The 122,568-nt window shown below is 43.1% G+C and overlaps 3 protein-coding genes across 3 annotated transcripts; 2 read left to right on the top strand and 1 right to left on the bottom strand.

The window, feature by feature from the left end:
- The first annotated feature begins 769 nt into the window (after positions 1 to 769).
- On the top strand, positions 770 to 12,666 carry slc34a2b (solute carrier family 34 member 2b). The gene is made up of 10 exons (XM_080722808.1): positions 770 to 843; positions 3,180 to 3,323; positions 3,543 to 3,654; positions 4,129 to 4,324; positions 5,309 to 5,404; positions 6,645 to 6,774; positions 8,364 to 8,531; positions 10,177 to 10,293; positions 11,250 to 11,374; positions 12,038 to 12,666. Exons 1-10 carry the CDS (start codon positions 771 to 773, stop codon positions 12,593 to 12,595), a joined length of 1,719 nt encoding a protein of 572 aa, XP_080578934.1. The 5' UTR covers position 770; the 3' UTR covers positions 12,596 to 12,666.
- Positions 12,667 to 46,794: 34,128 nt separating this feature from the next.
- Positions 46,795 to 110,931, bottom strand: LOC308285689 (protein sel-1 homolog 3; the record flags this gene model as incomplete). Its single annotated transcript, XM_080726534.1, has 27 exons — positions 46,795 to 47,108; positions 48,087 to 48,150; positions 52,136 to 52,250; positions 53,990 to 54,111; positions 54,781 to 54,920; positions 56,936 to 57,011; positions 61,462 to 61,543; positions 62,744 to 62,827; positions 64,988 to 65,115; positions 69,344 to 69,523; positions 71,534 to 71,596; positions 74,112 to 74,252; positions 75,823 to 75,951; positions 77,958 to 78,128; positions 80,153 to 80,457; positions 81,341 to 81,490; positions 83,872 to 84,007; positions 85,555 to 85,678; positions 87,207 to 87,256; positions 90,307 to 90,422; positions 91,567 to 91,691; positions 92,312 to 92,394; positions 101,801 to 101,876; positions 102,814 to 102,940; positions 107,890 to 108,191; positions 109,735 to 109,970; positions 110,866 to 110,931. 27 exons carry the CDS (start codon positions 110,929 to 110,931, stop codon positions 46,795 to 46,797), a joined length of 3,705 nt encoding a protein of 1,234 aa, XP_080582660.1.
- Positions 110,932 to 111,806: 875 nt separating this feature from the next.
- On the top strand, positions 111,807 to 117,002 carry psmb11b (proteasome 20S subunit beta 11b; the record flags this gene model as incomplete). Its single annotated transcript, XM_080726522.1, has 5 exons — positions 111,807 to 111,828; positions 113,084 to 113,274; positions 114,167 to 114,413; positions 115,423 to 115,465; positions 116,690 to 117,002. The coding sequence occupies 5 exons, from the start codon at positions 111,807 to 111,809 to the stop codon at positions 117,000 to 117,002; spliced, it is 816 nt and encodes a 271-aa protein (XP_080582648.1).
- Positions 117,003 to 122,568: the final 5,566 nt, after the last annotated feature.

The following is a 122,568-nucleotide window of genomic DNA, read 5'->3' as shown; positions in this document are numbered from 1 at the left end:
CCACCGCCACCGGTGTATGAATGTGTGTGTGAATGGGTGAATGTAAAGTGCTTTGGATAAAAGCGCTACTGTATATAAATGCACCATTTACCATTTATGTTTTAAATCTGAGGATGCTATTGGTCTCAAAGCGACCCACTGAGCATTCCGTCTAAAAGTGGTCTAATAGTGGTATAGATTTGAACATTTTTTAGTCGTCTAAACTTAGACTGGATGTTTATTAGACGTCTAATAGACGTCTAAATGTAGACCGTCTATATTTAGACGTCTATTAGACATCTAATAAACATCTAGTCTAAGTTTAGACGACTGAAACATTTTCAAATCTATACCACTATTAGACCACTTTTAGACGGAATGCTCAGTGGGGACTGCAAAGGTTTGCTGCTATTCGTTTTCAAAAAGCTTTATACCCTGTATATATTACATGCATATAACGACACAATGTGACATAGATCGACTATTTCTGACAAAGAGATTTGGTGTAAAGAGAGAGAGAGGAATAATGCTAGTTGGGCCAAGAATAGATCCCTGGGGTCAACTAAGTATACAGGGCCTAGGTGTTTTTAAACCCGGTGGTTACTGTATTATGATAGTGTTGCATGCTAAAATTAGGAGAGCTACAATGCGTTGTGAGCTTGCAGGTCTGCCACTTGTTGCCGTGAAACAAAACCTGTTGCTGATTTAAGGTTTTGTTTCCATCGTTCCAAACAGAGCTGGACACCAAAGGCAAGGTGCTGAGGGTCCTGACGGGCATCGTGAAGCTGTGCATGCTGCTGGGATTCCTCTACATGTTCGTGTGTTCCCTGGACGTGCTGAGCTCCGCCTTCCAGCTGGTCGGAGGTAAGCCCCTCCCCGCTTCCTTCCAGGGACATGCTGGGCCCCTGATTCAGCCCGGGAAAAAGAGTTGTAGAAGCCCTCATTGCGCGATATAGAGAGAGATCTCTCTCTATAGCGCTGCTGCTACTCAAAGATTTGCCGTTTCAGATCATGACAAGTGACAAGCCAGTGGGCCAATTACTGTACATGAGTTATATTTCGTCGTTGTCAGGTGGAAACCTTGTATGTCCAAAACCGTTTGTTTTGTATTTATCATTTTAAAAATGATTTAAACTAGTGAAAAAAGCCGATCTACAAGCACACAACGCCTCGCACCGCGAGGCGTTGTGTGCTTGTAGATCTGCTGTTTTCACTACTTTTGTGCAACGGCCTTGTACGGTGAAGCAGGGCTTTGCTTTGCGAAAGAGTTACGAGGTTTCTCTCAAACGGCCGGGAATGAACCGGCCGTTCGGGAGTTGTCCCGCTTTTCCCAATGGCCAGCACGTCCCTGCTTCCTTTCCTTCGGCCAATCAGCTCACGCCAATCCGCACGAGTCCTCCGGGTGATCCCCGTGCAGCATTCCGATTACTACACAGCCCTAGCATACGCGCCGCAACCTAAGAAGATGTTATCATTTTGATAAGGACTGTTGAGTCAAGTGTGTAACACTTATTGCCACACGTTTCTTTCCTTTGATCTGATCTAGTAGACCATATACTGTACCTTTGCTCGTGCCGCGCTGTACCACAGGCCTTACAGCACAAAGAGCCATTATGTAATGGGTTTTTATGGAGCGGTGTTAGCTTGTAGCTCGGCTATTCAAATGGCCAAAATGTATGGTTCTGAAGTAGTTAATGTTTGTTTTGAAACAGCCTAATACTCAAAATCTACAAAGTAACTAAGGTTTCAAATAATTGTAGTGGTACTACTGTAAAAGTACAATATTTGCCTCTGAGGTGTAATGTGGAGTAAAAATAAAAGTACATAAAATTGTACATAAGTACAGTACTTGCACATAGTTACTTTCCACCACTGCTATTATGTAATGGGTTTGTATGGAGCAGGAGTCCTGACATTCAATTAAATTAAATTCATGAAACTTCATTCCAGACACACAGGGTTCATATAGAGTGCATACAATCATTGACCTTCCACGCGTTCCACACGTTCCATACTGGCACTATGCCATCTATAGGGACCTTGAGTAGAATCCTCAGGGCTTCGTTGTAGGCCACTTTAAGCCTCCTCATGCTACTTTTCTTCTACTGAATGTGCACACGTGACATGTTTTGATCACAGCTGTTTTGTATTGAGCGGTATTAGCCTGACATGTTAAGTTGATCATGGTGTGTTAGTATGGAGCAGTAGCCCCTGACATGATTCAATTAAATTAAATTCAAACTTTATTCCAGACACACAGGGGGTCCATAGAGTACATGCTGTACAATCATATACATTAAAAACAAAACTAAAATAAAATCATACCTAGAGGCTGACTCTCCAGTGTTTACGCAGCCAGGATTCCCAGCATTGAGTATATCCTCATTCCTCAATAACACCCAGGATTCATCCAGGCCAGACATGAATCAATAACACATAGAAAGCCTTCTGCCTTAAAAGACAACTTTGTTTTTGTTTTTTTACAAAAAGGGTTCATATTTTAGATTATAAATAGAAAAGAAAAGATGAGTGTTAAAATGTTTTCATTTAAGGCTTTCTATCGTTTTAGCGATTCTAATGATTTTGGTTTCAGTGGGTGGGGGGGGGGGGGGGGGGGGCATGCGTACAAGTGGCTAAATACGGTTGTTTCCTGTTGAGATTGGCAGATTTCACCCAGTTTTTTTCCTCTCACTCACTTGACTTTGTCTGCTGACCTCACTCAGCAACGAAATAAAAAGAGAATAAACTAAAATAAAATATACAATTCACAGGAGGAAAGCAGTGATCACCCCATGATGTGCACTGCAATGTAGTGAGTAAAAAAGAAGAAAAAAAAAGACCTGTGTGACATGATCTCAGGAAATGTGCCAATCTTGATAGGAAACAACGGTATGTCTTTTTAGAATATATGAACCCTTGTTGTAAAAAAAACAAAGTTGTCCTTTACGAGAGCCTCTCATGTGTGGATTCCACATGTTACAAACAAGAGACTGGCACCATGTAGAATGGTGTGAGGTAGAATCATCAGACCTCAGGGCATCATTGTAGGCCACTTTAAGCCTCCTTACATGTTTATGATCGGGGCTGTTTGTATGGAGCGGTGTACGGCTGACATGTTTGTGATCACAGTGTGTTTGTATGGATGGTATTAACCTGACATGTGTTTGATCATAAGGTGTTTGTTCCTGGGTCCTCTCCAGGTAAGGTAGCGGGTGACATCTTCCAGGACAATGCGGTGTTGTCCAACCCTGTGGCGGGCCTGGTGATCGGGGTGTTAGTCACCGTGCTGGTGCAGAGCTCCTCCACCTCATCCTCCATTGTGGTCAGCATGGTGTCCTCTGGACGTAAGCATGCACACACACACACACACACACACACACACACACACACACACACACACACACACACACACACACACACACACACACACACACACACATACGCATGCACGAATGCATACACAAGCACACACGCACACACCCAGTCCACTATGCAGTTACACACAAACAACACAGAGCCATTGTTGTTGGTTGTTTATTAATAGGTTTTGTTCTCACGTGCAGTGTTGGAGGTGAACTCGGCGGTGCCCATCATCATGGGTGCCAACATCGGAACCTCGGTGACCAACACCATCGTGGCCATGATGCAGTCGGGGGATCGAAATGAGTTCCGCAGGTATACATTAGAATTTATACTGGATACTTGTCAAACACAGCAAACGACAACCATGCGCAACGGAAACAACGCCTCAGCTTCCAATAATAGCTGATAGCTGAGCAATACCTTGCTAACCGTTTGGCCCTCCTTTTGAAGAGGCCAGCCATTCGAAGGCCCACTCAGAACCAACTTGTGCACGTGGCCTAAAGCTTCCAAAGGATAAAAAACCACCTAAATCCTGGACGGTCTGCTCTGGCCGATGGTATTTTAGCACTTTGGTTAGGAAGGCCTCCTCTAAGCTGTAATGAAAAGTTAGGAAGGCTTCCTCTAAAAGCTGTAATCAAAAGTAGACCTACATGTATACACAGCCGACCTCAGGAATGAACCTCCCTATGGTTTTCCTTAACAAAAACGACACGCACACACACAGAAACAGGCTCATTGTAAGAAAGGATTCGACACGGACAGTCATGGTGTTTTCTCCCTCCCCAGGGCGTTCGCTGGAGCCACGGTCCACGACTTCTTCAACTGGCTGTCGGTGCTGGTGCTGCTGCCCTTGGAGGTGGCCACGGGGGTCCTGGAGAAGCTCACCAAGCTGATGATCGACTCCTTCAACATCCAGGGAGGGGACAACGCCCCCGACCTGCTCAACGTCATCACCGACCCCCTCACCGACTCCATCATCGAGGTATGCGCTCAGCCATCACAGACACCATCTCTCACAATTTACTGTTTAGGCATTTAGCAGACGCTCTTAATCCAGAGCGATTTACATGATTGATTGATTTTTCTTTATTTTAGTGTCATGCTTCCAAGGAAGCCCAGCCCATATGGACTTACAGGACACTTTTACATTTCATTTAACAAAAACAATTCACAGACATAACAATTCACACAAACAATGATCAAACAAATAACCAACTTTAACACTCAAGCTACTATTTGAAGAGCTGAGACTGTCTTCTACTCCAGGCTAGGGAAACAAAATGTGCCGTCTTAAAGACTTCATAATTAAACAACCATTCTAACTTCTGTCCATCATCTTCCCAGAACAGCTCAGGTTTTCGTTTTTGCATTACATCAAACAATAAGCAGGGCAATACATCAATACATCAACATCAATGCGTCAAATGCATAGAAATATCAATCTAGACAAAAATATCGTAGGTAGACTGAGCACCTAATCAGTAAAAAAGCTTTAAATAAAAACGTAAAAAATGCTATCTAGCTTTCATGTACGGTCATTGGGGTGTGCTACGGTAAGTGCTATGGGCTCTCACTGCGTGATAACTGAGTCTGGCTTGCCCCACTACCATATCTACAGGCACAAGCACATGCTATAAATAACCAATGCACTTTACACACACACACACACACACACACACACACACACACACACACACACACACACACACACACACACACACACACACACACACACACAGACTGCCAACCTGCTGTCATGCTCAAGGACACTTCGACACAAACCACGGAGAAGCCTGGAATCGTACTGGGAACCTTCTAGATTCCAGTGGTGCTGCTCTAGTCTACACCTCCTGAGCTGTGTTTGTGCGATGATGACCCCATCTGTGTGATAAATAATGCAAAGATCTGGTGACAGAACACTAATGTGTCTGGTTTGTTTGCCCCCCCGGCCCCCCCGGCCGTATAGCTGGACAAATCTGTCATCAACGACATCGCTACCGGTGATCCGGCAGCCAGAAACAAGAGTCTGATCAAAGTCTGGTGCAAAACCAGGAAGGAGACGGTAAGGATTCATCACATACTTTTAATCAGGGGCGTCACAAGGGGTAGGAAAGTGGGACTGAGTTACTGGGGCCCAAGGTGGAGGGGCCCCAGTAACTTTAGCTATTGAAAAATAGCAGATATACAAGCTCACAGCGTGGCACCGAGTGCCGCGCTGCGAGCTTGTAGATCTGCTATTTTTGAAAAGTTGTGAAAATGTGTGAAAATCTTTGAATATATGTATTTTTTAAGCGAACATTTCTAACTAAAATTTTGCTTCTGGGGGGGTCCCTGGAACTAAATATTTTGAGATCGGGGTCCGTGGCCAAATACATATCATCTTGGGGGTCCTTGACATAGGTTTCTTGCACACATTTTCACGATTTTTCAAAAATAGCAGATCTACAAGCTCACAGCGCGGCACCGAGTGCCGCGCTGTGAGCTTGTAGATCTGCTATTTTTCAATAGTTAACATTCATGGGGGGCCCGCAGTGAATCCTTGTACCCAGGGCCCAGAATTTGGTGTGACGCCCCTGCTTGTAATTACACACAGTACACATAGGCAGCATACACATGTTGTCAGTTATGATTGACATGTTAGCTGATGCTTCAAATACATGACGGTTTAGTCTGATAACCTTGTTCAGCCTTCTTGCGTTAATGATTGATGCTGCATCTTCTACCCTTCAGTATATAATCATGTTTCATGACATTACTGGACTTAAAGGACCCTTTTTTACAACAAGGGTTCATATTTTAAATTGTAATAAGAGAAAAGATAAGGTGAGCGCTCAAATGTTTTATATGACTTCGATAATTTTAGCACGTTTAGCGATTTTGATTTCAGTGGGTGGGGGCATGCGTACAAGGGGCTAAATATGTCTTTTTAGACACAATAAGCCGGCGATTTCTTTATTACTAGTTACAGTAACACTACTAGCCCCATAAGTGGGGCTTATTGTGGGTAAAACTAAACAGACATATTTAGCCAGTTGTACGCATGCCCCCAGCCACTGAAATAAAAATCATTCAAATCTCTAAATAAAAAGGAGAAAATGAAAACATTTTGACACTCATCCTTTATTTTCTCTAATTACAAGTTAAAATACAAACCCTTTATTAAAAGTCCTTTAATAATGTGATGATTATGGGGAGGATCACAGTCATCATACGGTACGTTGCAGGTCTTGTCTTTGCTCTGCTAAGATTGCTTGATCGCGATTAATGAGTATTTGGTTTTGTATCATCTATTTTTATTGCAGTATCTAACGAACATAACGATCCCCGGGAAGGACAACTGCACGTACGGGGCCCTCTGCTGGGCCGAGGGGCCCAACAACGAGACCTGGTGGACCCAGAGGAATGTGTCCGAAACCATAGGCGTGGAGAAATGTAAGCACCCGGCGATCACACATAGCGTCCACCTGGCAATTAGGATTACCTGATCTGCACCAAAAGCCCTGTGAAATACGAGCGACCCACTCTGCCACCGCACCCCCCCTACCTCCTCCTAAACCCCCCCAGCCACCCAGGCCCTCTCACCGTACCCGGGGACAATGACTACCATTGACTTGTTTAAAGTGGCTCAGCCAATGGCCTCATTTAGCCTCTCTGCCTGCTCAAAGGGTCCATTCACGTTGCCCATCTCGTAGAACCTGAGTCCTGCGTGGCCACTGTTTCCACGTCTCGCTGCCAATTAAAGTAAATACCTTTGTCCTTGGCTCCACAACAGCGGCTCAGCAAAAATAAGTAGAACGTCTATCTTCTGTTTGCTCAGATCAAACCCTGCAGGCCCTGTGGGCCATCATGCTGTCTGTCTGTGTGCCTGCGGTGCTAATAGTGATTCAGGTCCCATTCAAATCAAAGACAGAGATGATTAATTCCCCTGAAACGCCACCGTCTCTGTCCATTTTCTATCAGTTCCATTTATCAGGGAAAGGTTTCTTATGACCTTTTATAGATAGATAGATACCTTTATTTTTCATGAGCCGTCGGTGTGAGGTTATCTGTTGGCTGTAACTATCGTTAGCTGTCCAAAAGGCCTGCCAGGGGTAACGTAATGCACTGCATGCTCGACGGCCGACACATGTCTGAAACACGCGTTGTCTTGTCACCCACCTGTTCCATCCCCTTCACTGGCTTCAGTTGCTTCCAGGGCAGAACACTGGTCATGGCCTGCAAGGCAACCAAACCATGATTCAATCCTACCCTTCCTGCTCACTTAGATCAGATAACACAGGAATGCTGCACAAGCCTTCCCTAAAACACTGTGGACAATGATTTACATGTAAACGCTTCTCCCTCCTGGCTCCCAAACTGTAGAACAAACTCCCCATTGCATTCGGAATTTCACCATAGTCTGAAGACTATAGCCTACTTTTGCAGTAAATTGCCTATACGTAGCAAGATTCTAGGTTCATTCTTTACTTGATGCTAGTTTCATCAAGGCACTACAATGACTACATTTTAAGGCTGGACAATATATCGAAAATGTATCGATATCGAGGTATCAACATGCGAGGTATACGTATCAACAAAGACGGCTTAAAATGAGGTATTGGTGTATGTGTCAAATGAATTAACAGACACATTTTGCATGCACGTAGCACATGCAAAAAAGCAGTCCATCTGTAACCAGGTGTGGTTTTTGGAAAATTGAAATAAGGCATTTAATTTCTTTATTCTACAGTATGTGTACTGTGCAGTGTGCATGCATGGACATGCTATTAATTTTCTGGGTTAGGCAGGCAGTTGGACCTAAAGCAGAAAAACATTCAAAACTATATAATGCAATTGTTTTTACAAATATCGTGAGTAATTTCGATATTGATGTATTCAACAACGTTACTTATCGAATATCGAAGGTTTTCCTAATATCGCCCAGCCTTACTACATTGGTCTCTCTGCACAATGTGAGTAGTTCAGTTACATACTCTCACTCACTAAGTCCATGCCTACTAAATGGTGACTGTTTCCCGCAGGTTCTCATATCTTCGCCAACGCCAACCTGCCCGACCTGGCCGTGGGTCTCATCCTGCTGGGCTTCTCCTTGCTGGTCCTCTGCTCTTGCCTCATCCTCATCGTCAAGCTGCTCAACTCCATGCTGAAGGGCCAGGTGGCCGTGGTCATCAAGAAGGTGCTCAACACAGGTACGTGCATAGACAGGGGTGTCGCACCAAATTCTGGGCCCTGGGTACAAGGATTCACTGCATGAATGTTCTTCATATGGGGGGGGGGGGAATATTTCATATCCTTCTAAGGTTTTTTCGAAAAGTTTCTATGTCAGTGGTGCTCAAACTTCTTCATGTGAGGGACCCCCAAAATGATATGTATTTGGCCAGGGACCCCCCATCTCAAAATATTTACTTCAGGGACCCCCAGAAGCAAAATTTGAGTTACAAATGTTTGCTTAAAAAATACATATATTCAAAGATTTGCACACATTTTCACTACTTTTTAAAAATAGTAGATCTACAAGCTCGCAGCGTGGCACCCATCTTTTTTCAATAGTTAAAGTATAAAATAATTAAGGCCCCTCCACCTCGGGCCCTAGTAACTCAGTCCCACTTTTCCCCCCCTTGTGACGCCCTTGGACACTGACGAGGGTGGAGAGCGGTTTGTTTGCTTGCTCATTCCTTTACCTCGTCACCAGACTTTTATCTTCGCACAAGCAGCAAAAGCCTGGTAAAGAACTGCAGATGAATGGGCCTATTATGGTGGTATGTTTTTTTTTTTTTTCCGACAAACCACAACATGATTTTCATGCCCTGGGAATGTAAACAGATGTACACAAACACATACTATAGGAGGATAAATGGTTAATTTATACAGCTCAACGCCTTCATCCAAAGTACCTGACAACGTGCATTACATTCACCCATTCTCTCCCACACATTCACATACAGTACACATTCACAGATGGCAGATGAAACCATGCAAAACACCAACCTGCTGTCTTGCTCAAAGACACTTTGACACTAACCAGGGGAAGCCGGGAATCGAGCATCAACATAACTTTCTTGGGCTCAGAGTTATGGGGGTCCTTGAAATAAAAAAAATAAAAAAAACGTTTGAGAACCACCTGCGTAGTCACTTTCAGTTGCAGTTCTCAGCTCAGCGACAGCCGTATACTCATTCCTGTTCGATAGTCAGCACATCTGTCTTGTGTGGTGATGCTTGATGAGCAACACAGGTAAAGTGTCTCTGTCTGTCGCCTCTATAACTCACCTCCAGGCGCATCAGTCCTGCTGTGTGACAGAGAGAGATCAGGCACAAATGCTGTTCACAGTGTTCAGTCAAATCTGCAAATGTTACTTTATAAGAGTTTGAATCTTTGCCCTGTAAGAGTTCAACTCAAATTGCAGATGTAGTTGTTTTAGGAATTCACCTTTAGTGCTGTGTGGTCCAAGTGTATGATTGATTGATTGATTGATTGATTGATTGATTGATTGAATAATTTATCAGAAATGTAAACAGTACATGGTACAGTCAGACATTAAGGCTAAACGTTTAGCCTTAATGTCCCCAGGATGTTTTTGTGTTATCCTTTTAGCCTAAAGCATAGTCCTGATGGGGACTTGTTTCCATTGGGGTCCTATGTATTCAATTCATTAACATAGTTTAAAAGTAACAACACAATAATACAACAAATACAAAACACTGTATTATGTACAAAGCAGGGGAAAAACAACAGCAGTGAATGACACCTCCTTTCTATGGAAATGTGAATTTATCTCATGATGGTTCCTGCTGCTTTCACTTCACCTGGTGTTGTGTTGTTTTGTTTTTGTCCAGACTTCCCCTTCCCCTTCGGCTGGGTCACCGGTTACATCGCCATCGTGGTGGGAGCGGGGATGACCTTCATTGTCCAGAGCAGCTCTGTGTTCACCTCAGCCATAACTCCCCTCGTCGGTAGGTTCACTGTGTTCACCTCAGCCATAACTCCCCTTGTCGGTAGGTTCACTCTGTCTTCACCTCAGCCATAACTCCCCTCGTCGGTAGGTTCACTCCTCACCTCAGCCATAACTCCCCTCGTTGGTAGGTTTACTCTGTGTTCACCTCAGCCATAACTCCCCTCGTCGGTAGGTTCACTCCTCACCTCAGCCATAACTCCCCTCGTTGGTAGATTCCTCAGCCATAACTCCCCTCGTTGGTAGGTTCACTCATCACCTCAGCCATAACTCCCCTCGTCGGTAGGTTCACTCCTCACCTCAGCCATAACTCCTCTCGTCGGTAGGTTCACTCTGTGTTCACCTCAGCCATAACTCCCCTCGTCGGTAGGTTCACTCCTCACATCCTCTCAATCATGTAAATACATTGTTTTTGAGATCCAAGTTCATATAGAGGCTACTGTATGCGCGTGACAACATCATACCTGGAAGTCTACTGAGTGGCAGAAAACTACTTTCTGGCCTTGACAGCCCGTCGGTACATCCAAACGGAAAAGGTCATATCTGATTGTATTAAACAATGCTAAACTCACCACCAACATTGCAGATGTAGGGTATGGAAAGCTTGAATTATCCTCTTTCTATCTGCAAAGTTCTTGTTTCAAGAAAATGTTATGAGCTATTTTCTGTCAAAGCAGTTGATTATTTTTCTAAATGACTTTGGAGTTTGGAAGTGCTAATTTTCAATAACACGTCCAGCTGCCTCCTACATTATGCAACTTAGATAAACAGATGATACGAAGGACTGTTGAGTGATTTCCAACGAGCCAAACTCCAATGCTCCATGCTGCTCGGTTTAGATGAGGGGGGCATGTCCCTGTGGAGAAGTGACTGATGTGCATACTCTATAGATTCAAGATTCCATACATGGGTCAATGTTTTTAATAACAATGCCATCCTAACTTGTCGTCCCATCAGGTATTGGTGTCATCAGCCTGGAGAGAGCCTACCCTCTGACTCTTGGCTCAAACATTGGTACAACAACCACAGCTATCCTGGCTGCCATGGCGGCCCCTGGGGAAACTCTAGCCAACTCATTACAGGTCAGTCACCACAAAGAGTTGCTGCTTGCGTCACATGCATGTCGTTCTTTGGTGAATGATGATGACCAATGTCAATCTGGTTTGGAATCAGGTTCAACTTCATACCTCTCATGAATTGAATGAAAACATGCATTACAAGACAAAATATCTAACATCAAAAGTATCAAATAAAACATGAAGTGTACTAAAAAAATAAGGGCAGAGTACCAAAGACTCTTATGCAATTAAAGACATCACGTAGCAGCATATATCTAATGTGGTTCAGTCATAAATGTCATAGTGTCAGATTAATGGGTGCTTATTGCATATCGTCTCTGTCCAAAACTGTTACTGTTTTCAGGATTCAAATTCAAAAGTATCAAAAGTTGCAGATTGACAAGCTCAAAACGCTTCTGGATCTGTTACTTTTGATGCTTTAGTGTGATGCTGTAGTATGATGAAGTTAAATTAATTTACCAAAAAAACTAACATTTAAAACATGCAGATAAGAGGATATTACTGACATGGTTCAGCATCTATTCAGCATCCTGAAGGCCTGTTTGTGGAAACCATCTGAATAGGAGCTGAATGACAGCTGATTACAGCTGAGACGGGCGAGACTCTTGTGTCCTGCATGGAATAACGTCTTTGATGATATCTTTTTGTGTCGCCCTCGTTATTCAGATCGCGCTCTGTCACTTCTTCTTCAACATCATGGGCATCATGCTGTGGTACCCCATCCCCTTCACACGGATCCCCATCCGGCTGGCGCGGGGCCTGGGCAACCACACGGCCAAGTACCGCTGGTTCGCCGCCCTCTACCTCATCGTGTGCTTCCTGATCATGCCGCTGACCGTCTTCGGTCTGTCCGTGGCCGGCTGGAAGGTGCTGGTGGGCGTCGCCGTGCCATTCGTCACCCTGGTGGTCTTCATCATCGTGGTCAACTTGATGCAGTCGCGCTGCCCCCGCTTCCTTCCCAGCGGCCTGCGCACCTGGGACTTCCTGCCACTGCCGCTGCACTCCATGGAGCCCTGGGACTCGGTGGTGCGGGGCTGCCTGCGCTGCTGCTGCAAGCACAAGGGCTGCTGCGGCTGCTGCTGCAAGTGCTGCAAGTGCAAGGAAAAGGAGGAGGACGAGGAGATGGGCAAGGACGGCAGGAAGAAGAGCCTGGAGATGTACGACAACCCGGCCCTGGACGCCGAAGACACGCCCAAGGAGGTGACCAAAGCCACGCACCTTTAAACTTCCTGGAACTTGTTAGCAACGCACCTTTAACTTCCTGGAAATTGTTAGCGACATAGCTTTAACTTCCTGGAAATGTTGGTGATGTGCCTGTAACTTCCTGGAGGTGTTAGCGATGCACCTGTAACTTCCTGGAACTGTTAGCGATGCAGCCAAAGCAACACAACCTTTGACTTCCTGGAACTTGTTAGCGACGCACAGTGAAATGTCCTCTGAGCATATATAAAAATGGACCCTTATCCATTTGTTCCTTATATCCCTGAGTCATGTCACACTATGAACATGTACAACATGTAACCACTGCACATTCATGGACCCATATCCATCTGTTCCTTATTTTCTGAGTAGTAGTTTAACTAACTCTGAGTATGTACAAAGTATGACCTAATAATAATATTTCTACATGCTCAGAGTTGTAAATGGATGAATTAACACTGGATCTTACTGTACTATTATGCAGACGACATCAACAATAAAATGGATACCTCGCACTCTGCCACTTGCACATTCCAGAGAAAGTATTTAATAGGAGCAATGTTTCGGTCGTTTAAACCTTCTTCGACCGAAACGTTGCTCCTTAAACACCGTCTCTTGAACATGCAAGTGGCAGTCTGCATGTGCGGGTATATCTTTTTTTGTTGATGTTGTCTACTGTTTGTTTCCTTATAGGCACCTACTTTTAAAGATATCTGGGTGTGCAAAATATATTTTTCACTGTACTATATGTGTGTGTAAACTACCTATTTGTAATTAGTTCCACTTTTCTCAGGCTGCAGTACATAACGTCGATTCTCCCTGTCCTTGTCCTGGATTGTATTTGTTGCACTACAAAAAAAAAACGATGGCCTTGGTGGCGACACGACATCACCACCAGTGTTGTGTTAAACACTGTATTTGTTTGTTTGTTTGTTTGTGAGCCACGGATTGTGATGAGGTTTTACCGTTGATTGTGGTTTTGGTCCCTGACTCACCGTCTGTAAAGCCGTCCTATCAAATCCTCCCACTTTGCAGGATGTGTTGTAATTGACTGCGGTTCGGCTCTGAAACCACGGCCCCCTTCAGAATGTTTTGACCGTGGTTTATGTTTTTGAGTTTGTTGTGTATACTAGCGCTGTAGTTTGAACCTTTTGTCGCACAATGTCTTCATGATGTAGAACTTAAACTATTTTGTTTATTATTCAGTATTTAAGAGAGTCTATGATATTTTGTAAATAAAGAAATTATTATTTGTAAAGTTGTGTTTCACACTGGGCTGCAATTATTAACCACTTACACACTATTAGTAGGCCTATATCTAGTTGGCCACAGTCCCCCAGGGATGTACTTGGTACGCTCCTTTTGTCCATTTACACTTAAGTCTTATAGCAGAAAACAGCAGATCTACAAGCTTTGTGCTCTGCTCACTGAATGTTCACACCAGAATAGGGACTCTAGGCTGGTTAAATTACTTGTGTCCATTACGTGGTCATTACAAGACCGAGGAAAACGATGCCTGAATATCTTGGAATTCAAATGATGTAGTAATGAATGAAAGGAGCAGTAATGCAATAAGCACACTTACAGATACATACACTGTACAGATATCGTCTCTGTTGAAAGGAAAACCTCATAGGCCTATGTCCAAAATTTTCACTTTTCAGGAATCAAATTCAATAACAGTAAAAGTAGCAGATCTACAAGCTCAAAACGTGTCGCTTGCGTTTCGAGCTCGTAGATCTGCTACTTTTGAATACTTTTGAATGTGATGCTGTGGCCTAGTAGAGGGTAAAAAAATATATATATATGAAGATAAGAGGTTTCTGCCCGACAGCAACGATATAAGGTCAAGGGTGAGGGCATTTTATTGCCGCTATAGCCAGCTGTGAGTATTAACTGGTTCCCGGAGGCGTATCGTATCTGAGGCCTATCTGTAAAGAGAGGACTTTGACTGGACAGGACATTCTGACCTGATGATCTCCGTATAGGGCAGAGCTGTGGAGCGGCCCACACACTCTCTCCTTGTCTTGTTCTCCACACCGTCCGCAAAAAGGCCTCTATCTTCATTTATGGCCTCGATTAGCAAACACTCGAGTCCACTCTCTCTCCCCTCGGAGGCAGGGGCGTCACACCAAATTCTGGGCCCTGGGTACAAGGATTCACTGCGGGCTCCCCATGAATGTTAACTATTGAAAAATAGCAGATATACAAGCTCACAGCGCGGCACCGAGTGCCGCGCTGCGAGCTTGTAGATCTGCTATTTTTGAAAAATCTTGAAAATATGTTCCAAGAAACCTATGTTTCCATGTCAGTGATGCTCAAACTTTTTCATGTGAAGGACCCCCCATCTCAAAATATTTAGTTCCAGGGACCCCCCCAGAAGCAAAATTTGAGTTACAAATGTTCACTTAAAAAATACATATATTCAAAGATTTGCGCACATTTTCACGACTTTTCAAAAATAGCAGATCTACAAGCTCGCAGCGCGGCACTCGGTGCCGCGCTGTGAGCTTGTATATCTGCTATTTTTCAATAGCTAAAGTTACTAGGGCCCCTCCACCTTGGGCCCTGGTAACTCAGTCCCAGTTTCCTACCCCTTGTGACGCCCCTGCTCGGAGGTTTCACTAACGACTTTGATTCTTTATGGTTATATTGCCCACTGACACTGACGATTGTTGAGCTCCAGTCCAGCCTTGCTTTAATGACCGGTGGACACATGCTGCCAGTTATGTAATGGAAAGCACGCTGTGTATTAGTGACAATCTATATTATACAATACAGTGAGCATTATTCCATTAAGACATGGAACACAATATTACTTTAACCATCATTTTTATGCTTTTGCTATTGAAAAATAGCAGATATACAAGCTCACAAGAGCGGTACTCGGTGCCGCACTACAAGATTGTAGATCTGCTATTTCTTTTAAATCATGACAATTTGAGGAAGTCTTTGAATATTATTGACCCAATTCTATAATGTCTCCTAAATTCTAATCCATAAAGTTTATAAGTCAGTGGTGCTCAAACTCTTTCATGTCAATGACCCGCAAAATGATATGGATTTGGCCACTGACCCCATCTCAAAATATTTAGTTCCAGGGACCCAGAAGCAAGATTTGAGTTACAAATGTCGCATTCCTTAGACAACAATTCGATGACTGGGACATCGGTCAATAGGAGACTAAAGGGCTGTATTTTGATTGTCTTAAGTACCAGGTCTTATGCCTTTGTAACTTAAAGGCCTGTCCATACTGTCTCCGACCACCAAACTTTTCATCTGAGAGTTCCGACTTTCCAATGTGCAGCTTTCCAAACTCTAATTCGGGGCAATGCTTTTAAGAAGATGCAAGTGATGTTATTTTGTAGTTGAACCGGACCTTTCTGACGAAAAGTTCAGTGGTCGGAGACAGTATGGACAGGCCTTTATTTTAGGCATAAGAGCTGGTACTTAAAGGGATCCCTGGCTAATACGACAAATATGCCTTAATACATTATAATTGTCCTCTATAAATACAATGTAAAATTGAAGTCTTCATGGGGTGTGTAATTGATAGAAAATAAGTAATTGTTTAGGCTACTACTCGTTTCATATGCAGTAGAAGTAGTTCATATTTAATCATCCAATATAATCAATGCCATGTTTACACATTTGCAGTGGTGGTCATGAGATTCTGTATTTAATCATCTAAAAAGTATTCGGCAACATAACTAGTTACTACTGCTGCTAAATCATTGAGTAAAAAGTATAATATGCTGTATGTCTATAGAGTGGAGTAGAAGTATCCTGTGCCAAAAGATGGAAATAATAAAGTAGAGTAAAAGTACTTCACTTGTACTTCAGTAAGTACTTAGCTACTTTCCACCACAGCACATTTGCAGGTGTCAGCTAGTTTACTCGTGGGTAGTTTTGGGTACGCTAGCTGAAATCATATCTCTACATTAGCGCTTCCAGGGAGTCCATCAGTATGCCATGGCCATACTGTACGGCTGGGCGGCCTCCAGAGACAGGGAATTAAGTCCAAGGCGTGTCCCATCATTAAACTAGTCTTGCATGTGAAGGTGAAAGAGACATTCATTCAGAACTTAAGGTACAGGTTCAGCTGAGGAGAGGCCAGGCCAAGCCGAAGTACACGTAAGCAGACATGAGACTCTAAACAGAGGCAGAGATGAGTTCCACTGATGTGAGACCTTTCATGGATTTCACACTTGTGGAATGAAATAATATTGTGATATAAAAGCATTACATTAACATTACTTAAGCCCTGTTTTGATGGTGTCACACACTGACAATAAATCAATAATGAAGACGTGAGCAAAATGGGAATGCCAGGGTGAAAGTGGTTAGCTAACAACGTGGTTCTCAAACTTTTTCATATCAGGGACCCCCAAATGGATTAGCCTGAGGTCCTACATTTGAAAAGATATGCCAGGAGACCCCCAGACGAGAATTTTTTTTTTCAGCCATAGCAATGATTGAGCAATGAAAAGTTTTACATGGTAAAATCATCAGCGTTCATTTAACGACAGAGAGTGTACAAATGGCATCCCTGAACGGTGTCTGTGCCAGATTTGGTGCCAATCAGAGAAACAGTGTGCCCCCAGGGGCCCCTAGGGGCCACACATGGACCTTATTGTTGCTGTTGTGATGGCAGACCCCTGAACAGCGTTTGTGGCAAATTTGGTATGGATGGTGTGGCCATTCTGAACAGTGTTTGTGGCAAGTTTCGTGTGGATCGGAGCGACGGTGCACCTGTGGCAGTCAGGAGCCCCTAGGGGCCACACGCTGTCCTTGGTGTAGCTATTGTGATGGCAGTGTACATTTTTTGTGGCACGTTTGGTGCAGATATGGAGTGTCGGTGCGCCTCACAGGTACGCATTTTAAGTTTCTGACATCCACCCACCGACTCGCTGTCAGTTGACCCTTTATGAAATTTTTATATACTGTAGGTAAGGGATAACATGTGGCTGAGTGGTCGGTATGGATAAATAAAATCCCGACAGGCTGAAGGGATTTTTATTTCTCCATAACGACCGCCAAAATTCACACAGTGCAGGACATGCTCTGAGCCTTTGATTAGGCAGCGGCCTGTTATAGAGTGGAGCAGTCTGTTATCAAGAAATACATGTAACACACCGCTGATTTCAGCCATTGACCAATCAGAATCAAGCATTCAACCAAGCCGTGTAATAAAATATTTCATAACTTTTGATGAACAAACAAATCATGTTTCTAGTGTTAATTGTTTGTGTGTTGATTATATTTACTGCCGGCTCGGCAACAAATTGCCCCTTGTTAATGATAAAGTTCACCGTGACCATAAACACGCCCTGATAATATATATTGGGTGTTTCCTACTGTAGTTTGAAGATTACTCTAATTGGTCATTAGGCGATATAAGTAGTTTTGATGGCACAGCTTGTGATAGTAACCGATCATTTTATTGACTTACACCCAGTGGAGGTGTCCCATATTACGGCCCCTATCGGTAGCCTCGCAACAGCCAGACTCTCCCAGGGGAGACGTCCATAGACATCATTACGATGATGTAGTTACTCACTTTGACTGAGGGGTCCAGTTAGTAGCCACCAGCGCACCAAAACATCATCGGCAGAACAGCAAATACGTCTTTTCCAGACAAAAAATCCAAAAGTGCAAACTGTTGTTCTTTTTTAAGTTCTGAGATGCCGTTGATTTCAGCTAAAACTTTGTTTAATGCAGCTTTTATTTGCGTTTTTTGAACTCGCGTTGTGTATGTGGGCCGCCATGTTTGTTTACAAAATCTGAGCGGTGCAGCAGCCGCTCGACCAATCAGGAGCGGTGTGAGGCGGGTCACTCCAAATGCAGCCATTTGATTGGAAATTCGAAAATAAGTTCTCATAATGAGACTCTATGGGAGGGACACCAGACCGAGAACATTGGTGATGACGTAGCTCGGGATGGCCTGCGAGGCTTCCTAGTCGGTGCCAGACCAATACCATGACATTCTGTAGAGTAGTTTAAAGATACCACGCACAGTGGCATGTTGGACCATGGGAAGACATACTTATATAAAAGCAGGAAACATATGGTCGATAAATTGATCCTGAGACGGACAGGGCAGACTAACGCTAGTGCATGGGAGCTGGTGGTGATTTAACTCAGAGGGAGTTTAAGATGCATGGCATGAAGCCGTGGCGTGGAAATCTATGCTAAGATGAACTCCGGCCTCACGGTATGGACAGAGCGTCCTGTCCTGTCCTCTCCTCTCCTCTCTGCCATACAGTTATGTGTTGATGAAGTTACGTTATGTTGCAGCTGAGTGGGCAGTTTGGAGACGGTGCAGGTCAGCCGTCTCTCTCTCTTCTCAGTCTGGGATTGTTGTTGTTACAGTGCAGTTTGTGAAGTGCTGAGTCAGCTGTTTCAGGGCTAATGGGGTCAAGCAGCCGTCCCGTCCCACACCTGCATGCCCGGCCCACTGTTATTGCGATCGATCGGGGGCGGGGGCTTATGACTTGTAAGATAAGATCAACCTTTATTGATTCCACATGGAGAGGTGACGTAGCATCAGAAACAGTGAGAGTGGAACATGGGACAGCTGGACAGGTTCAGGCAAAACTAGGCAGATAAGAATAAAGACAAATAAAGATGATAGGAGTTCAAGGTACCAGACATAGAGTACGGCTTATGAATCATTTAGACAAGGGGAGATAAATGTACATTTCCATCAATTTTTTTTTTTTTTTTCCTTTTTCTCATTCATGATTGTGTTCATTTTTTATGCTATGTTGATGAATGTAATAATTAGGACCACGATGAAAACAAGTTCCTCTTTTTTGTGTTATCTTTTTAGCCTTATTGTCTTGTACCACTTGTACCACATGCTGTTTACTTTTCTGATTTCCCTCGTTGCAAGTGACTGGGAGGGATTCCAGGGACTCTCTTTATTTTGGCTCCAAAACAGAAGGCTATATAAACTTTTAAAACATCCAGACGTGAATTAATGTCCATCATTAGCTGTGTCTCCTCAGTAGGCCTATGGCGGTCCACACAACAGAAATAGTCCTACCCATAGTCATCTGCCAGGCCTACATATTGCTGCATACTGTTGCAATATCTAACTATTCATTTAGCGAATGTCTGTCTGACCATCTGTCTGCATGCTGACATCACTGATACTACACAGTTTCGCCACCATGGTAACCGTCTGTCTGCATGCTGACATCACGTCATACTCTGACGTCAGAGTACTGACATCACAGACTGGCCTGGACACTGAACACCATGTATGGGCATGAAGATCTGCCCAACGGGCACTCCAACATTACTTTTGAGACTCCTAGAAGTTAGATACTGTCTGTGCACACCCGACACCCCTGTGCTCACCCCCCCCGGGCACAGGACTAGTTTGAAATAAATCTCACACATTTTACTATTAATAATTTGTTCATCTATTTGTTGGGGGTTGAATGGGGGTAACCCGTCATAGCAAACAGAAACAGCATGTCACAAACACTTTAAAAGGCCTTGTACACCAAGCACTCTAACTATTATTATAACTATAAATATGAATATATCGACAACCACTGTCGTCTTTATGGTTGTGCTGTGGACTCTGCCATCCACTTGAGTTACAGTAAGAGTTACAGTACATCTCCATAGTTATTGTGCTTGGTGTGTGGATGGCCTTAACACTACTCTGATGCAGCTAAGTTGTATCAGATATTAAGTCAACTTTTCTCGGTGTGAACTGGAGTTCATGGACATTTCTGCAAAGTTTTTTTATCTTCAGTTTCAGTCGTTTCGATACTGTTTGTTCAATTTTCACTGCTGGCCTGATATTAAAGAATGTGGTACAGTAGTAAAACCACTGTGAAAACACTTTGTTGTGCAAGCAAGCGTACAATCATATCTAGCAAACACACCACAGAGACGAGGTAAGACTCTTACCGTAAGAGTGAATAACATTTGCCTCCATTGTTGATGTTACGGACATGGCGTGTTATGGCTATTACTGGCAGAGCAAAGATGGCATTCTTAAGCAAATAAAACACAAAGAAAGAAATGTAATTAAGAGATGCTACGAAATCATTGTTAAACCAAAGTGAAAGGCCCTGCTGTTTAATTTTTCTATAAGGCACACAAAGCTAAAGGGATGTATTTTATTTATTAAAACAATTATTATAATAATAATACAGATATGGCTGAATACGAGGAAGTTGTGCAATCTTTTCAGGTGAAAAACAGCAGCATTCCTCTGTCAAAACAGACTACTGTGACCGCTGAGCCTGTCCACTATCTCACCTCAGATAGGGAACAGATATAGCCTACGTTACAGATCGTTTATTCGCTGTATCTAATTTTAGATAGTGGACAGATAGTTTACATAGTTTATGGCAGTTATTGCTCAGAGCTGCGGTCCCATGCATATATACTGATGGTCATGCATATATACTGATGGTATGTTGTAAATGTTATATTAGTCCTGATAGAATTCCTTATAGATAATTCATCAGGCCTGGTTTGCTTAAAGGAGAAAGCCTTTCAAAAATGTTTCTGACCTTTCACTTTTCACTCTCTCTCTCTCTCTCTCTCTCTCTCTGTCTCTCTCTGTCTCTGTCTCGCTCTCTGTCACTCTCTCCCTCACTCTCTCTCTGTGCGTATGTGCGTGCGTGCGTGCGTGTGTGCGTGCGTGTGCAAATCCATCATACCTCACAGTGAGCTGCTGCCAACCATTTGACAAACTGACAGCCCTCAAAATGCATTATATTCGTGGCTGACTGAAAGTTCAGGGTTCTATTGTGTGGATGGAAGCCCATTTCTGTCACCAACTTTAAAAAGAACTGAACTGTGAGTCTCGTCTCACAAAAAAGTGAGATTTGGGCAATAAAAGAAATCCAGACACAATTCAGACCCTTTTTAAACCACTTTCAAGCTGGCATACCTATTTTGGGCTTTTCATTATAGCTTGACCTTGATCATAAACACACCCTGGTGTCCTTTTTTAAACATCATAGAAACAATAATTACAACAATTTGAGTATTTTGTATTTTGGATGAAACATATTTAACGTGCGTGAGTATTTGTGATACTTCTTGATATATATAATACACCTGAATAGCAGGCTTTGGAAGATTCAGAGTGATTGGCAGTATTGTGCTCTGGATAAAACCTGGCCTTCAAAACACACGCAGATCATAAGTTTATGCTCCCCTGCTGTGTTCCCCCGGCTGAATTCATTCAGCTTTGAATGCCTGATGTGTTCTCTCAGCCTAACAATCCCTCAGTAGATTTCTTGACTGTTTTTAGGCCTAATGTCCAACAAACATATTTTGTGTTTCTGACCTTTGTTCTCTCCCTCTCCAGTCGTCCCAGGCTACTGTATTTATCCTGTTTCTGTCTCTCATGTCTCCTGTCCTCACCAGTCTGAATAAAAACATAATCATATTAGCACTATGAGTTGAGGCATTACATTTTGTACTGTTCTATTGTGAAAATAGCCGATCTACATGCTCACAACGGCCCGCGTTGCGAGGCGTTGTGAGCATGTAGATCGCTTATTTTCACAATTTCTGCCACTAATATTTGACAATTTGGCTAATGTTAAATTCATCATTTTAGAGGTATTAAAAATTCCTTAAATTGTCACTTTAGAAATGTGCAGACCCTCTATACACTTAAACGTTATGTTTTTGTTTGCTGTTGAGTGAGAAAACAATGTTGCACATTAAGTTAATCATCTGGGGACCCCCCCAAAATAATTTGGGGACCCCCCTAGGGGCCCCAACCCACAGGTTGAGAGCCACTGTCCTAGAGTATGCACAGTTCTCTCCTGGTACCAGTGACCTCCCTGGTATAATGTCATGTGGGATTGGATTAGCCTGGCCAGCCAGCCTCATACTGTGCATTTACTCACTCGTTCCTTCCCACAATATAAGTCTGGACTTTAGGCTATAGGCAGCTTGAAAAGTGGGTGGGAGTACTTGCCTTGACAGACAGACTCCTCTAACCAATCAGCGTAGCAAAACATCTGTCATCAGAGTGCAGCCAGTAGGAAGAACGGCAAACAAACACGTCTTTTCGGCCGATGAACTCCGCTAGCGCATACTCCTGTTCTTTGTTAATTATTGTAATTGATTCCAACTCTGAAATAACTGCACTTATTGCTTGTTTTATTGTTTCAGCATTAACTGTTACACTTGTTGCATCAAGGGCAGTCATGTTGTTTTGAATATTCTGCAGCAAGCATCTAGGTCACCATCTACACATGGACCAATCAGGGGAAGCTTTTCACTTGTTGTGCGGACAGCAGTTGAAACGCAGTCACTGATTGGCCCCGATCAGAAAATGATCAGGGCCAACTTCTCATACTCGGTGCCTATCAGCTGAAGTCCAGACCTCATACTGTGGGAAGGAGGAATGAGTGAACACAGTATGAGGGATGGCCCACCAGGCTAGGATTGGATTCCTTTGCAGCAAGTGTCTCGTCCTCAGCCATGAAAAATCGACAATGGCAATCCTATTTGGTTTTCATACATGTCTGACATTAATTCAGAAGCAAGGTCACTTGTGGTGCGAGGACTTTATCTTGCAGTGACAAGGCTTTATAGCTTTTGCAGATTTGGTCAGCTGCTGTATCAGCCCTATAGGGCATACTGTAGCAGTGGAGCCACAGAGTGAAAGCCCATTCATTTTCGAGATCGAGATTTCCGAAAATATTTATATTAAATATTTAAGACTGGAACCAAGCCACCCAGGCTGCTAGCTGGTGATTGGTGAATCATGACCATACAACATTTAATTTTGTGTCAAAAAATACCTTAAAGACTACTAATATATATATATATATATATATATATATATATATATATATATATGTATATATATATATATATATATACCATATTTAATAAATACCCTTTTTTGTGTTTTTTAAATATTTTCTGACAAAGAATCAAGTGTTTTATGGCCATGATCCACCAGGAGCCTGGATGGTTGGACAACGAAGAGTGGTTGAAACAGCATAGAACATGAGCTGCCAATCACATGCTGTAAGACATGTAAGACATGTGAGACATGTGAGACATGTTGGGACCAGAGGAGTAGAGAGTGAAGGCCAGGAGCAACTCTGAGAGTTGTGGGGTCCTTGGAAAAAGTTAGAGAGCCATGCACTGACCCAGAGGATAATCAAAGACTCTTGTCATGTAACACTCAGTAATGATGTGCATGGGACTCAGTGCCAGAGCATCATGCAGGGCTCTGTCCAGCTCACTCTGGGACTGGGAGAGTCTTCTAGAGACACATACCTTCCCACAGATCATAACCAACCAAGGACAGTTTGAAAACATGACAAATTATACAAATAAAAAAGAAACTCCCACGTCTGCTGGGTGAAGTACAACAATGTGCAAACGCACCAGCAAGATTCGTGAGCTGCCGTGATAGGAGAAGGATAACAAATGGGACACAACCACCTTAAGACTACTACTCATTGTGTAAATCCCTGCACTGTCTGCATACTGTATAACCTCCATACATGAAAACTGTCACTCCCTTCAATTGTACCCAGGGGGCAAAGGAAGGTGTGCTGCATTTGCCCCGACATAAAAGGTTGTCCACCAGAAATATTATCTATGACCCAGTAGGATCACAACCTATATGGACAACCCGGTCAATTTGTACGGCAAAGTTCCAATATGGCCGCCTCAATATTAGCCCCTATTAGTTTTAATGGGGGGTGAATAGGGAAACATTTTAAACTGAGGGATATTTCCACGAAACTTCACAGGTTGATCAATGGTATACATATGAACATTTTTTGTATTGCAAGTTTCCATGAAATACAGTATGGCCGCCACAATATGGCCGCCATAATGTAAGGACCCAGAAAATAGGTTTTGCCTCTAACTTCTGAACCAGATGAGATAGAAACGCAAACTTGGTGTCTATTTCATGGTGTCTGACCATGGGAGACTCAATGGAATAGCTAATTGTATTATTGGGTGTGTCTGGACCTTTATTGTGCATATTTGCAAGATGGTGGATTCCCAAAATAGAGCTTTAACATAATTCCTACCATGATTGTTGACTGCTTTTGCAAATACAAGCAATATGAATCCATTTGCTAAGATTTATGGCACAGAAGGGACTTATACCTGTATTATTCTTGAGTTTGCATGTTGTCAAAATGGCTGTAAACGAGATATTATATTTCCTGTCCGATTCTACTGTATGTAGTTGTAGCAATGACTTCAGATAAAATCAGAGACCAAAACAATGTATCTTAGAAATTATTTTTTTATTTAAAAAATTAATAAAAAAAGAGAGAGATTATCTCAATGAAATGAATGCAACTGCCTTTTTGGGTCTTTCACACATAGACATGCATGCTTTCCAACAACTTCAGCTTCAGGGAAATTATAATGAACACATGATTAAAACAGGCTGCATTATAATGCAAATAATTGCTAGTCACTATCACTGTCATGTGTACCTATCCTGCTGCATCTTGTCTCCAGTCCTTGGCAACGACACCCCAAGTAGCATGCAATTCCCTTCTTCGCACATGAACAGTTTTTCTGGCAGCCTTGATATAGCATGCATGATATAGGCATCTATATCATGCTGCCACCCACCTCCTAGACCTTCCAGAGCTGTGGGTGAGAACAGAGCAGGATGCATATCTTCCTATCCATCACATGGTCTCAGCCCTTGGACTCGCACAGTGTCGTGCCCTGCCCTTTATTCACAGCCTGAGTGGCAGAGATACCACCAGCTATCCCTTTTTCACTGGAAAGAAGGCATGGTTCAAGACCAGCATGGGTCTAGATCTCCCTGCACTTCAGGAGTTTGGTGAAAATTCCCTCTCAGAAGATGTCAAGAATCAGGCTAGAGACCTCACGATAGCTGTATATGCATCAAAAGCTGACCATTCGGAGGACTTTGACCTGGCAAAGCTGAGAGTGTACAAGTTCCTAAATAACCGATCAACCCTGTTGAAGCTGCTGCCACCTACAGAAAATGCCTTTGGCCTGCACCTGAAAAGAGCTGCTCTTGCAGCCATAATAGATAAAACTGCACACATCGCGAAGCCAGACATCCCTTGCTTCACTGAATATGGATGGTCTCTCAGTGATGGGAAGGCAGTCCCCTGTCCATCTACAGAGCCAGCCTGGCCTATATCAATGGACAAGGCAATATCATGTAGCTGTATCAAAGGCTGCCAGAAAAACTGTTCATGTGCCATCCATCCATCCATCCATCTTCAACCGCTTATCCGGAATCGGGTCGCGGGGGTAACGGTTCCAACTGAGACTTCCAGATTTCCTTATCCTGCGTAACTTCCTCCACTCCCTCTGGGAGTATACCGAGGCGTTCCCAGGCCAGTCTGGAGATATAATCCTTCCATCTGGTCTTAGGTCTGCCACGGGGTCTCCTCCCAGTGGGACGTGCATCGAGGACCTTCCTAGGAAGGCGCTCGGGGGGCATCCGTACTAGATGCCCGAACCACCTAAGCTGACTCCTTTCCAAGTGAAGGAGCAGCGGTTCTACTCCAAGTCTCTCTCGGGTGATTGAACTTCATGTGCGAAGAAGGGAATTGCATGCTACTTGGGGTGTCGTTGCCAAGGACTGGAGACAAGATGCAGCAGGATAGGTACACATGACAGTGATAGTGACTAGCAATTATTTGCATTATAATGCAGCCTGTTTTAATCATGTGTTCATTATAATTTCCCTGAAGCTGAAGTTGTTGGAAAGCATGTGCATGTCTATGTGTGAAAGACCCAAAAAGGCAGTTGCATTCATTTCATTGAGATAATCTCTCTCTTTTTTTATTAATTTTCTAAATGAAAAAATAATTTCTAAGATACATTGTTTTGGTCTCTGATTTTATCTGAAGTCATTGCTACAACTACATACAGTAGAATCGGACAGGAAATATAATATCTCGTTTACAGCCATTTTGACAACATGCAAACTCAAGAATAATACAGGTATAAGTCCCTTCTGTGCCATAAATCTTAGCAAATGGATTCATATTGCTTGTATTTGCAAAAGCAGTCAACAATCATGGTAGAAATTATGTTAAAGCTCTATTTTGGGAATCCACCATCTTGAAAATATGCACAATAAAGGTCCAGACACACCCAATAATAAAATTAGCTATTCCATTGAGTCTCCCATGGTCAGACACCATGAAATAGACACCAAGTTTGCGTTTCTAGCTCATCTGGTTCAGAAGTTAGAGGCAAAACCTATTTTCTGGGTCCTTACATTATGGCGGCCATATTGTGGCGGCCATATTGGATTTCATGGAAACTTGCAATACAAAAAATATTCATATGTATACCATTGATCAACCTGTGAAGTTTCGTGGAACTATCCCTCAGTTTAAATTTTTTCCCTATTCACCCCCCATTAAAACTAATAGGGGCTAATATTGAGGCGGCCATATTGGAACTTTGCCGTACAAATTGACCGGGTTGTCCATATAGGTTGTGATCCTACTGGGTCATAGATAATATTTCTGGTGGACAACCTTTTATGTCGGGGCAAATGCAGGTTTCCTAAAAAAAGGCTGGTTTGCCCCCTGGGTATTGTACATATTTAGTTTTGATTGTATTGTATTGACTGATCGTATTGCTTTCGCAATGTAAATGTATGTTTTCTCATGCCAATAAAGCCCTTTGAATTGAATTGAATTGAATTCTTCTACCCACATGCCAAAGTACTTCTGCAAACTACACTGTGATTCTGTTACTCACTGTACATTAGCACATGCATGAGTGGAAGAATGTCTTTTGTATTTACCAGTAGATGTATTGATTGCAAAACAGGAATCATATACATATACTGTACATACTTCTTTCCTAGGAAAGATGACAGATTATTGTTGTGGCGGGTGAGGTAGGAAACCCTAGGAGGGCTTAGCCTATACGAGAACTGCACCATTTACATAACATACTTAGAATGGATTAGTGTCTAAAAACAAATTGAGCTAGCGGAAGTTCTTTTATAAATGGAAGTCAGAATATGTGGTTGTTCTCTCCCCAGATCCCCCCTCTTCATTCATTTGATATCAGGTTAATTCATACGCCCACAAGTGCTGTCAGCCACTACGTTCATTCTCATTTGCTCCAAGCTTCAAGTATACGCTCTACCCACAATGCATCTCAGGCGTTACATTTAAGCAGTCTCACTTCGGTCTGTTCAGTCTATGTCTGCTGCCGCACTGACCGGACAGCTGTCAGTGTTTAAAAGTCCCTCCTCCTCCCCGGCCTCCTCCTGTGAAGGCAGTTCAGGTTGTATTGTTATTATGGATCAGTCTGAGTGTCTATGATTTATTTATACATATTTGTACATGTTATGTCTGTTTATTACTTTCTCTGGGGAGTTGTGTTATCAGATTATCTCATGTTCGAGCAGATAATCTGTATCATCACAGCTAAGCTACATCGCCAAACTAAATGTATGGTAAATCTAAGTACGTGTATTCTGGGCTGAAATATAAAAGAAACAAAACAAATACAAAATAAAAACAGATCATAAAAGTAGGCCTATAAGAAACTAGACAATAAAAAAATTACATAGTGAGCAGAAAATATAACATAAAACAAAGACATGATGAACCTCATATACAGTAACCACTCACTCAATATATGACCTTGCATATGCTGATCTTATCTTTACTGTACACTGTTGAGGAGAGCCTGTACTACAATAGGCCTATAAGTATATTTCACTGTCACAGTGGCTGGTGTTGTGTTGTTACGTTTGTGACACAGAAACCTAGAAACACGAAACACAAGGCTGTTCCCAAGCACACCATATCAGCACAATGTTCGCACAGCTTTGGCTGAAGAATTTCAGCATTTTACATCATTTAACACCTATAAAGAAAGGACACCTTAGGTCAATATAACTGGAAAAAAAAAAAAAAAAAAAAAACATTCACCGACACCAATCTGGTGAATTGAATAGCTTGATCATTTCTGAAATGTTTTGGAGCTTACAGATAATACAATCTCCTTCTTGAATCAACGCCGACATCAGTTTAGTTCAAGTAGAGAAGTAGAAGCGGCCCACTCATATTTTCTGCTTGACTAGGCTGAGCTACATATCCAGCTCATTTCACGTTCCATTGACTTCCCAATAACATCAAAACTACACAGCAGAGGCACTGTTTGAGACGCTCTGCAGGTGCAGCCTTCAGGATATAAAATCACATTACAGGTGGTGGAAGTGATATTTTCTTCTTAAAATAAGTGTTAAATAGCTCGATCTCCATAATAATAATTTCTGCTGCATAGAGTTACTTCAGTAACGGGGCTCTTCAGCTGTCTATGAAACTTTTTTAGTAAGAAGAAGTTCATGCCAGGATATCAATTCCATCCAATCTGGAATCAGAAGAGTGCTTATACGGCGAACATTCATAGGGGGGCCCACAGTGAATCCTTGGACCCAGGGCTCAGAATTTGGTGTGACACCCCTGGTAGAGAGTAGTATCCAAATATATCACTTTCAGCGATAAACCCTTTCAACCTTGTCCCTATTTTAAGCATGTCATCAAAGTGCAGGAGAACATCTGTTCATTACTGCCTCCAGCAGGTAGACACATTAGCACGGTGTAAAGTACAGCCTTCTCTGTCACACAGTGTCAGGACCTGGTGCTGTTTTGGGACCCAATTGGAACTGAACTCCGAACATGGAACTCAGGAGGCTTGAATAACACTAGGCTTTTTAACTTGAACAAATGTAGATTTTACTTGAACACATCGTTGTCGGGTGGAAACCTTGTATGTCCAAAACGTTCTGTTTTGTATGCATCATTTTAAATATGATTTAAACTAGTGAAAATAGCTGATCTACAAGCACACAACGCCTCACGGGATGTGAGGTGTTGTGTGCTTGTAGATCAGCTATTCACTAGTTTTGTATGACAGTCTTGTATGACGAAGCAGGGCTTTTAGGCCTACTTTACGAAAACACACTTCTAGATACAAGGTGTTTGTGCGACAGTGGTGAAAGAAAGGACTGCAGATAAACAGGAGAACATGAGACTTAAACATTACACAAAACATGTGCACGACCAACCATCCAACCATAAGACCAAGTAGCCTACTGACACAACCATAAAAACCAGCACAGAGTGTGACTTGAACACAGACTTTATAGACTCCAGGCTCATCAACCAGACCAGACTCAGCTGGCAACCACAGGTGACTTCAGTCAGGGCACGCAGGCAGAGGGAGCAGGAAACTGGACAAGGGGAAACATTTTGAAATAGTGAAAATACAGGCTCACAACGTGTCAATGTAGATCGTCTATTTTCACTGTCTTAAAATGTTTTTCCAAATAGTAAAACAGTCTATTTTCACTGTCTTAAAATGTTAATCAAAATAGTAAAACTGGACTCGTTAATTATGTTGGCTTGGGTGGACATTTTTGGTCAAAAATCGTGTGGACAATAGACCGGTTTCTTGTTTACAAACATTGAGACTAAATGCACAGCTGAATGTATCATGTAATCAATTCCCACCAATCCCCAAACCTGTTGTTTTGGGGAGCGCTGCATGGTTTCTATTTATTGGCTAATTTTGGTACCGACCCATCAGTGTGACGTGGACCAGAAACCCGTCTATAGAATTACCAGAAACACATAAAGAGCTAGCCCTGAATGACCATAACAGGCTGTGCCCTCTCAGAGTTAAGGGGGTCCTTCCTTGTAAATGAAACATTTTATCCACAACTTTCCAACATCCCATCGTGCATTGTGCAGAAGGCAAGCTGCATTTCCGGCATCGCAGCCGAGTATGATCTACAAGCTCACAACGGTTGCATCTGCAACGCGACCGGAAGTGTCCCGCAGATAATGCTACAGTAAAGTCTTGCGGAAACAGGTGGATAGACACTACTAGTTTGACACCTAATGTCGTAGTAAATCAGTGTCATACAGTACATATTCTGAAGAAAACCTGGAGACTTGACAATCAGTGTCTGTTATGATCAGAATAATCATATTAAAATGGTGTGTAAAAACTAAATCTAGTATTTGCCACGGACAAGTCTTGCCACGGACACATTTGTCCATGTAGGCCTACGGCCATATTGATGACCCCTTGGCCTAATGGGCATAAGGAGTAAGGCGCCGAGTAAGACATAGTACGGTTCACTATGTTAAGAAATGTTTATTCGTTCAAAATTTGTGGGGATTTGTAAAACTATACATTTTTGGAATCTTCAGAGCATGGGGAATCCAGAAATCTTTGTTTACATTTGCACAGAAACCTGCAAAGCTGCTATTTTGGACGTTCAAAATGGCCGACATAAAATACATAATTTGTGCTATCTTGGCTTCTAGACAACCTAGAAACTTAATTAAACATGCCAATCCTATGTTTTCTGGGTCAAGGAATCAAATGAGTAAATGATGGGTGTAAAATATTCCGGACCCCCACCCCATTTCTGCGGGTTATCTCTTTTGGGACCACCCAGAACAGTACGCCAGCCAGTTAATGTCCAATTTTCATAATATTAGAGTTGTTTTGTAGGTTTTAAAACATCCTGAGTTCGTTTATTACACTTTTAAAGCAGCCAGAATAACCTTTCTGACTTTTGGTTGGGGTCTTTCCTCACCGGGGACCCCCCAGACAGACCCCTGAGCCTATCTCAGTAATCGCTCTGCTCCTGCTCCAGAGCAATGTTAAATTATAACATAATTGAAGCATACAAGTTGTTGTAGCTGGGCTCTGGAAACAGAAATGAGTAGTAGCAAATAACAGGGGTCTTCCAAAGGGGGTCGGGGACCCCTGGGGGGGTCCTCATAGTTACTACAGGGGGTCCGCCAAATCTTTATGGGATTTTTTTTACATTTGAAACTTTGAATGTTTTTAGGTATCCTGGGTTATGTAGGCTATTGTACTTTGCAGGGATTGCAATGATTAAGGTATTGCAACTTCTTACTTTGGGCGTGCAGAACAACGTGTCTATTTATTGCACTGCACTACCCACTGACAACACAACACGCACACCTCTTTGTATTGTCACCCCAAAACCCTCACCCTATCCAAGAGCCCATGGTCAATTATGCCCAAAGAGATTCACTACAATACAGTAATTTCAGACATGCAGGATCTATTCGTCTTCATCATCATCATCTTCAATGTCCAACCTAATAGTGTTGATACAGTCTCCACCATAGCATAGAGTGAAAAGCAGGTTATTTGACTAGCTGCAACGTCCCTTGCAAACTGCTTTTCAGTCACATTATGAGCTCAAGTACTGCCTTTGGAGCAGGGAGGGCAAGACACCTGACTGGAACATACCCTCCACTCTCTGAATTCCATCTATTTTCTTCAATTGGTGGGCAATTTGACAGGTATGATTTATTCCTCATTGTAACGTAGTTGGCACAGAGGATATGTGGTAACAGTGCAGCACAAGTTGGAGGTAGCATCTGAGTTCCCATCTGAGTAATTGCAGGGTAGTTGGACCTTTTCACCAAAATTGCTTTCTTTCACCTTAGAAATATTGCAAGAATTAGACCTTATCTGTCATTGGATGATGCAAAAACATTGATCCATGCTTTTGTCTTCTCCAGACTAGACTATTGCAATGCACTTTTTTCTGGCCTACCAAAGAAAACTACAGATCGGCTTCAACTAGTCCAAATTGCAGCAGCCAGGGTGCTAACTAAAACTAAGATGAGAGAACACATCACTCCAGTTTTAGCCTTGTTACACTGGCTCCCAGTTGGTTTTAGGATTGATTTTAAAATTCTCTTACTTGTTTATAAATCTCTTAATGGTCTGGCACCGTCGTACCTCGTCGACTGCCTGTCTAGATATGAGCCAAACCACCCCCTCAGGTCTTCTACTGCCGGTCAGCTCGTTGTGCCCTCAATGAAATATGGTGAAGCGGCTTTCTGTTTCTATGGGCCGACAGCCTGGAATAAACTTCCAGCACACCTAAGACAGGCACCCTCTGTTGATAGCTTTAAAGCACAGCTTAAGACCTATTTTTACACTCTTGCTTTTGGTTGATTTTAAATATATGTGCCTGATATCTTTTATGTCCACCCTGTCTGTAAAATGTTTTTATTTTAGAGCTCTTATTGACAGACTCGTGTGCAGACACACGAGGGAGGGAGAGAAGGAAAAATGCGACCGCTTTTGTTGAGAGCAGGTTCATGGTCATCACCATCAGGCTTCAAGTTGGCATTGACCCATGTACTTTGGAGATTCCAACAAATGATCTTCCCCAGTCAGCAACAGGTAGATTGTGTAGGCCAAGAACCCTTGACATTTGTGACATCCTATAACTTGACCTCGCTCGAATATATCTATATTCTTTTTTTTTGTACCTGTTGCAAATTTCAGAGAAGTAACAGCAGGAGGACATCAGTGTCGGGTGACCAAACAGTAGAGGCAAGGACTTGAGTAATCAGGGCCTATTCATGTGTGTGCACTTCCTCAAAATCATGTCCCTTGATGAATGTATTGTATTGTCTAACACAATTTTCTTTTATAAATAATACTGAGAATACTAATAAACCATCAGTATACATAAAAACGTTAAAAGTTTCAAAAAAAGTTTCAAAAAATATCCCATCAAGATTTGGCGGGCCCCCTGTAGTAACTCTGAGGACCTCCCAGGGGTCCCGGACCCCCTGTGGAAGACCCCTGGTATTTGCTACTGCTCCTTTTTGTTTTCAAAGCCCAGCTTCAAAAACTTCTATGCTTCAATTATGATCTGATTTAACATTGTTCTGGAGCAGGAGCAGAGCGATTACTGAGATAGGCTCAGGGGTCTGTCTGGGGGGTCACAGGTGAGGAAAGACCCCAACCAAAAGTCAGAAAGGTTATTCTGGCTGCTTTAAAAGTGTAATAAACAAACTCAGGATGTTTTAAAACCTACAAAACAACTCTAATATTATGAAAATTGGACATTAACTGGCTGGCGTACTGTTCTGGGTGGTCCCAAAAGAGATTTTACACCCATCATTTACTCATTTGATTCCTTGACCCAGAAAACATAGGATTGGCATGTTTAATTAAGTTTCTAGGTTGTCTAGAAGCCAAGATAGCACAAATTATGTATTTTATGTCGGCCATTTTGAACGTCCAAAATGGCAGCTTTGCAGGTTTCTGTGCAAATGTAAACAAAGATTTCTGGATTCCCCATGCTCTGAAGATTCCAAAAATGTATAGTTTTACTAATCCCCACAAATTTTGAACGAAAATACATAGTGAACCTGACTTAACAGGGCCCACTGTGTGTTATCGACTGTCGGACTGTTAACTGTCCTTCAGTGGCTCCAGTTGTACGCACAGCATGACCTTCTCTCTGTCTCCTCCATATCATTGCAGAAACCTCTTATCTCCATATTTTTAACAACACCATACTTGATCATACTACAGCGTCACACAAAAGCAGCAAAAGTAGCAGATCTACAAGCTCGAAACACGGTGCAAAACGACATGGTTCGAGCTTGTAGATCTGCTACCTTTGCTGTTTCTGAATTTGAATCTTGAAAAGTGACAGTTTTCTACATTCCAGGTTTCCACCTTACAGAGGTGATACAGACAGTATATCAGACACAAGAAGACACAGATGGTGATGGCTGATCCTCTCCCCCTGTTTGCTCTCAGATCCCTCCTCTCCAGATGGACTTAACAGAGTGCTCTGGTCGCAGGACCAGATCCACCTCAGGTAACAGACAGAACATATCCTCAGGCTGTTGAACTCACACACACTCACAGCAGCACTTTCAGCATCACAGCCACACATTAGCCAACAACAGACACTTTAAGAAGTAGGTTAGGAAGCAGCCCAAAGCAACAAGCATTTTAAAATGCAGGCAGCAGTAAAAGCACCTTTAGAATTTGAACACGATATGCAGGTAATGTGTGTGTGTACGTGCGTGCGTGCGTGCGTGCGTGCGTGCGTGTGCGTGCGTACGTGCGTGTGTGCGTGCGTGAGTGCGTGTCCACATACAGAGGAGATGATCGATGCTTCCTGTGTCCGTGATCTGTATCCTGAAACACTTCTTGTTGAGTTTCCCAAGTTTGTGCTTCTGCTATTGTCTGTGTTCAAGAATTTCTTGTCAAAATGTGCTTTAATGCAAATGAAAATGTTAAGTCACTTAACAAAGTGTGTATGTGCTTTTGGTCGCGGGTACGAGGCCGAATGAGTTTTCTCGTGGCTGGCTGGTATCTCCGTTAGAGATAGGTTTGAGAAGTTCAGTCACCCGAGAGAGACTTGGAGTAGAACTGCTGCTCCTACACTTGGAAAGGAGTCATCTTAGGTGGTTCGGGCATCAAGTACGGATGCCGCCCGAGTGTCTCCCTAGGAAGGCCCTCTATGCACATCCCACTGGGAGGAGACCCTGTGGCAGGCCAAAGACCAGATGGAAGGATTATATCTCCACACTGGCCTGGGAACGCCTCGGGATCCCCCCGGAGGAAGTCGATAAGGTTGCTCAGGTGTTGGAACTGTATGTATTTACTGTACATGCACAGATATGTACTGTACATACATATCTGTGTTAATGTATAAATGCTTATGTTAACAGTTTTTACTGCTTTAGTTTTATGGCACAATATGTGCCTAATAAGTGTCTTTACTGTGTTTTTCCAAGAAGCTGCAGCAAGGCTAACTAATCCCTATCGAGTGTGTTAAGAGCAGATTGGTCCTGGGCCACGGAGGAACTGATTATCATGCTGCTCTTATCATCCAGCAGTGGGCATATGGCTCATCACCACAACACAGTTCACACACTGACACAACACCACCAAAAGGCTTTATGGGGTACAGGGTACAGGAATATATTCTCTCACCACAGTCTTCAAATGCAAGTGTTTTTAGACCTATCTTTATCTTAGCCTGATGAAGGTCTAAAACAATGTTTCTCAAATGGGGGTAAGTGTACCCCTAAGGGTATGTGGAGGTACTGCAGGGGGTACTCGAAAATGCCCCCCAAAAAATTAAAATAGAAGTATAAATCATGCTAATATTGTTCATAGTTAAGGAATTAACTTAAAAAAAAACCCTGTATGTTTAATGATAACATGGAGATCGAGTTGCCCAAATTACGTACCAGGAAACTGGGATGTGTTTTAAAGACAAGTTGTTTGAATGTAGTTATTGACATGACGACTTCTTTTTGTGATTTTGTGATTGTATATTCTTGAAATGGGGGTTATCACAGCATCATATACCACCATTTATGTATATTTCAATTGCGGTTTTATAAGCAAAATGTTGTTGTCGGGGTAAAGGGGGTGCTTGGATTCAGAAATCAGGAAAAGGTTTTTTTTCTCTTTTTCACTTTGTCGGACCTTTGTTTGGTCTGTTCCTCGACGCACCTGTCGTCTTTGCAGGTGTGGAAGAGACTTTCTTTTCACAAATACATATATATTAAAAATACTTTTTCTTTCTGTGAACTGAACTGAACTGAAAGTGTATAATCAATGGGTACGAAAACAATTATCGAATGTGTCGCATAATTGCAATGCTGGTCAAAGAGCCTGCTGGCAAAGGCTCAAGGTCACATCATTATGTTATTAACAATCACAGGGTAATTAGAGCGAGAGGTCATTCAATGTAAAACATTTCTAATTATAACTCAGTCACAGTAACTTTCATCTGAGCTACAGTAGCTCTGCACCATAGTAGCTCTTAGTTGTACCTGCAGCTAGCATGACCACGTAGTATTCCTCACATTGGCAGACATTAATATGTAAATCTTCCCCCGTTAAGATACAGTATGTCACAAGGTGAACTTGAGACATTAGGACAGATTGTAAAATAACTTTATTTAACTTTGTTTAACCACTTGAACCCCAGCATCCCTATTCTGTGTGGAAGATTTGATTTAGATCAAAAAAAGAATGCACCAAGTACAGTGAAACTCAGGTTTGTTTTACTCCCACACGTATAGACTAAAGTCTATAAGTCTAAAGAATCTAAGTAGTTAAACTGAAGTGATATCGATGAATTCCAAATATTATCAAAGTATTCTGCGTCTCCCCTGGACTTGAGAAACCCAGTGGTTGTTACAATACTCACAATGCTAACACAGCAGTGGTTGTTTTTGACATTGTGATGTTATGTTACCACTTAGCAGCCCTGCTTCATTGTAAGACAAATAGCCAACACGCACCCACAACGAGCTTGCTGGATTGGCTATTTTGGCTTATTTTTCAATCTATTTATTTTCTAAAATGTTTGTCAACTGTTGCCTACTCAACTGTCGCAAGCTCAAAACAGGGACGCCATGGCTTAAAGTGGTTAAATAAAAGCTCACAAAATGGGACTGTGGTTTACAACCATAAAACGTGGCTATATTTTACTTGTTTTTCCTCAACTACTTGAGTGTTTCACAATCTGGTTACCATAGCAACAAGGATACGGTGACAAAACAAAGGTGTCAGTGACAAAAATGTACAAAGTAAATATGTGCAAATACTCCTTCCCGTACTTGGCAGCATGAATCGTTCAGATCCTTTCCTCTGTGAACTGGCTGGGTGTATTGTTTTTCAAATCAAAATGCCTTTGCATTTTCATGTAACAAACAAGATGCTACCACACGTTTTAACGACAGTATTTTGGTTGGTAATGATGACACGTTATAGGTCAGCTAACCGGTGCCTTTAAAGAGTGGGAGACAACAAACGAGTAGAACAAGTGAGAGAGAGTGTCAGAGAGAGAAGAGACAGAGAACATTTCATTATTCCATTCCCAAATTACACACACATCATCACTGTGAAGTGAAGGAGCCTGCCGCTAGTGTCTGTTTACACTGCAGAAAGGCCTTATTTTCACTAATTACAGCTCAGTTGAATACAGCAGCTGAACCATCACATCATCACAACACTTCTACCGGCGGTAAATAACAGTTAGCTGCTGAATAACATTTCAGATCAATTTGGTGCAGCTCATCACAGAGACAAAAAGCTCTTTTTTGGAAACAGGTGTATTTTTGGGGGGAGATACAGGAACTCCAAAGGCAGTATCATCTGTTCCCTGCACAGGAGGAAGGGGGATATCATTATGCAGCCTTAAAGGACCTACACCATGAATTTTCACTTTTTCTATTTTAAAACCTTTTTTTGGTGTCCCACTGGCACCTTCTATCCTCACAAAGTCCTATTTCTGACAAGTGTGTCTTTCTCTGGTTTTGGGAAGACAGAGATGAGAAGCTCTCAGAACAGTGCTGTTCTGAGAATTGACGCGTGTGACGTCACACACGTTTCTGTTTAAAAAAATATATATATATATATATATATATATATTTTTTTTTTTTTCAAAAAAAAATTTTTTTCTTTGGAAAAACCCCACTAGATGCGCCACTGAGCAAACAGAGGCCGTTTTTGGTATTGCAGCTGGAGAGCCTCATTATAGTAGAGCTAGAACAAACAAAGGAATGGTCAGAGTGTTTGTTGAGGGTTAAAACCTGTCTAAGACTCAATTTTGAGCATATATTTATACAAAAAATATAGTTTTAAAAGCATGGTGTAGGCCCTTTAAAGGGGTGTAAATCCCTACCTTCCTTTAAAACGGCACTGAAAGGCCACTTAGAGGCGGCTGCAACTCAAAGCTATACCTTCTGCATAGTACTGTGTTCTATCTGTCTGTCATTCAATGTTAGATCATTGTTATATATATAAAAAAAGGGACCTCAATTGAAACAAGACATTGTTTTTTTTGTTTTTTTTTGTAACCTTTTAGATTACATTGTATCAGTGAACTGTAATTACATGAAACTGTACCTTTTCCTATGCAAACTTCTAATGAAGTTCAATCAGTTAAAAAATGCAATCAATCAGTCAAGCTTCATCCAGTGGATGGCTGCTCAGACAGCCTTGATGAGCACACAAGGGAGCAGTTAGAGGTTAAAGTGTCTTGTTCAGGGACACTTTGGCACATACAGTAGGCAGGGACGTGCTGGCCATTGGGAAAAGCGGGACAACTCCCGAAAGGCCGGTTCATTCCCGGGCCGGTCCAGGCCAGCCATTAGGAAAAAAATTCAAATAAAATGTCGTCCTTTGTTCCATTTTGGGGGCTGGGCCAACAAAGTAAATCGTCACTGTCGAGCAGAAACCTTGTATCTCCAAGTTTCAAATTTGTACATTTTTTCACGAAGCAAAGCCCTGCTTCATCATACAAGGCCGTCGCACAAAAGTAGTGAAAACAGCAGATCTACAAGCACACAACGCCTCGCGGTGCGAGGCGTTGTGTGCTTGTAGATCGGCTGTTTTCACTAGTTTAAATCATTTTCAAAATGATAAATACAAAACAAACGGTTTTGGACATATAAGGTTCCCACCCGACAACGACGAAATATAACTCATGTAATTGGCCCACTGGGTGGTCACTTTGTCACAAATCTTTAAGTAGCAGCAGCGCTATAGAGAGAGATCTCTCTCTATAGCGCGCAATGAGGGCCTCTCCAACTCTTTTTCCCGGGCTGAATCAGGGGCCCAGCACGTCCCTGACAGTAGGCCTATCATCTCTGTTGGGTGGAAACCTCATAATCATGTCCAAAACTGTTACTTTGCAGGATTCGAATCCGAAAATAGCAAAAGTAGCAGGACATGGATCTGCTACTTTTGATGCCTTTGTGTACCGCTGTAGAATGATCAAGAAGGCTGGGTGTTCATTCATGAAACAACATCAAAAGTTACAATGTGGAGATAAGAGGTTTCTGACAGTAAGTATATACAGAACCAGCTCCCATCCCATTCCCAGATGGCCCCTCGATTGACTGTGTTTTTCCTAGGATATTTTCCTGCATAGTAGCCTACTGTGTTTTGTGTCTGTCATTCAATGTTATATGAGTTTAAACAGGGACCCCAATGTAAACAAGCGGATAAGACTTGTTTTGTGGTGTCTATCCTTTTAGTTGACCTTGTACCAGTGAACTGTGCTGTCATGTACCTTTTTCCAATGCAAACCTCTTATAAAATCCTCAATCAACCAATCAATCAATCAATCAATCAATCAATCAATCAATCAATCAAAAGACACATGGAAATCGAACCCAGGACCCTCTGTTTCCCAGGCCCCATGCAGGTGGCCTCTCTACTGATTCAGCTATGGATATATTTAGTATATATTTAGTATATATTTAGTATATATTTAGTCAAATTCTAAAGTATAGCAAGCTTATCTGCAGAAAATGGACATTGGACAATGGTCATTCTGAAATATATTTTAAGATCTTTTCATGAACAGATATGACAAAACACAGCTTGCTGTGCTGAACTTTTAGGGGACATGATTACAGCCCCCTCTCTCTCTCTCTCTCTCTCTCTCTCTCTCTCTCTCTCTCTCTCTCTCTCTCTCTCTCTCTCTCTCTCTGTCGCATTCAAAGATTGATGTGAAAGGAAGAGTAGCCTGGCTGGAGAGAGAGAGAGAGAGAGACTATACTTATAAAGCTAAAACTCCAACAAAATGTCCAGGAGAAGTTTACACCCGGAGCAAGTAGTTCTACTTCTGGGCAAACCGGCTCGTGAAAAAGCCAAGATTTGTGTAGTGTTTGTGTCTGTGTGATGGATAAGGCTGATTGTGTTTCCTTATCTCCCCTATGGACCAGGATTAATGCACCTGCCACACCAGGGGGACTAAATCAATAACTACACAAATTCCGTGGCAAGCGGCCTGGGACCAAAAAAACAAACTAATATTCAGGAGGGGCCGCAGTGTTCCTGTTGCTTTGTCCTGTCACCGTGTTGGACACGTATCATCAGTATGGTACTGATACAGGAAGGGGAACAAGCTTTAATAGCTGACCTATTACACGGAAGAACTTCTCCTACTAGAAAGGGAAATATATGAAAATCTGCCAACTAAATCGTTACCAAGGAATGCCTTCACCAATGTGTTTCTAAAGATAACATGGACTAAAAAGTTGAAATTCAACTCCTTGGGGAAAACCTATATGAATTGCTGAAAAACCTATAAAAAATTGCTGAAAGTTGGAGTCCCATTAACTTTACTATAAAGGAAAAAAATACAAAAAATAAATCTGTTTTAAGTAGCATGTGAGGGGTCAAACTAGTGGTTTTTCATAATTCTGAATCCATTGCAATCATTTGTTTTGCAACATTGCTTGGGCTAAAAAACAACTCTCACAAAACTGTGAAAAGTGATGACTCATCACTAAACCATCATTTTGTGGGGCTGTTTTTAGCCCAAGGAATGTTTTTCGTGCAAAACAAATGCACGAAAACACATTTATTTTTTGTATTTTTGTCCTTTATAGAAAAGTTAATGGGACTCCAACTTTGCATGCATACACAAATTGGCCTTAGCAACCTCATGGTGGCGCAAGAAGAGGGGAATGTGAGAAATCAGGGGCGGAGGTTGTGGTTTGCCAGCCAAGGAGTGTGTGTGCAAAGTTTGGCATGGATAGGGGCAAGTGGGCAACGGTGGTGGAGATAAGAGTAGGGCCAAAAGTGTGACGGACAGACAACCGGTGGAGATTTTCATAGTAACTTGCGACCTGATGTTACATGGACCTAGATGTCTCAATAGAAGAGCACGGAGACCAACTGCAACCACCACAGTTGTGTTAGTTACAGTATATTTCATTACCAGATTTACAGGAAATCCCAGTTGGAACTGTTACCCCTGTGACCCGATTCCGGATAAGCAGTTGAAGATGGATGGATGGATGGATGGATGGATTTAAATAATGAAAAATACAGATTTAAATAATTTTTTGTTCGCTATATAAAAAGGTTAGGGATTGTAACTTGAATTGGTTGGATGTTAGCAAAGGGCTGGAAGGAGAAGGTCTTAATCCCTTCAAAGACATCACGCTCCAATGACTTCATTGATTAAAAGATGCACCTAGACCTTCTAAACCCAGCTTGTGTATAAATAAAGCTTCCATTGTCTGGTGCGTGCAGTATCCTCATCATGCTGCCATGTTGTTATTCAATTCAATGACCCCCAAGGTGACGTTTGAAGGGTCTCCGCTCTTCTGGGACGATGGAGGAAGCTTTTGTGAGAGGAAGAGCTAAAGGGTAACTCATACTGAGCCATCTGAACCCTACAGTACAGTTCCTGTTCTGGGGGCGAACATTCTGAAGAAATAGCAGATCTAGAGTACAAGCTCACAAAGTTAGTTGGGCCCAGCAAACATTTTAAGCCCCGGCCCGGCCCAAGAACATCGGGTCGGTAGAGTCAGAGTCGGGCACATTTTGAGAGCTCTATTGTAGAGGAACAACTATTATATAGACGCTGAGGCAAAAAAGATTCTAGTTCCATTCCATTGTAACAGAAAACAGTACACTGATAAAGTGGGGAACTAAGAAAAATCCAAGGCAGCTCCGTTCAGTTCAAGGTAGAAAACCAATTTTATTCAGCTCATGGCAGCATCCCACTGAGCACGCCGTCTAAAAGTGGTCTAATAGTGGTATAGATTTGAAAGTTTTTTAGTTGTCTAAACTTAGACTAGACGACTAATAGACTTCTAATAGTCGTCTAAATATAGACCGTCTACATTTAGACGACTATTAGAAGTCTATTAGTCGTCTAGTCTAAGTTTAGACAACTAAAAAACGTTCAAATCTATACCACTATTAGACCACTTTTAGACGGCGTGCTTAGTGGGATTATACATTGATATATTATGGTTGGTGAAATCTTGCCATTTCTACGTGTCATTACTTCCACCATGGGAGGGTCACCAGCCTCTGGGTTACAGAGGTCAGGGTTTGGGTTAGGTTTAGGTTTAGGCATAGAGGTTAACATTCACCAGCGTCGGTAGGTTAGCTACTCACCAGGTTAACATTCACCCGCGTCAAAATAATGGGACGTAGAAGAACAAATGTTCTGTGTCGCGCAACTAAAATAGCCGATCTACAAGCTCACAGCTGTGACACGTTGTGATATTTTATGCTGTAGTACACCGATGCACAACTATGCATATGAGCACCGAAGTCTCTTTTTATATCGCGTCATACTGTAAGAACTGTGTTCTAAAAAATAAACAAATGATCTCTGCGATTTGACTCATATGGATATGAAGAATCAACCGAATTAGTAAACTTTTCGCCAGAAACAGACTTTATCAAATATGAGTGACTGAATATCGTAAACCAGGGGTCTTCAACGTTTTCAAGCCAAGGACCCCTTAGCTGAGAGAGAGATGAAGCAGGGACCCCCACCACATATCTATCTATAAATGCGACAAATCTCTGCGTGTGTGTTTGTAATCCGCGTATCTCGAGAACCGTTCGTCCCACCGGCTTCAGATTCGGCACGCGCGCTCCCCGCCGTGGCGCGGAGTGCAGTGCCGGGCCTCGACCCGACCCGATGTGCGTTTTCCCTAACCGGCGCAAAACGTTCGGAATCTCCTTATGCGGGGCTGATTGTTGACATCAGGCTGTTCCGGAGGAAATCGGCACAAGCGCTGACTCATTGTGACATCACTTCATAAAAGGCTCTGACATCACGTACGCCACATGAGTCAACAAAAAATCTCTGTGAATGTGTATGTATGTATGTGAATCTCGAGAACCGTTCTTCCCACCGGCACGCGCGTTCTCCAGATATGGGCATAAAATGAATCCCCGAATGGGGAGCTGATGTCTGACATCAGAGTTTTCCGCAACCGGTACTGTGTGTGCAGAGATCTCCATATATGGGCATAAGGGGACAAAGGCAAACAGATGGTCAAAACGGGTCCTATGACAACAGGTATATTGGGGTTTGCATTAAAGGGTGGGGACAAAGGCTAACAGATGGTCAAAACGGGTCCTATGACAACAGGTATGACCCCACACTCCTATGACAACACAGGCATATTTACATTGTTCCCGAGTTGGCCAGGGCGCCGACTAGACGCTCGGCCGCCCATCTCCATATGGGCATAAATGGACGTATCGCCGCAAGCGCTGACTCATTGTGACATACAATGGACGCAATCTCTGTATATGGGCATAAGATACAGAAATCTCCATATATGGGCATATGGGCATTCTGACATCACTTCTGCTGACTCAAAGACGAACAGGCAAACAGATGGTCAAAACGGGTCCTACAGAGATCTCCATATATGGGCATATTTACATTGTTCCCGAGTTGGCTAGGGCGCCGACTAGACGCTCGGCCCGCTTGGCTGGGCATAACGGGTCCTACAGAGATCTCCATATATGGGCATATTTACATTGTTCCCGAGTTGGCTAGGGCGCCGACTAGACGCTCGGCCGCACATCTCCATATATGGGCATAAATGGACGTATCGGCGCAAGCGCTGACTCATTGTGACATAAAATGGACGCAATCTCCGTATATGGGCATAAAGGGGACACAGATACAGAGATCTCCATATATGGCCATATGGGCATTCTGACATCACTTCTGCTGACTCATTCTGACATCACTCCTGTACTTTGCACGTGTTGAATCTCTATATGGCCATATGGGCATTCTGACATCACTTCTGCTGACTCATTCTGACATCACTCCTGTACTTTGCACGTGTTGAATCTCTATATATGGAGATAACCGACGCATCTCACAAGCCATGGGCATAAATGGACACACGCAAACAGATGGTCAAAACAGATCCTATGACAACAGGTATAATGGGGTTTGCATTAAAGGGCGGGGCATTCATCCCCTATTTACATTGTTCCCGAGTTGGCCAGGGCGCCGACTAGACGCTCGGCCGCCCGAATGCAGAGCTGATTGTTGACATCAGGCTGTTCCGGAGGAAATCGGCGCAAGCGCTGACTCATTGTGACATCACTTCATAAAAGGCTCTGACATCACGTACGCCACATGAGTCAACAAAAAATCTCTGTGAATGTGTATGTATGTATGTGAATCTCGAGAACCGTTCTTCCCACTGGCACGCGCGTTCTCCAGATATGGGCATAAAATGAATCCCCGAATGGGGAGCTGATGTCTGACATCAGAGTTTTCCGCAACGGTACTGTGTGTGCAGAGATCTCCATATATGGGCATAAGGGGACAAAGGCAAACAGATTGTCAAAACGGGTCCTATGACAACAGGTATATTGGGGTTTGCATTAAAGGGTGGGGACAAAGGCTAACAGATGGTCAAAACGGGTCCTATGACAACAGGTATGACCCCACACTCCTATGACAACACGGGCATATTTACATTGTTCCCGAGTTGGCCAGGGCGCCGACTAGACGCTCGGCCGCCCATCTCCATATGGGCATAAATGGACGTATCGCCGCAAGCGCTGACTCATTGTGACATACAATGGACGCAATCTCTGTATATGGGCATAAGATACAGAAATCTCCATATATGGGCATATGGGCATTCTGACATCACTTCTGCTGACTCAAAGACGAACAGGCAAACAGATGGTCAAAACGGGTCCTACAGAGATCTCCATATATGGGCATATTTACATTGTTCCCGAGTTGGCTAGGGCGCCAACTAGACGCTCGGCCCGCTTGGCCGCGCATCTCCATATATGGGCATAACGGGTTACAGAGATCTCCATATATGGGCATATTTACATTGTTCCCGAGTTGGCTAGGGCGCCGACTAGACGCTCGGCCGCACATCTCCATATATGGGCATAAATGGACGTATCGGCGCAAGCGCTGACTCATTGTGACATAAAATGGACGCAATCTCCGTATATGGGCATAAAGGGGACACAGATACAGAGATCTCCATATATGGCCATATGGGCATTCTGACATCACTTCTGCTGACTCATTCTGACATCACTCCTGTACTTTGCACGTGTTGAATCTCTATATATGGAGATAACCGACGCATCTCACAAGCCATGGGCATAAATGGACACACGCAAACAGATGGTCGAAACAGATCCTATGACAACAAATGTGTGATGCAGATTTTCATCGATTTCATAGATAGATTCATAGACTTGTTTGACAGCACTGTCATCAGTCTATGTTGGATTCATGTTAATGTGTATTTTCAGACATTTAACCACTTAAATCGTCGATATTTAGTAAACTTGACCCTTCACTATGTACTTGGTCTGCTCTTTTTTTACCTCTACACCAAACCTATTTGCCAAAAATATTTGTTTGGCTAAAGTTCTCAGAATAGGGATGTGAAGGTTCAAGTTGTTCATCTAAAAGAATGATCCAACCACACAAGGATTTGGCGGCCCCCCTGTAGTAACTCTGAGGACCCCCTAGGGGTACCGGACCCCCTGTTGAAGACCCCTGTCGTAAACGATACAGTCACCTCCTCAACCTTTTTGTTTATTGTTGGACCACGTGCTTATATGAGACAATTTTAACATGACCCAGTGTTATTCTCCATAGAGAAAAACTTGAACGAGTGACTCTATAGCAAGGCTTTAAAGATGCTTGAAGTGTCACCTTTGTGGACATCAAATGAACATACAGTACTATGAGGCTTCTATTTTAAAGCGTTCCACACAATCAAACCACTGGGGGAACATTGTGTGAAGTGTACTGTACAGAGATATAAGCATGAGCCGTGACAACACCTGTGTTATGATATTCTCTCATCTCCCATCTTTATTTACTCTCCATCAACACTTCCGCTGTTTTATTCTCATCATAAGTAGCCGTGAGTCATGAGCCCATGAAAGAAGCAGTGTGTCATGCAGAGATGGATACATGCAGCAGCAGTGTGTGTACGGTAACAGCTCATCATCCTCATTCACACCGTCTGGGAGCTTTAGCTTGTGGCCGGTAGTGTCACCTCCGTGAAGCATTGTCTGTCATAACCCAACAAGACCGGGAGCCACTTTTAACCATTATCTTATGCATTATTTTATGCTTTATCTATTAAAAAAATAGCAGATATACAATGGACCCCGCCCACTGAAACAATTAATGATTGTAACTAAATAACCTTGCAAGTTACAACTGTGTATTTATATGGTAGAAGTGGTAGAAAAGCAATTTACCAGGCTTCGCCTCGTGCCACAACCCTGAAACAGTGGTAAATCAGCCAACAACCCACTCCCTCTCGTGGTAAATGGCTTACATTTGTAACTCAAATATTTGCTTCTGGCGGGGTCCCTGGAACTACATATTTTGACTTGTGGGGGTCCTTGACACGAAAACCTTTTGAGAACCACTGATTCAGAAGAAGGATTTAGAAGACATTTATAAAAAAAATCGGGTCAAAATACTCAAAGACTTGCATAAATGTCCAAGATTTTTCAAAAATAGCAGAGCTTGTATATCTGCTATTCTTTATCTAATAATGCGTTCCAGCCAGGTCTGAGTGTCATAAGCAGTGATAGAGCAGTGTTGTGCCCAGGGCACACAGACACACGCCTGACACGCTCACAGCCAGATCCGCGGCCTCGCGGAGCCTTGCTTGGCCATTCAGCGCGTTAAGCCGCAGATTCCTGAGCGTTCTATGGGTCCTGGACGCCTCGGTGTCTGCCGTTCCCACGGCGGCGTCATCATGTTCTCCTTGTGATGATCTGCTGCTGCCGGAGTTGTTGTCACCGTCGTCGTCAGATGATGTCCCCGTCCCTCTCTGCTGCTCTGCCTGGCTGCTGGCCTGTCTTTGATCAGCCTTGATGCGCAGATGCTCTGCGGAATGAGAGCACATCATTATCCAGTTGTTTGCCCCCGACAATGTCTGGCTAATTGTTTTGGCCGCTTATTGAATTAAGCACTTCTTTGAGCCCTGGCGTCCCTGTTTTGGGAACGGAACCAGGGCATATTTTGTGGAGTAGACATAGGCATATTTTGTGGGCATAGACATACAGCAGGGCCTGGGCCACAGGGTAGTGGTCCAGGCCCCTAGGCTGGTAATCCAGCACTTGCAGCGTCGCAGGTTCGAGTCCCAATCTTGACAACCTTTGCTGCGTGTCACCCCCCCCCCCCCCCCCCCCCATCTCTCTCCCCGTTTCCTGTCAGCCTACTGTACACCTATCAATAAAGGCAGAAAAAGCCCCAAAAATATCTTTAAAAAAAATTGAATATTTGGGGCATAAACATTGGCATAGACAGGCACATTTTGGGCACAGACGTATGCATATTTGGGGCATAGACCTCTATAGGCATATTATGGGCATAAACATAGGCATATTAAGGGCATAGGGCAAACGTTCTTTGGAAATAGCAGATACTGTATACAGTCCTATAGCAGTTGTTAGTTCTGCTATTTTGTCTATTTATCTGTCTTTCTCATTTTAAAGTGGTTAGCAAGCAGGGTTTATTACAATAACTACATTTATTGCGTGACTGATTAAAAAGCAGAGGAGGTAATAAACAGGTGGGACTGTTTTCTAATGTCACCTGCTTTGCGTCTCTGTGTGCACCAATACCTGGGGAAATCATGCCACCTTGTGGCACACACATGTAAAGGCTGCAACACAGAGTTGTGTGTACAGTACTGCTGTCTGTCTGTCTGTCTGTCTGTCTGTCTGTCTGTCTGTCTGTCTGTCTGTCTGTCTGTCTGTCTGTCTGTCTGTCTGTCTGCCTGCCTGCCTGCCTGCCTGCCTGTCTGTCTGTCTGTCTGTCTGTGCATCATCATATGATCTTCGTAACTTCAGGGAGACTTACCCAGAAAGACTTGGATGGGTACAGTAACCATAGCAACGATGAAACAAAGAAGTGCTGCGTATGCCTGTGGAGAAAAAGAACAACAACTACATTATAGATTCAGAAAACATGTAATATGCAAGGGTCTTTATTTGTCTGTGTCGTTTGCCTCTTTAACTCGCAAGACGCCAGCTCCGACTGAGAATATAACAAACACACAGACGTGAGGTGTGCAGGGTACAAACTGTCAGACTGCCGTTTACCCAAAAATAGCAGATAAGCTCAACGCATGTTGTGATCTTGTAGCTGTTTTACACTATTTAAGTAAATAATCCCCTGTGAAAACACGATTCGTTACGTTTCTGCGGTGTCTCTAAAATATGCTGCCTTTTGCCAAGCTTTTCTGTTGTTCCGTATATTTTCATCATCATGATTCATGCATAAAACCAGGCTATTATGGATGCATGATTCATATTATGATAGGATGGTTCATCACTAATTCACGTTAATAAACACACACCAGTGTGCATGTTGTATTCTGGCTGCCACCATCCCAGCATGGAGTCATTAAACCACCGCTTCACAATCACTGGAATTAGGTTGCATTTTGAAGATTAACACTGAGAACAGGGGCGTCAATTGGGTATGGCAGGGGTATGCAGCTGCCATACCCCGGGTCCAGGGGGGGAAATAAAAGTTACTTCCATGAGTTAATCCATGAATGTCTCTTTGTCTAACTGTGCTGGTTATTATGTTGTTAAATTACAGTAAAATTACTACAAATGCGAAATCTAACAAAATGGTCACTTTAACAAGGTATTATAATTGCCATATCCAGCCCAAGAAACCGTAGAAACGGGGGGGGGGGGGGAAACTAAAATGTACTTCTTAAAATAAATGTATCGTGCCTGCCCTGTTGCAAAGGTATGGCAACATGACTGGTGTCTTGCACACACGCGAAGGCGCGCGTGCTTAGCATCCTTAGCTTTTGCTGAACTGACACCAATGACTGAGAATGTGACAGTGTTAATGTCATAAGCTTGTCTTTAAACCACTGCTTCTCAATGACTGGATCAGGTAAGGTTCCATTTGTGAACTCTCTGAGTTACATTAACGCTGAGAATTTGACAGTGTTCTTATCATATTAGCTTGTCTTTAACTCAATGTAGAATAGAATCCTGGCTACTTGAAAGGTTAGCAGACTGGTCATGTTCCTAAAGTATTGTTGTCTTATTGCGACCGTAGGTCGCACTTACTACAGAAAGCTCCACCAGGTGTCCGTGCGTCAGTCCGTCACACGTCACACGTCACACTTTTGCCCTGCTCATATCTCCGCAACCGTTGCCCCGATCCATGCCAGATTTTGCACACACACTCCTTACCTGCCAAACTAAAACCTCCAAGGACCCCCGGAGCTCCCCCAGATGTAAAAAATGTCCAAATGTGCAAAAATGACCAAATGACCACCCCAACGGGGCTGCTCACGGGGAATTCCCGGGGACCACCGACTCCTTGTGCTCCAGAACGGATGCAAAAGTGGTGGCGCCCCCAGTGGAGGACCCCCTGCCACTGCAGCGCACATAAAATGCCGTAACTTGGGCAAGGAGCGACCGGGAGAGCCGGGGCCGGTACCTATTCGTCCGCCTCGGCGGCGCGGAGACCCCACCCCTCATTTCTCACATGGCCCTCTTCTAGCGCCACCTTCAGGCCGATTTTTGAAAGCACATTTTTGGACACTGCTCCTCCAATTTTTGCCCTAAAATCACGCAAATCGCTACACAGTATGTCTACACTCATGTCATCAACATGGATCCGTCCACATTTTTTGGGGACACTGCTCCCTACTCTTTGTGTATACATGTGACCTACGGTCGCTTATCTCCCGATTAGGGAGTCTTACTGGTTGTTATTGAAATGACACTGTTTCTCTTTATTTCACTTTATCTTTTGAACAAAGAATGACAGGTATTTGTATTTTATTTGCTAAAACTTGATTGTTTTAGCCTTAAAAAAAAGAAATGCGTATGCTCTGTTTTATTAACCATACATGTACGTCTATGTTTTCAATGTTGTGTAAGGGGGACCAAAGCAGAAATAAGTGCATAGACTTTTCTGTTTATATTTTTCTTGTTGTTGTCGATTGTCTTTTAACCTTCTATATCACATATATGTCAAACTCCAGGCCCGGGGGCCAAATCAGGCCTGTGAATGAATTACCGGTATCTTTGTCCAGCGGGATGATATTTAAATATTTAATATTGCACACACCATCATAATACTACAAGTCCCACAATGCACTGTGAGAGCGTTGGTGCATAGGCCTATGTCTTTATTTGTTTTACTTAATTTGTTTAATGATTAATAATATAGGCTGTGTTAGGTCCAGGTTCAATATGTGCACAATCATTTCAATACGTTTTAAATAAACCAATTCCCCACAGTGTATTTGAGTTTGATATCCCTGTTCTATATGATGGTTGCAAGCAATCAAATAAATCAAATCAAGAATCAAATAAATTGCTCATGAAATGCATGAGCGCTGAGTTAAAGTCAACACACACGTGTGCCGTCATAGACCTGTGTGTTGTTAAAGGGATATTTCACTTAAAAAAAAAAAAAAAAAAAAAAAAAAACGTTTTGTCATTGTATCGTCTGATCAGGCTTTTGGGAAATTTTGAATTTCTTCATTCAATATTTAGATACTTGATATTCATTTCCCCCTTCCAGGACCTTCATATACAAACCCATTATAACTTTAAACTCCATTTTAACCATGATAGATTCAATTAAAACACCTGTCCTTTTTTAGGGTGACTCTTGACACCCTCCAAATACGTGAGCAGGCCGTGTTTTTTCGATAACATTTTTCATTGATTTCTATACATTTTTTGTGGAAATGAAAATTATTAAATACAATAAAAGATTATAAAAAATAAATGAAAAAGGTTATCGAAAAAACATGGCCTGCTAACGTATTCGGAGGGTGTTAGGAGTCACCAGAAAAAAGGACAGTTGTTTTCATTGAATCTATCATGGTTTGTATAGGAAGGTCCTAGAAGGGGGCAAAATGGGGAAAATGAATATCAAATATCTAAATACTGAATGAAGAAATTCAAAAACTGTCCTGGGTGTTCCCAAAAGCCTGATTAGACGATAAAATGACAAAAAGTTTTTTTGAAAGTGGAATATCCCTTTAATTACTGTGACCCTCACATTTTGGTGACTTACAGTAATAATTGCAATTATTAGAGGAATTATCGTGTCCATGTGTTCATCAATGTCATCGAGGAGCACTCGAGAGCACTAACAACAAATCGTCTCTGTCGGGTGGAAACCTCTTATGTCCAAAACTGTTACTCTTCAGGATTCAAAACGTTTGAGCTTGTAGATCTGCTACTTGTGATGCTTTGGTGTGTAGTGCAGGGTTCCCCAATTAGTTTTCCTCAAGGGCCGAATCATGTCTAGGGTACCAGGCCGAGGGCCACAACATTGCAGGGGGCGATGATGGCGTTCCGGCTACTCCAGCGACAGTTCAGATATCGTCGTTGTCGTTGTTTTGCATTTATCGTTTAAAAATTATTTTAACTAGTGAAAACAGCAGATCTACAAGCACACAACGCCTCCCGGTGCGAGGCGTTGTGTGCTTGTAGATCGGCTGTTTTCACTACTTTTGTGCGACGGCCTTGTATGATTTGCGAAAGAACGTACAAATTTGGAGATACGAAATTCCCACCCGACAACGACGATATACTAGGGTTGTTGCTGCTCTTATACCACCATTATTACTGGGGTTGGTGGGGGCCAGACAGTAGCCCCCCGCGGGCCGCAAATGGCCCGCGGGCCGCCTATTGGGGAACCCTGCTGTAATGTGATCAGGTGGGGCGTTCATTTACGGGAAAAAACACACAAAGTTAAAATATGGGGATAAGAGGTTTCTGCCCGACAGCAACTAAATGATCCTAAATGTCATTTCAGTCCCCCGCTCTGAAAAGCCAGCGCTCTAGAGTTGACACAACGCTCACCAAGGTCACTCTGAAAAGCCAGTGCTCTAGAGTTGACACAACACTCACCAAGGTCAGCAGCGCCGTGCAGCCACTCATCCTCGTCAAGGCCTGTCCCACCTGGACCCTGAGCAGAGCTAGAGAGCATGGAGTCAGCCCCTCTGCAGGCTCCACCGACACACATCTGTACACACAACACAACATGGTGTAACACCTCCTCCACACATCTCTATACCAGTGTTTCTCAATCTTTTTTGGCTTGAGTACCCCCTTTCCCTGATTTCTGAATCCAAGTACCCCCTTTACCCGGCAACAACATTTTGCTTATAAAACTGCAATTAAAGTATAAATAAATAGTGGTATATGACGCTATATATTAAGCCTCCATTCAAAGAATATAAAATCACAAATAAGAAGTGAAAGAGTTTCAAACGGTTGTCACATCAATAACTTCAATACAAACAAACAACTTTAAAACACATCCCAGTTACCTGGTACCATGTCCTTTGGGTTAGCAACTCAGGCATATCAAGTTTCTCCATGTGTCTTCATTTAACATAACAGTACATGTTTTTTTTACCCTCCTAATTCAATTGTAGTCAATTATTTAACTATGAACAATATTAGCATGATTTGCACCTTTTTTTTACTTTTTGGAGTGATTTTCTTGAGTACGCCCTGCAGTACAGTTTAGGCCTTTGCATTTAGGCCTTTGTGTACCCCTAGGGGTACAGCACGTACCCCCATTTGAGAAACACTGCTCTCTACTGTACAAAATGTCACAAAACAGTCCCGATCCCAACAGCCTTTGCTGCGTGTGCCCCTTTCCTGTCTAACTACTCCACTATCAATAAAGACAGAACCTTGATTAGAGGTTATTATGGGCTGTAACATTAGGAGTTATGGTTAGGGTTAGTTTTGAAGGAACATAGCGCTGAGAGAACACATACAGATGTTCCATTGGCAAGACAGTAGATTTTCCAGTGGACTGGCAGAACAGTGAGCTTGTAGATCAGCTATTTATGCTATTTTTATATGACTTTCTCTGACATTCGAAAGTTTAAATCCACCCATGAAGATGGATTCTGCTTTTAATTAGGAATGAGTGGTTGGTTTTTTTGCCACTGCAGGTTTCTGCACAAATATATGTTTCAATCTCCATAAAAAATAAGAAAGTCAAAACAGGGAAAGAAACCTGTGGGGAAAAAAATGCACGTCTGCCAAACAAAGCCAGAATACCTTTTCTCTTGGTGTCCCGGAAGACTATGCACGATTTGCTGCCAGAAAATTAGAGGTCTTAGCATTTACCTCCTTAATAGTAAGACATCATCTTATTCTCCATTGGACCACCCTCTAGTACCCAATGGCTGAGAGAAGTGATGTCCTTCTTAAAATTAGACAGGATTACATATTCTACTAAAGGTGATCTAACTAAATTCCCCTAAAAATGGAATCCTTTCTTGACATGTTTTAACTCCATCTCATCCCCATTCACTGAATGATTGAGCCCCCCCCCAGCCCCCCCCCCCCCCTCTCTCCCTCTCTCCCTCTTTCTCTCTCTCCCCTTGTTTTGTTTTTGTCTTTACTTTTTTTCTTCTTGTACTTTGCCCAGCAAGCACGGTCAGGACCTGGACCAATCAGTGACGTCTGGATTGGGGCCAGATCACAGCCCATATGGGGATGATCTTGACGTCATTACCAGGACGTCATATGGACCTTTTTTTGTATGACAGGATTTATGTTGATTCAAATCAGGTGATATTCTAGGCCAGATAAATACCATAACTAGTCAGATATGTCCCAGAATATAACCTTATATGCTCATATTTCAACTAACATTACAAACAATAGCAATTGCTTGTTACAGATGTGACTGATTGTACCTGTGCCTAAACTTCTAATAAAAATATTAAGCCAGAATACCTCTGTAGAATCTTCTTCACCAAGACGTCCAGTGTGTCCCCGTGTGTCCCGTTGAAGATGTCTCGGACGGTCGGGGGCAGAGCGTGGCCTTCCTGGGCCATGACCGCCAGGTTGAACATCCCCTGTGATCAAAATTATAAAAACCACAAGACCGTGTAACCGTCAGTTTGATGAGTCAATAATAAACGCCAGTATAATTCTGTTTGCTGTTTTTATTACGGCAGGCTAAAGCCAGCAAAAGGTTAATCCATTTAGACTGGGAACACATCACTTTAACCATTAATTTATGCTTTAACGATTGAAAAATAGCAGATATACAAGCTCACATCCATGCTGTGAGTTTGTAGATCTGCTATTTTTGAAAAATCGATAAAATGTTTGCAAGTCTTTGAATATTTTGACCCAATGTTTTCTAAATCCTTGAGTTAAAAAATAAATAAAAAATCTATCATTAGTGGTTCTCAAACATTTTCATGTCAAGGACCCCCAAAAGGTATTTGGCTGCGGACCCCTATCTTTAAGTATGTTGTTCCAGGGACCCCCAGAAGCAAAGATTTGAGTTAGAAAATGTTTGCTTTAAAAGAATATAGCATATTCAAAGATTTGCAAATATTTAAAAATAGCAGATCTACAGGCTCGCAGCGCGGCACTCGGTGCTGCACTGCAAGCTTGTATATCTGCTATTTTTCAATAGCTAAAGCATAAAATAACTCCCGGTCTTGCTGGTTTAATTATCTAGCATGGTGGGTGGGTGGGCGATGAGATTACACAGCCTCTGCTAAACCTGTCACCTGAGGACTCCCCGCCAGTGCCGCTCTGCCATACATCCACACGGCCTCGGCAGCCAGAGATAATGAGTCTCCTCTTCTCCCGCGTTGTCTGGCAGCTGCAGCGGCATCGTGGTAGTAGCGGTCTCCCATTCTCAGAAGCCCTGGGAATGAGACATACAGAGAGACTTCTAAGAGGTGTACTTGACGCCGACGAGCGGAGATTGACGGAGGGACGTGGGCGAGTGTGTATGATATGACCTGACACACACAGAGTGTGTATGATATGACCTGACACACACACAGAGTGTGTATGATATGACCTGACACACACACAGTGTGTATGATATGACCTGACACACACACACAGTGTGTATGATATGACCTGACACACACACAGTGTGTATGATATGACCTGACACACACATAGTGTGTATGATATGACCTGACACACACATAGTGTGTATGATATGACCTGACACACACATAGTGTGTATGATATGACCTGACACACACACAGTGTGTATGATATGACCTGACAGACACATAGTGTGTATGATATGACCTGACACACACATAGTGTGTATGATATGACCTGACAGACACATAGTGTGTATGATATGACCTGACACACACACAGTGTGTATGATATGACCTGACACACACACAGAGTGTGTATGATATGACCTGACACACACACAGTGTGTATGATATGACCTGACACACACACAGAGTGTGTATGATATGACCTGACACACACACAGAGTGTGTATGATATGACCTGACACTCACAGAGTGTGTATGATATGACCTGACACACACAGAGTGTGTATGATATGACCTGACACTCACATAGTGTGTATGATATGACCTGACACACTCACAGAGTGTGTATGATATGACCTGACACACACACAGAGTGTGTATGATATGACCTCACACACACAGTGTGTATGATATGACCTGACACACACACAGAGTGTGTATGATATGACCTGACACTCACAGAGTGTGTATGATATGACCTCACACACACACAGTGTGTATGATATGACCTGACACACACACATAGTGTGTATGATATGACCTCACACACACACAGTGTGTATGATATGACCTCACACTCACAGAGTGTGTATGATATGACCTCACACACACACAGTGTGTATGATATGACCTCACACTCACAGAGTGTGTATGATATGACCTCACACACACAGTGTGTATGATATGACCTGACACACTCACAGAGTGTGTATGATATGACCTCACACACACAGTGTGTATGATATGACCTGACACACACACAGAGTGTGTATGATATGACCTGACACTCACAGAGTGTGTATGATATGACCTCACACACACACAGTGTGTATGATATGACCTGACACACACACATAGTGTGTATGATATGACCTCACACACACACAGTGTGTATGATATGACCTCACACTCACAGAGTGTGTATGATATGACCTCACACACACACAGTGTGTATGATATGACCTCACACTCACAGAGTGTGTATGATATGACCTCACACACACACAGTGTGTATGATATGACCTCACACTCACAGAGTGTGTATGATATGACCTGACACACACAGAGTGTTTATTGCGACCATCAAGTCGCAGTTACTATCAAAACCTCGACCAGCTGTCCGTCAGTCTGTCACAAGTCACACTTTTGCCCTGCTCATATCTCCGCAAACGTTGCCCCGATCCATGCCAAATTTTGCACACACACTCCTTCATGACCCTCTTCTAGCGCCACCATGGGGCCGATTCTTGCAAAACACATTTTTGGACACTTCTCCTACAGATTTTGCCCTAAAATCACGCAAATCGGTACACAGTATGTCTACACTCATCTCATCACCATGGAGCTGTCCCATATAGCGCCACCATCAGGCAGATTTTTTCAAACACATTTTTGGACACTGCTCCTACAGATTTTGCTCTAAAATCATGCAAATCGGTACACAATATGTCTACACTCATGTCATCAACATGGATCTCTCCCATATAGCGCCACCATCAGGCCGTTTTTTTGGGACACTGCTCCTACACATTTTGCTCTCTTCGCTTATCTCCCGATTAGGGAGTCTTACTGGTTATATGACCTGACGGACACAGAGTGTGTATGATATGACCTGACAGTCACAGGCACTCACCGGAGGAATGCGCGTCGTAGTTTAACACAGAGTGGTTGGTGTATCTCCACTGGCAGTTGGAGCCAAGCCTCAGCTCCTGCAACAAAAGGATGCATGTACCTTGTTTAATCATTAAGACCTGAAAAATACCCAAAAATGTCTTCTAAATCCTAGTTTTCTGAAAAATACTACAGCAGGGGTGGGCAACTTTGATGATAGAGTATTTCCACACTCACTCCAGGGGGCCACATTTCATACTTATTTTGTAAATTAATGTCACGAATAAGTAGCAAAAAATAGACAGTCTACAAGTGCAAAACGCAGCATGTTTTCCGCTTGTAGGCTGGCATTCTTTGCAATTTCTTTGCTATACTAAAATGCATTTAGTTATACTTACAATATCTTAATTTATGAACTTTATTACATGGACATAAAAAACTGAATACATTTTACTAGTCATCAAGTCCTGTTTTGCACGTTTGGATTAGAATTAATATATCAGTATTCCAATATTAACCTGTGGGCCACATTAAGTGAAGGTGGGGGCCGCATGTGGCCCCCGGACCGCCAGTTGCCCATGTATGACCTACAGTATGTTCCTATATCAGTGATGCCCAAACATTTCATGTCAAGGACCCCCTAGAATTATAGCGAATCGGGAGTCTTACTGGTATAGTATGTGACCGTGGACCCCCATCTCAAAATATTTCGTTGCAGGGACCAAGAGAAAGAAGGATTTGTGTTACAAATGTCTGCTTTAAAAATATATAATATATTCAAAGACTTGCACAAAATGTTCAAGATTTTTCAAAAACAGCAGATCTCCAAGCACTCGGTGCTGTGCTGTGAGCTTGTACTCCTATCTGCTATGTTTCAATAGTTAAAGCATAAAATAATGGTTAAAGTGACAACCCTTTTCATATCAAGGACCATTATGTATTTGGCATTTTCGCCATGGACCATTTGACGAGATTTAACCTCTCAAACCCAAAACCTAGAATTTTATGGTTGGATAAGATGTGTGCTGTATTGATGCAGTACCATATAGCAGAGATGACAGGCACACGTTGATCAAAATGACAATTCTTCTACATTCTCTAATTGTGTAAATGTCTTTATACAAAGGTAAACCTTTGTATAAACTAGGCCAGGGGTTCCCAAACTTTTTTGGCTTAGGGCACCCCTATCAAATGTTTCTTCATCCGAGGCACCCCTTATATTCATAATTTTCACTCCCAGCACCTTATATTTATAGCATATTTTTAGAAGGGGAAACTATAACAGAAATAGCTGGACTTAAAGCCAGCAAATCATTATTTCGAACGGTAAAGTAAATTATAATGCTTTGTGCCTTTTACTATCTTGTGTTCTTGATCATGCTAGCCGTATTTTATACTTTACTATTCGGAAATTGCATTAAATTTGCGATTTCTGTGTTAACTCTATTAATTACAGGTGGTTAAATATCTGAAAACACAAATTGACATGAATCCAAAATTCACTGACGATTGTGCTGTCAACCGATGAAACTACTGTATATGGAATCTATGACGAGGTTGTGGACCGGTCCCTGCTTCATCTCTCTCTCAACTAAGGGGTCCCTGGCCTGAAAACATTGAAGACCCCTGCTCTACACCAAATCTATAATAAAGTAAGTAAGTAAGTAAGCCTTGCCGAGCCATGAGTCCCATATGACTCGGCCGAGCCATGAGGCTCATAGGACAGGAGCCTATCTCCTGTTTCTGTAGCGTGAGGCAGCTTTGATGTACACCCCCTGGACATGTACACCCCCTGGACATGACGCTAGTATGTTGCAGGGACTTACCCCCAATCCAACCTTTGATGCTGAGTGCCAAGCAGGGAAGCACTGGGTCCCATTTTTGGTATGACCCGACCGGGGTTTGAACCTCCGATCTCCCAGTCTCAGGGCAGACACTCAAACCACTAGGCCACTGAGCTGGTCTATAATAAAGTAGGCCTATTATAAGTATTGCTCAGAAAGGGATCTAATATCAAAAGAAAGAACAAGGTCCCACACCCTGTCTGGGACTGTCAGGACAAACTAAATGTTCGTGCTGATGAAACCAAACGTCCAATTAATAATGAACATCCTCTCCAGACAGAGCTCTTACTTTGATTTGATATCACAGATCTCTGTCTGAACATTTGGACCTTCCTGGTTTACACACCCGTCACTAACCTTTGTGCATCAGCCTTCTTTTAACTTTATACATTTGCTCAAAATAGGGATGCCGGGGACAATACTTACTTTTAACTTCTATTAAATTGTAAAATGTTGATATTATCAAACATAAATCAAACATCGGATACCAGACATAACATGTCAGTTCCCAGAAGGAAATGCATGTACCGGTATTTCATTTAGTAATTAGCCCATGATAGCACCCTCGATGGCCATATTGATTGATTGATTGATTATTTTAAGTGCCCAACCCTCATGGGTTTATGAGACAACATTCTAAGCTTACAGCATGTTTTACAATATATTCATACATTAAAATACAAATACAATTATACAGAGTATTCTGTTTTCTCTCCCAAGCTTGACAGATAAAATCGATCACAACAAAAGCTCCTTTAAAAAAACATTATCAAGTTTTTCATAATCATCTAACGCAAGGAAACCACCACAGAATACATTTGACTAATTAACAAATACCTCTGTGATATTAACACATTTAGGGCAATAAAACCATACAGGCTTATGCAAAGACAAAAAAAGAAAAAAAAAGTAATTCAAATTTTTATATAGACCAATGTCGGGCCATTTTCGACTTGGCATCCTATCAATGTATTATTGATGTTTTGATTGTTTTAGATTTTAATGATTGCGACCATAGGTCGCATTTACTATCAAACCCTGCACAAAGTGTAAGTCCGTCAGTCAGTCAGTCAGTCAGTCAGTCAGTCAGTCAGTCAGTCAGTCAGTCAGTCAGTCTGTCTGTCACACCTCACACGTCACACTCTTGCCCTGCTCATATCTCCGCAACCGTTGCCCCGATCCATGCCAAATTTTGCACACACCTTCCTTACCTGCCAAACTACAACCTCCAAGGACCCCCGGAGCTCCAGGGACCCCCAGGTCCCTGGGGGACCCCCAGATGTAAAAAATGACCAAATGTGCTAAACTGACCAAATGAGCACCCCCACGGGGCTGCTCACGGGGAATTCCCGGGGACCACCCACTCCTGGTGCTCCAGAACGGATGCAAAAGTGGTGGCGCCCCCAGTGGAGGACCCCCTACACTGCAGCTCACATAAAATGCCGTAACTCCGGCTAGGAGCGACCGGGACAGCCGGGGCCGGTACCTATTCGTCCGCCTTGCCGGCGCGGAGACCCCACCCCTCATTTCTCACATGGCCCTCTTCTAGCGCCACCATGTGGCGGATTCTTGCAAAACACATTTTTGGACACTGCTCCTACAATTTTTGCCCTAAAATCACTCAAATCGGTACACAGTATGTTTACACTCATGTCATCAACATGGATCTGTCCCATATAGCGCCACCTTCAGGCCGATTTTTTAAAACACATTTTTGGACACTGCTCCTACAATTTTTGCCCTAAAATCACGCAAATCGCTACACAGTATGTCTACACTCATCTCATCAACATGGATCTGTCCCATATAGCGCCACCTTCAGGCCGAATTTTTTCAAACACATTTTTGGACACTGCTCCTACAGATTTTGCCCTAAAATCACACAAATCGGTACACACTATGTCTACACTCAGCGCCACCATCAGGCCGATTTTTTTCAACGACATTTTTGGACACTGCTCCTACACATTTTGCCCTAAAATCACGCTGCGACCTGACGGTCGCTTATCTCCCGATTAGGGAGTCTTACTGGTAATTAGAGAAAAGCAAAGATGAGTGTTAAAATGTTTTCATTTACTGCAATCTATTGTTTTAGTGATTCTAGCGTTTTTTTTATTTCAGTGGGGGCAAGTGGCTTTAAAGCGTCTAAATATGTCTTTTTAGACACAATAAGCCTATTCCCAAGATGCACCTCAATCTTTCATGGGCTTATGGGGGCGGGCTGGTGTAAATAGTATAGTGTTACTGTAAATAGTAATAAAGGAATCTCCGTCTAAAAACAAGTTTATCCACTTCAACGCATGTCCCCACACACTGAAATCAAAATCGCTAAAATTACTAAAACGATAGAAAGCAGTAAATGAAACATTTTTATCATCTTTCTTTTCCCTCTAACTCTAATTCGGAAGAACTAAGTTGTCCTTTAAGAGCGTCAGCTAAATGCCTACATTGTAAATTGTAAATTGTAATCCAGAAGCAGAGATAAAACATATTCCCTGACGGACATAAAAATGTACGACCAGAGAGGAAGGTGGAGGGTATCAAAAGCAGGGGCACGGACCCCCCCCCCCCCCCCCCCCCCGCCCATCCCACCAACCAGATCCAACCCTGCCTTTTAACTCCTGCTATAAAACTTGTGTTTACGGTGAGATTTATCGGCGCTGTTAAAGTGTTGTTGAACAGAGAGGAAGGAGGAACAACATACCTCACAGAGATAAGCAGCGTTGTTCTGAGCAGAGCCCAGACCAGTCTCTGCTGCCAGAACATACTTCAGGAGAGCAGAGCCCCTGTGGAGAAAGGACTCGCATGTTTTACTTAAGTTAAAGCATCAAAGATACTGTAGATATAATCTGTTACAAGTAGAAGTCCCGTATTCAATGTTTACTTGAATGAAAGTACAAAAGCCACGGCATCAACACTATACTCAAAGTTCCAAAATTAAATGTACTGAATGTCCCATTTCACACATTTCAAAATGTATTGTCCTTTTGAAAATAGCCGATCTACAAGCTGTAGATCTGCTGTTTTCAAATGGGCCAAATATATACTGCTCAAAGAAATGAAGGGAACAAAATGTTCCCTTAATTTATTTGAATTTGTTTGAGTATATTATACTGTAGTACTGCTCAAAGAAAGCTCAAAGAATTAAGAGAACATTTTTGTTCCCTTCATTTCTTTGAGCAGTGTACTATACTACGGCTGAAGTGGTTAGTGTGTTTTGTAATAATAAGATTCAAAGTCGGTTAATCAATTATTTATTTAAAATCGGTTTTCAGATAATTGCAGTGGAGTAAAAGTATAACATTTGCCCCTGAAATGTGGTGGAGTAGAATTAAAAGTACAGAAAATTGGAAATACTCCACTAAACTAAAAATACCTCCAAATGAACCATCTGGGACGCTTTACTTTAACTCACACCGGCAACCACAATTGGAAAAAGCAAATAATGTTTGCAATAATAATCAGGGGCGTCACACCAAATTCTGGGCCCTGGGTACAAGGATTCACTGCGGGCCCCCCATGAATGTTAACTATTGAAAAATAGGAGATATACAAGCTCACAGCGCGGCACCGAATGCCGCGCTGCGAGCTTGTAGATCTGCTATTTTTGAAAAATCGTGAAAATGTGTGCAAGAAACCTATGTCAAGGACCCCCAAGATGATATGTATTTGGCCACGGACCCCGATCTCAAAATATTTAGTTCCAGGGACCCCCAGAAGCAAAATTTGAGTTAGAAATGTTTGCTTAAAAAATACATTATATTCAAAGATTTTCACATATTTTCACAACTTTTCAAAAATAGCAGATCTACAAGCTCGCAGCGCGGCACTCGGTGCCGCGCTGTGAGCTTGTATATCTGCTATTTTTCAATAGATAAAGTTATTAGGGCCCCTCCACCTTGGGCCCCAGTAACTCAGTCCCACTTTCCTACCCCTTGTGACGCCCCTGATAATAATGATGACGGGGTGTAGCTTCATGTCCATACCTGGAGCCCTGGAGGTAGTCCTGGAGAGCCTCTCTGATTAAAGATCCCAGGGGTCCGTTCTGCTCACACACTCTCTTCAGGAGGCTGCACCACACATACAGTAGGGGCAAAGAATCATTCATAAAAATACAAATAAGCAAAGTTATGCATTAGTTGAACTGTCTGTCAGAATGGCGCTAATGGCACCGGGGAGATGACCTTAAAATACCATGGAGGTCATTCTAGAATAAATAGCCAGGTCCCAGAGACTAACATTAGCCTAGTTTATTGATGAATAGACGCATTAGTGGCCCATGCCAAAGTAAATCAAATCAGTTAAATTATAGATACAGTACTCGAGATATTATTAAGCTACAAGTGGAGGTCAAAATGTTACTTGAGTTAAAGTACAAGAGTAATTGTTTTAACCCCTTAAACCCCACTGTCCGTATTGTGGGGAAGCTTCGTGTTGATCTGCTATTTTCAACGAAAGCTTTCTACACAATAACAGAAATACCCTTTCCCACAATAACCGAAAAGACCCTAGTATAGAGCCCTGAGGTACTCCGCTCAACCATAACATAGGGTTTAAGTGGTTGAATTATAGCTAGCTACCGCTGGTCAAATATGACTCAATACAAGAGGAATTGTTTTAAAAGTATACTTAAGTATTCAAAAGTGCAAAGTGCATTCGATTTGTCATAGCAAGGCGTTGCTGTATTATTTTTTTTTACAGTGCATTAACATTCATTGTATCTCTCTGAAAGCACCTCATGAATGCACTGACTCGCTTGACCTATACAACTTCAGCATAGAAATGCATTTCATATTACCAAAAAAAGACATTTATATTTTTTTATTTTGGTCCAAAAGTGCTTGCCTTTTTTTCTGGCATGCACATACTGTACAGGTCCTGGCTGAATGTCCTTAAAGCAAGGACATTCCCACCAAAAGGAATAGTTTAGTAGGCTATGTGGACATGCTGAGTGTCTCTATGTGGACATGCTTAGTGTCTCCCCACATTTGGTTACCTGTCAAATTCACAAGAATACTTGCTAGCCTTGACAGTGTTCCTAAAAATATAGTGGAGTCAAAACTCAAAAGTACAATATTTGTCTGAAATATAGTGGAGTGAAAGTCCTAAGTATATAAAAAATCACACCTGTGTGAACAGAGCGGTGGAGGCTGCGTGTGTGTGGGTGCGTGCGTGCGTGCGTGCGTGCGTGCGTGAGTGTGAGTGTGGCTGGCCTGAACAACAGCGCCCCTCCCTTAACATGTGTGGTCATTAAAGGTATTGCAGGCTACATACAGACTCAGGCTACATAGAGACAGACACGCACGCACGCATACACACACACACACGGCCACGTATAGGAGACGGTGTGACCACCGCTCAAAAAAAGAATAATCCTCAAGTAAAGTGCATTATATTACACATGTTGCGTGACTGGTTGTGCCTTATTAGTCGAACTGTTTGTCAGAATGGCGCTAATGGCAGAGGAATGACCTTGAAGTACATGGAGGTGGTTCTAAACTAGCCTGGCCAGTTATCCCAGAGACTGCTTCTGTCCACACACTATAGCCTTGTCATCAATAAACTCATTAGCCTGCTTAACGTGACACCGCTATAAGCGCGGCCTCCGTGTGACAGACTCTCGCAAAGCGCCAACGACAGCGCGCAACGCTTTATTTTTAGATATGCAAATAGCTAGGTTGTGCCCTTGAATTAGACGCTGTCGTTCGAAGTGAAATGCGCCGCGGGCTACGTTGTAAGCACTCATAAGCCTTTAAGACCAGGAACAAATTATTACTTTAATCATTATTTTATGTTTTAACTATTAATTAAAAAATAGCAGATATACAAGCTCACAGCGCGGTCTTTGAATATTTTTGACCCGATTCTATTAAATGTCTTCTAAATCCTTCTTTTAAATCAGTGGTTCTCAAACCTTTTCATGTCAAGGGCCCCCAAAATGATATGTATTTGGCCGTGGACCCCCATCTCAAAATATTTAGTCCCAGGGACCCCCCCAGAAGCAAATATTTGAGTTACAAATGTTCGCTTTGAAAATACATATTCAAAGACTGTTCACGACTTTTCACAAAAAAATAGAAGATCTACAAGCTCACAGCGCGGCACTCGGTGCCGCGCTGTGAGCTTGCATATCTGCTATTTTTCCAATAGCTAAAGAAAGTACAATAAACTAATTCCAGGTCAAAGTGGCATAACAAAGGATTCTTGGGCAGGCTAATGAGCAGTCTTACATCACAGCTCTCTCCTCGTCCTTTGACACCCCCTGCAGGCGCCCCGTGGAGAGGTACCACGCCGCCTCCAGCGCCGCGTTGCCGTGACCCAGGAGCGACGCGTTGAGGAAGTACCGGAAGGCGGCAGTCTGTGGAGCAGATGACACGACACCAACATCACATCACAGAAACAACTGGATCATTCACTTCTCATTCTACGGCTGCTGCATGCTCTCTGCCACCTCGACGCGTGGGATGAAAGGAAGTGAATCACTGGGTTTCTTTCAAAAACAGCTGTGAAAAAACACACATCTTCTACAGGAGATCACAAGAGGAGGTAAAAGTACAATCCCATCAAAAGGGATGGTGTCATTCACTGCTGCTGTTTTTTCCCTTTTTTGTGGAATGAATGCCCTGAGTCCTGAACGGCACGCCATCCATTAAAGCATTGGTTCTTAAAGTGGGGTCCAGGGAATCCCAGGGGTCCTTGAGGGAGTTCCAGGTGTCCTCAGCTAAATGATAGTTAGGAACCAAATGGGTCTGTAACTCTGGGAGTGTACAAATGGAACCAAATTGACCCTGTACACTTTCATAGTTAGATGAACATTGATTTTACCATATACATTGCGGATTGAAAATCACCACTGCTATAGAGCTGTAAAAATATTCTCTTATATGAGGGTCCCACTCCCCGGCACATCTTTTCAAATGGGAGTCGGTGGGCTAATAAGTGTGAATTTGGGGGTCCTTGACATGAAAAGGTTTGAGAACCACTGCATGTGAATCACTGGGTTCTGTCAAAACTACCATAAAAAAAAAAAAAAAAAGATCACAAGGAGAGGTAAATGTAGAATGCCATCAAAAGGAGGTGTCGTTCACTACCAAAAGTTATTTTGTGTGAACTACTCCTTTAAAGGAGTAATTCACACAAAAAAGCCTTTTGTCACATGCATTCCTAATAACCAATCGAGCAGCGGAGTTTACGGCAGGTCAAACTCCGCCGGTCATCAAATTATTGGCTCAGGAATGAATGTGGCAAAAATAAAACCAACCTCCACGAATTCAAGGCTTCATGAGGTGTGTAACTGATGGGAAAGTCATTTCTTGGGGTGAAACCACATGCTGTTACATTTATGACTAATAAAGTATTCAATCAATAATCTGGGATTCTTAACTCTTTTCAATTCAAGGACAACCACTTTCACATGCATCAGGCCACGGACCCCCATTTTAGCATGATGTTTTTAAATATCTGGAACCCCCAATCTTAACCCTCAGTGTTAATTTAACTCTGAGAGTGTTCAAATGGAACCAAACCTGTTTCCATTCTTACAGAGTTACAGAGCCATACGGTTCCATTTGGTTCCGAACGATTCATAATATTAGCTGGGAATCCCCGTGGGTTCCATTTGGTTTCATTTGTACTGTTGTACACTCTCAGTGTAAAGTTCATTTTGGTGGACCCCTGGTGGTCCCTGAACCTGGTGTTGAGAAACAGTGAACTGTAGGTTGTATTAAAGGTGCTCTGTAAGTGATAAACTAATATTTTTCTCCTGTGAAAAAGTTAAAGCTGTATATTCTGATAGTAATCATTGCTATGGTCTCCCAGCTGAACAGAAATACAGTTTCAGGTGGGTTGCCAATTCCAGGCCCTTGAACTAATTCATCAGCCTCAGTTTTATAGCCTTGTGTCCCAGTTCCAGTTTTGTCTGCTCATTACTGTATCACTTCACTTCCGATTGCACTTGTTTATCCGTTATATCAGGGGTGGGCAACTTTGATGTTGGAGAGGGCCACTATATTTCCACACTCGCCGGGCCACAATGCATATTGTTACTGTCAAGCAAAAACCTCTTGTCTCCAGTAAGAGTAGTAAAAATAGCTGATATACAAGCTCAAAACACGCCGCGCTGCGACGCGTTTTGAGCTCATAGATCAGCTATTTTTACTTCTTTTGAACTGGAATGCTGAATTATATTTTGTTATTTTTGGATTCAAATCCTGAAATGTAACAGAATATAGCACAAACTAGACTAGAAATATGTGCTCAGTCATATGAACATCTCCGCCATGCCGGGAGGAACTCCATATTTGGATGAGAATGATGTCATCAACATCAGTAATTGGAGGCCACTGTACCAATATAAGTGGCAGAACACACAATATAACTGTATATTCGACAACACTTGAAGAGGTTGCATTTATTCCTCATTGTTTGTTTGTGAAATGTTGAGGTGGACCGTATCGCTGAAAGAAGGACCAGCACATTGGTATAATGCTGCTGTTCCTGTGGGGCTTAAGGTATACTACTTTAGTGACATGAATGACAGCGGTACGATTGAAGTCCATATCTTCAACACAGTGTCTTTGTGCTGGAGGAAGTTGCCTCCAGTGACGACTGAAAGTGGAGAACATCCTGTTGAGGTTCCCTCCAGGCGCAAGGAACACACAGCTGTACTGATACAATACATCGTTTACATCTGGGGAGGTTACCCACAATGCAACTTTCTCTATGCATTTGATGTCGACACCCACAGGTGGTCGAAGCCCAAGGTGTCAGGGACCATTCCAGAGGGGAGGAGGCGTCACTCAGCCTGTGTATTTGGGAAGATCATGTATGTCCATGGAGGATGCAACGACCAGATGACTGTATTCACTAATGACATCTACAAGTTGGACACCACAATAATGGTCTGGTCTTTAATTAACACCAGAGGCACTACACCACCTTGTTTATACTATCACTCTGCCACCATCATTGGGACAAAGATTTTTGTATTTGGGGCCTGGAGGTATCAGTACTGCAACACCATCACAGTGTTTGACATAGAGACCAACTGCTGGATGAACACACCTTCTGGACAGCTCCTTCCAGAAAGACGCTGTGATCATTCAGCCTTTACCTACAATGGAGAGCTGTACATATTTGGTGGCTACAATTTGAACCAGTCCTTGATCATTGATCTGTGGTAATTCAATACAGAGACCTTCACCTGGAAGAAGGTTGAGCCCAAGGGAAAAAGCCCGGATATGATAACAGGGATGTGCTGTTGCATGGTGGGAGATCTCATCATCCTCTTTGGAAGACAACCCTCACCCCATGAGCTATACATCTTAGACCTGAGTCCTAGTCTGAAGACAACCCTCACCCCATGAGCTATACATCTTAGACTTGAGTCCTAGTCTGAAGACAACCCACACCCCATGAGCTATACATCTTAGACTTGAGTCCTAGTCTGAAGACAACCCTCACCCCATGAGCTATACATCTTAGACTTGAGTCCTAGTCTGAAGACAACCCACACCCCATGAGCTGTACATCTTAGACTTGAGTCCTAGTCTGAAGACAACCCTCACCCCATGAGCTGTACATCTTAGACTTGAGTCCTAATCTGAAGACAACCCTCACCCCATGAGCTATACATCTTAGACTTGAGTCCTAGTCTGAAGACAACCCTCACCCCATGAGCTGTACATCTTAGACTTGAGTCCTAGTCTGAAGACAACCCTCACCCCATGAGCTATACTATACATCTTAGACTTGAGTCCTAGTCTGAAGACAACCCTCACCCCATGAGCTGTACATCTTAGACTTGAGTCCTAGTCTGAAGACAACCCTCACCCCATGAGCTGTACATCTTAGACTTGAGTCCTAGTCTGAAGACAACCCTCACCCCATGAGCTGTACATCTTAGACTTGAGTCCTAGTCTGAAGACAACCCTCACCCCATGAGCTGTACATCTTAGACTTGAGTCCTAGTCTGAAGTCGTTATGCAAACTAGCAGTTATTCAGTACGGTCTGGAGCAGTCTGAACTCACACACGACATCAGGTGGGAAATGGCAGCCATGACTAAGAATAGCAACAGCAGTGAACAAACTAACTAGTGTGTCTATAGTTTTGAGAGAGCTGATGACTAAATAACTGCATTGGATCTTTTTTCCATTTCCTGAAAAGTAACCATTTTGGACTAAAAGTTTTCCACCCGACGGTGACGATATGAGGTCATAGTGTCACAGAACATGAGAGAGATCAAATCAAAGCAGCTTGTCTGCTCTCTGCTGATGGCCTAATGGCCTGTGATTCCACACCACTGTGACACATCACCATCATGTACTGTACGCCAAGGGTCTTCAACAGGGGCTCCGGGACCCCTAGGTGGTCCTCCAAATATTTCTGTGATATAGGCTAAACTTTTTTCTTTTTTATATTAACCATTTGAACCCTAGTGTCCATATTCTGAGAACTTTAGCCAAAAATAGCAGGCGTTGTGAGCTTGTAGATCCCTTGTAGATACATGTGTTAAAATGTATTGTTACACCCCTACCACAGACACATTTCCATGTACAGACATATTGATGACCCTGAGAATCGAACCTCATTCCTGGAGGGGTATTCGGGGATGATGTTGCCTCTCAGGAGGTACACTCCCATGTTGAACATGCCGTCTGCGCTCCCGTTGAGCGCTGCTCGCTCAAAGTACTTGGCCGCGGCCTTGGAGTCGTTGAGGGTCTGGTCGTGGTACCACCCTAACCCGTTCAGCGCCCCGATGGAACCCTGGGGGAAACGAGGAGACACAGGAACATCTACTATAGGGATGGGACCATACAGGGACGTGCTGGCCATTGGGAGAAGCGGGACAACTCCCGAACGGCCGGTTCATTCCCGGCTGGTCCAGGCCGGCCATTAGGAAAAGATTTAAAATAAAATGTCTGCCTTCGTTCCATTTTGGGGGCTGGGCGGCCAACAAAGTAAATCGTCACTGTCGGGCAAAAACCTCGTATCTCCAAGTTTCAAATTTGTAGATTTTTTTTCGCAAAGCAAAGCCCTGCTTCATCATACAAGGCCGTCGCACAAAAGTAGAGAAAACAGCAGATCTACAAGCACACAACGCCTCGCGGTGCGAGGCGTTGTGTGCTTGTAGATCGGCTGTTTTCACTAGTTTAAATCATTTTTAAAGTGATAAATACAAAACAAACGGTTTTGGACATACAAGGTTTCCACCTGACAACGATGAAATATAACTCATGTAATTGGCCCACTGGCTTGTCACTTGTTTGTCATGATCTGAAATGGCAAATCTTTGAGTAGCAGCAGTGCTATAGAGAGATCTCTCTCTCTATAGCGCGCAATGAGGGCCTCTCCAACTCTTTTTCCCGGGCTGAATCAGGGGCCCAGCACGTCCCTGGGACGATATGAAAATGTCATATCACCATTATCCTGACAAAATAAATCACGATTTACGATATTATCGCGATAATCAAAATCCATTATCCTAGGGGGGAACATTTGTCAAAAAATAGCCAATCTACAAGCTCACAACACGAAAGACTTTTGATAGAGTGAAAAAAAGACTATCAAGTACGTATATTATACCTTTACCAATTATAGAGGGTTTAAATTAAATGGTACCAGATATGCAGCTCGGCAAATAAAAGGTGAATTGATCCCAGTGCATGACGGAGGACGATATCACGATAAATGAAATCTCCACGATACGATTATCGTGAGTGTTTTTTATCCCGATAAACGATAATATGGCGTATCGTCCCATCCCTAAGCTACTGTAGTGCCGTCAGTGTAAACCAGGAAGGTCAGAGCAGAGCTAGTAGTAGTGCAGTGTAAATCAGCTATTATCGAACAACTGAAGTATAAAACAGGGCTTTAGGGCAAGGTCACACCCAACTATGATTCTGACTATCCTATTATTGCGGATTCTGCCTTTGGAAAGGAATTCAAGCAAAAACAAAAAGAAGAAAAGAAAAAAGCTCCACTCCATCCCCATTAAAACCAGAATCCTCCCCATTAGGCAGAACTTTTTGTTAATAACTCTGAACTCTGTGACAAATCTGAACAAGAGCAAAACTATATTTAAAACATTCTCTTTCAATGTGATTAACACTGAGAGTTTTTAACGTTTTAGAGTTCATATGATTCTTTTAAATGGCTTTGCAGTGTTCTCCTACCACAGTGGACACCGCAAGTATTGAATAATTGCCTCAGAAATGTGACAAAGACGAAAACTAAATCTCCATGTACGGCCTCTTGGGTGAGTAACTGATGGGTATCGTAGCCTATTCTTATCATAATTGGGTGACTTATTCATTTACAGGTAAGAGGATAATGAGATAATTATAGTTAAATTATAAATGTAATATAAAGCATTTACATTACAGGCCTTTTACCTGTGATAGCGCCGCCCATGGCTGCTGTGGTGACTACGTGTTGCGTTCTGTCGGTGTTGTTTGGTGTTTGTCTGTTTTTTGTTTTTATGTTATATGTGAAAAAATGATTTGAATGCAAAAATGTAGTATGCCAAAAAAAAATCCTATGTGTATTACACAATGGTTAATAAAGTAATCTGAATTTGAATCTGACTCTGTCACAGGTAGAAATTTGCCCCTCTACAAGCTGACAATGTGTTGTTGCCTTGTCGATCGGCTATTTTCAGCAAAAGCTTTCCTCACAATAACAGAAAATACATTAGTATACTATAGAGCCCTGAGGGACTCCAGTCAACCATACAGTATATACTATAGAGTGGTTAAGTAGTGAATGCATGCGTACCATGTGTGCAGCCTTCTCCAGCAGCAGTAAGCCCAGCGTCGTGTTCTTCTCCACAAACTGGCCCTGAAGGAAATCCATATCAATCAGTGAAGCAAACAGCACCCACAATGCACCCTGCTCACACTCATTTTGTACAGCGCTGTGTTGTTTGTCTAGCCTGTTAAGACCGCCAACGCATCTGTGTCACATAATCACTTTAACCAGTATTTTTTTATACTCAGACTATTCAAAAATAGCAGATATATACAAGCTCACAGCGCGGCATTCGGTGCCGTGCTGCGGCCTGCGGGCTTGTAGATCTGCTATTTTTGAAAAATCATGAAAATGTGTGCAAATCTGTTTTATCATAAGTCTTAAAAAATAGCAGATATACAAGCCCACAACGAGCTTGTATATCCATTTTTGAAAAATCATGAAAGTTTGTGCAAATCTTTTTTTCATCATTCTTCAAAAATAGCAGATATACAAGCTCACTGCAGCGAGCTTGTAGATCTGCTATTTTAGAAAAATCATGAAAACAAATCTTTGAATATTCTGTATATTCTTTTAAAGCGAACATTCTTAACTCTAATCTTTGCTTCTGGGGGGGTCCCTGGAACAAAATATTTTGAGATGGGGGTCCGCGGTCAAATACACATAATTCTAGTGGGTTTTTCAGAACACCATTAGGATTTAGAAGACATTTTTATGTATTTTTTTCTGATCTTAATGGTCTAGTAGAGACAGCTTCAAGTGCTTAATGCCTTCTGCAAACGACTCAAAGCATTCAGTGAAGATGACCCAGTATTACAGGGACATGTTCACATGTCATGTCATCATTATCCCTACAAACTAAACAACAAGTATATTGTTTCTGTCGGGCAGAAACCTCTTATCTCCATATTTGAACTTTTGGAGTAGTCTTTCTCTTTTTTCTTTTTAAAGATTTGTTTTTGGGCTTTTTGCCTTTATTGATAGGACAGTAGACTGACAGGAAATGGGGGAGAGACAGGGAGTGACATGCGGCAAAGGTTGCCCGGATCGGGAATCGAACCGGCGACGCCGACAGGCATTGATGCCGAAATGGCAATGCCTATATGGTATGCGCCTGGTCCACTAGGCCACCAGGCGCCCCAGTAGTCTTTCTCTTTAACATCCTACTTGAGGCATGTTCACACATCAAAGGGGGCTTGAACCCCTGCCCTTTTACTTAATAAGTGCTCTTTCTAGACCATGCATGCAGTTTTCACTATGGTGAAAGAAATGCCAAGGCAATTGCCTTGTCCAAACTCTCCTGAACTTGAATGCAGCATCTTATGTTGAAAGAATTGCCTTCTCTGTGTAGAAATCCATGCTGTTACGCCACATCTCCAGTATTGACGTGATTATGCTTAGTTTAGTGTGGTATCAAATACCGAAAATAGCCGACCTCCAAGCTCACAACGTGTCCCAGCGTGACGCATTATGAGCTTGGAGGTCTGCTATTTTCAATATTTTCACCAAAAGGCTTTTAGAAGTTTCAGCCCCTGCCTCTCTAACATTCTCTGCACCTCCCTGCCCTACTTGATCATACAACAGCGTCACACAAAAGCATCAAAAGTAGCAGATCCACAAGCTCGAAACGCAGTGCAAAGTCACTCGTTTTGAGCTTGTAGATCTGCTACTTTTGCTATTGTTGAATTTAAATCCTGAAAAGTTACAGTTTTGGATGTATTAGGTTTCCAACCCGACAGACATGTATATATACCGGTATATAATTAAAACAAAGTCCTCCACTTATTCTGACAGTACGGCTGAGAGTTTGGGGTTGATTCCCATTAGGAAAGATTACTGTAATTATAATTCTGACAGCCATGTATTTGTTTTTACAGTTTGACATTTCCAAAAAACATGTTTTTGTAGCATAACAACATGTGTCTCGAAGGTGTTGTCAGCTGCCCTGCGTGAGTGAATACATTTCCGTTTCGGTTTTGTTTTGACACTCATAATAATAAGAAAAAAGGCCCGGTTTCATTTTCTCTGTGTCTGGAATGGATCAGCTCATATCCATAAACATTCCCCCTCAGTGCAGCTTTTGAGACATTTTAATTTTCTAACTCTTCTAACAGCGGGGGCTCAGGGGGTTGCTTATTGATATCTATGCTGTACTCTACTATACTGTATGCATTAATGTTGGAATGCAGTTGTAATGCAGCCTCAATGTGGGGTCCGTGGACCCCCCAGGGGTCCTTGAAGTTGTTCCAGGGGGTCCTAGTTAATGATAACATTAAAATAATTGTAACCACTTTTTAACCCTATATTTTGTACTTCAGCAGCTATTCAGAAATAGATCTAAAGGCTGATGATGCCTGTTTGTTAAAATAAAATACATGATGGTGTGATCCTATCCACAAGTTTCCAACATCCCATCTTACATTGCGCAGATGGTGTGCGGCAGTTCTGGCGTCGCAGCCAAGAGTGATCTACAAGCTCACAATGGTTGCATCTGCGACGCGACGTGAGCTTGTATGTCTGACTGTTCTCCGGATGTGTCCCACACATAATTCTACAGTAAATTCTCGAGGAAACAGGTGGATAGAATGTCTCCTGTCCCCAGTACCTTCATCAGCATCATGGAGTATTCAAACATGGCGTCAGGGTCAGTCATCTGCATGGCGCTCCTCTCCAACCAGCTCACTGCACTCTGCGTGTCTCTGGACACGCCGTTCTGTCCCCACAGCAGCAGTCTGGACAACACCCTCTAAAGACACAGATAAACCACAGGTTGTATGGCACCTCCATACCTCCAAAGCCTGATCAACCCCTACAACCCCACCACCCGTTCACTCAGATCAGCCAACATTGGAATGCTGACAGAACCCCCGCTAAAAACCCCAGGACAAAAATCCACTCGTCCTTGACAGTTCGCCCTCCTGGCCCCCAAACTGTGGAATAAACTCTGCTGCTGCAGACTACAGACTCACTCCCTAGCTTCTGCCGTGGCCTGAAGACTCATCTCTTCAGACTCCACCTAAACCCATAGCACTACTGTAACACTCACCTACCCTCGATGACCATACATGAAAGCTAGATAGCATTCTTCTTAGGTTTTATATAAAGTTAGGTGCTCCATCTACCTACGTTATTATTTCTAGATTGATATTTCTATGCAATTGATGCTTGTAATTCGCTCTGGATTAAGAGCATCTGCTAAATGCCTGAACGGTAAACTGTTTAAAAGGTCTGCATGTCTCTGGACACTCCATTCTGTCCCCATAGTAGCACCCCGGACAGCGAACCCTCTAAACCAGGGGTCTTCAACGTTTTCAGACCAAGGACCCCTTAGTTGAGAGAGAGATGAAGCAGGGACCCCCACAACCTTGTCATAGATTCCATTTAGTTTTATTGTTTGACAGCACAATCATCAGTGGAGTCGATCTACAAGCTCACAACGCCTCGCTCTGCGAGTCGTTGTGAGCTTGTAGATCTGCTATTTTTGGCTAAAGTTCCCTGAATATGGACACTAGGGTTCAAGTGGTTAATAAAATGAGAAAAAAAAAAGTTTCTATCACACAAAGATTTGGAGGACCCCCTGTAGTAACTCTGAGGACCCCCTAGGGGTCCCGGACCCCCTGTTGAAGACCCCTGCTCTAAACATACAGATAAACCACAGGTTTAAAAGGCAATTCTGCTGCACTGATGCTATCCTAAATGAGAACAAGACTCATGGTTTCACCAGCACCTAATCTTAGAGATTAGCTAGATAGTACTAGGCCACAGAGCACAGTGCCATGAGGCCTTATCGCCTGTGATGGAATACTGAACAATTCAAAAGTACATTCACTTCTTGAGTACTGTACTTAAATGTTTTAGTATCTGTACTTTACTTAATACCATTTTTGGATACTTAATGACTTCCACTCCAAGTACATTTCTAAAGGCAAACCTTTGCGCTTTTTTTGTTTCTAGGAAAGGACTCCCAGAATCCAAACGTTCAAAAAGACATTATTCATTAACCACTTAAGCTCTATTACTGAAAACAGTCGCTCTGTCTCACACACACACACACACGCACACACACACACACACACACACACGCACGCACGCACGCACACACACACACACACACACACACACACACACACACACACATGCTAAAAATGCAAACTGGACACTTTTAATACGTTTGAAGATTATTTTTTTAAATTTGCCAATTTCTTTGGAAGAGTTATTTTATGTCGATACAACAATGCATTGATGTTAAAAAATAAATAAAATGCACTGTACTTTGTAATTTATTCATTTACTTTCCTACGTATCTCCCACAATACCTGAGCGCCCGCATCGCCTTCCCACTCTGCCTGGAACTTGAGGAAGTGGAAGGCGTCGCTGGTCTCGTGCAGCAGCTCCCGCAGGTCCTCCTGGTCGCTGAGCAGGGTGTTTTCAGCAGGGTAGGGTTTCTATGGAGACGGGGGGAGACCAGGGGCGTCACAAGGGGTAGGAAAGTGGGACTGAGTTACCAGGGCCCAAGGAGGTGGAGGGGCCCTGGTAACTTTAGCTATTGAAAAATAGCAGATATACAAGCTCACAGCGCGGCACCGAGTGCCGCGCTGCGAGCTTGTAGATCTGCTATTTTTTTGGAAAAGTTGTGAAAATGTGTGCAAATCTTTGAATATGTATTTTTTAAGCGAACATTTGTAACTCAAATTTTGCTTCCGGGGTGGTCCCTGGAACTAAATATTTTGAGATGGGGGGGGGTCCGTGGGCAAATTCATATCATTTTGGGGGTCCTTCACATGAAAAGGTTTGAGCATCACAGACATGGAAACATGGGTTTCTTGCACACATTTTCACAATTTTTCAAGAATAGCAGATCTACAAGCTTGCAGCGCGGCACTCGGTGCCGCGCTGTGAGCTTGTATATCTGCTATTTTTCAATAGTTAACATTCATGGGGGGGGCCCCGCAGTGAATCCTTGTAGCCAGGGCCCAGAATTTGGTGTGACGCCCCAGGGAGAGACGTTTGTTTTGATTAGGAGTCATCAATATGTCTGATTAGGAGTCATCAATATGTCTGCACACGGACTAATCTGTGTCTGCCAGGGACGTGCAGAGAATGTTAGAGAAGCAGGGGCTGACATTTCTAAAAGGGCCTTTTGGTGGAAATTATCGAAAAGAGCAGACCTCCAAGCTCACAACGTGTCGCAGCGCGACGCGTTGTGAGCTTGGAGGTCGGCTATTTCCGGTGCTTGTTACCACACTGAACGTAAGCGTAATCAAGTGAATACTGCGTGGAGATGTGGCATAACGGCATGGATTTCTACACAGAGAGGGCAATTCTTTCAATTCTTTCAATATAAGATGCTGCATTCCAGTTCAGGAGAGTTTGGACAAGGCAATTCTCTTGGATGCTGCCTTCGGGTATGGCATGGACAGAGGGCATTTCTTTCACCATAGTAAAAACTGCATTCTTGGTCTGGAGAGGGCACTTTTTACAGACGGATAAAAGGGCAGGGGCTCACTCAAGCCCCCTTTGATGTCTATGTGTCTTTTTTTTACACACCATTATAGTGTTCTTATTATATTTCGATCATAAAACCCAATTACTGAGTCTCCAGTTTTTCTTCAGAATACGTATGACACTGAATTACTACGACACTTCGGAACTTTATGAGTCCACTGGTAAGAGTCGTTCTCAAATGTTTTATTTACAAGGAGCCCCTTAACTCCGAGAGTGTACAAATGGAACCAAATAATAATAATAAACTTTATTTATACAGCACTTTTCAAAAGCAAGTTAACAAAGTGCTTCACATCACACGCATCACAAACCCTGACAACAGAGTGGGGGAAGAAACAACAATAAAAACACAGACAATTAGGTTAAGACAATGCCTACAGCAAGAAATAAAAAGCACTAAAAAAGAACAGCAAGAAAGATAAACAATAAAAATAGAGTCCTCAGATAAACAAAGAGTCTAACTGACCAGTACTAGTTAAAAGCCATTCTGTAAAAATGGGTTATTTAGAAGAGTTTTAAAAGAGGACACCAGTGAGGTAGCCTGTCTGACTTCCAGAGGAAGATTGTTCCACAGATGGGGAGCCCTTACGGTGAATGCTCTGTCCCCTTCTGTGAGCAGGTTAGCAGATTTGACCTCGAGCAAGAGCTGTTCTGAAGACCTGAGGTTGCGGGTATACGAGTATAAGGGGCCAGAAGGACCGAGATATATCCATAAGGATGCATTTGGTTCCATTTGTACTCTCTCAGAGTTACAGTCCTGTTATGGTCATTCGGGGCGATCTCTTCATGTGTTTCTGGTAATATTATTGTCCACTCATTTTGTATGTCCGTGGCAAAAATGGAAATTTGACAAATAATGTCCATCACAATATGCCAGCATGCCGATGACCCCTGCATGGATTTCATGCCATTTAAAGTTTAATGTGGTTGTTGTTAATGTTTTTACCTCGTCCGTCCAGCTGTCGCGCACGCTCTGGACAGCCACGTTGGAGTAGTAGCTGTAAGCCACGTCCAGGTCCTTGGGGAAGCCGTCGATTCCCTGCGTGTGTTTGTAGCCCAGGTGCATGAGGGCCAACCGGTCATCACCCGACGCACCTATCAGACTGTACACATGACCCTGGAACAAAGCACATGCAGACGATTACAAAATGTAATCTAATTTGAAGGAAATGATCGATTTTAAGGAAACAAGTTAAATCCCCATTTTCACTGGAGGGGAGCTTACATTTCTAAAGTCCAGTGACAGATAACTACCCGTAATTGCCGGACTATAAGCCGCAGCTTTTTTCCCATGTTTTGAACCCTGCGGCTTATACAACGGTGCGGCTTATATAAAGATTTTTACAGCTAACGGCCAGTTAGTTAGTTTTACAATGGTCTTTGACAAGGATTTATATGTAGATTTGTACAGCTAACAGCCACCAGGGGCGCTCTAGCGGGAAGCAGGAAGGACACCTGCGGCTTATAGTCCGGTGCGGCTTATATATGTAAACATCTGTTTTTGGTTCATTCATGGCGATACGATACGATTCGATTCAATGATTTACTATTTAGCAAAGAAATTATTAAATATGTGTGAAACGTGTAAACAGTGCAGGTTTTTTAAGGGAAAATCTATTATTACGCATATAAATAAGTAAAGAATGTGATTCTCTAGCAAATACATGGACAAATTTTTTATTTCCCCTTTTAAGATTGCTAAATACAAGGCAAAATACTTAGTTTCCATACAATCGATTATTTGCATTGCAAAACGATACCGTTTATCTGCATTGTAAAACGATAGGATACAAAACGGTACGATATTTTGCTTTTGCATATCCATATGTAGGCTATAGATCATTGCAAATTTCATTTTTCGATTCAGTTACTATATCGTTGCACCAACTACTGTTAAAGGGGCACTCCACCACTTTTCAACCTATGTTCATATAATTGGTCCTCACTCAAAAATATCTTTTTTTTTTTTTTTTTTTTTCAGAGGAGGGCTGTGGGCAGGTCAGAAACCCATCGTCTTGTGACATCATCGATTGCCAATCCAGCGTATAGAAACTGCAGGCTTTCTATTCCTGAAAAGTCGCAATTTTAAAGTGGAAGCCATTGTTCTCGCGATAATAAAAATCTGAATATTTTTTTCAAAAATATTGATTAAATATTTTTTTGGGAAAATGATGATGTCACAAGACGATGGATTCTGAACTTCCCACAGCTCTCCAAAGAGATTTGGACTGAGTAGATTTTTTTTTTATTTTTTTTTATATATTTTATCATGAACATTAGTGAAGACAGGTTGAAAAGTGGTGAACTACTCCTTTAAGTGTCCAGGCTGCAACAGGTAACTACTGTCTTATAAACCCATGAGGGTTAGGCACTCTGTGTGCAGGACACAAAAATCAACATCAACTACTTTCAACCTGGCTTTTAAATGTTATATGTGTGTCTTTGTCATGGTTCTGTATTTGCTGTTACTGGCAGAGCTGTGTGTAGCATGTATTTGCCTCTTCTCTTGTACAGTTCACACTCGTAAAAGAGACTATGGAGATCTATTTTCGTCCAAGCCTTACCCATCACCACCTAGATCAGGGGTCTTCAACGTTTTCAGGCCAAGGACCCCTTAGTTGAGAAAGAGATGAAGAAGGGACCCCCACAACCTTGATATAGATTCCATATCGTTTCATTGTTTGACAGCACAATCATCAGTGTATTTTTGGATTCATGTCAATTTGTGTTTTCAGATATTTAACCACTTGAACCGTCAATACTTAATAAACTTGACCTTCCATTCTGTACTTAGTCTGCTCTTTTTCCCCTCTACACCAAACCTCTTTGCCGAAAATAGCCGATCTACAAGCTCGTGCTGCGAGGCGTTGTGAGCTTGTAGATCTTCTATGTTTGGCTAAAGTTCTCAGAATCTGGTTAAGAATCTGGCTAAAAAGGAGATTTTATTTATTTATTTTTTCCTTCTATCACACAAAGATTTGGAGGACCCCCTGTAGTAACTCTGAGGACCCACTAGGTGTCCCGGACCCCCTGTTGAAGACCCCTGACCATGAGGTCACCTAGAATATTGACTCTGACTCCTTTTTTGCCTCATTGAGATTACTGACTGCTCCAGAGTTCCAGGACAGTGTAGATTCCCACCTGTTCCTGGTCCTGGGGGATGTGTGCCAGGCCTGCCAGGTGGAGAGATGCCAGCATGAGGGAGGCTCGGTGGTCCCCCAGGCAGGAGGCCACCTCCAGCAGAGCGCTGCACCTCCTGGACGCTGCTCTGACCTCCTGGTCCTGGTCCAATACGCCTCTAACAGCCCTGGCCTGGTCCTGGTCCAATACGCCTCTAACGGCCCTGAGCTGGTCCTCATCCAACACGCCTCTAACGGCCCTGAGCTGGTCCTCGTCCAACACGCCTCTAACAGCCTGGTCATACATGCTTCTCACGTCCCACCATCCTACACATGTGTAGAGAATAGATAGCGGTAGTATTAATTAGTAATTAGTATTTTTTTTTTATGCACTCCCCCCTCATTTTGTTCAATTAGATTTGTTTTGCTTAACTCATACTGTATATTATTAGGAATTATAATACATAATGCTTATGGAAAGTGGAAAAAAACTGTATATCTCAACAGTTTGTAGAACAACAGTATAAGTCCATACAAGCAATATTCAGCAGACAAAGGGAGCAGATAACATTAAAACAGACAATTGAACAAAATTAGGGGGGAGTGCATTAACAATTTAACAAATTAAACACTTACTAGTTTGAGGTTTACAGCCTGGTAAATCAAAAAAAGATCTATATTCAAAAATGTAAAAATATGGACTTAGGCTGTTCAGGTGCTCAACTGACAATTTAGGCATTTAGCAGACGCTCTCTTAATCCAGAGTGATTTACAATATCAAGGTAATAATGTACATCAATACATCAAATGGATATAGATAGTCATCAACCAATTAAGGCCTGTTTTATACTATTAGAAAATAGCCAATTGCAAGCATCATAATGCATTGCGGCGTGTTGTGAGCTTGTAGATCCTAAAAATGTGATTCATTATTAATCTGCTAAATAGTGGCTAACGATGTTAAATACATTTGCTCAGATAAAAAGCACAACTTCTGCCTCTGAGATGTAGTGTAGAATAAAGTATCAAATACATTGTACATACTAAAGCAAAGTAAAAGCACCTCAACATTGTACCGTACTTGTATTTAATTAGCTTTCCAGCACTGGTGAAGTGACAGAGCTAAACAGTATACGGAGCACGTTTCAGCACATTTGCATACTGCATGTCATGTACGTGTTACTAAATAATGTATAGGGCCGTGGCGTACCTGTTCTCTGCAGAGACTCCTCTTGTGTCTGTAAGTGTCTGAACAGTGTGCTGTACTTGAGCTGTGTCTGCCAGCTCCACCGCTGTCTGCACCTCAGACCCTGCTGTCTGTACCTGGACCACAGCGTGATGTAGTGAGGAATACACCAGCCTGGAATGATACAATGATATGTTTAAGAACACTTTATTTCATAATGTTATGTAGTGAGGGCTGCACCAACCTGAAATGATTCAAATGTTACCTTAATGTAACAATGTACACAGTAGAACATTCACATACTATATATATATATATATATATATATATATATATATATATATATATATATTAAGGGTGCCGGAAAAAATCGATATGAATCGATTATCGGTTTCAACACTAGCGATACGGCCGCATCGATGCGCGTTTACCCGGATCGGTCCAAATCGCGGCCGTATCGGTCGATGTATCGGTCCTAAAGTTATTAATCGGATTCACTGGATTTTAGCATTAAATAATTAACCTGCTGTGAAATTCTGAACTTACTTACTCATCGTTTACTGTTACAAATCATTACTTCAAAAGTGAGCGCTGCTAGCACAGTCAGTGCTGCAGTGCAACGGAAAGAAAAAAAAGAAAAAGCTGCCTGCTGCTCTGTCCTCCAAATAGAGCTGGGTTTCTGCGTACTGCAGTCACTGTCCTGCGGGAAGCCGCAGATCTACAAGCCCACAGGGTGTTGCATGTGGATGGGTTGTAAACTTATAGATCTGCTACTTCCGACGCAGCACACTGGTGCGTGTATGACGCTGGCATGTGCGACACACAGCGACTTGTAAACAAACCAACAACGTGGTAGTTCCATCACTATTCACTATGGGTTATTCCAGTGGAGAAACGGAAGTTTGGATTTTATAAGAATGCGACAGTAATGGATTGGATAACACTTTTCCCAGTAGAACCATCAGAAGTCCCCGCGCTTGTCGACAGCAAAGGTAATAATCACAGCATCAGCTTTTATTGCAAAGGGCTACTATAGAGTATTGGTTTTCAAAGTGGGGTCCGGGGACCCCCAAGGGTCCTTGAGGGAGTTCTAGGGGGTCCTCGGCGAAATGATAGGAACCAAATGGACCCTTGGGTATGTGTAACTCAGGGGAGTGTACAAATGGAACCAAATGGACCCATTAGGGTCCATTTGGTTCCATTTAAACTTAAGACAAGAGCCTGATCCATGTCAAACTGGGGGTCCTTGACATTGATTTTTTTACTACTGCAGTAGAGCCATAAGATAACAAGTAGACATGATGTGTGCCAGACTTCAAGTGTTGCACTTACTTTATACTGCTGTTGTTACTGTTGTAAAGTGGATCTCTTTGAAATGATCTTATTGACTGAATAACAGCAGGCTCTTTTACTAGTTTTATTTGGTGATCTGATCTGTGGCATTGCTGAGGATTGATCTGATCTGTGGCATTGGTGAGGATGTATTTTAGTTTTTCAGTGTTATTATAGCAGCTTTGCAAAGTACAATTATTGCAATGTACTGAAGCCTGAAGGGCCAGGCCTTTTGTGTGTTTGTTTTATATTTCTCCACCTGACCAACTGTAACTGCTAAAGTGAAGCTCTTAGAAATGGGTGTGTGAGACAGATTTTCAAACCATGTCAGTAGGCTTTGTAGTTTACATTAATTATTTTTTGTATCTACATGTCTGTGTCTATTTAGAATGAACACAACAATGACATGATACTAAAATGATTTGTCATCCATCTTTCTTTACAATTTTCTGTTATTCCTTGGTCTTTTATGAGATATCCATTATTTGAAGGTCAGCAATGCTACTTTATAGATTATAGCTTCTTAATTGAATGGAAAATGAATGTTTCATTAAACGTATGTATCAGATCACACCGTATCGCATCGAATCGTATCGAATCCAATCGAATCGCATAAAATTCCACAAAATCGAAATCGTATCGAAATCGTATCGAAATTGCACCGTATCGAATCGTATCGAATCGTTCTGTATGTAAGATGTATCGTCTCTGAATCGAATCGTAGCCCATGTATCGGATACGTATCGAATCGCCTTGTAAGGGATGGATACACACCCCTAATATATATATATATACACATTTCAGAAAAGCATTAAAAGCACATAGTGATCACCCATTAGCCTATTACACAACTCAGAAAGAGTTAAAATGCAAAGCGTTTTCTAGGCCTTGGAGGGGGGGTGGAGGGGGGAGACACGCACACAGGCGCCGCACATGCGGCGTGTGTGAGGGATGGAGGGGGGGGATGCACACGCACACACATAACGTATTATTTTAATTTTTTTATTATATGAAAATAGGTGATCTGAAAGCTCACAATGCACCGTGATGCAACACGTTGTAAGCTTGTAGATTGGCTTAATTGACACTTTGTCAAATCTCACCTTTAGAGCCAGCCTGCACACATAATGATCACATCACACTATGTGATCTCCTCAAATCAGATAGATATGATAACGTTTAAGTATGGCTTTAAGAATATACTCATGAAAGGAGTATCTCACCCTTGTTTGAGGCTAAATCGTGGCTTTTGGTCACTTGGTGAACAAAAGCTTCAGTGAAAGTCTTTATTTCCTCACACTGGTGATGGGTCTTACTCAGATCCTGTAGAGTCCTCTCAGGGAGAAGAGGGTTGTTCACCTGAAACACATGGAAGAATAGTTGAAGGGCTTGTAACGGATATTTAAATATGTGTTTAACCTATGTGGTTTACTGGAGTCCCTCAGGGCTCTATACTAGTGTAGTTTCTCACATGTAGATATGCTATTTTCTGTGAGTCTTTCCCACAATAAGGATGCTGGGCTGAAGTGGTTATAAGTGTAGCTCTATATTGTGATAGTAATTGGTGCTATAGATAGAGTGATGGTTTGTTCCGTAACAGAGCTCTTCCCATTTGTTAAGCTCTTTACCAAACAGAATATACATGTTCAGGTCGGGATAGCAAGTCAAGTCAAGTCTATTTATATTCATAAAGCCCATTTAAAAACAGCCAAGGCCGACCAAAATGCTGTACAGCATCATGTTTGTATACACAAGACAAGGTTAAAACACACACACACACACACACACGCACACACACACACACACACACACACACACACACACACACACACACACACACACACACACACACACACACACACACACACACACACACACACACACACACACACACACACACACACAAAGAGAATCGAATGCAGAAACAAACAACTCAAAAAGAAGGAGAAAAAAAGAATCAAAACCATAGCAGGAAGACAAATACCTAAAGAAAATAAAAATGTGGGTACACATCAAAAAGGCAGGATTTAACAGGTTGTGTTTAAATCAGCACAGAGAACTCATACAGGATAAACAAGTGCAATCAGAAGTGATTACACAAACAACTGTTCCTGGAACACTATAAAACTGAGGCTGATGAATGGCTATACTCTCTCCTGATTGGAGGGAATTGGCAAACCCACGTCTATTAAAGAGCTGGAGAAACAAACACTATATGCAGGGGTCTTCAACGTTTTCAGGCCAAGGACCCCTGAGCTGAGAGGGAGATACAGCAGGGACCCCCACTACATATGGTATAAAATTGTGTTGCCCCCCCCAAAAGAAACAAAGAAACAAATATCATTTAGACAGGTGGTTCTTCTCAACCTCTTCAGGCAGTGACCCCCCAAAATAATCATATTTGAACTGGGGATACCCCCCCCCCCCCCCCCCCCCCCCTCCCACACACACACACACACACACACACACACACACCCTGACAAGCACTTGTACATGAATTGTAGGCCATTACATTTAGTTTGAATCAGTTCCACAGATATTGTGAAAATAGTTGATCTACAAGCTCACAACACCTCGCGATGCGAGGCGTTGTGAGCTTGTAGATTGGGGAAAAATGTTTGCCTCTTTCTTATATTATTTGACAATTTGGCCTGTTTTTATAGTAGGCCTATGGTTTGTTGATTACTGTCTTTTTTCCATTTCATTTCAAAATGTTATTTAGGCATCAAAAAGATCTTAAAAGTCTGTCCCTTTACTGTCCCCTGGGGACCCCCTCCAAATCATGTGGGGACCCCCCACCCGGGGGTCCCGGCCCACAGTACACCACCTTTAATTTATGACCAAATAAATGGTTTACAGAACAGTATGCTCTATACTGTACCTTACTGTACTGTACTGTACTGTACCTTATCTGCTCCTAAGCGATAGTATCTGACGGTCCCAAAATAGCCGTAGATTCCTGGCATGGTCTTCCCTCCTCCAATCACAAAGAAACCATCTGTGTCGTTGTAAAGGATGCTGTCTGCAAATCTACAACATCACAGAGCAATGAGCACGACATGCCTGAGCAATGAATGAAGACATCTAACATACTGTAACACATACAGTATACAGCCTACTATACAAATCTACATCACAGAGAAATGAGCAATGAGTAACATAAATGGTAAATAAATGGTGCATTTATATAGCGCTTTTATCCAAGGCGCTTTACATAGATTGTGCTTTACATTCACCCATACATTCATACACCGATGGCGGAGGAAACCATGCAAGGCACCAACCTACGAACCGGGAGCAACTAGGGGTTCAGAGTCTTGCTCAAGGACTCTTCGACATTAACTCAGGGGGAGCCCGGATTCGAACTGGGAACCCTTCAATTCATGCTCTAATGACGGTTTCTTTACCCCTGAGCTATGCCGCCCTGCATAGCTAACATAACACCAGTAAGACTCCCTAATCGGGAGCGACCGTCACGTTGCATACAAAAACTTTAGAAGGCAATCGTAGCCAATCAGGTGGGAATATGGGAAATGGGACAGATCCATGTTGGTGACATGACTTTAGAGATACTGTGTACCGCTTTGCGTGATTTTAGGCCATAATCTGTAGGAGCAGTGTCCACAAAAGTGCACACAACGCCTCGCACCGTGAACAGTGAGACAGTACATTTATTGAAGTACTGAACTTAAATACAATTCTGAGGCAAACTTTTACTTTACTTGTGTATTCCCAATTATTTGCAATACTTTATACTTCTGCTAAATGCAAATCTAGTAATGCAAAACATATATTAAGTGAGAGAATTATGATCTATTGGGTTAATCTACCCAGCAACCCATACAGTCAGTTAATGCATTACTAATTACAATAATAGGATTGTGAAATGGACCATTCTCCATGATGAGTACTTTAACGTATAATTTAATGACAATAGTTTTTGTGCTTTTACTCAAGCATACATTTTAATACAGGACGTTTACTTGTAAACGTAAAAATATTTTTTGTCAAATCCATTGCAAACGGAGCTATCTGCCAGAAGATAATTGTACAGTGACTCATGAATGACAGAATAACAGAATGTCACTGTGACTTTAATATGTGTGACTGTGAAAAGTACTTGTATTTACTTGAAGTCTAGACAATTAGAGAATGTAGAAGAATTGTTATTCTGATCAACGTTTGCCTGTTATCTTTCTTATGGCACCACATCAATACAGCTTGGAATTGTGGACAAAATCTTATCAAACGACAGTCTCTACTGTATACAGTATAGTACAGTAGGGTAAATATGTCTTTGTCAAATCCATTGGAAAGAGACCTACATTATCTGTCAGAAGTAAATTGTGCAGGTACTCAAGAACGACAGAATAACAGAATGTCACTGTGCCTATAATATGTGTGACCATGAATAGTCACGCATTTTACTGGCGTTAGAATTTGTCTTCATGTCTGATGTGTGACAGGTTAATGTGAAGTCTGCACCACATGTAGCGAAAGCAATCTTTAAAATGTCTTGCAGGAATATGTGAAGATATGGCTTTCATAAATGTCTTACTGGTATGTGAACTTATGAGTTTCATTATCCCACGTTGCATCCAGCGTCACCTGGAAGTCACACAACATAAAGAACAGCATGAGACGTCTTCAAGACACAAGCGTATCCCTGCTGGGAGACAGAAACCTTCTATCTCCATATTTTTATGTGATGCTGTTTGTTTTTAATATCGTATACAGTACACCTCGTATGACGATACAACACTAAGTAGCAAAAATAGTGTGAGCTTGTTGATGAGCTATTTTTTGTTCACTCCTACAAATATTAACCTAGAATGGCATATCATTCACCAGGTTGACAAAGATAAAAGGTTTAAGCAGCATTATGTCACTTTTTTTAAGGAATAAAATGTGATTTTGTCCAATCTGTATGGTAAAGTATGTTAATACAATATAACTTATACAATCTGTATGGTAGAGTATGTTAATACAATATAACTTATACAATCTGTATGAGAGTATGTTAATACAATATAACTTATACAATCTGTATGGTAGAGTATGTTAATACAATATAACTTATACAATCTGTATGGTAGAGTATGTTAATACAATATAACTTATACAATCTGTATGGTAGAGTATGTTAATACAATATAACTTATACAATCTGTATGGTAGAGTATGTTAATACAATATAACTTATACAATCTGTATGGTAGAGTATGTTAATACAATATAACTCATACAATCTGTATGGTAGAGTATGTTAATACAATATAACTTATACAATCTGTATGGTAGAGTATGTTAATACAATATAACTTATACAATCTGTACGGTAGAGTATGTTAATACAATATAACTTAGACATTTAGATTGTGTCCAACTTGATCATGTATCACCTATAGTGTGTGCCAGCGGCTACGTCATTGTAGTCCTTAGCGGCCATTTCTTGTGACAAAACACAGGTGTTTCAATTGTTTGATTGCATAGAACTAATGCTATAGTCTAATCAGAACACCTGTGTAAGGCTGTGTTGTCCCAAGAAATGGCCGCTCTTAGAACTACATTTGGCACACCCTATAGACACAGGCTGTATTTTGATTCTCTTAAGTACCAGCTCTTATGCCTTAACTTAAAGGCCTGTCCATACTGTCTCCGACCGCCAAACTTTTCATCTGAGTGTTCCGACTTTCTGCTGTGCAGCTTTCCGAACTCTAATTCGGGGTAATGCTTTTAAGAAGATGCGAGTGGCGTCATTTTATAGTTGAACCGGACCTTTCTGACGAAAAGCTTGGTGGTCGGAGACAGTATGGACAGGCCTTTAAGTTAAGGCATAAGAGCTGGTACTGAAGACAATCAAAATAGAGCCCAGGTTAATTCTGAAACTAATGTTGACCTGATGGTCAAGATTCAATTCATCCCCTGAGCAAACAGGCAGGCTCTATTAGCCATAGACTGTAGAAAAATATGGACGAAGCGAAGCCATTGGTTTCTATGCAGCGCAAATGGCCCTTTCTACCCCTTGGAATGGGTGTCGCCATCATAGAATTGTAAAGGCATCAGAGATGCTATTGGCTGCCAACGGTCACGTGCAACGCAGGGATACATGGGAGAATGTGGTCGGAGCCTCCCGAAATACAGCACACGAAGAAGAACACAGCCGGCTGGTATCAGTTTAGTTGGCCACACCCCCCCGCAACTTTATCATTTATTTTAAAATACATTGGACAACATTTCGACAAAACGAATATGATGGTGATTGAAAGGCAATTGTTAACTAGCGATAGGAACCATACAGTATTCATGAAAATGTTAATTAAGGTTAGAAAACGAAAGGGGAAAATGAATGGGATCCAATGGAGGGCAATTCTTTTTGCGATCGGCCGGGGGGGAAAACAGCGCAACTAGCGGCCAATCATAGGAAGTTTTAGTTCCGTATTGGAGTCATTTTAAATCGGCAGAACTATGCCCCTGTTATTAGCTCAGCGGTAAGAATGTCAGCAGTAACCGGGTTCAAAGAGGAAAGTTACATTAGCGCAGCTACAACAAGAACTTGTGACTCAGTAAAATGAACTACAGTGGATCCATTGGAAGACAGGCAGCTTCTTCTTTTTTCCCCCATTTCCTGAAAGGTATTAAACTGCATTTGACATAGGAGTTTTCCCCCCGACCAGCGCCTCCGCAGGCCCTACACTGTAACTGTAAGTGTACCCAGTGAACTGTGACCGCCACTGAATTAAACAGTACACCCTGCGCTGTGCCGCGCTGCCGCCTGCCACCGCCCGGGGTTTCCCAGCACCCCGTTGGGCATCCTATAGCCATGCACCTAAAGGAAATCAAACATCGCATTATGAAGAAGACACCGTCGAGGACTCGGGGGGAAGGGAACAAAAAACCACTGTGCCGTGCGTGTGTGCAGGGGTGTCACACCAAATTCTGGGCCCTGGGTACAAGGATTCACTGTGGGCCCCCCATGAATGGGAACGCATTATTATGCATTATTTTGTGCTTTAACCATTGAAAAAATAGCAGATATACAAGCTCACAGCGCAGCACAGAGTGCAGCGCTGTGAGCTTGTAGATCTGCTATTTTTGAAAAATCTTGGAAATTTGTGCAGGTCTTTGAATATATTCTATAAATCTCTTGTAAATCCTTCTAAGGTTTTATTTTTGAAAAACCTATGTTTCTATGTCAGTGGTGCTCAAACCTTTTCACGTGAAGGACCCCCAAAATGATGTGTATTTGGCCATGGACCCCCATCTCAAAATTTTTGTTTAGTCTTTCGCTTAAAAAAATACATTCAAAGATTTGCACAAATTTTCACGTCTTTTCAAAACATAGCAGATCTACAAGCTCGCAGCGCGGCACTCGGTGCCGCGCTGTGAGCTTATATATCTGCTATTTTTCAATAGCTAAAGTATAAAATAATTAAGACCCCCCTCCACCTTGGGCCCTAGTAACTCAGTCCCACTTTCCCCCCCAGTGTGACGCCCCTGCGAGTGTGTGTGCATGTGAGACCATGGCGAGATGTCTGGGGGGTCACGGGGGGCTACATTTGAATTGTCATTACTTATCCAAGGCCTCTCCCTGAGGGGCCCCGGCCCGCCCCGGCCCACCCCGGCCCGCCCCGGCCCGCCCAGGAGCCCCGGCCCACCTTGGAGTCTCGTATGAAGCAGTCCAGGCGGATCCACGTCCACAGGGGCAGCGAGGCGGGCGAGGAGAACGCCTCGTCTCTGCCACTTGTCAGACGCGCCTGAATTATGACATCCCCTGCATGTAGGATATGACACGTCATATATCTCACCACGGGAGAGAGGGCTTTTAGCACTCAGTCAGGCACACACTCATGTCATGCACGCACACACTCATGCACGCACGCACACACTCATGCTCGCACGCACACACTCATGCTCGCACGCACACACTCATGCACGCACGCACACACTCATGCTCGCACGCACACACTCATGCTCGCACGCACACACTCATGCTCGCACGCACACACTCATGCTCGCACGCACACACACATGCTCGCTCGCACGCACACACTCATGCTCGCTCGCACACACTCATGCTCGCTCGCACGCACACATGCTCGCACGCACACACTCATGCTCGCACGCACACACTCATGCTCGCTCGCACACACACATGCTCGCTCGCACGCACACACTCATGCACGCACGCACACACTCATGCTCGCACGCACACACTCATGCTCGCACGCACACACTCATGCTCGCACGCACACACTCATGCTCGCTCGCACACACTCATGCTCGCTCGCTCGCACACACTCATGCTCGCTCTCACGCACACACTCATGCACGCACACTCATGCTCGCACGCACACACTCATGCACACACGCACACACTCATGCTCGCACGCGCGCACGCACACACACACACACACACACACACACACACACACACACACACACACACACACACACACACACACACACACACGCGTGCCTTCATTAATACATCAATAATACACTCATGTCCTGCAGGAAGTCACCAGACACACATGCATCATCGCTCAGGGTAATCACATGACGCAGCGTTCTGATGATGTGTTTGACACGGTGGCTGTCACAAAATGTCCATGTCAAGGACTCCTAAATCACATTTGGACACAGACCCCCACTTGTTTTTTCAAGATTATTACATTTTTCCCCAAATTGTTTGTAGATACTACTTGCTTGTAGATACTACAATTTAGTTATTTTTGAATGGCCGAAGAATATAATCTGATTCAAGCGCGAAACATATTTTGATGCTATATTAACTCATTTTGCCGGGGACCCCCTGGAACCCACCCCCCCCCCCCCCCCCTTCCCATACATTGAGAACCACACATGTTTAACATGTTATCAGGTAGACCCCCTTCCCCTGCCAGCGGCCCACTCACCCGTCTTGGTGAGATGCACCAGAGGAGCCAGGTATTTGTTGTTGGCATCAAGGTGGTTGATGATGCCACACACCCTGCCACTGGTACACCACTCCTTCAGGTACAGCCACACTGATAGAGTTACACTGGGAGAGAGAGAGACAACAGTCACATCACTGGTACACCACTCCTTCTACAGCCACACTGACACAGTGACACTGAGAGAGAGATAAACAACCAGTACACCATAGGGCATCAACGAAAAAGTCGACAAGTCGACTGAGTCGACTTCATTACACAAATCGACTCCCACCAGAGAAAGTCGAAAGTCAAAGTGTGTGTCTGTACAGCATTCAAACAGCAGGATTGCTTATTGTCAAGGACGGAATGATCGAATATTACAGTGCTACATTAGATTTGGTATAACATGGTTCTATTGTGAAAATAGCAGATCTACATGCTCACAACGTTGTGAGCATGTAGATCGGCTATTTTCACAATTTCTGCCTCTATATATTTGACAATTTGGACAATGTTTAATTTGTCATTTTAGAGGTATTAAAAAGTCCTTAAATTGGCACTTTAGAAATGTGAAGATACCCTCTATCTATATACTTAAACTTTATGTTGGTTTGTTTACAGTTGAGTGAGAAAACAATGTTGCACATTAAGTTAAGTCATTAAACGATAAAGTCGACTTCAACTCAACGTTTTACTGAGTCGAGTCAACTTGCAAAAATCACAAGTCGTTAATGCCCTAGTACACCACTCCTTCAGGTACAGCCACACCGACAGGGTGACACTGAGAGAGACAACCATCACTGTCACACCACTCCTTCTACAGTCACACTGACACAGTGACACTGAGAGAGACAACCATCACTGTCACACCACTCCTTCTACAGTCACACTGACACAGTGACACTGAGAGAGAGACAACCATCACTGTCACACCACTCCTTCTACAGTCACACTGACACAGTGACACTGAGAGAGAAACAACCATCACTGTCACACCACTCCTTCTACAGTCACACTGACACAGTGACACTGAGAGAGAAACAACCATCACTGTCACACCACTCCTTCTACAGTCACACTGACACTGTGACACTGAGAGAGAAACAACCATCACTGTCACACCACTCCTTCTACAGTCACACTGACACTGTGACACTGAGAGAGAAACAACCATCACTGTCACACCACTTCTTCTACAGTCACACTGACACAGTGACACTGAGAGAGAGAGACATCCATCACTGTCACACCACTCCTTCTACAGTCACACTGACACTGTGACACTGAGAGAGAAACAACCATCACTGTCACACCACTCCTTCTACAGTCACACTGACACAGTGACACTGAGAGAGAGAGACAACCATCACTGTCACACCACTCCTTCTACAGTCACACTGACACAGTGACACTGAGAGAGAAACAACCATCACTGTCACACCACTCCTTCTACAGTCACACTGACACTGTGACACTGAGAGAGAAACAACCATCACTGTCACACCATTCCTTCTACAGTCACACTGACACAGTGACACTGAGAGAGAAACAACCATCACTGTCACACCACTCCTTCTACAGTCACACTGACACAGTGACACTGAGAGAGAGACAACCATCACTGTCACACCACTCCTTCTACAGTCACACTGACACAGTGACACTGAGAGAGAGACAACCATCACTGTCACACCACTCCTTCTACAGTCACACTGACACAGTGACACTGAGAGAGAGACAACCATCACTGTCACACCACTCCTTCTACAGTCACACTGACACTGTGACACTGAGAGAGAGACAACCATCACTGTCACACCACTCCTTCTACAGTCACACTGACACAGTGACACTGAGAGAGAGACAACCATCACTGTCACACCACTCCTTCTACAGTCACACTGACACAGTGACACTGAGAGAGAGACAACCATCACTGTCACACCACTCCTTCTACAGTCACACTGACACAGTGACACTGAGAGAGAAACAACCATCACTGTCACACCACTCCTTCTACAGTCACACTGACACTGTGACACTGAGAGAGAGACAACCATCACTGTCACACCACTCCTTCTACAGTCACACTGACACAGTGACACTGAGAGAGAAACAACCATCACTGTCACACCACTCCTTCTACAGTCACACTGACACAGTGACACTGAGAGAGAGACAACCATCACTGTCACACCACTCCTTCTACAGTCACACTGACACAGTGACACTGAGAGAGAAACAACCATCACTGTCACACCACTCCTTCTACAGTCACACTGACACAGTGACACTGAGAGAGAGACAACCATCACTGTCACACCACTCCTTCTACAGCCACACTGACACAGTGACACTGAGAGAGAGACAACCATCACTGTCACACCACTCCTTCTACAGTCACACTGACACTGTGACACTGAGAGAGAAACAACCATCACTGTCACACCACTCCTTCTACAGTCACACTGACACAGTGACACTGAGAGAGAGACAACCATCACTGTCACACCACTTCTTCTACAGTCACACTGACACAGTGACACTGAGAGAGAGACAACCATCACTGTCACACCACTCCTTCTACAGTCACACTGACACAGTGACACTGAGAGAGAAACAACCATCACTGTCACACCACTCCTTCTACAGTCACACTGACACAGTGACACTGAGAGAGAAACAACCATCACTGTCACACCACTCCTTCTACAGTCACACTGACACAGTGACACTGAGAGAGAGACAACCATCACTGTCACACCACTCCTTCTACAGTCACACTGACACAGTGACACTGAGAGAGAAACAACCATCACTGTCACACCACTCCTTCTACAGTCACACTGACACAGTGACACTGAGAGAGAGACAACCATCACTGTCACACCACTCCTTCTACAGCCACACTGACACTGTGACACTGAGAGAGAGACAACCATCACTGTCACACCACTCCTTCTACAGTCACACTGACACTGTGACACTGAGAGAGAAACAACCATCACTGTCACACCATTCCTTCTACAGTCACACTGACACAGTGACACTGAGAGAGAAACAACCATCACTGTCACACCACTCCTTCTACAGTCACACTGACACAGTGACACTGAGAGAGAAACAACCATCACTGTCACACCACTCCTTCTACAGTCACACTGACACAGTGACACTGAGAGAGAAACAACCATCACTGTCACACCACTCCTTCTACAGTCACACTGACACAGTGACACTGAGAGAGAGACAACCATCACTGTCACACCACTCCTTCTACAGTCACACTGACACAGTGACACTGAGAGAGAGACAACCATCACTGTCACACCATTCCTTCTACAGTCACACTGACACAGTGACACTGAGAGAGAGACAACCATCACTGTCACACCACTCCTTCTACAGTCACACTGACACAGTGACACTGAGAGAGAAACAACCATCACTGTCACACCACTCCTTCTACAGTCACACTGACACAGTGACACTGAGAGAGAGACAACCATCACTGTCACACCACTCCTTCTACAGCCACACTGACACAGTGACACTGAGAGAGAGACAACCATCACTGTCACACCACTCCTTCTACAGTCACACTGACACAGTGACACTGAGAGAGAGACAACCATCACTGTCACACCACTCCTTCTACAGTCACACTGACACAGTGACACTGAGAGAGAGACAACCATCACTGTCACACCACTCCTTCTACAGTCACACTGACACAGTGACACTGAGAGAGAAACAACCATCACTGTCACACCACTCCTTCTACAGTCACACTGACACAGTGACACTGAGAGAGAGACAACCATCACTGTCACACCATTCCTTCTACAGTCACACTGACACAGTGACACTGAGAGAGAAACAACCATCACTGTCACACCACTCCTTCTACAGTCACACTGACACAGTGACACTGAGAGAGAGACAACCATCACTGTCACACCACTCCTTCTACAGTCACACTGACACAGTGACACTGAGAGAGAGACAACCATCACTGTCACACCACTCCTTCTACAGTCACACTGACACAGTGACACTGAGAGAGAGACAACCATCACTGTCACACCACTCCTTCTACAGTCACACTGACACAGTGACACTGAGAGAGAGACAACCATCACTGTCACACCACTCCTTCTACAGTCACACTGACACAGTGACACTGAGAGAGAGACAACCATCACTGTCACACCACTCCTTCTACAGCCACACTGACACAGTGACACTGAGAGAGAGACAACCATCACTGTCACACCACTCCTTCTACAGTCACACTGACACAGTGACACTGAGAGAGAGAGAGAGACAACCATCACTCTCACACCATGCCCACACTGACAGGAGCCACACTGATAGAGTTACACTGAGAGAGAGACAACAGGTAAGGTAATGCTAAATGTATTTTGTTGTTGCCGGGTGGAAACCTTGTATGTCTAAAACCGTTCGTTTTGTATTTATCATTTTAAAAATGATTTAAACTAGTGAAAATAGACGATCTTGTTTGTAGATCTGCTATTTTCACGAGTTGTGTGCGACAGTCTTGAATGATGAAGCACAGCTACATTTACATTTGAAACTTGGAGATACGAGGTTTCTGCCCGACAGTGACGATTTATAAAGCGCTTTTCAAATAAATGTTAATAAGTGCTGTACAATACTGTACATAAACAAAATCAAACATCATCATGAAATGAAATGGGACAACAACTAAATGAGTTAAAAACAAAGCAGCAAAACAATACATAGAAATCAATCATACATAGAAATACAATATTACCAACCAAAATGTTAGGGATACATTTTTAGAAACCCTTTAAAGGCACCGACTGACTCAGCATTTTTCAAAGATACTGCTAAATCGTTCCAAAGAGTAGGTTCAACCTTTATGAAAGCTCCATCACCTGTTGTTTTTAGCTTGGTTGCAGGGATATCCAGAAAGCCTTTGTTTGACGACCCAAGTACTCTCACATTGACCTTTGGGTTGCAGTCACTGTCACACTATTACCACACTGACACAGAGACACTGACATCAAAATATAGTTGAACTACCAAAAGTAAAAGTACTTAAATGTTTGAAAATAGCTGATCTACAAGCTCACAACGCGTCGCGATGCGATGTGTTGTGAGCTTGTAGATCAGCTATTTTCACATTTTCTACGTATAAAATAGGGCTGATTCATTGCGACCGTCAGGTCGCATTTACTACCAAAACCTCCACCGGCTGTCTGTCTGTCTGTCCGTCCGTCCGTCCGTCCGTCCGTCCCTCTGTCTGTCGCGTCACGTCACGTCACGTCACACTTTTGCCCTACTCAATACTCATATCTCTGCCATCGTTGCCCCTATCCATGTGAAATTTTACACACACACTCCTTGCCTGCCAAACCACAACCTTCCACCTCCACGGAACCCCAGGGACCCCCAGGGACCCCCTGCCACCGCAGCCAAATACTGCAAAAATGACCAAATCAACACCCCAACTGGGCTGCTCACGGGGAATTCCCGGGGACCACCGACTCCTGCTGCTCCAACAGTACTTCACCTTCATTGGTTTAACTTTGCCCCGCCCCCTCCCCTCATTGGCCAAAACTTTATTTGGCTTTACTCATCAACCGTTTGTCGTACATACCTGTGGGTGCTGTCAATTAACTTCATTAAGAGTCCTTCACCTTAATTGGTTTAACTTTGCCCCGCCCCCTCCTCTGATTGGCCGAAACTTTATTTGGCTTTAATCATCAACCGTTTGTCCGGTCGTACAAACTTGTGGGTGGAACCAATGCCACTTACAGGCCTCTTTGTGTATACTGTGACCTGACGGTCGCTCATCTCCCGATTAGGGAGTCTTACTGGTGTATGTTTTATCATATTATAATTGATATCTGTAAAGTAACTAGTCACTAAAGTTTTCAAATAATTGTAGTGGAGTAAAAGTACAATATTTGGACAGAGATGTAATGGAGTGGAAGTAAAAGTATTAGAAATTGGAAATACTCAAGTAAAGTACAAATACCTCAAAAGTGTACTTAAGTAGAGTACTTAAGTAAATGTACTAAGTTACTTTACACCACTGCGGACTTCGCTACTACAATTCAAATGAGCTTTATTGGCATGAGAAAAAACATACGTTTACATTGCCAAAGCAAGTGTCAAAATATACTGTCCATCAGACTGTCACACCACTCAGAGTGACACTGCAGAGAGAGCGCGGCCACGGACATGAGCTTGAGAAAACATCTTTATTATTAGTGTCAAGAGGCTCACAGAGAGGCTCTGACACACAATTAATCCTGAGCGAATGGCTGCTCGTTTACTGGCCACGCACAGGTGTGGGAGGTTGTTTAGATAAGGCTCTCATTTCCTCTGGTCACATCACAGAGCCAGACCATAGCTGTCATGTACTGTAGCCTCCGACACCCAAACCTTCCCAACCACCACCGTTCTGCAGCCCTCAAATACTGTGCGTCAAAGAACCAATGTACTGTAAGTCTTTTGATATTGTTGAATTGAAGAGATAGTGGTTCTCTTTCATGTCAAGGACCCCCCTAGTTGATAGTATTTGATGTACGGTATTTGGCCACCGACCTTGGGGTGCCAGGGCCCCCATACGATAAATGACACCTTATTAAACCTTTTCAAGATTATAAAAATCATTATCATTACATTTCCAAAAAAAAAAAAATCACAATGCGTTGCAATGTGTTGTGAGCTTGTAGACTGGCTGTTTTCAAATAACTGATGCGTTATTTAGTCCACTAAAACCACTCCATGCAGGCGTGTTTCTGAACTATCCACAAGGGCAGATAGAGACGCAGAGTGAGACCAAAATTGTACCATAATATTATAATGAGCATTAGTAAGGACCAGTTATAAGAAGATAAGGTTGAAAGTGGGTGAAATGGTCCATTAAGGTGGATAAATGGGTTACACATCGGCACCCTTAAGCCGCTATCAGAGTCGGGTGCGGTGTAGTCTTTTTGAGTCATAAAACTACAACGTTAACGCTCAAAAAGACTACACCGCACTACACCGCGGACCCGACTCTGTTCGAGGCTTTAAACATCGCTATTCTGACCACCTAAACCTAACCTTAACCCTAACCTCAGTAAATGTAACACTGGTGAATGCTAAGCTGGTGAATTGCTAACCTGCCGACGATGGTGAATGCTAACCTGGTTTCGGAATGGAGAACTGCCCCCGGATAAATGATTTTCATACTGACAACATTAACTGGGGACCCCCCATGGAACCCCCTCAAGGACCCCTGGTGGGTCCCCGGACCCTGGTTTAAGAACCACTGCTGTAACAATACCGTCATGCATAAAAAAGCAAACAGCTGACCACACAGTATGGTGCGGTGTGGTGAAGCATGAACACAATGCTATGTGAAGCTGTCCATGAAGGCGTTGGTAATGACTGACATGGGAGGGAAAATAGAACGGGAAGCAGTCAGCAGGGGTGGCGCACCAAATTATGGACCCTGGGTACAAGGATTAACTTTGTTATTTTGATGCTTTAACTATTGAAAAATAGCAGATCTACAAGCTCACAGCGCGGCACCGAGTGCTGTGCTGTTTCTATGTCAGTGGTGCTCAAACTTTTTCATGCGAAGGACCCCCAAAATGATATGTATTTATTTGGCCATCTAAAAATATTTCGTTCCAGGGACCCCCCAGAAGCAAAAAATGTAGTTATTAATGTCCGCTTAAAAATACAAATATTCAAAGATTTGCACACATTTCCACGACTTTTCAAAAATAGCAGATCTACATGCTCGCAGCGCGGCACTCGGTGCCACGCTGTGAGCTTGTATATCTGCTATTTTTCAATAGTTAAAAGTATGAAATAATTAAGGGGCCCTAGTAACTCAGTCCCACTCCCCCCCCACCTTGTGACGCCCCTGGCAGCCAGTGACCTGTTCACTGTGACATCGTAAACCCGCTGATGCCCATGTAAAGACCCTCATGTCCACCTACAGTACAGTACAGTAATGTAAAGCCCTCCCGGCATGTCATAATGGATTGTATTTTTATAGGGCTTTTCTGAGCACTCAGAGGGCTTTACAATATGGTCCATTCATTCATACATGGGGAGGTGAAGCGGTGAACAGTCGACGCCAGCGTCCTCACTCCCCACACTCACACACCAACGGTGGCAAAGCTAGCACCGAGCGACTCACTGGAGGCAGCGTGGGATTCAGTGAGGAGGACACACTTCCACATGTGGACAGCGTGCAGTGACTGTCAAATATTTGCATGTCAAAAGACCCTCAAATTGGTAATTATGGATTTGGCCACAAGCCCTCTTTAGAAAATATTTTGTGCCAGGGAGATTAGATTTGTGTTGTTTTACATTTTCAAGATTATTGCAATTTCTTCACGATTCTACAAGGCTTTTTCAATTTGTTCTGAAAATAGATGGGGGAAAAAAACTGTTTATCCCCATCTAAATAATATATGCAAAACAGAGGGACACATGTTTATGTGTGTGTGTGCCTGCACGTGTGTGTGTGTGTGTGTGTGTGTGTGTGTGTGTGTGTGTGTGTGTGTGTGTGTGTGTGTGTGTGTGTGTGTGTGTGTGTGTGTGTGTGCATGCGTGCTATCTTTGTGCATGCATGCACACACGTGCAAACAAAGCATCATAGAGCCAGAGAGCCATGGCCTCCTTGGGGACATTGTGAGGATGAGGTTAATTGTTTATAATTACAAAATATCAGTGATGGGCAGTAGCTAGCTACAAGTAGCTTAGCTACATAGCTTAACTACATGTCTAAGTAGCGTAACGGAAACTAGCTACATTTCTCTGGGGATAGCTTGTAGTGTAGTTGAGCTATATTTAATCAAGAGTAACTAGTCATGTAGCTTACTACATTTTCCAAGTAGCCTTGCCATCACGGTCGGGATGAATAAATAAATTAATAGAACAGTCATTACAATAGTGTCCCCAATAGTGAGGGGTATACATTTAATTTAAAGCCAGACAGAAGGTTTCCAGTTTCAGTCTGTTTTATAATAAACATTTATTTTTTTTGCAAGCATTTTATGCCTGTATGCCCATTTGTTTGGTGGGAAAAAGAAGAAAGAAAAAGTAGTGTTGATGTAGCTAGCTATTTTTGTCCTGTAGCTTGTAGTGTAACTTGCTACATTTCTCTGGGGATAGCTTGTAGTGTAGTTGAGCTATAACTAGTAGTGTAGCTCACTATATTTTCCAAGTAGCTTACCCATCACTGCAAAATATATATAATTAGGTAAAGACTCAGGTTGGGCTTAGGGTTAAGCGTGTGTGCGTTCTGTGCGTGCGTGCGTGCCGTGCGAGTGCATGAGAGTGTAAGCCTGAAGCCAAAAAGCCTAATATCTATCTCCCTAGCCCTCGCGGGAGATGATTGGTTTCCTATGCAAAAGAACAGGGTTTGAATGATGGACGTTACTTACACATGTGTGCACGTATGTGTATCATATCAACAATAAAAATACATCTGCTTAATGCCAACTTGTACAGTCAAGAGAAAAGTTTGAATGAAGCCACGTTTGGGTCATGTGACTTCCTCAGGTCGCGCTCCCCTAACCTCTCATCAGCCACCCTGGGCAAGATATGACTTCCGGTTGGCTCTAGCAGAAGTGGTGGAAGTGCTGCGTTTAAGGAAGTTACGTCATGTGGTGCGGGTCTGTTTGACATTCCCCAGCGAAACAAACACAAATAGACTGTAGCTCTTAATAGGTGTAACATCGCCTGAATCAATGTTTTTATTTGTATATTGTTTGTTGCAAGCACAACCGACGGAGCAGGAGACGTAGAACAGATTTTTTTCCAGCGGGGAATAAGTTTCCCGGGACACCACACTGTGAAACAAAATACACCTTCCTGGAAAATTCAGCCCCACCTCCTAGAACTCTCTCTGCTTCATATCTTGAACAGGTGTAACGGAGGTGATCCGAACCTCCCCACCCAGTTTCGAACCCGGGTCTCCCGCGTGAAAGTCCAATATCTTAACCATCACTCCAAAGGGCCATCCCTATGGATCGAGAGCAGATACTAGACTTTTGAGGCTTCAGGCTGGGGCTGTGACCATCACACTGTATGGCGGTCTCCGACCCACCACACAGGCTTTTCTCTTGGCCTGGCTACGCAAGGCTACTTACCTATCAGCAGACTTTCCAGCGCAGAGGAAAGAGCGGACCCACAGCTAAATAAATCCCCACTACAGTCCTCCCACTCCCACTCTGTCTGCTACTGCTGCACCACTGCTGTGCTCTGTGTTGCAGCCTTGCAGCAGGTTCAGTACCTGGTAGGTGAAGCTGGGAGGTCATCAGCACTGACCTGGAGCACCTGGGCACTGGGCCCGCTGCTCCCAGGGTCCTTTTCTCTCTGCTATCTTCTTCTCCTAGCCTGAGTTCAGACTCAGCTGAAGCAGCTGTCCACTCAGAGAGTGGGCGGGTCTATGGGCTGGAGCCAGGCTAATCTTCTCCCCTTGTTTGTTTGCATCCATCACCATAATGGTACACACATCCACTCACCTACATTACCAATGTGGTTCACTTGTCTTTATGTCTCTAATTATATTTCAAATAAATCATGTTTGTTTTTATTTGCTCAGTGCGCTGTAATCAAATAGTAAATACTCGCGCTCTGTAATGACGTCAATACAGTGGAGCTCTGTGCGCTCGGGTCACGCAGCAAGTGACGTTTGGTCATTTTGATGTAGTATAACTCTATGGGTTGGATGTGGTTACTGCTTTCAGACTAAGACAGATGTCCTCAAATCCGATTTGGATCGGATTTGAAACCACCTCTGGATGTGGTTTCTAGAAATCAGATTTCATGTGACCTGTCTGCATTTAGACTATTTAAAAAAAATCGAATTCCACTTTTGATGTGACACAGATCTGATTCAGGCTGGATTTTGGTGGCAGTGTAAATCCGGCCAAAGAGTCTCCTCAAATCATTGGCTTAGGAATGCGACAAAAACTAAAAATATCCATGAATTCAAGTGTCCATGGTCACCCCATGGAGACTGGAATTCATGGATATTTGTATTCTATAGAGAAAAAGTCATTTTGGGGGTGAACTATCCTTTTAAGTACAGTCAATGTACTAAGTAACTTTCCAACAAAGGATCTAAGAGAAGAGCTCCAAGGAATAAAAGTTTGGGAGCCATGCAGTGAGATATGGATTCCAGAATGACACTCTATGTAAACACTGTGTTTGTTTAACAGTCAGAGTGTGGGGTCCCACCTGGGTCTGGTCACCCCCTCCAGGCGTCGTCTCTCCAGGTGTGTGTTGACAAACGGTTGGAACGTCCTCACCACCCCGAAGTGCTCCCCGCTACTGGCCAGAGGGAAAGTCAGCATGTCCACCGTGGCTGTGAGTAGCAGACGACACAAACATTAAGATTCACTTACTGTACAGAACAGAACGTCTTGTCTTTGAGAATGGCCTCAAACCATGCATAACAACAAACTTTTTCTCCTCCCCATTATGGTGTACATAGTAAAATCCTAAAGGGCTCTATTTTGATTGTCTTAAGTACCAGCTCTTATGCCTAAACTTTAAGACCTGTCAATACTGTCTCCAACCACCGAACCTTTCGTCGGGAAAAGGTCCGGTTCAACTACAAAATGACGTCACTTGCATCTTCTAAAAAGCATTACCCTGAAATAGAGTTCGGAAAGCCGCACACGTCGGAAAGTCGTAACTCTCCGACGAAAAGTTCGGTGGTCGGAGACAGTATGGACAGGCCTTTAAGCTAAGGCATAAGAGCTGGAATAAGACATCCAAAATAGAGCCCATTTACCTCAGAGTGTGTACAAAATGGAACCAAATGGACGGGTTCATTTGGTTCATTTGGTTCATCTGGCAATTTTTTTACAAATTCGTCCGCAGTAACATTCACGTTTTCTTGCCGTCAGTTGATTCTTCAAATCCATATGGGTCAAACAGCCGGGAACATTTGTTTATTTTTGGAACACTGTTCTTACAGTATATGACGCAATATGAAAAAACGTCTATGGGAATTCAGAATGGGGGATAAAAGCGGGACCAGGCAGGTAGGATGAGTGAATGACGTCAGACTTCGGTGCTCTATATCTCTGCTGGCCAAGCGGGGCTTGACCAGTCGTCTGATTGGTCAAACTTTAATCTCTGGGCATTCAGGTTGTCTGCTATAACCTGTTAGGTTGCACAGTGCATTCAGGTTGTCTGCTATAACATGTTAGGTTGCACAGTGCATTCAGGTTGTCTGCTATAACCTGTTAGGTTGCACAGTGCATTCAGGTTGTCTGTTATAACCTGTTAGGTTGCACGGTGCATTCAGGTTGTCTGCTATAACCTGTTAGGTTGCACAGTGCATTCAGGTTGTCTGCTATAACTGTTAGGTTGCACAGTGCATTCAGGTTGTCTGCTATAACCTGTTAGGTTGCACGGTGCATTCAGGTTGTCTGCTATAACATGTTAGGTTGCACGGTGCATTCAGGTTGTCTGCTATAACCTGTTAGGTTGCACGGTGCATTCAGGTTGTCTGCTATAACATGTTAGGTTGCACGGTGCATTCAGGTTGTCTGCTATAACCTGTTAGGTTGCACAGTGCATTCAGGTTGTCTGCTATAACTGTTAGGTTGCACGGTGCATTCAGGTTGTCTGCTATAACCTGTTAGGTTGCACGGTGCATTCAGGTTGTCTGCTATAACATGTTAGGTTGCACGGTGCATTCAGGTTGTCTGCTATAACCTGTTAGGTTGCACGGTGCATTCAGGTTGTCTGCTATAACATGTTAGGTTGCACGGTGCATTCAGGTTGTCTGCTATAACCTGTTAGGTTGCACGGTGCATTCAGGTTGTCTGCTATGACCTGTTAGGTTGCACGGTGCATTCAGGTTGTCTGCTATAACCTGTTAGGTTGCACGGTGCATTCAGGTTGTCTGCTATAACATGTTAGGTTGCACGGTGCATTCAGGTTGTCTGCTATAACCTGTTAGGTTGCACGGTGCATTCAGGTTGTCTGCTATGACCTGTTAGGTTGCACGGTGCATTCAGGTTGTCTGCTATAACCTGTTAGGTTGCACAGTGCAAACCACATGTGCTCTGATGCCTGACAGCAGTGAGTCCACTGTTCTTTCCTCTTCCTCAGAGTCAAAAGCTCTGAGGAAGAGGAAGAAGGTCGCTCACCCCTGCAAAGGAAAGAAGGAAAGACATAAAGAAATAATAAAGAAGTATTTTTAGTATTATCTCTCTGCTGAAGTGCCCAGGTACTATTCTCCAGTGGTGGAAAAAGTACTCACATTCTTTACTCAAGTAAACGTATAAATACTGCAGTATAGATATACTCTGTTACAAGTAAAAGTCAAAAATTCTAAATGAACTTGAGTAAAAGTACAAATTGGTATTGGCTACAAAATGTACCAAAAATAAAAGTGCAAAATGTTTGCCTAGGTATAGGGCTAAAGTGGTTCATGTATGTTTTATAATATTATAATTTATATCTGCAATGTAACTAGTAACTAAAGTTTTCAAATAATTGTAGTGGAGCAAAAGAACAATATTTGGATCCCAGATGTAGTGGAGTAGAAGTGAAAGTATTGGAAATTGGAAACTCAAGTAAGGTACAAATAGCTAAAAACTGTACAGTACTTAAAGGGATATTCCACTTTCAAAACAACTTTTGGTCATTTTATTGTCTAATCAGGCTTTTATGAACACCCTGAACAGTTTTTAATTTGCTTCATTCAATATTTAGATATTTGATTGTAACTTCAAACTCCATTTTAACCATGATAGATTCATTAAAAACACCCATAATGCTTTCTGGTGACTCATATTACCCTCCTAATATGTGAGCAGACCGTGTTTTTTCAATAACTTTTTTATTTTATTTTTAATAATTCTTTGGGAAAATGGAAAAAATTAAATACAATAAATTATTACAAATAAATGAAAAAGGTTATTGAAAAAACACGGCCTGCTCATGTATTAGGAGGGTAATATGAGTCACCAGAAAAAATAATATGTGTTTTTAATGAATCTGTCATGGTTAAAATGGAGTTTGAAGTTACGATGGGTGTGTATGTGGAGTGGCCCTGGAGGAGGAAGGCCTGATAACATTTACATCAAATATCTAAATATTGAATGAAGCAAATTAAAAACTGTTCAGGGTGTTCATAAAAGACCGATTAGACGATAAAATGACCAAAAGTTTTTTTGAAAGTGGAATATCCCTTTAAGTAAATCTACTTAGTTACTTTACACCACTGCTATTCACTCTGACGCAACTTGTCCCTGTTGAGCACCGACGAGCTCTTCTACCCTCTGACTTCTCTTTACCCGTAATAATAATACACTCTACTTGCATGTGTTTGGCTACTTTCTGTGGCTTGGCAGAGCTGGAAAAATCTATATTTTAGATTTTAGACTAGCTGTCTTCATTGTTCATGTTGCAGCCTGCCAGGTCTGTGTGCTACGATACTTGGGCCGTGGTTTTGCGCTAGGGCAGAATAAATATATCACTGTACACGATTGATCCATCTCACAAACTCACTGCTGATATCTGTGGTGCTGGCACCTTCAAGACTCTCTTCCACAAATTATCGTCTCTGTCGGGTGGAAACCTCATATGTCCAAAACTGTTACTTTTCAGGATTCATATTCAAAAGCACCAAAAGCAGCAGATCTACAAGCTCCAAAATGTTGCTTTGGGACTCGTTTTGAGCTTGTAGATCTGCTACTTTTGATGCTTTTGTGTGACGCTGTAGTATGATCAAGACAAGTACTACTTGGTACTATGTAGGGCGTTACAGAAAGAAAAGGAAAAAACACAAAAGGTTAAAAGATGGAGATAACAGGTTTCTGCCTGACAGGGATCAGGGGTCATCGCCATGATGGCTTGCGGTGGATATATTTGTAAAACTTCCATGCCACGGACATACTGTACAACATGAGCGGACAATAATATTACAAGAAACACATAAAGAGCTAACCCTGAATGGCCATAGCAGTTCTGTAACTCTGAGCGTGTTCAAATGGAAGTTATGGGGGTCCTTGCAAATAAAATGAGAGACAGTGTGTAAAACAGAAAATCTAACACTTGCCACAGACAAGGACAAGTCTTTGCCATGGACACATGATTTGTCCGTGTACAGACACGTTGACGAGCCCTAGCGATGACAATACGTGTACCTCAAAGTTAAGGCTAGAGGGAATGCAGCTTAAATGAAAAAGAAAGAAGCTGATTTGACAGGGTTACGCTACGGTCAGTGAGCGTGACGCTGTGTGTGTAAAAGTGCATGCGGTTTGACAACATGCCAGCGTGGTGGTGGTGGTGGTGGTGAGCAGGGAGGTGCAGAGAATGTTAGAGAGGCAGGGGCTGACATTTCTAAAAAGGCCTTTTGGTGGAAATATTGAAAATAGCAGACCTCCAAGCTCACAACGCATCTTTTGGTGAAAATATCGAAAATAGCAGACCTCAAAGCTCACAACGCATCTTTTGGTGAAAATATCGAAATATCGATGCGTGATACCACACTGAGAACTAAGCATAATCAAGTGAATACTGGTGAGATGTGGCATAGCGGCATGGATTTCTACACAGAGAGGGCAATTCTTTCAACATAAGATGCTGCATCCAAGTTCAGGAGAGTTTGGAGTTGGACAAGACGATTCTCTTGAATGCTGCCTTCAGGTATGGCATGGAAAGAGGGGCATTTGCATTTCTTTCACCTTAGTACAGCATCTTGCAATGGGCATGGTGTACAAGATACACTACACCTCCAAGATACCCATGCACCTGACAAACTACTTGTCAAGGATGTCCACGATCACAACACCAGAGGCAGCTCCACTAATCATGTTCAACCCTGATTTAACACTATAAAAGGCTCTAATTCGTTCTCCAGCTATGCCAGCAACATGTGGAACTCCCTCCCGCAGGCCCTTAAAGGAGTGCAAATCCCCAGCCTCCTTCAAAATCGGTCTGAAAAGTCACCTTCAGACGGCTGCTACTAGTGACTTGTAAATAGACTATAAGCCCCCATCTATTGTTTTTATCGCCCTGTTTTCTTTTTCTTCTTTTGTAATTACTGTTATCCTATGCAAAGCACTCTGTCCTATCCGTCTGTCTTTCAATGTTATGTGAGATACATTAAGTGGTTCCTGTGTAAATAAGCCGTAATGACCTTGTACCAGTGATTTATGCTGTCATGAAACTGTACTCTTTTCTATTGCAAACTGCTAATAAACTCTTCAATCAATCAAGGGGCTCAACTAAGCCCCTGTTGATGTCTACGTGTGCGCGACACGTGTCTGGTGGTGAGTGAGACCTGACCTGACTCGTGTGGACACTGATAGATGGAGTGAGCGCTCAGCATCCACATCAGGCCAGCCGACCATGAAGGGCACGCCGTGGTGGGTCTGGGGGGACGCTGGGGGACAGGGAGGGTCCGCAGCACTTTGGAGTCCCTCCACACGGCCTGGTGGTACGTGGAGACGGAGGAGGAGGAGGAGGAGGACACGGCGTGGGCCAGCCAGGCGCGCACCGTCACGTGGCCGGCCTCCACCACGCGCCTGTTGGAGACGTCCCGGCGGTACATGACGGATGGAGGGAAGCTGAGGAGCACCCGACGCCACCTGGGGATACACGGACAGTGATGGAGGAAGAACACAGATTGTTTTCTTTTACCCAATAAGACCTGGCCCATGGTAAAAAACACCTTCTAAATCCTGACCTATAGGTTTTTTGAAAGACTATTTATTAAAAAATTACAAAACATGTACAGTAGCTATGTATGTTGCTATACAGACCCATCTAAAAAAAATGAATATTGTGTAAAAGTCAATTTTCTTCCGTAATGTAATTCAAAATTTTAACTTTCATATATTCTAGATACATTGAGCATGCAGTGAAATATTCCACATCTTTTTTTTTTGTTAATCTTGAATTTTCTATGGCATACAGCTCATGAATATCAAAAATCCATATCTCAAAATATTACAGTATTACACGAGACCACTCAAAACAAGGATTTATAATAGAGAAATGTCAACCTTCTGAAGTCAGAGTTGCTTGAAGTCCAGTGGGAAGTTTCCGAAGTCAGTTATGATTTGGGGTGCTATGGCATCTGCAATGTTTTTTACACAATATTCTTTTTTTTTTTTTTTTAGATAGATCGGTATACTGGGTATACCGGGATTTGTATATCTCAAAGGTATAATTAGTTATGTATGATTTCCCGCTCTAAATGGGTTAAAGTAAAAAGTAGCAATACCACAATCTCTAAATAATACTCTGTTGACTGTTGCAAGTAAAAGGCCTGTATTCAAGAGTTGACTTGAGTAAAAGTACAAAAGAAATGCATCAACATATACTTATGGTATGAAAATGAAAGGCCTAAAATCTTTCAAATGTTAACTTTTTTCAAAAATAGCCAGTACAAGCTCACACAACACATTGTAATTTGACTCGTTGTGAGCTTGTAGATCGGCTATTTTCGAATAGCCAAAGTATAAAATAGGGCTTTATTAATAGCGATAATAATCTAAATCTACAAAGGAAGCAAACTTATTGTAGATGAGTAAAATGTACAAAAGTCCTCTGAGATGTAGTGAAGTAGAAACTTAATTTATTGAAAAATTGACATACTCAAGTGAAGTAATTGTACTTAATTAAGAGCAGTATTGAGCAAATATACTTAGTTACTTTCCACCACCAAGAATTAACTCAATTTAACCAGGCAAGTGGTAAGCCTTGCCGAGCCATGAGGTCATAGGGCAGGGGCCTATCTCCTGTTTCTGTAGTGTGAGACAGCTTAATGTACAAGTACTGTACACCCCCTGGACATGACGCTAGTATGTCTCAGGGACCCCCAATCCAACCCTTGATGCTGAGTGCCAAGCAGGGAGGCACTGGGTCCCATTTTTCAGAGACTTTGGTATGACCCGGCCAGGGCCACTGAGCTGGTCGGCAAATGTTTAAATAAAGGTTAAATAAAATGTTAATTAAAATGGTGTCGTGGAACGATACATCCCATCCCCTGGAAGTCCCGTCGGGACACATATGATGGATGGTGGGAATCTGAGCTAGCAGCGTGGGGCACCTGGGGCTGGGATGGTGGTACAGTAATCACCTGGGGCTCAGGGGGCATGGCGTGGATGGAAGCAGGACAATAATCACCTGGGCCTGGGGGGATGGTGCCCTGGACGCGGGCCACTGATCCATCTGGTCCTGAAGAGAAGCAGCTCTGCCCGCCGGGGCGTGGCCGCCACCACCACCTCCAGCGTCACGCGGCACGGCCCAGAGCAGCGGTAGCGTACGGCGGACACGCAGCCATCCATCACCTGGTCGCAGGCCAAGTCAAACCTGATGAAACTGCTGCTGTCGCTCTGCTGCTGGCCCAACGCCAGCTGTCCCTGCACGACACGATGACGGATGGAAGAGAATTTAACTCCACTTTAAATTAAAACTATTTAGAAATACGTGGAATACAATCTCTGCTATTAATTAGAGCAGTCAGAGTGAACTTTATTTAAAGGCCTAATACAGATGATTGTGTGGGGCTGTCTATTGGTCCAAAGGACAATTATTCCAAAGTCTCGATAGTGTGGAAAATGTAAGGATAGTTTGAGGTTAGGGTTAGGGTTAGTTATAATACATGCTGTCAGACCCATGCATGGTACTTCAGAATAATGATTTCTCAGACAGTATTGGTGCCTAATGTTTTACAATACTAGCCTATATTTACTGTACTGTTTGTGTTTTTACTGTGTTTTTGAGCGCTGCTAACCACTCCTACGTCTAGATTTGTGTGTACAGTAAGTAGGTCCCTATGTATGTATGAGTGTCCATATGAGCACTGAACTCCATGTATGGAGACGTCATGGACAGAATGGCCCATACAAGGACACAAGCATGTGTGTGGTGTTTGATACCATGCGACATCGCGCAGGTGCAATCTTTTTATGCAAAGTGAAAACGTTGTCATACAATCATAAATCGAAATATCTTTCTATTTTACAAACAACATCTTTACTTACTTTATTTGTTTATTTGTATGGGACACTGCATATTAATTTACATCACAGGACAATGCCATGTAAATATATCAGATTTAGCAAAGAGGCTAATTTACAACTTTACATTCGCAGTCCTCACAGAAAAACAAAAACAAAACAGGCAAACAGTGGAGTACATGACATTACATAACACAGGTACTGAATGAAGTCTATTACGTGTCTACTGCGGATACATCTTGAGCTTGTAGATCTGCTATTTTTGAATTTCTTTTTAGATCAAACACTTCCTTACCATCGTCATTACCAGCGCAGCAGCAATGGCCCAACATCCTACAACAGTGAAGCGTGGTATCCTCATTTTAGCAGTCTAGTCTAGACACCCAACACCGTAGGCTTCTCTCTGGAGTGTACACTTCACCTTTTTAAATTAAACTTTTTCCTGCAAACTTCATAATTAACCCATTGGACGGAATGAAAAGGAGATAAGGAATAATCTATGCCCTGTGGATAAACTTGCACTGGCCCAGATCTCTCCCTCTCTCTCTCTCTGTGTGTACTGTAGATGTGTGTCTCTCTCTCTATCTCTCTCTGTGTGTACTGTAGGTGTGTGTGTGTGTGTGTGTGTGTGTGTGTGTGTGTGTGTGTGTGTGTGTGTGTGTGTGTGTGTGTGTGTGTGTGTGTGTGTGTGTGTGTGTGTAGTGTAGATATATGTGTTGCAGGCTACAGTTCAAAGCACACACACACACACACACACACACACACACACACCCTGTGATGTGATGTTGCTCTACCTGACTTTCTGGTGCTGCAGGTTTAGCTACACTGTGGAAAAAAGTCCTCACTTGTTTTTACTTAAAGGAGTAGAGCAACCAAAAAAAGGCCTTGTTTTCTATCAATTAGGCCAGTGGTTCTCAACCTTTTCAAGCTGAGACCCCCAAAATAATCATATTTGAACTGGGGTGCAGCATTGCTTTCAAGTAATACAGGATACGCGGCCAAAGTGCACTAGACTATTAGACTATTATGGTCACAGGTTTTGGTTGTCGAGTAACCATTCATTCCTAAGACAATTATTTTGATGACCGGGTGTTTTTTTCTGACACAAAGAGTATCTCCTAACACATACATTAATTATTGTCTCAGGAATGCAAGAAAAACGTAAAGAAATCCAAGAATTCAATACTTTATGAGGTGTGTGATTGATAGACAATAAAACAAACTTTTATAGCCACAATGCCTCCCATCAGGGCACATTGTGAGCTTGTAGATCGGCTGTTTTCAGGTGGCCGAAAGGGCTGAGGTGGGTATTGAATGTTTTGTATAATAATCAAAATAAGTAACGAGTAACTAGAGTTTGCAAATAATTGTAGAGGAGTAAAAAAGTACAATATTTGCCTCTGAGATGTAGTGGGGTAGAAGTAAAAGTACAGAAAATTGGAAATGGTCCAGTAAAATAAAAGTAGTAAAGTACCTCAAAATTGTACTTACGTATAGTACTTAGTTACTTTACATCACTGGCTACTAGTGGCTACACTGTAACATCCTCAGTGTTAGTTTAACTCAGAGAGTACAACATTAACCCTCACTCTCATTAGAGTTGAATGAAAGACTCAGGATTTTAACAGTGTAGGGCAGGCCAACTTTGATAAAACACCTTCACGGCTGGTCTATCGAGCTGTATGTTGTAAAAGACCCTGTGGTGCTTTTTCTTACTTTCCCTCTTAGAGCCAACCCTGCACGTTACGTAACCCCTAACTTCATTTGTGTGCGCGATTGATTTTAGTCGTGATTTGATTAAGAACCTTTGGTAGTAGCGCAGACGTATCAAAGAGCAAAGAGTCTATAATGTGATAACCTTGGGCCCAGGCTTTTGTCATCACGTATAAGAAAAAGCCAGATCATCGTCTTCTGACTTCTGCCTGGCTTCACCCTCACAAAAACACAGGACAAAAAAATCTTATTTGAGAAGCGAGGGACCTGCTCTCTCTCCCAAGGCAAGATTAATAACCCATGGGCTATTGAGTTTCGGGCGTTCAAGGCGACCTAATGAGGCATAGTAAGTAACTGAGTCCAATCTCATGTTTGAGGCGAAGGCTTCGTCTAGCTCGCCATCTCTGTGGCCTATATAAAGCCTGGCCTCCGAGAAAGTTGACAGAGCGTTGCAGTGGGCAAAGCAAAGAGCCTCTCACTTTAACAGAGAATGAATAAAGTCGGGCTAGAATCGTCTTGTCTTGGCTGAGGTGGACGAACTAGTTTCTCCTTAAACGATCGGCATTTTGTGATTTGTTTCACGGTGATTCAGATTTGTTAGAGTGATCGATCATCATCATCATCATCATCATAATCATCATCGATGGCTTTAGAGGACCTATGCAATTTCCAGGATGTGTTTCTTGAAAACCCGGCCAAAAAAGACGCCTCGATGCTTCTGAGACGTGGCCAAAACAGCCATGGGTTTCTCTCGAGTGCCGTCGGCGCAAGTCCGTTTTGTTTTCAAATACCGGTGACAGATTACCTTGACGAGAGTCCCATACAGTTTGGCCAAGTCCCCCATCATCACAGGGTCCAGGGTTCTGCTGCTGACATCTCTCTGGACTCTGTCTCTCTGCTCGGTCTGGGTCTTGACGACGGTTCCTCTCCCTCAGAGCCTCTGCCCTTCCCCATGGCCCACGGCACCACCACCCTGGCCTTCATCTTCCAGGTAGGGGCTGCAGGCAATTATTTTCATAATCGATGAATCGGTCGATTATTTAAACCAGGGGTCTTCAACAGGGGGGTCCAGGGACCACTAGGGGGTCCTCAGAGTTACTACAGGGAGGCCGCCAAATCTTTATGTGATAGGATCATTCTTTTTAAATTAAGGACTTGAACCCTCGCATCCCTATTCTGAGGAGAATTGTATAGCCAAAAATATCAGATCTACAAGCTCTCAATGCCTCGCACTGTGAGGCGGTGAGAGCTTGTAGATCGGCTATTTTGGGCAAATAGGTTTGGTGTAGAGGTAAAAAAGAGCTTAGTAAACTTGATCAAGTTTACTAAGTATTGATGATTTAAAATCATTTGATTAAAGAATAGCTACAAATTTGTCAGGCTAAAGAAAAATCTTTTCAAAAAGGTCATTTAAAAGTATTATTCAAGTCATATTTTTTGTCCTTGACCCTATATTCCTGCACGGTATTAATGAAAATGTGAGTGATTAGTTGCCGATTCGATGACTATTACTGAAATAGTTGGCAACTAATTTAATAATCGGTTCAATTAGGCTACGATTAATCGATTAATCGTTGCACCGGCCTACTTCCAGGGGGGCAGGGGTGTCGCACCATATTCTGGGCCCTGGGTACAGGGATTCAAGTTACATTTGAGTTACAAATGTTCGCTTAAAAATACACATATTCAAAGATTTTGCACACATTTTCACGACTTTAAAAAAATAGCAGATCTACAAGCTTGCAGCGCGGCACTCAGTGCCACGCTGTGAGCTTGTATATCTGCTATTTTTCAATAGCTAAAGTATAAAACAATGATTGCCCCTCCGTCTTGGCCCCTAGTAACTCAGTCCCACTTTCCACCCCCTTGTGACGCCCCTGTAGGGTGGCGTGCTGGTGGCGGCAGACACCCGCTCCAGCTGCTCGGGGTTGGTGGCGTGCCCCTCGGCCCAGAAGATCATCCCCATCCACAGCCACCTGGTGGGCACCACCTCGGGCACCTCGGCAGACTGCGCCCTGTGGAAGCGCATCCTGGCACGGGAGCTGCGCCTCTACCAGCTCCGCCACGGCAGGCGCCTGTCCACCGCCGGCGCCGCCAAGCTCCTGTCGCACATGCTGCACCCCTTTAAAGGTATGTCCCTAACCACTCCCTCAGCCCCCCAGATGCTGCACCCCTTTAAAGGTATGTCCCTAACCACTCCCTCAGCCCCCCAGATGCTGCACCCCTTTAAAGGTATGTCCCTAACCGCTCCCTCAGCCCCCCAGATGCTGCACCCCTTTAAAGGTATGTCCCTAACCGCTCCCTCAGCCCCCCACATGCTGCACCCCTTTAAAGGTATGTCCCTAACCGCTCCCTCAGCCCCCCACATGCTGCACCCCTTTAAAGGTATGTCCCTAAACGCTCCCTCAGCCCCCCACATGCTGCACCCCTTTAAAGGTACGTCCCTAACCGCTCCCTCAGCCCCCCACATGCTGCACCCCTTTAAAGGTACGTCCCTAACCGCTCCCTCAGCCCCCCACATGCTGCACCCCTTTAAAGGTATGTCCCTAACCGCTCCATCAGCCCCCCACATGCTGCACCCCTTTAAAGGTACGTCCCTAACCGCTCCCTCAGCCCCCCACATGCTGCACCCCTTTAAAGGTACGTCCCTAACCGCTCCCTCAGCCCCCCACATGCTGCACCCCTTTAAAGGTACGTCCCTAACCGCTCCCTCAGCCCCCCACATGCTGCACCCCTTTAAAGGTACGTCCCTAACCGCTCCCTCAGCCCCCCACATGCTGCACCCCTTTAAAGGTACGTCCCTAACCGCTCCCTCAGCCCCCCACATGCTGCACCCCTTTAAAGGTACGTCCCCTTCAAACCGCCCCTCTTCTAGTACTGACCTGCTCAATATGCCTACATTGACATATAAAAATACGGTGAAGCAGCATTCTACTTCTACGGAAAGACGGCATGGAATAAACTCCCTCTACACCTAAGACAGGCAGCCTCTGTGGATGGCTTTAAGGCACAGTTCAAGACCTATTTCATTATTGCACTTATGCTTCATCCTTGCTCTCTAAAGCACTTTGAGCTGCATAAATGTCATGAAAGGTGCTATGTAATACAAATAAAGTGTATTATTGTTATTACTGTAAAGGGACCGAGCTATGCGTGGCTGCCACGCTCTGCGGCTGGGATGGAGGGGACGTCCCAGGCGTGCACCATGGACGCGGTGGCAGTGGCAGTGGCAGTGGAGGCGGCGGGTACCATGGTCACAGCGGGTACCATGGTCGAGGTGGTGGCGGGTACCATGGTGGCAGTGGCAGTGAGAGAGAGAACCCAGAAGCAACAGCAAACAACGTGGCCTTTCAGGGGGCCAAAGGCAGAGGTAGTTCTCCCCTAGACAGGCCAGCTGTGATTAATCCACCCCACCTTTTACTTTAACCCCACCCTTTATTCCACCCTGTACATGATGGGCTCTATTATGATCCAGGTCTCATGCCTTATGCCTTAACTTCTTTGCCTTTTTTTTTACTATATAGACATTTTTTTTTTATATATTTCAAATAGCTGATCTGCAAGCTCACAACGTGCAGATGTAGATCAGCATTTGAAGTATTTAAAAATGTTTTTCAAAATGGTAAAAAAAGGCAAAGAAGTTAAGGCATAAGGCATAGGACCTGGATCATAATAGAGCCCATAATGTTTTTATACTTGTGGTGATGATATTGAATGTTTTTTATGCTACTTTATATGTTGTATGTTGAATTGAATACCTAGGACCCCAATGGAAACAAGACCGCAAGGACTTTTTGGGTGTAAATCCTTTTAGACTAGGGGCTCTATTTTCATCCATGCCTTACCACTTATCCCTAAACCTCTTTGCACCTTTTGTATTATTTTGAACTACATTTTAAAATAGGCTACTTCAAATAGCCAATCTACATCGACAAGTTAAGGAGGACGAAAATAGGGCCCATAGTGTTTTTATACGGTACTTGTGGTGATATTGAATGCTTTTGATGCTACTTTATATGTTGATGAATTGAATACCTGGGACCCCAATGGAAACATTGGGCTCTATGTTCGTCCATGCCTTACCCTATCCCTAAACCTCTTTGCCTTTTTTATTTTATTTTGAAAAACATTTTAAAATACTTCAAATAGCCGATCTACTTTGACATGTAACATGTTGTGACATGTTTGAAATATATATAAAAGAAAAATCTAAATCGTAAAAAAATGGCAAAAGAGTTTAGTGATAAGTGGTAAGGCATGGACGAACATAGAGCGCTGAGTGTTCTGACTGTACTCGTGCTGTAATACATTTCTGTCTAATAAAATATTCAATCAATCAATATTCAAACCTCAGGCGGCGGTTCAGAAACGGCCTCTCCGCCGGCATCAGCCCCGAGCAGCAGCAGCGGAGGACCCAGCCTGTACTACGTGTGCAGCGACGGCACCCGCCTGCGAGGCGAGCTCTTCTCCGTGGGCTCGGGGTCGCCCTACGCCTACTCGGTGCTGGACGGCGGGGTGCGCTGGGACCTGACGGCCGAGGAGGCCGTGGCCGTGGCCCGCGAGGCCGTCTACAGGGCCACGCACCGCGACGCCTACTCCGGGAACTGCGTGGACGTCTACCACGTCACCTCCCAGGGCTGGACGCGCAGACCCCGAGAGGACCTCAAAGAGGAGTTCTACAGAGAGCAGCGGGCCAGACGGACGGCCAAGACACTTTAGATTTGAACCACTTTAAAGATGCGGTGCCATGATTTTTTCCCCCACTAAAACATGATGATCGGGTATTATGATTATACTAGGAGGAATATTCTTTCCCCCAAAAAGTGTTCAGAAAGTGTTAAAATTATGTTTTTATGTGGCCCAGCTGACACAGTGTTGGCTGTATGGGGGAGGGGATGATACTATGATGTCATTAACTCAGTGTTTTTCAGTTGTGCCTTTTGACTCGGAGGCTTTCAGCTTTCAGGAAGTAACCAACAATACACAGGGAAGGCAAATTTGCATAATTATAACCACACCTGGTAGTCTATGTTGTTGTCTAATGTTAACTCCATAGACACATAGAAAACAGAAAAAGTACAAAACTATGGCACCACCTCTTTAACCATTATTTGCTGCTTCAACTATGGAAGAATAGCATGCAGATATACAAGCTAAATCTGCTGTTTTTGAAAAATCATGAAGATGTGTGCAAGTCTTTGAATATTTTTGACCCGATTCTATAAATGTCTTCCTAAATCAGTGGTTCTCAAACTTTTTCATGTCAAGGACCCTCAAAATTACATTCTGCTAAAAACCACTGACTTGGAGACGTGTGCGTTTCTGTGTTTTGATAGAATTAAACAGAGGTTGTTTCCAAAGAGAGTTCTGGGTCTGTCTCTACTTCAACACAACGCAGCAGAGAGATAAAAGCTACACCGGTTACATTTGGCCACGGACCCCCTTGTCAAAATATGTTGTTCCAGGGACCCCCTCCAGAGAGCAGCGGGCGAGACAACCAAGACAAAAAGAGGGAGAAACGAGAGCTGACACAAACGAAGGCAAGACTGCCGCAGTAAAGAAATGAAGGGACGAGGGGGGAGAGAGGGGGGGGGGGGGGGGGGGGGGGGACTATGAAGTAATAGAGCTAAATGTCTTGGAGGGACGTGATGGCATCTTAGTGGCAGATAGCAAATTAATGAGGGACTGGCAGTGGTATCCTCGAGGCTGTTTTCGAAAATTATTTGGGCTCGCATATCTGCTGCCCCGCTCATAAACAGCTGATGCGATGCTTGCAGTGGCCATTAAAAGAATGTATTACACTGTTTACGCCTTGCAGGACTGGCTTCTTCCATTTAGGATGTTGTTGCGGCTTTTATTATGAGTCATTCCAAGCATGTTTGTTTGTGTGTGGGTCTTAAAGTTACACCAGTGGTTCTCAAGGTTTTTTAGGCAGTGACCTCCCAAAATAATCATGTTTGACCTGGGGACCCCCCCCCCCCCCACACCCCACACCCTTACAAGCACTTGGAATTGTAGGAGTTGAGGATTAACATTTATTTGACAGTTCGACTGATAATTATTGAGAAAATAGCTCATCTGCAAGCTCACGACACCTTGCGTTTGAGAGGCGTTGTGAGCTAGATAAGCTATTTTCACAATATTTTCCTCTTTCTTATATTATTTGAAAATTTGACCGTTTTTTTATAGTATAATTTGTTGATTACTTTTGATGCAGTTATGGGCTTTTTTCCCCATTTCTTTTTGTTGTTGTTGTTGTTGTTGTTTTAGGTCTTAAAAGTCCTTAAATTGTCACTTTATTGTCATCTGGGGACCCCCTAAAATCATATGGAGATCCCCCTGGGGGGGGGGGGGGGGGTCCCGACCCACAGATTGAGAACCACTGCCTTACACCACTGTTTCTCAATACGACGTTCTGGGGACCACTAAGGGTCCGAACTGACACTCTGAGAGCATGCAAATGCAACGCACAAGTAGATATAGTTCCAATATGCCCTTATAGAAGTCTATGCCTAATGCATACAGTAAAACTGCGGTGCTCCATGGAATTAGAGGTTGAGAATCTCAGCCTGCTTCGTTAGGATAAGGGTTTAGAATGAAACTGAACTGCAGTATGTGTTGAGGAAAGTCAGGATAACCAGAAGCATACAGCCTGAGGTCATATTAGAGTAGCTCTGAGTGAACAGTTGAGGAGCTGCTTTTTCTTTTTGCTCCATGCAGGGGCGTCACACCAAATTCTGGGCCCTGGGTACAAGGATTCACTGCGGGCCCCCCATGAATGTTAACTATTGAAAAATAGCAGATATACAAGCTCACAGCGCGGCACCGAGTGCCGCGCTGCGAGCTTGTAGATCTGCTATTTTTGAAAAATCGTGAAAATGTGTGCAAGAAACATGGAAACCTGTTTCCATGTCATGTTGTGCTCAAACTTTTTCATGTGAAGGACCCCCAAGATGATATGTATTTGGCCACGGACCCCCATCTCAAAATATTTAGTTCCAGGGTATCCCCAGAAGCAAAATTTGAGTTACAAATTCGCTTTAAAAAAATACATATATTCAAAGATTTTCACACATTTTCACGACTTTTCAAAAATAGCTGCCGCGCTGTGAGCTTGTAGATCTGCTATTTTTCCAATAGCTAAAGTTACTAGGGCCCCTCCACCTTGGGCCCTGGTAACTCAGTCCCACTCCCCCCCCCCCCCCTCCACTTGTGACGCCCCTGGCTCCATGGATAATTGTCAGGGTGTCGAACAGTGAAATTCGCTCCACCGGCACAATCCTTTCCTCCAAGAGTTTTCTCTTTTTTTTCCGTGGTCGTCTGCGTTCAATAAAATGAAATGTTCTTGCGCTGATGGTGCTTGTTCATTCTGTTTAAGCGCTCTTGTATTAAATTACTTTGATTAAACTTCAGTGACCAGGGAAAAAAAAAAAAGAAACTCTTCCAAAAATCCGTTTAAGGTGAAAGAAACTGTGGTTGTTTCATTTTCACTTGGGAATTGCTTTTATGACTTGAGGGGGGTAAAAGAGCCATAGTGTTACTGTAAGGGCCTTCAAGGGCACGGCTATAGACACCATACGGCTAGCAGAATACAGAGCATAACAATGACTTATATTCACAAATTTACCACAGCAGTAACATTACACTGCTGCTGTGCCAAGACAATGAGAATACTGAGGTTCAACCTAGGTCATGTCAGGTGTGTGTGTGTGTGTGTGTGTGTGTGTGTGTGTGTGTGTGTGTGCGTGCGTGCGTGCGTGCGTGCGTGCGTGCGTGCGTGCGTGCGTGCGTGCGTGCGTGCGTGCGTGCGTGCGTGGCTATAATTTTGCTGTTTTTGAACATATATTGGAAATGGGGCTTAAAGTAAGTAGGAGCAGCGGTGGTCTGAAGATTAAAAGTTTCCCGGTTGAGAAAAAACGAGCACATTCACTTCTCAACCCAGTTCAGCATCACAAGAAAAACACCATAAGAAGTAGCAGATCAACAAGCTTGAAACGTGATTGTTTGATTGATTTGTTTATTGAAAATAAATTCAAAAGGATAAAAACACAAGAAAGCCCATAGGCTTGTTTCCATTTGGGTCCTTTTGGGTAAAGGGGGTCGAGCGACCATACAGTAGACCAGGGTTCCCCAATTAGTTTTCCCCAAGGGCCGAATTATGTCTAGGGTATGGGTACCAAGCCGAGGGCCACAACATTGCAGGGGGCGACGGTGGCGTTCCCGCTACTCCAGCGACAGTTTTCGTCGTTGTCGGGTGAAAATCTTGTATGTCCAAAACCATTCGTTTTGAATTTATCATTTTAAAAATGATTTAAACGATTGAAAACAGACGATCTATAAGCACACAACGCCTCGCGGTGCGTTTGTAATTCGTTGATATATCCTACAAGGCACTGTCTAACCCCCAACCTCCAGTGGATCTGTTCAGTGGCCAACAGTATAACGCTTAATTTATGCGCTAAACATACCAAAGTGTGTAAATCAAGATTAGGTTGTTGTGGACCCAGCTTCCTGCTGTAACTGTGTGTAATAAATTAGTGTGAGTTGGGAGTGCTGGGGGAACAGCAAACACCCTGGATAAATGAAAACACGTTTTAGAAAAGCATGCTTGTGTTTTTCTTTTTTTACCATGCTGCTGCTGCTAGTCCATAATTACATACACGTCATGTTATGTATTCAGATTTTGGTAGTAATGTAGTGCCCCGAGCACACCGCCGGCAACCACTGCTCCCAAATAGGGCACGTGTTTGCAAGATTGTTGGGATAGTGAATCTGCACTTGTTCCCTGAGCTGTTTTTTCTACTCTTTTTATTTTTTTACTACTTCACGGTTCAGGATAGATGTCTGCTGCCACAGATGGCCATATGTTCTCGCCTTAGCCGTGCTCATTATTATCTTGTTTGTCATTCCCAAATACAGTTAAATAGAGTTACTTGTCAAAGGAAATACTAACACAGCTTTTTATGTAAGCAAAAAAATGTCGGCTAACATCTTGTTATTTTAGTTCAAAGCGTGCACAAGCGTGTGTGTGTTTGTGTGTGTGTGTGTGTGTGTGTGTGTGTGTGTGTGTGTGTGTGTGTGTGTGTGTGTGTGTGTGTGTGTGTGTGCGTGCACACAGATAAGCTGACTGAAGTATCAGCCCTTAGTGGAAGAGGTGGTTATAGAGGCTAGAGGTTATATCAGTAGATCGATAGTGTTGATGTTTGATATTGTGCGTGCGTGCGTGCGTGCGTGCGTGCGTGCGTGCGTGCGTGCGTGCGTGCGTGCGACGTGCGTGCGTGCGTGCGTGCGTGCGTGCGTGCGTGCGTGCGCACTCACACACACATGCCCGTGTCCAGATATCGACCCTGCACAGATTTGGGGGGAGACATTGGCCTGAACTTTGTTTTAATACTGTGCCAAACTTATTAAGATATTCACATTTATTGGGTCATTTATGTAAAGTTATACATACTATATTGATCCTTCTGGAGAAACTCACGCTCTGCACTTGACCCACCCTAACTGATAAGATAAGATATACACAGTATGCCGTACTTACTCTGCTTAAGCATCGTATCCGATGACGACCTCTACTTATTCTTTCTGTGATTTTTGGCGTGACTGTGAAGTCCAATATGCGAGAGCCACATGGTCTATTGCAGTGGGGGCATTTGAAGTTAGTATTGTGATCTTGGCTGCAGTGAGCATCTTTCTCCCCTGGCGGTTGTTTCCTTTGCTCACTCCTCTCGTCCTCAAAGTGCTGAAGTCCAGCACAGCAAAGTTGCCCCCAGAGAGGGCGCTCCGAGGCAGAACCTTCACCTCTTCAGAGCTGGTCCTTGTATCTCTGCTTTTGACCTCCTGCAGATCGCTGGCCGTGATGTAACTGACCACTACAGCAGTTGCTGTGGAAGCCTGCATGTCCTCTGGCATCCTGATGGTGTGGCCGACCCATCGCAGTTGAAATGTGGCCTACAAGCTTACCCATTCAGAACGGGTACACATTATGGTGTATCATTATTTTATGCTTTAACTATTGAAAAATAGCAGATATACAAGCTCACAGCGCGGCACCGAGCTTGTAGATCTGCTATTTTTTGAAAAATCGTTTTTGACCCGATTCTATAAGTGTCTTTTGAATCCTTCCAAGATTTTTTTGGAAAAAACCTATGTTTCTATGTCAGCATTCTGGCTGGCCATCGTCAAAGAAAAGGCCCTTTTCACTTAACTGGAGCTCAATAAGTCTGTTCTTGAGAGACTACTATGTCAGTGGTTCTCAAACCTTTTCATGTGAAGGACCCCCAAA

This window comes from Nannobrachium achirus, assembly GCF_963921795.1.
Source record: "Nannobrachium achirus genome assembly, chromosome: 1".
In the NCBI taxonomy this organism is placed as follows: domain Eukaryota; kingdom Metazoa; phylum Chordata; class Actinopteri; order Myctophiformes; family Myctophidae; genus Nannobrachium; species Nannobrachium achirus.
The sequence above is the reverse complement of the archived record's forward strand: the minus strand, read 5'-3'. Positions and strand labels throughout refer to the sequence as shown.

Coding starts and splice junctions, on each gene's coding strand:
- slc34a2b (XM_080722808.1), top strand. CDS start 771: ATGCTGCTGGGATTCCTCTACATGTTCGTGTGTTCCCTGGACGTGCTG. Junction 844..3,179: donor CGCCTTCCAGCTGGTCGGAG/GTAAGCCCCTCC, acceptor GGTCCTCTCCAG/GTAAGGTAGCGGGTGACATC. Junction 4,325..5,308: donor TCACCGACTCCATCATCGAG/GTATGCGCTCAG, acceptor CCGGCCGTATAG/CTGGACAAATCTGTCATCAA.